The sequence below is a fragment of the Cricetulus griseus genome, chromosome 5 (assembly GCF_003668045.3).
Source record: "Cricetulus griseus strain 17A/GY chromosome 5, alternate assembly CriGri-PICRH-1.0, whole genome shotgun sequence".
NCBI lineage: Eukaryota > Metazoa > Chordata > Mammalia > Rodentia > Cricetidae > Cricetulus > Cricetulus griseus.
The window spans coordinates 38129404-38251299 of NC_048598.1; the positions used below are offsets into that span (position 1 = coordinate 38129404).

The 121896-nt window shown below is 42.1% G+C and overlaps 3 protein-coding genes and 2 pseudogenes across 5 annotated transcripts; 4 read left to right on the plus strand and 1 right to left on the minus strand.

Annotated features, from left to right (window-relative positions):
• The first annotated feature begins 9168 nt into the window (after positions 1 to 9168).
• Npl (N-acetylneuraminate pyruvate lyase) lies at positions 9169 to 49265 on the plus strand. Its single transcript, XM_035445823.1, is given in 15 exon segments — positions 9169 to 9279; positions 9365 to 9499; positions 11446 to 11498; positions 13442 to 13525; positions 23091 to 23164; positions 24283 to 24382; positions 28808 to 28865; positions 30678 to 30753; positions 32812 to 32904; positions 36250 to 36398; positions 36513 to 36559; positions 40053 to 40137; positions 42277 to 42316; positions 48943 to 49080; positions 49083 to 49265. Coding segments are annotated over 15 exon segments (1278 nt in total). The 3' UTR covers positions 49118 to 49265.
• Positions 49266 to 49365: 100 nt separating this feature from the next.
• Positions 49366 to 50670, plus strand: LOC100765920 (annotated as a pseudogene).
• A 4209-nt stretch (positions 50671 to 54879) lies between these two features.
• On the plus strand, positions 54880 to 87153 carry Dhx9 (DExH-box helicase 9). Of its 3 annotated transcripts, none has more exons than XM_027417360.2 (28): positions 54880 to 55036; positions 58152 to 58284; positions 59220 to 59360; positions 60646 to 60760; positions 63524 to 63645; positions 64049 to 64197; positions 66483 to 66529; positions 68935 to 69071; positions 69415 to 69504; positions 69601 to 69762; positions 69859 to 69936; positions 70322 to 70513; positions 70996 to 71137; positions 71569 to 71651; positions 73479 to 73635; positions 75227 to 75327; positions 77201 to 77414; positions 77535 to 77629; positions 77876 to 77949; positions 79843 to 79995; positions 81414 to 81574; positions 82426 to 82537; positions 82731 to 82892; positions 82984 to 83111; positions 84026 to 84255; positions 84350 to 84465; positions 84852 to 85052; positions 86153 to 87153. In XM_027417360.2, exons 2-28 carry the CDS (start codon positions 58174 to 58176, stop codon positions 86844 to 86846), a joined length of 4167 nt encoding a protein of 1388 aa, XP_027273161.1. In that variant the 5' UTR covers positions 54880 to 55036; positions 58152 to 58173; the 3' UTR covers positions 86847 to 87153. The 3 variants fall into 3 exon arrangements, with proteins under 3 accessions (XP_027273161.1, XP_035300922.1, XP_035300923.1); XM_035445031.1 differs by having other exon boundaries at positions 63527 to 63645; XM_035445032.1 differs by lacking the exons at positions 54880 to 55036; positions 58152 to 58284; positions 59220 to 59360; ... (1 more) ...; positions 63524 to 63645; positions 64049 to 64197 and adding an exon at positions 65644 to 65781.
• A 1985-nt stretch (positions 87154 to 89138) lies between these two features.
• Shcbp1l (SHC binding and spindle associated 1 like) lies at positions 89139 to 117928 on the minus strand. The gene is made up of 10 exons (XM_027417361.2): positions 117566 to 117928; positions 114813 to 114962; positions 110796 to 111007; positions 103882 to 103968; positions 103593 to 103811; positions 100292 to 100397; positions 96696 to 96849; positions 94611 to 94861; positions 93111 to 93233; positions 89139 to 89419 (listed from the first exon to the last, which is right to left on the minus strand). Exons 1-10 carry the CDS (start codon positions 117926 to 117928, stop codon positions 89168 to 89170), a joined length of 1917 nt encoding a protein of 638 aa, XP_027273162.1. The 3' UTR covers positions 89139 to 89167.
• LOC100761848 lies at positions 102519 to 103251 on the plus strand (annotated as a pseudogene).
• Positions 117929 to 121896: the final 3968 nt, after the last annotated feature.

Below are 121896 nucleotides of genomic sequence, written 5' to 3' on the forward strand. Positions count from 1 at the left end.
GGGGTGAAGAAGAAGGTAAAAGAAGAGACATTGTTTGTCCCCAGCCTTGGTTCCCCACCCTAGCTCCATAGACATACGCCTGGACCCAGCAGGGAACCTGCAAAAGAGTGATGATGAACAAGTATTAGAGACTTTGGAATGTAGATGGAAAACTGTGGAACACAAGTGATAGGGCACCTCTTCCCTCCAGTTTTGGAGACGGTGAGCTTGATAGCCCTAAGAGCACAGGCAGCCACCTGATCAGAGAGTGGCTGAAATGAGACACTGGCCCCCAGTGGAAGGGCACATGGACCAAGATCCCAAAGTTAAAGAACTGGAAAGGACAGCAGGGTACTTTAGATGCGCTGCCATAAACCAACGGCGAGAGCTGCAAGAGAGGCAAGTTCTACCTGAGGCAGGTCCAGGCCCAGCTAATACAGTGTGAGCAGTGTGGGTGCAGCCCAGGCTGCACAGAGAATACCCAAGACATAGGTTCTATGTAGGGAACACTCGGGAGCTCAGGCAAAGTGATGCCTTCTTCCCTGGTGATAATGAAATCGAAGTCAGGTTGTGAAGAAACAAGAGGCCCCAGATAAACATCAGAAAGAAACAATTGTGGGCCTGGAGTGTGGAGAGAGAGTTCAGGTAGGTTTCTCCTACCTGGAGAAATAAAGAAGCTCAAGTGCCCAGTGGAGGCTGGAGACAGGTTGACCAGGCCCATGTCAAGTAAGAAGACAGAAAAGACCAGAACTAAATTCTGGTGATGAATAAATAAATAAATAAATAAATAAATAAATAAATAAATAAATAATCACCTAAGCCAAATGAAATAAAATTTTGCCTACATACACAAGAAACATTTTGAACAGTATTAAAACATACATTCTGCCAGGTGTGGTGGCCCACACCTTTAATCCCAGTGCTTGGGAGGCAGAAGCAGGTAGATCTCCAAGACCAGCCTAACCTACAAAGCAAGTTCCTGGACTTGGCTACACAGAGAAACCCTGTGTCAAAAACAAACAAAAGCATACATTCTGCCTCTGGCCCTTTCCCAGACAGTGTTAAAACAGGATATGCTCCCCCCAGAGGCTCTCACAGGTGATTAACACAGCTTGGTACTTCCCCACAGTGGTTTCAAGCCCCATAGAACCTCCATTATCATTAAAGGGTCAAAGCACAGATTTGAAGGACCTCCAAAAACCTCCAGATCTCAGATCAGTATCCATGTATGTATGTGTTAATGTGGAGTATCTTGATTGTTACTCTTGCCCTCCTAGACATGCCAATGCATATGTAGCTGTATTCCCAGCCTGGCATTTTCCCTTCAGCACAGACCGGAGGGCTAAATAAATACTGTTCTTGTTTGGTTTTCCCGTGCCTTCCTGGTCCACCTTTAAACACATCAAATATTGAATTAGGCTTTTCTTTCAGAGGAAACACAGTTCCCCCTATAGCAAGATGTCTAACCTGAGAGATGGAACACAGGAGTGAGGAGGAAGACTCTGGAATATTCTGGGAGCTGGCCAAAGGGGGCAGTGCCAACAGTTCTGAGAGCTGGGATCTGAGTGTGCCCACTGGCTGAGGCTGACAGTGTGCTGAAGAATATGAAAGAAGTCCAAGGGCAGGATCAACTACATTCCCCGAAGGCTTAGGAGCGGCCTGCACACTCCGGTCCTGGATAGTTAGCCCTCAGCTGTTGCAAATTATACTTCAAATTTCACCCATTTCATCAATTCTCAGGGAAGTCTTTTTTTTGTCAGCAGCATAACTCATAAAAGAAAACACAAATTAAAACATGATTTTTACTGCCTGTGTGTACATGTTTGTGTATGCATGTGTATGTGTGCATGCCATGGAACCTGGAGGTCAGAGGGCAATTTGGGGAAGTTGGTTCTTTCTTTTTACCCCATGTCCTGGGGATTGGACCCAGGTCATCAGGTTTGGGGACAGGCTCCTTTACCCTTGGAGACATCCTGGCCCATAAAATAAGATCATTGATTCTCTTCTGCTTTGCAAGAAGTCAGTACCATTGAGTATGCTGTCTGAAGTGTTTTGTTTTGAAACAGGATCTCATATAGTCCAGGCTTACTTGACCTGATGTCCTTGAACTCCTGGCACTGGGGTTATGGGTGTTCATCTGGCACAACTTCCATCTGCTGCATTTTTATTTGGGCTGTCCTGGAAGTCCCACTGATGGCTTTGTACACATTAGAGTGTCATTTTACCACTGAGCTAGATCCTCAGCCCTGTATTCTCATCAAAATTATCTGTCTCATATTCATGCTCAAAACTCAGAGAACCAGTGCTTGGGTAAAATGTTTAAAGTTATTTTATTCCTCTGGGTATTTTGCCTGCATGTATGTCTGTGCACCAGGTGCCTGCAGGGGACAAAAATGGGTGCACAATACCCCTGGGACTCCAGTTACAAATCATTGTAAGTTGCCACAGGGGTGAACTTGGGTCCTCTGGAAGAACAGCCAAGCTTTTTAACCACTAACCAATCTCTCCAGACCTAATAATTAAATTGATTGCTAAAGTTCCAAGAAACTTGCAGACAATAAAAGAAAAAGCAATTTCTGCCATCTAGTGGTAAGTTTCCATAATACATTCTTGGTAATAGGCTGTGCCTAGGGATGTTTAAGAAGCTGTGGCAAATGGACTATAACTCACATGTGTGTTTCATGCACACAATAGCTAGCGCGGAGTGAGCATTCTTCAAAAGAAACTTTTTGTTTCTGTGTATACTTGAATATTCTCAAAGAAACCCTGCCAATCAAAGTTAATATTAACTTTCTCTTCTGCCAACAACCAATGGTATGTTGATAGTTTCCCATGCTGATGATCAAACCAGGTTTGCATTTTCAAAGGGTTTCCCCACTACTAGATTATTGCAAAGCAATGTAGGTGATCATATGTAAAAAGGTGTTATGAATGAATCTGAAGTCACAGGCTCCGCAGAAAGACAAAGTTCTCCAGATCTAACCCCTGCTAGGGAGTCTCCTTTTTGCTCTGAAAGAGCATGACAGTCCTCAGAGTCCCCACAAGCTGTTAGCTTTCCCACTTAGCCACCCTTTTGTTGTGTTAACACCCGCTACAGGAAGTCATCCTTCTCCCACCGAGGTGATGGCTGTTCTGAGACTACAGGACTGCACGTCATCTGTTAGTCAGGCTAGTCTGCTTTCCATATCAATCCATACCAATTCAGCCATGTATGGAGGGTAGGGACTCAAGGGTCCCAATGAACAGAAAAGAACAAACACTCTGAGATGTGCTCAGAAGAGAAGGTGCTGGCCATAGGGGAGGAAGGCAGCACCCCTCCCCGCCCCCGAAACGGAAGAGTATGAAAGAAGAACCCTCTTGCATTAAAAGGATGGAGAAGTCAGTGGGATGGAAAGCATCCTGGGAGCATGGAAACCCCCAATCTTGGCAAGAATTTGGGATCTCTGGGGAACCAAAGAGAGGCCAGCATTCTATAAGCTAACCCACTGAATAAATACACAACAGCATATAGAAGGCAGAAGCAAGGCATTTGGAGAGGTGGCTCACCCATTAAGAGCCCTTGCAACTCTTACAGAGGACCTGGGGAGTTGGGGGGGGGGGTATTCACAATCATCTGTCACTCCAGTCCCCAGAACTCTGATGCTGCCTTCTGACCTCCTCAGTAACCAAGCACACACATGGTGCCCATATATACATATAGGCAGAACACTCATACACGTAAAAAATTAGATGAATATCCAGGTGGTGGTGGTATATGCCTTTAATCCCAACACTCAGGGAGGCAGAGGGAAGCAGATCTCTGTGAGTTCAAGGCCAGCCAGGTCTACAGTGTGAATTCCAGGACAGCCAGGGCTATACAGAGAAACCCTGACTCGAAAAATAAAATTACATGGGTATATCTTTAAAAAAAAAAATTAAGACAAGGAAAATTACCTATAAGTCCAAGGCCAGCCAGGGTTGTATAACAAGACACTATCTGAAAAACAAACCACAGGTCAGTGAGATGGCTTAACGTAATGGCCTGAGAACTGTCCCCAGAACCTCACAGGTTGTCCTCTCCTCCCTGCCCAAACTCACACCATATACATTAGAGTGCACACGAACTCAATAATAATAATAATAATAATAATAATAATAATAATAATAATAATAATAGTGTTTATTAGTAATGAAAAAAGGCCCCAGGAGTGATGGTGCACTCCTTTAATCCCAGTATTGAGGAGGCAGAGACATACTCTGGAGGACAGACTGGTCCACATAAGGGAATTCCCAGCAGCCAGGGCTCCATAATTGAGAACTCTGTCTAAAACTAAAGATACCGCTCAGCCACTGCTCCCTTTCCTGATACTAAACAATTCTCTCTTTAAAAAAAGAAAAGGGGATTTTCAGGTCATGGTAGTATACATCTTTAATCCCAGTGCTGGGGAGGTAGAGGCAGGTAGATCTCCCTAAATTCAAGGTCAGCCTGGTCTGCAAAGTAAGTTTCACGAGAAACAATGTCAAGAAGAAGAAAGAAAGAAGAAAAAGAGGAAGAGGAGGAGATGAAGAAGACATGATACCACAAAATTTCAGGAGGTTTAAGACCAACAGCCATAGTAACCAAAATAGAAACAACCTAAATCCATCAACTAATAGATACCATGAGGTTTATCCTTTATGGTAGAATATTAATCAACTATAAAAAAGGAATGAAGTATGGCATACAGTAGGGACAACTTGTCAGAGCCTGCTCTGAGTCAGCTGGGTTGCCTGAGTAGGGGCGTGAGGATTGGGTAAAGGCAGATAAAAGAAAATGAGACAGAAACACAGGATAGATTTGGAAGGATTGCCCGGTCCATGCCTTTCAGCACACCGGACAGCCCTGAGTTTAATTTAGACCCTGCTTATGTACAGAGTAGAGGCAAAGCAGAACAAAGAGCAGCATAGTCAATTAACCAGCTTTCTGCACTATCCTTGAAACAAGGAGCAGCCAGGCTCACTATCATGTGAGGCCTGCTAGCAACAAGCAGCTTCATTCCCTATCACTATGTGCCTTTTGGCTGGCATCAGAAGCTTGTTAATTAGATAATATGTTCTTTCCCATGGGCTTAATCAGAACTTTCTCACAGCTTTCAAGGAGACTGAAAGAAGCAAGCTTGAACTCTAATGCCTTATAAGCCAGAATAGACTCCAGCTAGAAACTGAGTCACTTGTGAGCTACCACAACTCTTGGAAATACTATGGGCACATAGCTCCATTGACAGACAGAGTGTTTGTTGGTGAGTGCCCACCTAGCATGTACATACCCAACCAACAACTCCAGAGGTGTCTCACCTCTGCAATGGGCTTTATACTTGGCTTCTGGAAAGAGTGTTATCTTTTTTATGGAACATACGGTAATTGTATTACGTATGCACACATATATACATTTTCATGCATATATATCATTGTACTTTCTTGAAATTTACCACACACATACTTCCATAACCCCCAACTCCCACTGGTCCCTTTTCTCCCCTCAAATAGACCCCTTTTATACTACTAAATGTAAATTCAAAAAAATCTAGTTTCCTCATGTGAGAAATATTTTTCTTTGTCCCCCTTACTTTCTCTTGTTCCCTTCCCCTCCACTCCCTTTGAACTCTCTCTTTTCCCAAATAGCCCCCCTTGTACTAGGACATATATTTGTATAAATCTAGGTTCTGTAAATCAAAGGAAATGGTCTTTGTGAATCTGGTTTATTTCTTTTAACATGACGATCTCCAGTTCTATCCATTTTCGCATAAGTGCCATACTTTCATTCTTCTTTATGGCTGAATGAAAGCATCACATTTTCTTTACCCATTCATCTGACATCTGGACTGTTTCCATAGCTTGGCTGTGGTGAATAGTTGAGCAGTAAACATGGATATGCATGTGTCTCTGTGGTACAGTCCCAGGAGTGCTACAACTGGATCACATGATAGGTCTTATTTGTTTGTTTGCCTTTGGGGGGGAGTGCAATGAGGTCTATGTGACCTAGGCTGACCTTGAACTCATCTTCCTACCTCCACCTCCCAAGTGCTGGGATTACAGGTATGCAGCACCATATCTGTCTGGTATTCTATGTTTAGTTTACTGAGAAACTTCCACACTGATTTCCACAGTGGCTGCACCAGGATCCTTCTCTTAATACACCCTCAATAACATTTGGAGTGTGTGTGTATTAAAAAAGTTTAAACATTTTATTTTATTTTATTTTATTTTATGGTTATGGGATTTCTGTGCACCATATGCACGCAGTGTCTGTGGAGGCCAGAAGAGGGCATTGGATACCTTGGTACTGGAGTTACAGACAGTTGTAAGTCACCCTGTGGGCTCTAGGAATGGAACCCACATCCTTTGGAAGAGCAATCAGTGAGTACCCTTAACCACAAAGCCATCTCTACAGCACTTAATATTTTTTTTTAACATTTATCGTGTGTGTGTGTGTGTGTGTGTGTGTGTGTGTGTGTGTGTGTGTGTGTGTGTGTGTGTGTATGCATGCACATCACATATGCCACTGTGGGCTTATGGAGGCCAAAGAACAAATTGTGAGAATCAACTTTCTTCTTCCACTGTGTGGCTCCTGGGGACTGAACTTGGTTTGTCAGGCTTAAAGGCAAAGGTCTTTGTCACTGAGCTATCTTGTAGAGTGCTTGAATACCATGTAAAAAGCCCTGAGTTCCATCCCCAGAACCACTTAAAACTGGTCACTGTGTCATACATATGGTTGTGACAGAGGCCAACCTAGGATATATATGAGCCTTTCAAAAAACAAAACAGGCAGTTGTGGTGGCACACACCCTTAATCCTAGCACTCAGAAGACAGAGACAGTGGATCTCTACAACTTCAACCATGAGATCCTGTACTTTAAAAAAAAAAAAAAAAAGCTTTTAATGTACAAGGCTATGCTGCTAGTCTTATGTCAACTTACCACACAAACTAGAGTTATCTGAAATGAAGGAACCTTAATTGAAGAAATGCTTTCATAATATCAGGGCTGGAAGGCATTTTCTTAATCAGTGATTGATGCAAGAGGGACCAGTCCACTGTGGATGGTGCCATCACTGGGCTGGTGGTCCGGTGTTCTCTAAGAAAGCAGGCTGAGCAAGCCATGAGGAACAAGCCAGTAAGCAACACCCCTCCATGGCCTCTGCATCAGCTTTTGCCTCCAGGTTCCTGTCCTGCTTACGTTCCTGTCGTGACTTCCTTCAATGACCAACAGTGATGTGGAAATATAAGCCAAAGAAACCCTTTCCTCCCCAACTTGTCTTTTAGTCATGGTGTTTCATCACAGCAATAGAAACCCTAACTAAGACAAAGGCCTTGGTTTTGACACTAGGACTTCAGTTGGAGAGAATAAAAGACCACAAATGTCCAGACCAATGAAATTACAACCCAACTACTCAACATCTTCTGTAACATTACTTAAGCTCTTTCAGACTCAGCTTCTGAACCATAAAATGAAATGATTCTTCTTCTTCACTAATAGTATATAAATTATTTTTAAAACACATACAGAACCGGCTGTATTGTTAGCTTATATCTTTAATCCCAGTCAGAGCTATAGTATTTGATATTGTCTCAAAAAAAATTAAGAATGCACAGGACCAGGAGAAATGACTCATAGATTAAGGGGACTGATCGCTCTATCTGAGGACCTGGGTTCAAGTCCCAGCACTCACCTGGTAGTTAACAACCATCTGCACCTTCAGTTTCAGAATACCTTCTGACTTCCTTGGGTACCAGGCATACGTGTGATGCACATACACACATATGCAGACAAAACATTCATACAAATAAATTAATAAATTAGTTTTTAAAAAGTTTTTTAAGTGCACACCACATGGGTTTGTTTTATAAATTAAATGTTAAAAAGCTGGGATGGGGGCTGGAGAGATGGCTCAGTGGTTAAGAGCACTGCCTGCTCTTCCAAAGGTCCTGAGTTCAATTCCCAGCAAACACATGGGGGCTCACAACCATCTGTGGTGAAATCTGGTGCCCTCTTCTGGCCTGCAGACATACTGTGTACATAATAAATAAATAAATCTTAAAAAAAAAAAAAAACTGGGATGTGCAGGCAAAGAAAGCACTTGACAGAGTGCTTGATTATTGGTTATAATCTCTCAAGCCCCACACATACAAAGAACTACAATGCAGTCAAAAGCACTTTGCAAACTAGAAGGACACCTGGACACATTTTCCCTACATAAAATAGCAAGCATCAGCCATGGCCCTTCATGGAAAATTGAGATCTAGTCACATCACCAAGAGAGCTGGGAGCTTGTTTACAGCTGTGTTCTTGATTTCTGAGCAAAGAGCCTGGCATTACAAACACGTGAAGAGCCAGGCATGGGTGGGGAATGTAGCTCCATCAGTGCGCAGACCTTAGCATGCATGAGGCCCTGGATTTGACTCCAGCCACAGTGATACACACCTGGAATCCCAATATTAGGGAGGTGGAGGCAGGAGATAAGGAGTTTAAATGAATCCTAGACAGAGTTTGAGGTCCAATTGGGCTTCAGGAGACTAAGAAAAGACTTGATCCAGAAAGTAGAGATGTAGGGGTGTTTTGATTAAAAATTCTTGTTTCCCTTTCAAAGGTCTTTCAATTGTTCTCCAGAACAGGGCAGAAAGCCTCCTGTCTGTGTTTACAGCTAACGCATTGTTTCTTTTTTTTTTTTTTTAATTTTATATTTGTGGCTGAATGTATGCAGGAGGCATTGGATCCCCTAGAACTGAAATTAACAGCCAGTTGTGAGACACCATAAGAGTGCTGGAGAGTGAAACTGGGTGTGCCTGCTGAGGATTGAACCCTGGTCCTCTGCAAGAGCAATAGGCCCTTTTAATCACTGAGCCATCTCTCCAGTCCATAATTGTTTTTTATTTTGTTTTGTTTTGTGTTTGTTTTGTGTTTGTTTTTTCAGACAGGGTTTGAAACCAGAGGACTGGTTGCCCTGTCTGTATAGTCTTGGCTTTCCTGGAACTTGCAGACCAGGCCACTTCGGCGTCAAACTCAGAGGTCTGCCTGCCTCTGTCTCCCAGTGCAGGGATTAAAAGTGTGCGCAACCACCAGCCTACAATCTACAATTAAAACCCTCTCACTTCTCTTTTTTTCTATGAGAGAGTGCCAGGTTGGGGCAGCAGCATCAGCCTGGAGAGAGTCTTGTACCGGCTGGGCAGCCGCGATGCTTCACATGCTTGGGACACAACGTCTCAAATGTCACATCCAATGCCACCAAGGCCCGTTTCTTGCAGTTCCTGGGCAGAAAGAACTCCAGAACTCTAGGAGCAATACGGTAAGTGCTCACGAGGTGCAGGCACAGGCCACACCCAGGAAGGAGCAACTAGGGCACAGTCTTAGGATTCAAGCCCTTGGAACAGCGTCCCCGGGGCCAGACGTGGAACTACAACCCCCAGGCTCCCCTCGCGGCCGCACGTGGTCCCTCAGCCCTTGAAATAAAAGCGCAACGGCGCTGTTCAGTGGAGACAGTGTCCCTGGTGCACTGGACCGGCAGGGTGAGCGCGACGCCGACAGGAGGAGCAAAGGCAGGTATGCTGGACAGGGGAGCGCAGGGACTGTGAGGGTGACCCTACCGCTTGGGGCCAGTGACATTGGGGACTCTGCAGATCCGAGTAGCCCGGCCTCCAGGAACCCTTGTCTGAATCGGTCATTTAGTCTTTGAACAGAAAGGGATTTAGCCATTGACTCTAATACACCCATCTCTTGTTTTAGGAGAGGTTGCTTTTTTTTTGGGGGGGGGGGAGCTTCTTCTGTGTTTTTCAATATCCGAATTTCTAGTTCGCCAAGTACTTCTCAAGACATTCTCCTTGTTCAGAGCTACATCAAATCCCCCGGCCCCATTTTAAACTTTGAGGTTTTAAAAAGAACTTTGGCTTCTCTGCTCTGGTGTTCCTACGTGTGGGTGCAGGTGTGAGGTTTCCAGGGAACTACTCCCTCTCCAGCGTTTCTACAAGAACGTTCCAAATTCACTTTAAGTCATGGGTGTGAGAACATTGTGATCATTTGCTCTTAATTTAAATTATAAAGGATTTCAGAGCATAACACTCCCAAGGCGATCTTAAAATTTGTATTTTAAAAATATTGATTATTCACTGTGAAAGCTTGTCGTTTTTGTTTTGTTGGGATTTTTGAGGGGTGAGGGGATCACTTGAGACAGGGTCTCTCTATATAGTCCTGGTTGTCATAGAACTTTCTATGTAGACTAGGCTGGCTTTGAACTCATAGAGTTCTGCTTGCCTCTGCTTCCTGAGTGCTGAGTGTTGAGATAATGGCACCTACAACTACACCAGGCTTGTGTCTTGTTTTCTCAAGCTGGCCTCAGACTGATTGGTCCTCCTGCCTCCAGGTGACTTGCAGTCTTGGACAGGAATAAACCTATATCTTGCTTATAACTCTGAGGTTGTTGTGTTTTGTTTTTGTTCATTGAGAGACAGGGTTTCTCTGTGTAGCCCTGGCTATCCTGGAACTTGTTTTATTGACCAGGCTGGCCTCAAATCAGAGATCTACCTGCCTCTGCCTCTGCCTCCTGAGTACTAGGACTAAAAGCATGCACCACCATGTCCAGCTTCTGTAAGGGTTTTAATGAAAAACAACTCTTCAGGGGAAATTCTGAAGATAAATAATTTTCAGTTTGGAGGATCAAGAATATTTTTTTTCCTTCACAAGGTCTCTACATAAGCCCTGGCTGTCCTGGAACTCACAGATCTTCCTGCCTCTGTCTCCCAAGTGTTGGGATCAAAGGTGTGTGCCACTATGCCTGGCTGAATCCTCTGATTTTTTTTGTTTTGTTTTGTTTTGATTTTATGTTCTTGAAACCGTATCTTACATAACCCAGCTGGTTTCCACTCACTATGCAGCAACAGATGGATTTGAACTCCTGACCTCTTATCTCCACCTCCCAGGTGCTGGTCCTCAGTTGCACAGCAATTCCTTGATTCTTAAAGTGAGTTTAAAAATAGTATGATGCTGAAAGGATTGAAGTGACAGATGCTGTGTAGCAAAGAGAAGCCAGAGAGAAAGGCAGGCGGCAGCCACAGGAATGGGTTCTCGCAGTAGAGCTGGTACACTGCAGGCATGAAGAAACCTTCCAGGCAGGCCAGGAAGTTGACATCTTCTGAATAGGACAGAGACAAGATTAGAAATGTGGGTGTTCTGGGGGTTTCACAGAGATTCCCAGCCCTCATTCTCTTCCCCCAGAGTCCCTACATTTTTAACTACTCAAACTGCACCTAAGTGGTTATTAATTTAATAGCTCTCAAAGACACATAAGACTGCCAATCAGAACTTAAAGAATGTTGTCATTAAATATGAACCAAGTGCAGCCCAAAGCAGAACATGGAAGTCTAGGTAGCCAGAGCAGACCATTTGATCTGGGACACTTAATGATGACCGGCTCAGGCACTTGGCTTTCTTATCTTTTTAACGTTCTTGCCCCATGAAGGTCCTCTTGGACCCGGGTCAACGACCACTGATCCAGATAAAAGGTAGCATGGGGTAAGTCATGAGAACAGCAGGAGAGGGGAAGGAAATCCAGGTAAGAAGATAGCAGTTTAAATGACTCAGGACCTCAATAAACCAAAGTGCTGAGTGTTGGGGAGGATTCACTATTCTATCACAGGTAACTGTCCCTTCTGGACAGCACTTCATGGAAAACACCAAGCCTGTGCTTCTATGGCCATATGCCTGGCACAGTCATCAAGCACATTGTATCAATTCATTTATTTGACTCTATGAAATATGGTTACTATTATCCCCGTTACAGAGGGATAAAGAGGTATGGAGAGATAAATGGTAGAGCCAAGATGCAGGCCGGTGAAGTCTGACTCCAGAGCTACCCTCTATCTTCTCTCTTGTAAGGAAAGGGGAGAACTTGAGAGACTAAGATGGCCGGTTCACTCAGGGTATCTTGAGTTAAGATCACCATAGGCGTGCTAGAAGGAGCTATGCAGCAGGCATTGTGATTTGCCGCCTAGATCTTTCCCAGGATACTCATTTCCACTGTTGGGTCTGCATTGGTATGGAGAGGTTCACTCTGCCTGATGGAAAGGTCCATCAGTTCCAGCTGACTGAATGAAAGGAGGCTGCCCATTCCAACAGTGAGTGCCTGTCAGGGAAATCACCATCAGGTGCAATCTGAAAAGCTCGTTCAGTCTCCCACATAGTCATCATGCATGAATTGAAAACCAGGTGTTAACTGGGGCGTAGCTTAATTGGTTAAGTGTCTACCATGCACAAAAACCTGAGTTCCATCCTGAACCACAAAAATAATAATAATAATATTAAGTGTGGTGGCACATGCTTGTAATGCACAGTTTACAAGAAGAGATTGGGTATGGTGACACACACCAGTAATCCCAGAGAGACAGGAAGAGTGGGAATTCAAGATCACCCTTGACTACATAGAGAATTGGTGGCCAGCATGGCTTAAAAACAAACAAACAAACAACAACAACAACAAAAAAGCAAAGGTTCAGCAGCTCGATGCCAAGCCTGACAACCAGAGTTCAATTCCCAGACTCCACATAGAGAAAAGAAAGAACTGATTCCCATGAGTTATCTTCTGACCTCCATACATGTGCTGTGGTATGTGTGTGTGCATACACCTAGACACATACACAATAAATAAATGTTAAAAAGAGACCAAAAATAAACCGGGCAATTAGTGGCACACACCTTTAATCCCAGCACTCAGGAGGCAGAGGCAAGCGGATCTTTGTGAGTTCAAGACCAGCCTGGTCTACAAGAGCTAGTCCAGAACAGCCTCCAAAGCCACAGAGAAACCCTGTCTTGAAAAAACAAAAACAAACAAACAAAAACAAAAACCCAGAAACCTTGTTTTGGTGGGATTCCCCTTAAGGTGGAGGAGAGACTGCCTTCTTTCTGACTATATTCAGTTTAAGTAATAGCAATTCCTCTTGTGTTTGAAGCCCCAGAATGAAGTTGCAGCTCTGGTTCTGGGTCTGCTGATTTTACCCCTACTCTTTTGTTTTGTTTTGTTTTGTTTTTCGAGACAGGCTTTCTCTGTGTAGCTTTGGAGCCTATCCTGGCACTCGCTCTGGAGACCAGGCTGGCCTCGAACTCACAGAGATTCGCCTGCCTCTGCCTCCTGAGTGCTGGGATTAAAGGCATGTGCCACCAACGCCCGGCTACCCCTACTCTTGAGGTCTGCAGTTTCCCCAGCTCTCCATGTAGCTAAAATAGAAGGTCTTCCAGATAGTGTTTTCTCAGGGCCACCCTCTCTTTGTCTTAACATCTCCCCACCAATGTAAGTCAGCTCTAAATTTTTACATTCTTCTACTTTCTCTGGGAGTTTCTATGTTGTAAGCGTATTTTACAATACTAACTTGGGATTGAACTTTGGCCTAGGAGTTTGGTCATTAATTGACATTCCTTGAAGAAAGAGAGTAATGAAAGTAATGACATTATGTGTTTTCCAGACCTTCCAGCAGCTCAATGGCCTTCCCTAAGAAGAAACTCCAGGGTCTTGTTGCTGCCACCATCACTCCAATGACTGAGAATGGGTAACTATCACATCTGTTGGGGGAAGGGGGCAGAGAGGGACCTGTTCCCATCCATGGAAACAGTCAGAAGCCTCAGTAATCACGGCACCTCTGGGGTAGTCTTACCAAATGGTAGCTTCTGTAGTGTGCCTGACCCCCTAAGTCAGAAAAGGGACAGTCACCATCATGGAGAAAAAGGAAGGGAGAAGGAATTCTCCCAGTGCCTTTAGCCCAGATAGGGTCCTTGGAATTAGAGGAGAATCCTATTTTAGCACGACTCCTGTCCTTGAATGGCTGGCAGTGTGGCTCACTGTGACCTCTTGGAACTCACCACAGAAAAGTCAGGGAGGGTCTGGCGTTGGTGGCACATGCCTTTAATCCCAGCACTCAGGAGGCAGAGGCAGGTGGATCTCTGTGAGTTCGAGGCCAGCCTGGTCTACAGAGAGAGTTCCAGGACAGGCTCCAAAGCAATACAGAGAAACCCTGTCTCCAAAAACAAAAACAAAAACAAAAAAACAAAAAACAAACAAAAAGTATGTCGGGGAGGGTGCTAAAAAGATGGGAAAAGATGGCTTAGCCGGGACTGAGTGCAAATCACCAACATCCATGTAAAAGTCAGGTCCATGTCCCCAGTTCTGCAGAGGTAGAGGCAGGAGGATCTGTCCAGGGCTTGCTGACAAGTCGGGCTATCTGAATCACTGAACTTCAGGGTAAGTTCAGATATTGCCCCCAAAAATAACAATAATAAGTTGGAGAGCCATTGAGGAAGGCACATGAAGTCAGCATCCAGCCTTCATCTGTTTGTCTGCACGTACAAACATGTACCCATGTACATGTTTACTGAAAAACACATCCACACCACATTACACACATCCGTCAACACACACACTACACAAAGAAAACAAAGCATGTTCATAGGTGTTATCTTAGTTAGGACATTGCTGTAATGAAACCATGACCAAAAGTAAATTGAGCATGGGCACAGGAGGATTTGGTAGACTTTGCGGAGCCCCCGTTAGGGGCCCTGCCCTGCCTGGGGAGTGGTGGGTGGATGGGGTGAGGGGTAGATTGGGGGTGGAGAAGGAGGGATGGGAGTGGGGGGGGGGAGAGGGAGAAGGGACTTACATGTGGGACAATCTTGTTCCCTAGCTTGAACTAAAAAAAAAAAAGTAAATTGAGGAGGAAGAGGGAAAGAGTTTATTTTGCTTACACTACATATCACCAGTCATTACCAAAGTTAGGGCAGTTAGTGCAGAAACTCAAACAGGGAAAGAGCTGATGCAGAAGCCATGGAGGGATACTGTTTACTGACTTAATTTCCCCTCCTCCCCACAGCAATCAGCAATTATGAAACTGCACTACAGACTTGCCTATACTCAAAGATTTGGGTTTTTTTTTTATTTTTTGGTTTTGATTTATTTTTTTATTTTTTTGGTTTGGTTTGGTTTTTCGAGACAGGGTTTCTCTGGCTGTCCTGGAACTTGCTTGTAGACCAGGCTGGCCTCAAACTCATAGAGATCCACAGCCTTTGCCTCCTAAGTGATGGGATCAAAGGTATGCGCCACCAACACCCAGCTGGTTTTGGTTTTTTTAAGACAGGGTCTCTCGATATAGCCCTAGCTGTCCTGGGACTTACTAAGGCACAGCTTTGTTCTAGGCAATCTATCTGCCTCTGCCTCCCAAGTTCTGGGACTAAACGCAGATGCCATCACCACCCAGCTCAGTACTCCTTAAAAAGCCTTTTTGGCAGGAGTTCTATTCCTGAATTTATAAACCTTTTTAGAACTTCAAATTCTCATTTAAATGTGACTAGGTAGCCACATCATGTTTTCCTTAGCTATTTGGAGCCCATGACTGTCTGAAAAACTCCCATCCTTCCTGGAACTTGACTTGCTGATGTATTATTTAGATCACTCTGTTGGCTAATAATCTTTTTTCCCCTATTACTTCTCCTTTGCCACAACTTCCTGGAAAGACTAAAGTCAGCTGTTTCTCAGTTTCAGCTTCTGGTTGGGTAGATAAGCAAGAGACATGTGACTACAGGAGCAGGCTGGATTTACTTCTGGCTACACAGTGAGATCCTGTCTGTAACACAGCTCAGCACATTCCATTTTATCCTTTCTTTGTTAACCTCTGAAGTGGCTTCGCTGAACAACCTTACTTTTCTTCTGGGACACACTGAGAGCAGCTGTGTGTCCTTCCCTGTTCTGCTGTTATCTGGAAGCACAGACCCAAAGTATTGCAGGTAGCTAACAGGTCTCTGAAAGTTGGGTTGTGCACACCTGAAAACTCACCACTTGGGAGGAAGAGGCAAGAGAATCAGCCACCCTTAACCACTCAGTGACTGCAGGGACAGCCTGAGCTATGTTAAATCCTTTTTCTCTCATCACCTGCTCCATCAAAATACTCTTTTAGAGACTGGAGAGATGGCTCAGTGGTTAAGACACTCGCTGCTCTTCCAGAAGACCTGGGTTCAGGTCCCAGCATCCATATGGTAGCTTACAATCATCTGTCCAGGCATCCAAGGTTTGCACATGGTACACAGACTTACATGCAGGCAAAACACCCATACACATTACATAAACAAATCTAAAAGAAAATTAAAACATCCAAAACCACTCCTATGTGCACAAAGAAGTTTAGAATGCCCAAGAACAAGTGAACATTAACCTATTTAGGCACTGTAAAATCTGCCCTTCTGACATTGTTTCCAAAACATTAGTGTAACGATAGCTCTTTCCACCAGCTGCCTGGGTTCTGCCACAGCTTTAGGGCCCCCAAATAACACACAGAGTCTTATATTAGCTATAATGCTGCTGGCCAATGACTAGGATTTCTTATTTGCTAGCTCAGTTTTAATTATCAACTGTAACTACTAATCTATATATTTTTATAAGGACTTATCTTACAAGGACACCTGCCTTATGCAGCCTCTCTTCCAGGGATCACACGGCAACCCTCTCCCTTTCCTGCATTTCCCAGAATCCTTCTCTCCTAGTCCCATCTAACTTGCTTCCCTATTGGCCAACAGTGCTTTATTTATCAACCAATAAGACCAACATATACACAGAAGGACCTCCCCCATCACATTAGATGGAAAAAAAAGGGCACATGGAAGGTAATACATTCATCCAGGTGATGTGGCATTGTGACAGTGTTTCTAACCCGGTTTGCAACAGAAAACCACAGCCTCTATAATTCCAAGTGACTAAATACAAACTATTGAATACGCACACGCACACGCAACACGCACACACGCAGTAACCTCAGCTGTCCTAGAACTCACAGAGATCCATCTGCCTCTGCCTCCTAAGTGCTGGAATTAAAGGCATGTGCCACCATGCCCAGCCTTTTTTCCTCCTAAAAACTAATAATTTGACTCTCAATATAAAATGATATCCAAGAATAGGGAAATTAGAAGGAAAAAGAAACTAGCTAAATGAATTTTCTTTAAAGTATCTGCCAGTGTTAGGTGGTGGTGGTGCACGCCTTTAATCCCAGCACTCGGGAGGCAGAGGCAGGCGGAGCTCTGTGAGATCGAGGCCAACCTGGTGTACAGAGCAATTTCCAGAACAACAAGAATAGCTAAGGCTACAATCAGACAAGGCTTCTACAGAGGGAAAAAAAAAAAAAAGAGTTTACACCAAGGAGCTGCCTTGCCTTGAAGAGCTGTCATTGGGTTCTCAAGAGAGGGCTCAGTGAAGAGCACTTGCAACCTTACAGAGGGCCCAACACCCACATGTCCTTAACTCCTAACTCCAGTTCCAGGGATCCAGTGCTCTTTCTGGTCTCCTCAGATATTAGGTGCTCACACAGTACACAAACATACATGCAAGTAAAGTATTCACACACCTAAAATTTAAAAATCTAAAAAAAGCAAACAAAAAGCAAAACAAAACAAACGAAAAACTGCCCTTGGGCCAGCAAAATGGCCCAGTGGGTAAAGTGCTTAAATATCCAGGACCCACAGGAAAAACAGGCATGGTAGCATTTGTCTGTAATCCCTGAAGAGCAGATAGAGCCAGAGGAATCCTGGGAAGTTCTGGGCCTAGCTAGCCTGGATTATACAACAACAAGCAAAAGACCCAGTCTCAGCCACGGTACAAGGGAGGGCTGCTAGCTGAGGTTATCCTCTGACCTGCACACTCATGAACATATCCACGCACATGGACACACACAAAAGATAAAAACAAGTTATTCTTCATAGCCTATAAAAGAAAACTTCAGCCATACAATCCCTATGATGCTTGAGTGTCTACAGTCTGCTATTATGCCATTAACAACTTTGTGAGTTTCACAATTAAGACTTTTAAAAGTACCTGCCATACCAGCCCATCTCTATCCTGCAGTCTGGTAATTAAATCTGGCAGATCTTTCTCCTTTCTCCAACTGGAATCTGTTGACTCTTCTCTGCCAAAGTCCTGCTTCTTGCTCTATGGTCCTTAGACCAGTTATTCCAGTACCACACTGGAACTTGACTTGGATGCAGGCCTCAGACCCTACCACATAACACTAGTCAGAACCTGCCTGTGAACAGTGATTCATCAAAACCTGAGATGAACTAGCCTGAACATGAAAGGCAGACTCCCAGAGACAGTGTAGGAAGGCCTGCACAATCTACCTTTCATTTCTGGCATTTCAGTTTGCCTTCCCAAACAACATCACGTCCTTTCTTTCTTCCCAGGCTCTGTACCTTGACTCATTCTGTTTTCTCTACTTTTTCCACTACCACTTTCTCCTTTAACATTTCCGCTTACCCATCAAAACATTTGCAGGAGTGAATGGGAATTTCTTTCCCTTTTCTGAAATACACTGACCATAGGTGGGTGAAGAGCATACAACACTTATTTGCCAGGCCTGGGAATGGCAACCATACAAAACAGACACTTCAAGAGACAACATCGGTTAGGTTTAGGTGCTCTCTTTAACAAGTGGGGGATGGGAGGGCCGCAGGCACTTTTAGAAGGAGAATAAGTGAGCCCAGAGTAAACAGTAGTTTGTAAATGGTTCCCTAGAGAGATTGTCTTGCTGTAGTGACCTTCCCAGTCACCACAGATGATTACCTTCAGGTAAGGTTTCAGGAGGACATAGGACAGCAATTGTCCCTCTGGAGGGACATCTAGGAAGAGAACTTCAAAGTGTTCCACCCTGCACCCGGAAGAAGCAATAGCAGGTCAGAAAGTCCCTGATTCTCAGGATTTTTATTTAGTTCAAAGCTCTCAATGTGCTCAGCACAAGTGTCATTTCCCAAGCCCCAACCCATCCTTGGCAATTCTTCCTCATTTCTCATTTCTTTTAAAAAAAAAAAAAGAAGAAGAAGAAGGCTAGAGTGTGTGGCCACCCTGTGTGGCCACCCTGGTACTCTGTGCATACCTTTTTAAATTGCATCAAATGTATGTTTTATGATGACTTTTTTAAAAAAGATTTTATTTATTTAATATGTTACAACATTCTGCTTCCATGTATATCTGCACACCAGAGGAGGGCACCAGATCTCATAACGGAGCCACCATGTGATTACTGGGAATTGAACTCAGGACCTCTGGAAGAGCAGTCAGTGCTCTTAACCTCTGAGCCATCTCTCCAGCCCGACTGTTTTTTAAATATCTCTGTGGTGCCACACATGCCACAGTACACACATGAAGGTCAGAAGATAACCCTCGGGAATCAGTTCTCTCTTTCCACCATGTAGATCCCAGGGGTTGAACTCAAGTTGTCAGGCTTGGCTTCAAGTGACTTTACACGCTGAGCTATCTTACCAGCCCGTGATAACATTTTGGTTTGTGCCTGCATCTTCCAGCAGGCTTTGAGCTGTTTTCACTCAGGGTGGACAACATACAGGAACCAAACATGTGTCTTACTTATCTTTATGCCTTCAGCATCTAACAGAGTTGACTTGTCATTTTATCAGAGAATATACCGCTGGGGTGGCAAATATCATGGCAGTCAAAGAAGAAAGGAAGGTAGTGTTTGGTTGAACCAGCATTGCAGGCTAGTCATCATGATGGGCATTTTATGCACACAGACCAATTTCATCTTGACAGCTCCACCAGGGACCTGCAGCTCTATTTCATAGCTGGAGAAATTTTAAGAAGTCTCTTTTATATGGGTACAGTTGCTGGGAGCCATGGCACAGGTAACCTTAGACCTGTAAGAGACTTGGGCTGCTTCAGAGAAAATTGCCAGCATTTTAGGAACAGCCCATTGTGCTAAAAAAATAGCTGCCTCCAGAGGCTGGAGAGATGGCTCAGGGGTTAAGAGCACTGACTGTTCTTCCAGAGGTCCTGAGTTCAATTCCCAGAAACCACATGGTGGCTCACAACCATCTGTAATGGGATCTGGTGCCCTCTTCTGGCATGCATTGTATACATGATAAATAAATAAATCTTAAAAAAAAAAAAAAAAATGAACACCTTTAATCCCAGCACTCGGGAGGCAGAGGCAGGTGGATCACTGTGAGGCCAGCCTGATCTCTAGAACAAGTGCCAGGATAGGCTCCAAAGCTACACAGAGAAACCCTGTCTTGAAAAACCAAAAAAATAAAATTAATTAATTAATTAATTAATTAATTAAAAAATGAATAGCTGCCTCCAGCTTCAATCTACCCCTCCTTTCCCCATCACTTCCTGATAAGAGAACCCAGGCTTGCACACCTAGAGGTTAGCAAACAGGCTTACACAAATAGCTAGTTTATAACAGGCTTATAAAAGTAACTATTAGCAAAGAGGCTCTTGGAAGATAGCTGTTAGCAAAGAAGGTCAGGTTATTTTATAACTTTTCTTCCTGTGACCTTTTCACCCCGCTAACAACCTGCTTTATTTACATCTCTCCACTTGCCCACACTGTTATCCTGTCTACCTTCAAGGACTCATGTACCAGGCAAAGACCTCTTTTCCTAACAAGATTCACATACCAGGCAATAACCTCTCCCTGGGGAATCCCCGCCCCAAGTTTCCCGCTTCACCTGCTATATAAGGTCTCTGAGAAAAATAAAATTTTACAGCTTGATCAGAAACCCTGTCTTGCTATTGTTCTCATGTCTCTTGTCCCTATTCATTCCAGGTCCTTTGAGGTTCAGGTTCACGTTGCAGCCCTGCTGGCGCAGCTCTGCTGGCCGGGGCATACAGTAACACATACCTGTAGTCCCAGGCTTCTCAGGAAACTCAGACTACAAATCATTTCAAACCAGGCAACACAGTAAACTGGATGGACAGAGAGGGATGGAGAGAGGGAGGGAAGGAGCAAGGGAGGAGGAGGAGCAACAGAATAGATGGAGGGAGCAGAAGAAGACAAAAATGTCAAGAAAAAAAAAGTTAGTGCTGCCTCCCAGCACTCGAGAGGCAGAGGCAGGCAGGTTTTTACCCCACTCATCCCTCCAAGCCCTGCCCCATGACTTCTTCCCAGCCTCCCTTGGGATTTATCATCCACACATCTGAGCCCCCATGCACTTAATTCTTAACCTAGTCATAGCTTTCAGGTTTTAGTGAATTATATACACAACCTCCTAATGTAATGGTGAAGTTACAAAATATCAAGGGCCTTGAAGGCAAAGTTGATCTCAGTACCCACCTTTATCACCATGTCTTTGTGGTACTCAGAGCACTGGAACAGACAGTGGGCAGTGTTATGATGTCGGGACCCATGCCACAGCAGAAAGAGCCTTCTCATGGCTTTGAAACTCCCTCTAAGCAGCCCTTTTCCCGACTGTAGGCCAAGCTGTTGTCCCTCACATTGTGGGCAGTCACTGTTCTGCAATCTTTGCTTTTAGTATCTTTTTCTTTCATCTCAAAATTTGCTGAATTTCCTTTTCTCTCTTTGTTCCTGTTCCCTTGGCTGAAATTCCCTTTGATGTCTTTTGTCTAGATGCACCAGACTTTTTTTTTTTATTATTGTTTAAGGAATAGAATAAGTAAAGATGAAAAGAATGATAATAAGGCTAAACTCAAATTAGGAGGTCCCAGTCCTGCAATAGCAAAGTGTAAATGACAGCCAACTAACTAGTTCTCAGTGTTCTTGGCAGTGTAACCATGGTTCTGCACAGTAAACCCAGACTCCCTGACACATAGTTCTCCTTTGAATTTTTAGTCTCAGTCATCCATCCTCTCCACCTTAATTTTTCTTTTTTGTTTTGCTTTTGTTTTTTGAGACAGTGTCTGTCTGTGTCGCTCTGGCTGTCTTAGAACTCACTCTGTAGACCAGGCTGGCCTCAACCTCAGAGGTCCACCTACCTCTGCCTCCTGAGTGCTGGGATTAAAGGTGTGTGTCATCAGTACCCTGCATCACCTTAATTCTTCATAGTGGTAGGCCATTTAATGCAGTTTTTGAGCCCATTTGTCACTTTTTACATTAATATGATTTTAAGGAGAAGCACCCTTATCACCTTAAGCATCAGATCTTCACAAGGTCATTTTGCTTCAGACTGAAAATTACAGGTAGCCCACCTGGGAAGTTTTTTAATGCAGATTCCCAGCCAGTTGTTGTAGACCATGCCTGCAAAGTCAGCTGTTCAGAAGCTGAGGCAGGACTGGCAGGGGGCCAAGCCCAGCTGCAGCTACATAGGGGAGAGGCCAGCCTGAGCTACATGAGACCCTCCACCTGGACGTAGTGGATTCACATCTTATTGAGACAGCTCAGCTAAGTCAAGAAAGAACTGAAACAGAGAATACCGAGCATTATTTCCAAAACAGTGTTCTCTCCAAGAAAGGAAGAATGGCGGTTTGATTTAGAGAGTCTAGACAGAGTCAGTCCCAGGCATGTGAAGTTGAGAGGTCACTTCTGAGCATTCTCAGTTAAAGGTCATACTTTTTTTTTTTTCAAAAGATTTGTTTATTTCTAGTTTATATGTATAGGTATTTTGCCTGTATGTATGTATGTATGTATGTATGTATGTATGTATGTGAATCACATGCATGGCTGTTGCCCTAGAAGGATGGTATCAGATCCTCTGGAACTAGAAGATGGTTGTGAGCCAGCCACCATGTGGGTGCTGGAACCAAACCTGGGTCTTCTGCAAAAGTAACAAGTGCTCTTACCCACTGAACCATCTCTAGTCCCAGATCATACTTTTAAAAGGTGGGAGAAACATTCAGAGGCATGCTTAGCTCAAAGTCGCCGAGCTCTTGGGAAACGATTAAAGTGACAGAAATGCCTCTGGGAATGCTTGGCTTGCACCAGGAGGTTTCTCCTGCAAATAAAGAAAAAGGTACTAGGATGGTGAGATGGCTCAGCAGGTAAAGGTACTTTCACATCCCCAAACCTGATGATCTGGTTCAATCCCTGGGACCCACATGATGGACAGAGAGAACAGATCCCCCCCACACACACACACACACACAAAGCTATCCTTTGACCACTACACACATGTTGTGTCTCATACACATTTACACATACACGTGCATCTTTACCACCAGCTGATGTCTTGTCCATACTAGGCAAGCTATCTATCCACTGAACTATGTACCCAACCCCAGAGTAGATTTTTAATAATTATTGATATGAGCAGTTCATGAGCTGCGAATTCGTTGATTAATCACCTAAAAAAAAAAAGCTAGATATTCATTCTTCCTTATTTTCCCCTGTCTTTTAGAGAAATCAACTTTCCTGTAATTGGTCAGTATGTGGATTACCTGGTAAAAGAACAGGGAGTGAAGAACATTTTTGGTAAGTCCCCTTGAGATTGCTCTGTATGTGTCTAGCTCAGCCCTTAGCTGGTAGTAGACATCATCTGACCAGGAGGTCACAGGGCATGTGTCAGAGGTCATGGTGGAGCGCTGCTGCGATAACTAAGCATTCTGAGTAGATACACTCACTAATATTAGGTTTACAGATTCCTTGAGAGTATCTCATTTGGCAGTGTGCCAGCAAATATATTGTTTTTATCCCCACTTAGAGACAAAACTCGATGGCTTAGAGACTCCTGAGGTCATGAAACCAAAAGGCAGTAGAGTAACAGCAAAGTCTGATTAAGTAACATTTTAGCCCAGCACACATTAGTCCCAACACTTGGGAGGTGGAGGCGAGGATCTCTGAGTTTAGGGCCAGTCTGCAACAAGCTCCAGGACAGCTAGGACAGCTAGGACTACACAGCGACACAGTCTCAGAAAACATAACAAAACCAAACAAACAAAAAAAAACACCTGTTCTCTTCTGAAGGGAAATGAAGAAGCAGGGGGTCCTGAGGAGAGGGGGGAGGGAGGAGGGCTTGGAGGAGCAGATGCAGGGGAATCTCTGTGAGTTTGAAGCCAACCTGGACTACAAAGTGAGTTCAAGAAAGCCAGGACTACACAGAGAAAACCTGTCTGTCTTTAACAAACCAAAACTGAAAATAAAAAAGACCAGAGAGGTGGTTCAGTGGTTTAGACTTGCTTTTTTTTTTTTTTTTTTTTTTTTTCTTTTCTGCAAAGGACCTGAGTTTGATTCCCAACACCCACATCAGCACAAGTCACAACTGACCAGGGAACTGGAGAAATGGCTCAGAGCTTAAGAGCACTGGCTGCTCTTCCAGAGGTCCTGAGTTCAACTCCCAGTAACTACATGGTGGCTCACAACCATCAGTAATGAGATCTGGTGCCCTCTTCTGGCACACAGGCAAACATGCAAGACCAAGTCTGAAGAAAAAAAAAAAAAAAAAAAAGACAAGCGGCACTTCCCGCTCCAGGCTCCACGCTCTGTTTATTTATTGAGCTGTTTCCTCTCAAGGAGGGTTTTCAGACCCTATACCTCTAGACTTAGGGTTGGAGGAACAAAAGGCACTGGCTGGTTCCACTGACTGACCTCTTTGTTTGGAACAGTGAATGGCACCACAGGAGAAGGCCTGTCCCTGAGTCTCTCTGAGCGTCGCAGGGTGGCAGAGGAATGGGTGACACAAGGAAGGAACAAGTGAGTAACTGTGCTGAGATAAAATGCAATTCATGGGCAAGATCTATACTTAGCAAGGCTCTTCCTATTGTCCCAGCCCTGCCACCTCCCAATCAGCTTCGGGGCAAGATCGGACGCTCTGAGCCTCCCACGCTTGGCCAGGAGCTACCTCCCCTTCTGCGGAGGCAGCCAGACCACAGAGCACAACTGCTTCCATTCAGAAACTATCTCTCCTCTACCTGGAAGGCTAATCGACTCAGAGGTTCCTGTCCTTGGACTGAAAGAGGGGGTGTGAAGTAGGTGGCCTCTGTCTTAGTTAGGGTTTCTATTGCTGCGATGAAACCCCATGACCATAAGCAGCTTGGAGGGAAAGGGTTTATTTGGGTTACACGTCCACATCACAGTCCATCACTAAGGGAAGTCAGGGCCATTACTCAAACAGAGCAGGAACCTGGAGGCAGGAGCTGATGCAGAGACCATGGAGGGGTGCTGCTTACTGGCTTGCTCCTCCTAGCTTGCTCAGTGTGTTTTCTTATGCACCATCTGTTAAAGGGCTGAGCCCTCTCACATCAATCATTAGTCAAGAAAATCCCATAGAGACTTGACTACCGGGCAGTCTGTGGAGATGTTTTCTCATTAAGATTCCTTCTTCCCAGATGGCCCTACCTTGTGTCAAATGGACAAATCTAGCCAGCACACCCACTGCTTCGCAGCAGGGACCTGGGTCTGCTTCCGATCCAACCTGGAGTCAGGTTGTGAAACCCAATACTTCCCGCTTCTGACTGAGTATAAACTGAAACAAAGCAGTGAGTGGTAGTGTTTAGCTGGGGGCAAAATATTGGAGTTTAGTAGAAACAGCTGAGCAAGCACCCTCTTCCATATGGCTGAGTGGAGTGGAGATCAGGAAGATGGTGTCTACACAGCAAGTTTCTTTTTTTTTTTTTTTTTTTGGTTTTTTGAGACAGGGTTTCTCTGTGGCTTTGGAGGCTGCCCTGGAACTAGCTCTTGTAGACCAGGCTGGTCTCGAACTCACAGAGATTCACCTGCCTCTGCCTTCCGAGTGCTGGGATTAAAGACCTACGCCACCAACGCCCGGCTCACAGCAAGTTTCTTTATCCCTGTGTTGGAATGCTAGCATATTCCACCAGAATGATTTGTTGGGTGGACTTTTTTTATTACTATTTTTTTGTTTATTTTTATTTATTTGTCTCTTTTGGGTAGTTTATTCTTTTTTTTTTTCTTTTGTTTTTCTCTGTGGCTTTGGAGACTGTCCTGGCACTCGTTCTGTAGACCAGGATGGCCTTGAACTCGCAGAGATCCACCTGCCTCTGCCTCCTGAGTGCTGGGATTTGCCCTTTATTCTTTTAAAATAGGGACATTATTATTATTATTATTATTATTATTATTATTATTATTATTATTGTGTGATGTGTGAGTGTGTGGGCAACATGTGAAGGTCAGAGGACAACTTGGAAAGGTCAGTTTTCTCTTCCCACCATGGGAGTCCTGGGGGAACTCTGATCCTTAGACTTGTCATCGAGAATTCTTACCCATGAGTCATCTTTCAGTGTCTCTCCTTTCCCCAGGGAACAGTCTTTTGTCAACCTGGCTGGCCTGGCATAGCTCATCATATAACCAAAGATGGCCTTGAACTTTCCATCTTCCTGTCTCCTCTTCACAGTGCTGGGTTGGTGGGTCCACAGTGCACCAGGAGACTGGAGTGCTCTACTATTTTATTTTTGCTTTTTGAGACAGGGTCTCTCTACAGAGCCCTGACTATCCTGGAAACTCACTATGCAGACCAGGCTGACCGGCCTTGAACTCACAAAGATCCCGACCTGCCTCTGCCTCCTGAGTGCTGAGATTAAAAGTGGGCTACCAGGCTTGATTTCTAAGGAGTGCTTCTCATCTCTTAAGACTCTGCCATGGGCTGGCAAGATGGCTCAAAGGTTAAGAGCACTGACTGCTCTTCCAGGGGTCCTGAGTTCAATTCCCAGCAACCACATGGTGGCTCACAACCATCTGTAATGAGATCTGGTGCCCTCTTCTGGTGTGCAGATATACATGGAAGCAGAATGTTGTATACATAATAAATAAATGAAATCTTTAAAAAAAAAAAAAAAGACTCAGCCTAGTAACAGAGACATGGGTAGCTGGGGTTGTCTTTGTTGGGGGGTGCGAGACGGTGGGTGGGTCGGCAGGGCAGGGAGAGGAAGTCCCCTGCTGTCTCAGCTTTCGGAAGTTGAGGTCAACCTTCCCTCTTTCCACAGAAGATTACTGTTTTCCTCTGTAGTTTGCCTTTTTTTTTTTTTAACGAGTTTTTGACCTACATGTATGTATGTGTACCATATGTGTGATTGATGTCCACAAAGGTCAGAAAGGGCATTGGATCACTTGGCACTGAAGTTACAGATGGTTTTCATTGCTGGGAATCAAACTTTTTTTTTTTTACTTCTTTTCAGTGAAAACAATTTCCTTTTGTTTATTTGAAACAAGTTCTCATGCAATTCAGGCTGTCCTCACTATGCAGTTAATGCTGGCCTTGAATTCCTGATCCTCCTGCCTCCACCTCCCAAATGCCAGAATTTAAAGCCTGAATATATTTTTATTTATTATTTTATTTCTATGAGTGTTTTACTTGCGCATATGTTTGTGTTTGTCTATCGCTTGCATGTCTAATGCCCACAGAGGCCAGAAAAGGTATCAGCTTCTCTAGAACTAGAGTTATAGACAGCTAACTCACCATATGGGTGCTGGGGATTGGACCTGGGTCCTCTGGAAGAACAGCCAGTGCTCATAACCACTGAGCCTTCTCTAGCCCCATGTTTCAGATTCTTGCATGTCCTGGAAACTGAACACAAGCACCTTTGTATGCCTGCCAGTCGGGACCTAGTGGCCTGATACAACCTTTGTACCCCTAATTCTGGCTCATATCCTTTACTTGTTATAACTCTTGAGTAGAAGAGTTCTGTCTCCAGATGTTCTGAAGAAAGCCTATGTAAATTTCAATCCTGATAGAACTGCCTTGCTGTGGTCTTTTACCAAAAAATTTCTTTTACATACACTTGAATGTGTTGCTTTTATATAGAAAGTGTGTGGGACAGAATACTTAAAATTTTCCAAGCGCTTCTGATCAGGTCATCAACACCAGTAGCAAATAAGATTTTATAAATTGGGGGGAGGGGCAATTTAAAATAATTTTAGAGGGCCAGGTGTGGTGGTGCATCCCCTTAATCCCAGCACTCAGGAGGCAGAGGCAGATGGATCTCTGAGTTTGAGGTCAGCCTGCTCTACATAATGAGTTCCAGAGCTACATAATTGACAGAATCTACCCTCAAAATAGGTAGGTAGGTAGGTAGATGATAGGCAGACAGATAGATAGATAAAATAACAAAGGGGTAAAGGAAATGGCTCAGTAGGTAAAAGCACTTACATACAAGCCTAACTGGAGTTAAACCCTCCCCCAGGAACACACAGTATTATTGGATGGCTATAGGCCATCATGTATGATGTACTGAGAATCAAACCTGAATCTTCTGAAAGAGCAGCCAGTACTTTTAAATATTGAGCCATCTCTCCAGCCCTAAAATAACTTTGAATAGTGGCCAGTTTACTTGCTACATGAGAACAGAGAAATGTCTTCATGCACTTTTTAAAATTGCGATACCAGGGATGGAATCCAGAGATGCTTCCTAACACATTAGGCTAGCACCCTACCACTGAGCTATATCTCATGAGTTTATAGCCCTTTTGAATTTTTTATTTTGACACAGGGTCTTCATAAATTCCCAAGGTTTACTTGAACTTGTGATCATCCTGCATCAGTCTTCCAAATAGCTAGGATTGATTATAGGTCTTGTGCCACTACAGCCTATTTTTATTCACTCTTGCCTACTTTTTAGGGTTTTTTTTTTCTTTTTAGTTTTTTAAATCATATTTTAAAAAATTATTTGGGAGTGTTATATAAAGTATTTTTAATTTTGTTATGTTTTGAAGAACACGGTTTCAGTAAATTACCCAGGAGGGCCTTGAATTTGTGGTCCTCTTGCCTCAGCTTTCCAAGTATTGGGGATTACGGGCCTGGGCCACTAGGCCCTGTTTTCATTCATTCTTGCCTAATATGTGGTTTGGAGTTTTTATTGTTTAGTTTTTTTTGTTTGTTTTGATTGTTTTCATTATACTGTGTGTGTGTGTGTGTGTGTGTGTGTGTGTGTGTGTGTGTGTGTACACACATACATGAATGCACATAAACTCCTATGCCATGGCATGTATAAGGAGGTCAAAGGACAACTTCCAGGGACAGGTTGTCTTGTTTCATGATGTGGGTCCCAAGAATAATGGTAGTCTATTAGTTTCAAGGCTTAATTAAGCCAGCACAAACAGGATGGTGCAGCCCTTCCTTGTTCTTCTAAACTCCAGGGGGTTCACACTGCTTCTCTCTTGCAGGTTGGAACAGGTGGTGATTCACGTGGGAGCACTAAGCTTGAAGGAGTCACAAGAACTGGTATGGATATGAGACTATTCAAGGGGCCTCCATTTTTATGCTAGAATTAAAACCAATCCTTTATTTGACTGGAAGAGATCAAGTGTGGGACTATCAGCTCAAAGAGCTGATAACACAAGACAAAAGAGACAAAGGAACTTCCTCCAAGAGAGCTGAGGTTGTACATATAAATGCAGCAGTCTGCAGAGCTTGAGCCAACAGTCTTCTCTGGGAAGTGAAAGGCAAGGCCATCTGCTGGACAGAAGGGGAATAGGAAATGGGGCTGCCCTGGAGAATTGGGTTATCGGAGGTTCAAAACCAAAGCTGTAGCCAGTGGTGGCGCACACCTTTAATCCCAGCACTCAGGAGGCAGAGGCAGGTGGATCTCTGTGAGTTCCAGACCAACCAGAACACCATACTGAGATAAAATATACAACAGCAGGCACACATGTGGTACCCAGACATATATGTAGACAAAACACCTACATTCATAAAATAATAAAATAAATAAAACTTTCTAAGAGTGTTATGAATGCCCAAGGAGAAGAAATGTTCTTTTGTTCTTTTCCCTAGGAGAACTCAAGAAGCTGTCAAAGCAAAGTGCTCTGTATCTTTTGTGATATATATAATCTTTTTCTTCTTAACCTTTCTCAACCACGTTCCCAATCTGTAATATCAACTTAAAATGTGACTGTTATACCATCTCATAGGAAAGATAATATCATTGAGTGGGCAGAACAGTTGAAGAGAAATTATTCATGCACATTTCTATGTTAACAGCTGCAAATGAGCTGCTCATGTCTTAGCAAAGTGGCTTTGATGGTGTGGTAGGATTTTGTGTGTGTGTGTGTGTGTGTGTGTGTGTGTGTGTGTGTGTGTGTGTGTAACAGAAATCCAAAGAAATAGCCACACACAATGGCACAGGCTTGTAATCCCTGTTGTTCAGGAGGAAGCAAGCAGGTCTTTAGTTCAAGATTAGCCTAGGGGAGGCTAAGTGTGGAAGGAGCCAGGTGTGGTACACGCCTTTAATTCCAGCACTGGAGAGGCTGAGGCAGGTAGATCTCTATGAGTTCAAACCTGGTTTACATCGGAGCTCCAGGCCAGCTAAGGATACATAGTGGGACCCTGTCTCAAAAAACAAAAGCAATCAATGTAGATCCTAGGTGACCAGAAAAATGACTCAGAGGTTAAGAGCTCTGCCTGCTCTTCCAAAGAACCCAGGTTTGATTCCCGCACCCATAAGGAAGCTTACCACTGTCTGTAACCCCAGCTCTGGGGAATCTGACACCCTCTTCTGGTCTCTATGGATGCTTGTGTACACACATAAACACACATAAATAAAAATCAGTAAGAACAAATCGAGAGAAGCCAGTGAGATGGCCCAGTGAGTAGAAGCACTTGCTGTGTAGACATGAAATTAAGCACTCAGCTTTCCTAAACCAGCTGTTCCTGCTTTGCAACCTGGGACATTTCCAGGCAATGATGCTTTAATTCAGTGGTTCTCAACCTGTGGGTCTCACCACCTTGGTGTCACCTAAGACCCTCTGAAAACACAGATATTTACATTACAATTCATAATAGTAGCAGAATCACAGTTATGAAGTAGCAAGAAAGTAATTTTATGGTTTGTGGTCACTACAGAATGAGGAACTATATTAAAGGGTCGCAGCATTAGGAAGGCTGAGAACCACTGTTCTAATTAAATTGGTTAATATTTCTATTTGATAGAGGGGGACAGGTTGACAAATTTAAAGAGGTTGTTGCTGAACTCTAGTGTCTGTTGGTGAGGGTCGGTGACTATGATCACTTACTTACTCTGTTCTTCTTGTAAAGGCTCAGCATGCAGCAGAAATTGGAGCTGATGGCATAGCTGTCATTGCACCTTTCTTTTTCAAGTCACAGAACAAAGGTAAGGAAGCTGGTCTGAATGCACAGTGCTTTGCCCTGTCCACCTCTTGCTTTCATAAAATAATTATATCTAATTCATAAAGCCAAAGCCCTACAGACTAGAGGCATGACATTGCAATGGGATATTGTTCCTCCTCCAAGGTCCACAGCAAAGACTTTATTAAAGCACTCCAATTGTTTTGCCAGCTCACCTGGCTGATCATTTTTCTACTGAGCCCCAGCTGGTAGGTGCTTTTGTAGGTGTGCATTCCCAGTGAAATAAGTTATGAGGGTTCAGAGTCTTATGGCAAAGCATGAGCAGCCTATTTTTCTCAAAACAGAAGTGTAAATTATGGTCATTTTGAAACTACGTGTCCTATTTAGAATCGGTGAATTGTAATGAAATGAAAAGGGATTTCACAAAAATGTACATTATCAGCCAGGCATGCCTTTAATTCCAGTAATCAAGAGGCAGAGGCTGGCGGATCTCTGTGACTTTGAGGCCAGCGTGGTCTACAAAGCCAGTTCCAGGACAGCCAGGGACAGTTACACAAAGAAACCCTGCCCTGAAGAAGAAGAAGGAAAAAAAGCTAGGGGGTAGTTCACACCCAGTACTCAGAGGCAGAGGCAAGGGGTATCCCTCTGAGTGCAAGGTCAGTCTGCTCTACAGAGTACCAGGACAGTCAGGGCTGTTACACAGAGAAGCCCTGTGTTGAAAAACAAACAAAACAAAACAAAACAAATTTTTATGGCCCACACCATAAAAATTTGACAGAGCTAGTCACTGTGGCTTTTGGGACTCATCTGGATGGAGCAGAAGCATGCCTCTGGTTTACCTAGGAAGTGGGTTTCCTTTGGTCATCAAGTCAACTGCACCACTGCAGATGACAGATAGCTGGCTCACACTGTGGATGAGGCCCAAAAGTGGGAGAAACAACTTTACGTGTCATACCTTCTCTCATACTATGAAAATATGTTCAGCACTTGGGAAATATATCTGATAAAACTGTTATGCATAATTCATCTCTCTGTCCATTTTCCAGAAAAACCACTTACATAAACATTTGCAAAATAGAAGGGGGAAAAAATGTCCATTCTTAATTCTCAAACTGTCAGTAAACACTTGCCTACATAAGTGATAGTTTTCTATCTGCCAACAAGTGACATTCCATGACAATTTGTGCATTTATTTATGGGTTTAATCCTCTGCACAGGTGTCTCCCTTTCTCCTCCCTCCAAATCAGGATATCATATATTCTAGGATGGCCTCAAACTCCCCATGTAATTGAAGATGGCTTTGAACTTCTGATCTTCCTGTAACTCTTCAGGCCTGGGATTTAAGGCCTGCAGCACCAACTTGGGGTCCTAGAGCTTTGTGCATGTAGGCAAGTACTCTACAAGCCACACTACACACCAATTACCCCTTCACATCACTTTTATTGCTAATCAGTAGGAGTAAAGGGTCATAGTCCCTCATTGGTGGAGACAGGAATATCAGAAATTCAAACATTTCCTGCTATGTAAAGAGTTCAAAGGCCAGGGGTGGTGGCTTTATGTCTCTAATACCAGCACTCAGGAGGCAGAAGCAGGCAGATCACTATGAGTTTGAGGCTAGCCTGATAGAATTAGTGAGTTCCAAGACAACCAGGGCTATACAGAAAGATCCTGTCTTTCCCCCCCCCCCCCACCACCAAACAAACAAGAATTCAAGGGAAGGTTGAGCTACTTGAGAGCCTATGGTAAAAAATGAACACACACACACACCTCTCCTTATACTTGGACACAAATAGTTCTTGCAGAGAAAGCATTATAGAATGAGAAAAAAATAGTTTGTTTTGGAAAACAGTACATTTTTTTGGTTTTTTGATTTTGGGTTTTCGAGACATTGTTTCTCCTGTGTAGCCTTGGCTGTCCTGGAACTTGCTCTGTAAGTGAAATTGTAATTTCACAATTGAGAATGTTAAAGACAGCCAGGAGTTTTCAGCTTCTGAGAAGATGGCTGCATCTCATTGAGAGATTCATTTTCTAATACGGGAAAGCCGCAGTTCTAATCTTGTTCACGTGATTCCTGTTCTTTCAGATGCCCTGATAAGTTTCCTGAGGGAGGTGGCGGCTGCTGCCCCGGCTTTGCCATTTTATTACTATCACATTCCTTCTTTGACAGGGGTAAAGAGTGAGTATTGCTTTAAAATTATTTTAGTTCAATTGTATTTATTTTATGTGTTATGTATATGAGTATTTTGCTTGCATGTATTCGGGCACCACAGTGGTGGCCACAGAAGTCAGAAGAGGGCATCAGATTTCCTCGAAGTAGAGTTAGAGATGGTTGTGAGTCACTGTGTGAGTACAGGGAATCAAACCACAGTCGTCTGGAAGAATAATCAGTGTTCCTTCACTGAACCATTTGTCCAAAGCCTACGTATTGCCTTTTTTTTTTTTTTTTTTTCATTTTCTCCAACTTTCAGATCCTACTTATTCCATCAGGAAACTCCATTTCATCCTACCCTAAGTACAAAGGCTACTGATGAGGCCATTAAAGTTGCTCCAAATAGAGCCATTCTAAGACCTCAGCCCTCGTTGGTTATCACATCACTTTATAAGGGACATTTTTTAGACTTACAAGAAGAATGGATAAAACTGGGTGTGGCTGCACAAGCCTGCAATTCATGGTAGAGGCAGGCAGATCAAGAATTCAAGGTTATACTCTGCTGCACAGTGACTTCTGGGCCGGCCTAGGATATTTGAGACTTTGTCTTAAAAGACAAGAGATAAGAAAATTTGGCAGGCAAACTGGACTATGGTGGCATACACACCTTTAAACCTCTGGTCTGGATCTCTGTGAGTTCCAGACCAGCCAGGGTTCTGTTATAAAGAGAAACCCTGTCTCAAAAAAACAAAACAAAAAAAGCAGAAAAATAAAAATAAAAATTGGCAGGCTAAAGCAGGAAGACTACCTTGAATTTAAAATTAGCCTGGAGGCTACATAGTGTAAGACCCCCCCCCCCCCCGAAAGCTCAGGACTCCAGGATCTCAGCCCAGGACCACAGTCACCCCAATCACCAGGTGGACTTGAAAGTTTGATGCAAACTGCACAAGGCTTTATTGTTGTTTAAGGAGCTAACCCCATGTTGCTAGGGTCTTTCATCCACCCGCCAGGGCAGATGGCTAGAAAAGACAGCTCGAACCGGCTGCATAGAGATCTTGTAGGGCAGCGTAAGGGGAGTGTCTGGGGGTACACACAGGCTCAGGATTGGTGTAGCTCCAGGCTTGGAGGGCTTGCCCTGTGTTGATTGGCCAACTGGTTGTTATGGCCCATAGACCCTCCTAGGGTGGTTGCTATGCTCTTCGCGTCATTGCTGTGCACTTGTCCGTAAAGCACACCCAGAGCCATAAAGCATAGCACCACTAGCTAACTTCTGATTGGTTCCTTGACACGAGGCAGGCATCTGACCTCTTAGTGACCAAGGCAAGGTCATGGCAAGCACGTGTTACTGTCATGGCTGCTGAAATGCAGCCTTCAATAGTAAGTTAAAGTCCTGCCTAGGCTACAGCATGACATCCTAGACATATATTGCAACCACTTTTGTATCTCCGTATTCATTTAATCAGTTAGTTTTGCAACACTGGGGCTTGAACCCAAGGTATCGCTCATAGTATGCAAGTGTTCTGCCTCTAAGCTCCATCCCCAGACAAAACTTCCCGGTTTTTGTTTTGTTTTTGAGGTTCTAGAGCTTCCCCTTGGGCATGCTAGGCAAGTGGTCTACCACCAAGCTACACCCCAAGCTAGGTTGCTTCTTTACTCCTGTGATATCCCCAAGGCTAACACATTCTGAGGAAGAAATGGTTATTCTTACTTTTTCCTACTACCACTTAACATAAAACATTTTACCTCTGGTCACCAAAATGAAATGTATGTAGGGAATTTTTTTTTCCCTGCCACCTCCCTGTTGGAGGTGAAGTGGTACCCAGTGGTGCCACCTCCATTCTGACACTGTCCACCTGGAGATAGCAGCAGATCCTAGAGGTTAGGGGGCTAGGCTACACTTCACATGCCAGCGTGTAGTCTTCGCCTCTGATCGGTGGCAAATTGGGATCCTCATAACTCCATCCTTGAGTCTGAATGATTTAGCAAATCATAGCGTAGCTCATGGAACTCAAAAGAAACCCACTGACCTGTTATTACAAAGATGAAAAGACATAAGGTGTGTATCTTGTCATCTCTAGGTGCAGAGTGGCCTCCATGTATTCAGCAACCCAGAATCTCTCTGAATCCTATTTTGGGGTTTTGTAAAGACTTTACTACATAGTCATAACTGATTATGTCGTTGGCTGTTGGTGATCAATGCAGCCTTCAGGTTCTCTCCCAATCCTCTAATCACCTGGTTGGTTCTCCTGTAATCAGCACCCATCCAGAAGCACAGCTGGGGACACCTCATCAGAACACAAGATGGGATAAGGCTGGATGGAGATGTAAACATGTACAGTGCTCACCTTGGATGTGCAAAGCACATCCTGTTGGTGCACACCTATAATCCCAGAACTTTCAAGGTGGAGGCAGGAAGACCAGAAGTTCAAGGTCATCCTTGGAAGCTATGTAGAGAGACCACCTAGGTTACAGGTGACCATATCTCAAAAAAAAAGAATCCATAGTGTTATGTTTTTATTTAAAAAGAGGAAAAGAGAAAGCTTTAAGATGAGACATGTTGACTAGTATATTATATGGCCCGGCAGAGTAGGGAGACTAAGAGAAAAGAGGAACCGGGGTAATGACTGACCACCATGGCCAGTCGCCATAGAGAGGCAGAGAGAGAGCGTAGGTGGGAGAAGAGACGAGCAGAGAAGGAGTGAGCAGAGAAAGAGTGGCGTAAAGAGAGGAAGCAGAGAGAGAAGTTGGAGCGTTTAAAGGGAAGACTGCGCATGCGCGCTGAGGTTTCACACATGCCCAGAGTCTTCAGCAGGCCGTAATGCATCAGGTGGTTGACGCGGCGATGACTTAGCAAGTTTTCCTGTGTGTGCCCTGACTTGTCAGGGGGCAGGGTCTGTGTCTTAAAGAGGTAGAGCCGATCAGCGTCAAAGCCTGAACCTTTCACATAGTCCTTTCTTATAATAGCACTGGCTGTCCTGAAACACTCTATATGTCAGTCTAGCCTGGGACTCAGAGATCCACCTGCCTCTGATTCCCTGGTCTTTTTGTTTGTTTGCTTGTTTGTTTTTTGTTTTTTTATCACAGCCTCACTATGTATCCCACCCGGCTGACCTGGAATGTAGGGACCAGGCTGACCTCAACCTCATAGAGACTGCCTGCTTTTGCCCCCTTGAGTGCTGGGGTTAAAGGCATGCACCACCATGCCCAGGCTGTGCTTGGTTTTTTTTTTAAAAGACAGGCTCCTGCTGTGTAGCTCAGGTTGACCCCAGAATCACCTTGCCTCAGCCTTCAGAGTGCTAGGAACAGGAATATAGTCTGGTAGTTGATGGTTCCGTTGCTGTTCGGATTAACGAGGCGCTGGTTGTCGCCAAGTTCGTGCAGAGGAGTTGCTCGATGGGATTCAGGAGACGATCCCCACCTTCCAAGGACTGAAGTTCAGTGACACCGATCTCTTAGACTTCGGGCAGTGTGTCGATCAGAATCACCAGCGACAGTTTGCTTTGCTGTTTGGAGTGGATGAGGTAAATTAGCCCCTGGGCATATACCAGCTTCCCAGTTGTCCATTTTAGCTGTTCGTGATATAGCAGCTCTTCTCTTTGTCGAAAAAAACAATTATTTTGTCTCTTTCTCATCAGCAACTGTTGAGTGCTCTGATCATGGGAGCAACGGGAGCAGTAGGCAGGTAAGCACGACTTGTCTTTTCCTAATGGTTATCCATTTAAAGGCACTCATCACTGGAATAGATGGGCTTTGTCCTTTCTAATAAAGTCATTTCCATACCCAGTCATTAAAAAGAAACTGAGTGATTTGTTTGACTCAGTCGTGGAAAGACGAACCCTAACTGAAAAGGAGTGGCTTTCTCTCCTCTTTCCCTCTCTCCTCCCCTCTGCTCCTCAAGCCTTCATAGGAGGGGAGAAAGGGAGGGTGAGAAGGAAGAGCATGGAATAGTGACATAAACCTAATAATCCCACCCTTGAGAGGTAGAGGCAGTAGGATTCGGATTTCAAGGTCATCCTCAGCTACATGGAAAGTTTTTTTTTTTTTTTAAGATTTTATTTTATATATTATGTATACAACATTCTGCTTCCATGTGTATCTGCACACCAGAAGAGGGCACCAGATCTCATAACGGATGGTTGTGAGCCACCATGTGGTTGCTGGGAATTGAACTCAGGACCTCTGGAAGAACAGACGGTGCTCTTAACCTCTGAGCCATCTCTCCAACCCCAGCTACATGGAAAGTTTTAAGCGAGTCTGAACTACATCAGACCCTGTCTCAAAACTGACAGCAAAGCTGGGCAGTGGTGGTGCACGCCTTTAATCCTAGCACTCGGTAGGCAGAGGCTGGCGGATCTCTGCAAGTTCGAAGCCACCCTGGTCTACAAGAACTAGTTCCAGGACAGCCAGGGTTACACAGAGAAATCCTGTCTCAAAAAAACAAAACAAAAAACTTGGCAACAAAACAAATAAAAACACTTCAGTAGTGGTCACTATTAGATTTTCTGCCCCCACACCCCCATTAGGTTTGTTTCTCTGTCTACACAGTAAGCCAGATCAAGTTGAACTGAAAAAGTGTAACAGGTTTATTTGAGCAAAGCAACTCCTGGGTGGGTTCTCCAGTCCCAGAGAAGCCATACCCACAAACCAAAGCAGGGAGACTTTATAGGTTGTAGGCAAGGAGTAATGGTGTGTCCTCCACAAGCTTGGTTTGTGCACAAGTATGGTCACAAGCTGCATGCTTTAGGTGGGGACTTGAATTGCTAGAAACTTCAGGGGAGGAAGCTGCATTAGCCACCAAGAATGCAGAACTGGGCTTTTTGGTGTCTTTTGTCCAGAGGTTCTCTGAGTAGCCAGGGTTTGGAGAAAGAGACAGGAATGGGGCTTTCCGGATCAAGCAGGGTCGAGCTGGAAGTTCCAACCAACCAGTCACATGTGATGATCCATTCTTGTAAGGCAAGCTGCATTTGAAAGACTGAGGTAGGAGGATAGCCATGGTTTGAAGTTATAATAATACTCTCAAAAAGAAGAAACAGAGGAGACAGAAAGCAAGTACTGGCTGCTCTTACAGATCTCATCTCTGCAAGCTCCTACAAGCACATGGTGTATGTATATAAACTCATAAGTCAAACACACATATAAAAATAATAAATATTTTTAATCTTTTTTTTTTTTTAGTTCTAGTTAGGGAACAAGCTTATTTCAAGTCCCTTCTCCCTCTCCCTCCCCTCACCCCCAAAATATTTTTAATCTTAAAAAGGAAAGACAGGGGCAGAGTCAGGTGGATCTCTGTGAGTTCGAGGCCAGCCTGGTCTCCAGAGTGAGTGCCAGGATAGACTCCAAAGCTACACAGAGAAAAACCCTGTCTCGAAAAACCAAAAAAAAAAAAAAAAAAAAAAAAAAAAAAAAAAAAAAAAAAAAAAAAAAAGGAAAGGCAGGGTTGGAGAGTGGAGAGATGGCTCAGAGGTTAAGAGCACCAGCTGTTCTTCTAGAGGTCCTGAGTTCAATTCCCAGCAACCACACGGTGGCTCACAACCATCCATTATGAGATCTGGTGCCCTCTTCTGGTGAGCAGATATACATGGAAGCAGAATGTTGTATACATAATAAATAAATAAAATAAAAAGGAAAGACAGTTGTGTTATGTGATAGTTCCATTGTAGTGAGGTGAGGTAGGTGAGCATGTGAACTGAAGGGGCCCAGGGACCCCAGCTTGGGAGAGCCTCCTGTTAGCTCATTAGACCCTGATGGTCAGTATCTCAAAGCCAGATTGTCAGAAACTTAGTTACAAATGACAGAAATCCAAACTAGCCCGTGTTTAATAAACAAAAAAGTAAGTTGTTATAAAATTCTGTCAAAGTATACAACACTCAACAGAGATAAATGCAGCCAGACTCTGGAGCCCATGAAAGCCAGAAACCACAAAGCTCTGAGCAGCCACAAGCTACCCTTTCCCCAAGGGTCGGCTGAAGATGCCCACCTCTGCATCTTCTGCATGCCTTTGTTTCTCTTTTCAGGATTTCTTTAGCACTGTCTGACTTAGTCAAAGATCCACCAACATCCAGTCCACCATGGCCAGGAAACCATGGTCATGTGGCCCAGTGCCTACTAAGCACAACATAGTTCAATCAGCATAGCCACGCTGCTTGCTAACTCCATTAGAGAATGCTGCAGGTACAGAGAGAGACTAGCTGATTATGCTAACTGAAAGTGTGTTTCCTCAGAGGTAGTTATTCACACTGTGTCTTGGTACGCCTGCCTTTGACGCGCACTATTGACTTGATACCTTCTTGGAACCCACTGCCTCATGAATGCTAAACACATACTGTACCACCACACTACAACCCTAGCCCAATTTGGATACTCTTCTTTATTGTGTTGTGTATTTGAGACATGGTCTCAGGTAGCCCAGGCTGACCTCAAACTCATTCCATAGCCAAAGATGACCTTGAATTCCTGAGCCTCCTGCTCTGACTCCAGGTCTAGTACCTGCTCTGGAAACCAGGCTGGTGCTCCTGCCTCAGCTTCCTAAATGCTGAGGTTATTGATTGGCCTTTGGTACTTACCTCGGTGCTGCATTTGAGCACCAGTTGTCCACCTCTGAGTCTGGGTGTGTACCCTAGGCAGTCTCTCCCGACTAAAACACACCTCCAACTTTTACTCTCTTTCAAAAACGTCCTTCCTTTCCTTTATCCCCTCACGCATTCTCTGTCTCTTCTGGTGGCCCGGCTTTGTGTTGCTAGAGAACTCAGAACTGAAGACAGACTGGTTCTCCTATCCTTTGGCCTTTCAATCAGATGGGTGGGGACCCTCACTATATTTTTCCCTTTGTTTGTTTTGACTTTTTCTTCAAGACAAGATCTCATGTAGCTCAAGTTAAATTCATGCTCACTATATAGCTAGGGATGGCCTTGAACTCCTGATCCCCCTGCCTCCACCTACCTAGTCCGTGTTTGGGGACTAAGTCAGGTTCTTACTATGTTGCCCAGGCTGGCAAACCTAGAATTCTTGTATGGAGTGAAGGGGTAATTGAACGTAGGCCTATGCATATGCAAGATGAGCCTCTACCACTGAGCCAATCTGCAGCCCCTATCTTTACTTTTAAGTATCAGTATGAAGGATTTAGTTCTTTCCCACTAAATTATTAAGCTTGGTATATTTTTCCGTTGTCTTGCCAGTACCTATAACTACCTGGGGAAAAAGGCAAACCAGATGCTGGAGGCTTTTGAACGGAAAGACTTCACTACAGCACGCAATTACCAGGTAAAGCTATCCCCCCTCATTTAAGTCCCTGCACTGCCTCTTTCTCTGAGGGATCCTTTGTCCCCTCTCTCTCCTTAGCAGGCTTGAAGGCTACCCACCCTGCTGCCTCTTTATCTTCTGTTATCTCTCCTTTAAAATGGAACCTGCCAGGTGGAGCCTACAAACCTTTAATCCCAGCACTGGGAGGCAAAGGCAGGTGGGATCTCTCTGAGTTCGAGGCCAACCTGGTTTACGAAGCCAATGCGGTTACATAGAGAAACCGTGTCTTGGAAAAAAAAAAAGGGGGGGGGGTGGAGAACCTGCCCTGCCTTCCTTATCCCCATATCTAAGGAAACAAAAGGCCCATGTGGGACAGATTCCTCTCTTCGTCCTATAAAGGATCTTATTTTTATTCTATCTTCAAAGTTTTAGGGTTTTTTGTTTGTTTGTTTGTTTGTTTGTTTGGTTGGTTGGTTGGTTGGTTGGTTGGTTGATTGGTTTGGTTTTTTGTTTTGCTATGGTTTGGTTTTTTTGTTGTTGTTTTGTTTTTTGGGTGTTTTTGTTTTGGGTTTTTGTTTGTTTGGTTGGTTGGCTGGTTGGTTTGGTTTTCTTGTGTGTGTGTGTAACTTTGGAGCTTGCTTTGGAACTCACTCTGTAGACCAGGCTGCCTCGAACTCACAGAGATCTGCCTGCCTCTGCCTCCTGAGTGCTGGGATTAAAGGCATGCGCCACCAACGCTCGGCCAGCTCTCTTTTCTTAGTTGAACCCCACCCCACACACCAGGTGCTTGTGTCACCACACCCAGCTGAAACACTTGCAATATGGAAAAGTCTGGCCTGATAGATTACAAAGAAGATGCAGAGGCAATAGTGGCTACTGTGTGTGTCTGTGTGTCTGTGTGTCTGTGTGCTACCTGGAGGACAGCCTAGCTGTACAAAGAAAGATGCCTTGAAGGGTAGAGTCAGTCTCGATAGCTATAGAGTAGCAGTTTTGGGAAAGGCAGTAAAGAAAGTAATTACAGGGACATAGGCCATTACAGCAAGTTTGGAGAGGATTTTCATTTGTGGGCTCAGGAGCTTTTGGGTTGGTTTTGATTTTGGCTGTTTGAGGGTTTTACTATGTAACTCAGGCAGGCCTTGAACTTGTGACTCCTCCTACCTCTGGGATTGCAGGCAGACTCTATCATGCCAGGCTCACACCTGGTCTTATACAGAGCTCTGGGTTGAACCCAGGGCTTCTTGCATGCCAGGGTGGTGTCCCTTGCCAGGGTGGTGTCCCTACCAACTAAGCTACATGCCCTGCCCTGAAGACATTCTTGACTTTGCCATAGAAAAGAGTTTCATGAGGAGCCATGAAGTGGTGTTAGAGCTTGCTAGGGAAAAAAGTTTAATGTAGATTTAAGCATGGAGGTTGCCAGAAAGAGAGGGGCATAGGAACAGAAGAGCATATGCCTGAGAGTGAGTGTATGGCTTTCTCCAGAGAGGCTTGCACTGTGCCCTAACGACTGTAGCTGTAGATGGGATGGTGGTGCCTACTGAAGTTACTATCTTCAAAGGGTTGCAGAGAAATTTCAATGAGATCACAGGGTGGTCTCTGAAAAGCATCGGTTAAAGGTAAAACCCTAGGTATGAGAAGTTAGGATGACTTCGCTATAAACAAAACTCAGTAGTTTCCTGGGTTTTGTTTTACATGTATTTATTTACTTGTATGCATCTGTACATGCACATGCATGTGTGAAGACCAGAGGCAGCCTGGAGAAGGAAATTGGTTTTCTCCTGTCACAGGCTGAGCAGGTTTTGCTGACCTCACTGACTTTTTTTTTTTTTTAAAGATTTTATTTACTTATTTATTATGTATACAACATTCTGCTTCCATATATATCTGCACACCAGAAGAGGGCACCAGATCTTATAACAGATGGTTGTGAGCCACCATGTGGTTGCTGGGAATTGAACTCAGGACCTCTGGAAGAGCAGTCAGAACTCTTAACCACTGAGCCATCTCCCCAGCCTCCCTCACTGACTTCTTTCCTCCTCTCTGATAGACCTATAGAAACTAAGGTGGCCCGACTCTGTAGAGTTCCCATTATTTGACTTCTGACTGTAGAAATGGGTTTCACAATGTGGCGATGCTAACCATGGACTCTTTGTTCTGTTCTAGTTTTGTATCCAGAGATTTATCAACTATGTGATCAAGCTAGGTAAGTTCCCTTGCTGTTCTCTGCTTTGGTGCTGACTAAAAGTAACAACGCTTATTTACCAAGACAAGGTTACCTGATCATGGGTCGGAGGGAATTTCATCCATCAGGCTGTGATGAGCAAGCAATCAGACTTTTTTTTTTTTTTTTTTACATTTTTTAAACTTATTTTTTACATTCCACAGATTTTTTTTTTAAGATTTATTTATTTATTAAGTATACAGTGTTCTGGCTGCATGTATGCCTGAAAGCCAGAAAAGGGCACCAGATCTCATTACAGATGATTGTGAGCCACCATGTGGTTGCTGGGGATTGAATTTAGGACCTCTGGAAGAGCAGCCAGTGCTCTTAATCTCTGAGCCATCTCAAAATCAGACTTTTTATACCCTTATCAGAAACTAATTATAATGGTAGTTGCCAGGATACAATGTCATTTACAAGCTATGCAGAGTACACGAGATTAATGTCTAAGACCAATTGTCCTGTCAAGCTTCTATATGCTTCATTGACTTCTAGAGAGTGCAGAGATAGACAGCCTGAACGTTCCACTGCCGGAGGGAGTGCCTCGGTTCCTAAGGAACTGAAAGGCACACAGTGCCCCAGGAGCCACAGATTCTAATGTGAAATACCGATCATACACACTTCTCAAGGCATCTAGGCCAGGCCAATACCATGATGATTCCATGAAGCCGACCGGGTGTAAAAGCTGGGTTTCCATCACTCCCTATGAGGGTTCAGCCACTTTTCCCATAGTGCTCAGTTATGACCAACAGTCAGTACCAACTGAATAACATGGTGAAATCAACGCTGGAGTCTCCTACAAATCTCTCTCCTCCACCTCAGCATGTGCCATCCAGCACTTGAGTGTGCATGTATGTGCATGTGTGGGCACACACACACACACACACACACACACACACACACACACACCATTTTCTAATCCTTCTTCCTTATATATTAGCACCCCCCCCCCATTATTTGTCTCTGCTCATTAAAATTCTACTGCTGAACCATGGCTGATCTCATCCTAAGTACTTGGAGGAAGGCAATCTGAATACAGATCTTACTAAATTCTGAATGACTGACAGTTCCCCCGAGGATTTGAAATTTTGAAAAGAGTTTATTAACACAGGTAAATTTAAACAGATGGAGATTTAGATGACAAAGGAAAATTAGGGGGAAACACAGCGAGTCTGAACAGAGGAACCTCAGCAAAGTGTCTTAACTTATTGCACAGCCAATGACTCCACTTCTGCAAGAGATGGGCCTTTGGGACAGCTGGACGTGGGTCAAGTCCAGAAGTTCTTGGCAGTGTGTTCTTGGCAGGCCTCCCACCTCCCTTTCAGAGCCTTTCTGCCTTGTTGTAGCAACTTTGTCCTCTCCACCAGCACCTATTGTCTACTTGGCCTCATTCCCACAGCTCCCTCCAAGACAGCGTTTCCACTTGCTTTCAACTCTAGTAACGTTGTCAAGGTGAAGTGCCACCAGTTCTGTTAAATATCATTATTATTCCTTTGCCATAACCAATACTTTCCATGAAAATTTGCGATTTCAATATAATAATTATGTGTTTCTAGAGTACATTAAGATAGAAAATTAGCTGGAAAAAGGAGCATGGCAGTACATGTCTGTAATCCCAACAGCGGGGTAGTGGAGGCAGGAGAACCAAGGACAAAGTCATTCTATTCTTATTAAGGCCATGCTGGACTATAGAACCAGTCAAAACAAATAATCAAATGAAATAAAAAAAATAATAACCTACCTATAGCTGGGTCTGGTAGCACATGTCTGTTATCCCAGACCCTTAGAAGCTGTGGCAAAAGGATTTCCACAAGTTCCAGGCCAACTGGTTAGTCTACATGGTTTAGGAAAACCAGAGATATATAGCAAGACCTAATCTCTGAAAGGATTTAGGGGCTGGAGAGTGGCTCAGTGGTTAAGAGCACTGGCTGTTGTTTCAAAGTTTAGGATCAATTTCCAGTACCCTCAGAGTGGCTCACAACCATGTTAACTCCAGTTCCTGACACACTCTTCTGGCCTTCACCTGTACCAGGCACTCATGTGGTACACATACATACATACATACATACATACATACATACATACATACATACATATGCATATATATGTATATGTATATATAGGCAAAATATCCATATGCATAGAATAAAATTTTAATTTTGAAAAAAAGGCAAGAGGTGTATAAAAAGTTTGGAGTGGTGGCTCACTGGTTAAGAATGTTCCTTGTACAGGGCAGTGATGGCACATGCATTTAATCCCAGCATTCAGGACGCAGATGCAGGCAGTTCAAAGCTAGCCTATGAGTTCAAGGCCAGCCTGGTCTATAGATGGAGTTCCAGGACAGCCAGAGCTACATAGAGAAACACTGTCTCAGAAAAAAAAAAAAAAATCAAACCAAAGCAAAACAAAAAAGCCTCCATGCTCTTCCAGAAGACCAAAGTTCAAACTCCAGCACTTTCTTAGAGCTGCCCACAACAGTTGCAGAGGATCCAACACCCTCTATTGATCTATGTGAGCGCCCTGACTCCTGGCATACACTCACACATAAGTAGATTTATAAAAATAAACAGCACAAGGGAAATGGAAATGATGTAATTGAGTTTTTGTTTTTTTTTTTTTTTTATTGTTGGTGGTAGTGTTTGGTTGGTTGGTTTTTTGAGATAGGGTTTCTTTGTATATCCCTGGCTGTCCTGGAACTTGCTCTGTAGACCAGGCTGGGCTTTAAAACTCACAGAAATCCACTTGCCTCTGACTCACAAGTGGTGCTAGGATTAAAGGTGTGTGCCACCACTGCCTGGCCTTTTTTGTGTGTGTGTGTGTGTGTGTGTTTTGAGACAGGATTTCTCTGTGTAGCTTTGGATCCTATCCTGGAACTAGCTCTTGTAGACCAGGCTGGCCTCAAACTCACAGAGATCTGCCTGCCTCTGCCTCCCGAGTGCTGGGTTTAAAGGCATGCACCACCAACGCCCGGCTTGTTTTTAATTAAAGTTAGATTAAAAACTAGAAGAGAGAAAGAGAACATGGGGTACATTCCTGTATTCTCAATAGCAGTTGGGAATCTGAGGCAGGAGGATTGTTATAGATCAAAACCAGTGCACAGTACACATCAAGTGTCAGGCCAGTCAGAATTAAATAGCAACACCCTGACTCAAAGCAAAAACAAGATAATACATATATTTTTAAACTTTTTTTGCTTTGTTTTTTTAATCTTATTTTATATGTGTAATTGTTTATGTTTGAGCACCTGCTTATGGATGCCTGAGGAGGCCAGAAAATCATGTCAAATTCCCTGGAGCTGGACTAAAGAGGCTGGATTTGTGAGCTCCACGATATCAGTGCTGAGAACTGAACTGTGTCCTCTGAAAGACCAGTACATGCTCTTAACCACTGAGCCACCTCTCCAGCCCACATATATGTATATAGCTGAGGGTGTTGTGGACATCTAAGTACCTTCTGAGTATCGGGGTTATAGGTATAGACACCATTACTAGTTTATGCAGTATTGGGGGATTGAACTGGTGGCTTCATGCATGCTGGACAAGCATTCTACCGAATAAGCTACACCCCCAGCCTATATTTAGTATTTCTACTTTCCTGTGAAAAAAAAAAAATCTGCCTGTTCCTTTTTTCCAAACTTTTCCCATGGTGTGTGACTTCTCTTGTTTTATCCTCATCAAACCTTTCTGAATTCCCTGTCTCCTCAGGATGTTAATTGTGTCACCTGCACATTTGCTGGCTCTTCTGTCACTCCTTTTCATTGTGTGCTTTGTAACATCGAGCTCCAACAGGGTTCTCTGAGGAAGCAACCGTTCCCAAGGCTGCAAGGTGCCTCTGTGAGTGGATTTCCATTTGCTATCACTAGAACACTTTAGCCCCACTAGTTCTTAAGCTAGTTAGTGTCTTAGTCTGGAACCTAAACTGTGTGATGCAAACTCAGATCCAGCATTCACTTGTGGCAAAGGCCTGGGATGTCAGGATGTCTGTATGTCTGTGTATCTGTATGATATGTACTTACTAGAGTGGGTAGAACCAATGTCAGATCTTCCTCCATCTATCTATCTATTTTCCTTCCTTCCTTCCTTTCTTTCTTAATTTTTTTTTTTTTTCTGAGACAGGGTTTCTCTGTATATCCCTGGATGTCCTGAAACTCACTCTATAGACCAGGCTGGCCTCGAACTCAGAGATCTGCCTGCCTCTGCTTCCCAGTGCTGGGTTAAAGATGTGCACCCCCACTGCCCGATTTCTGTTTCTTTAGAAAGCCAACCTTCAGACAAAAAAACAAAAAAAGCAAACAAACCAATAAATAAATAAGCGAATAAATAAAACAGAAAAATCACAAGGAACACACATACAAACAGAACCTATAAAAACACAAAATTGGAAACTAATATACAAGCAAAAGACCAGGAAGACAAAAAAATGCCCAAACAAAGCAATATAAGACAAAAAAAAAATTGTACAAAGTGACCGTTGCATTTGCTTTGTGCTGGACATCTCCTGCTGGGCTTGTGAACTACCCTTAAGTGTAGTTTATATACCTAGTAAGACTGTTGGACAAAACCAGTTTTTTTTCTTTGCAAGTGTACGTCCACCTCCCCTCTCAGCACCTATGCAGGCCTCTGCTTGCTGCCAGTCTCTGAGTTCATATGCGCATCAGTCCCATTATGTCTGGAAACACTGCTTCCTTGGCATCACCCATCCTCTCCGCCTTTAGAATCCTTCCACCACCACCGCATAGTTCCCTGAGCTCTGAGTGAAGGGATATGATGAAGAGGTCCCATTTGGGACTGGCAGTTCTCCACTTTTATTTATTGAGACAGAGTCACCAAGCCCGAAGCTCATTGATTTGGCTGACTTGACCAGAGCTTCAGGGATCTACCTTGAACTCGTTTTTGTGTTGTTGTTTTGTTTTGTTTTGTTTTGTTTTTTTGGTTTTTCAAGGCAGGGTTTCTCTGTGTAGCTTTGGAGCCTATCCTGACACTCCTCTGGAGACCAGGCTGGCCTCAAACTCACAGAGATCCGACTGCCTCTGCCTCCCGAGTGCTGGGATTAAAGGCGTGTACCACCAACGCCCAGCGCTTTAAATTTATTCCTATTTCTATTTCGTGTAAGAATGTTTTGCTGCATGTATGTCCGTGCACCACATGTGTCTGGAACCCAAGGAGGCTCAAAGTGGGTATTGGATCCCCTGGAGTTACAGACAGTTGTGAGCTGCCATGTGAGTGCTAGGAATTGAACCCAGGTTTTCTGGAAGAGCAACCGGTGTTCTTAGCCACTGAGCCAACTCTTTAACTACACACCTACCTTGAATTCTTGACCCTCACACTCCACCTCCTAAGTGCTGAGATTATCAATGTGTTAGTTCCACATGCCTGGCTCCTGTTTTTTGTTGTTGTTGTTGTTTGTTTGTTTTAAGATTTTATTTATTTATTATGTATACAACAATTCTGCTTCCATGTGTATCTGCACACCAGAAGAGGGCAAATGGATGGTTGTGAGCCACCATGTGGTTGCTGGGAATTGAACTCAGGACCTCTGGAAGAACAGCCGGTGCTCTTAACCTCTGAGCCATCTCTCCAACCCTGCTCCTCCTTGCTTTTAAGGTTGATTTTTGACTCTGTGGGTTGGTGTTTGTTTGTTTAGTGGTTGTTTTTCCTTTCATTTATTCATTTTGAGTGTGTCTGTGAACTTACAGGTGTTCCATAGCCCACATGTGGAGGTCAGACACCAACTTGAGGAAATCAGTCCTCTCCTCCCACCATGTGGGTCCTGGGGATTGAACTTGGGTGGCTTGGGAGCATCTGCCTTTACTTGCTGAGCCAATATTGCAGGCTCCAACTTAGACTCTTTGTATCGTTTTATTTAGTTTATTTACCTACTCTCATAAACTAAGCAAATACTCTACCATAGAGCTATACTCCCTGCCTCTTTTTGTTTTAGTTTGTTAATTTGTTAAAACAAGCAAGAGGGATTTATTTTAACGCTCATTCATTTATTTGTATTAAGTGCATGCTCATGTCATAGCATGAAGTCACAGGGATTGAACTTGGGCTCTCAGGTTTGGCTGCAAGTGCCTTATCTAACTGAGCCATCTCATAGGCCCAACAGGGATGATTTCTTTTTTCAAAAGGATTGTATTTCATGTTTAGTTGTGTGTTTGGGGGGTGGGGGTGGGATGAGTATAAGTATTTGCATATGAGTGCAGTGCCCAGAGACCAGGAGAGGGTATTGGATCCCCTACAGCTGGAGTTACAGGGGCTTCCCAGTCTGGGAACCAAACTGGGGGTCTTCTGAAAAGAACAGGAATGCTCTTAATTACTGAGCCATCTCTCCAGCCCTGAGAGGAGGGCTTCCTAGTCTGCTCTGTATGTGTAAAACAGGGTCTCATGTAGCCTGAACTCTTGGCTCTCCTACCTCCACCTCCCAAGTGCTGGAAATGCAAGTGTGTGCTACCACGCCCAGCTCAGTCAAACTGACTACAAGTGTTCTTTTATGTTTACCATGTCTTATTGCAGTAATTACTTTGGCATATAACCTTTTCTTTGGGGATGTTTGTGGGAAAGTGGACAGTATCAGATATGTTTCACTATTTTTTTTCCCCTGTTTAGGTTTTGGAGTGTCACAGACCAAAGCCATCATGACGCTGGTCTCTGGGATTCCAATGGGCCCACCCCGGCTTCCTCTGCAGAAAGCCACACAGGAATTTACTGCTAATGCTAAGGACAAGCTGAAGAGCCTGAATTTCCTGGTTTAAAGGAGGGGAACTTGGGAGCCTGTAGCTAATGCCTGTTAAACCTGGGTGTATTGACTGAGACGTTTCCCATCTTCAATGGTACATTCTTTTCTCAGGGGCTTTTTAGATGATTTTGAACCAAGCTTTCTTTAAGCAAATGGAATCCCACACCAATAAAGGAATATTTTTAAATATCAATTTTGTTTTGTTTTTCAAGACAGTGTTTCTCTGTAGCCCTGGCTGTCCTGGAACTCACACTGTAGATCAGGCTGACCTTGAACTCAAGAGATCCTCCTGAGAGCTGGGATTAAAGGTGTGTGCCACCTCTGCAACCACCACTGCCCAAGCTTTTCCTCCCAATAACCAAATAGTTTTGTTTTGTTTTTAATTTAAACCTGGGACTGGAGAGATGGTTCAGTAGTTAAGAGCACTTTCTCTTCTAGAGGTCCCAGATTCCATTCCCAGCACCCACATGAGTGCTCACAACCACTGGTTCCAGAGGATCTGATGTCCTCTCTGGCCTCCACAGGTACCAGGCACAGACACACATCCAGGTAAAGCATCCATACATATAGAATATTGTTTTAGTTTAAAAAAAAAAAAAAAACAAAAGCAGCCAGACATAAGCTAATAGGATGACTTAGTGTGAACATACTTGTTTGTTTATTGTGTGTGGAAATTACAGAACAGCTTGGAGTAGTCGATTATCTCCTTGTACCATATAGGTTCTAGGAATCCAACTCAGGTTGTCAAGCTTTGTGGAAAGAGCCTTTAACCACTGAGACATTGCACCAGTCCTGTTTAGTTACTGTTAGTCCTGTTAGTTTTATATGGTTGTGAGAAGACATCATGGCCAAAGCAACCAAAGAAAGCTTTTTTGTTTTGTTTTTTTTTCAAGACAGGGGCTGGACAGTGGTGGCACATGCCTTTAATCCCAGCACTTGGGAGGCAGAGGCAAGCCTGGTCTACATAGCAAGTTCCAGCACAGCCAGAGCTGTTACACAGAGAAACCCTATCTTAAAAACAAACAGAATCCCTCGCGCCCTTCCTTTCCAACTTGGGCCTGGCAGAATGGCTCCCGCAAAGAAGGGTGGCAACCCGAGAATACACCATCAACATTCACAAGCGCATCCATGGCATGGGCTTCAAGAAGCGTGCTCCTCGGGCACTCAAAGAAATCGGAAATTTGCCATGAAGGAGATGGGGACTCCAGATGTGCGCATTGATACCAGGCTCAATAAAGCCGTCTGGGCCAAAGGAATAAGGAATGTTCCATACCGTATCAGTGTACGTTTGTCCAGAAAACGTAACCAGGATGAGGACTCACCAAACAAGCTGTACACATTGGTAACCTACGTGGCGGTTACCACATTCAAAAATCTACAGTCAATGTGGATGAGAACCAACCTGCTGAGTGTCAAAGTTGGAGAACTGCCAAAAACAAAAAAAACAAAGGTTAATTAATTAACCTGATTACCTGGATCAAGACAGAGTAGCTGCATCCTAGTCTACAAAAAATAAAACCCATTCAAATGTCAAAATTATAATTAAATAAAAATAAGATGAAGTGACTGTGTGGGTGCTGTGGGGTGGGGGAGGAAAGAATAAACTGGCAAAAGGTGTTTATTTTTTTTAATTAGTAACAAGCTTGCTTCACATGTCAATCACAGCTCCCTCTACCTCCCCTCCTCCCTCCAATACCCCCCTAAGTCCCCGCTCCATCCTGCCTCTGCTCCCCAGGGAGGGTTCGGCCCTCCATGGGGCATCTCCAAAGTCTGTCATATCATCCCAGGCAGAGTTTAGGCCCTCCCCATGTCTCCAGACTGGGAGAGCATCCCTCCATGTGGAATGGGCTCCCAAAGTCCAATTATGTGCCAGGGATAAATACAGGTCTACTACCCTAGGCCTCATAGATTGCTTAGGCTTCCTCTCTGACACCCGCATTCAGGGGGTCTGAATCAGTCCCATGCAGGCCTCTTAGCCATCAGTCTGGGGTCCCCGAGCTCCCCCTTGTTCAGGTCAGCTGTTTCTGTGGGTTTCACCAACCCGGTCTTGACTGAAAAGGGTGTTTTAAAGTATTTCAACCAAGATCACATAGTTTATGTCAGAGTCAAAAATATGAATTTTTAAAAGTTGTTTCTTTTGTTTTTTGGTTTTTAGGGAGCATGTAGCCCAGGCTGGCCTCAAGGTAGACCTAGTAATCTAGTAACCTTGATTTTTTTTAACTGTCCTTCCTCTACCTCTTTTGTTGTTTGTTTGTTCGAGACAGGATTTTTTCTGTGTAGTTTGGTTGTCCGGAACTCGATCTGTAGAGCAGATGTGGAATTGCCTTTAAGGTCAGAGTGGTGGCACATGCCTTTAATCCTAGCATTCAGAGGCAGGAGGATCTCTGAGCTCAAGGCCAGCCTGGTCTACATGGTGAGTTCCAGGACAGTCAGGGCTACATAGTGGCTCAAAATTATATATATATTTCTTGCTCATTTCACAGTCTCTATTTTCAGCCGTGGCTGCTTGAGGCTTGTAGAATATCACGAGGAGAGTTATGAGTTATAAGCTCTTAGAGGACAAAGAGTTCTTAGAGGTTTTCTGAAGGGGTGGGATGAAGAAGTTACTTTCAACCTGGTGTACATGGTGCCTGGAATGGAGGAGGGAGGCCCTAGACTAGGGAGCAAAGTTACAATTCAAAGTTGTCTCGGGCTTTGGTAACAGTGGGAGCATTGAGATTGTTTGTAGCTAGCTGCAAGGGGGAGGGATAGAATTCTATGAGAGCCTCAAGGTTGCAGCACAGGAGGATAAGGGAAGAGAGAGAAAATATGAGAATTTAGGGACAAGGCCTGATTTTAGGAAGAGAACAGCAGCCAGAAGATCTGTAACCCAAAAGTTCTCAGTCCAGGTTTACTCTCTCTCTCTCTCTTATTTTTTTATAAGTATTCTTTTTTTAATTTTATTTATTTATTATATATACAACATTTTGCTTCCATGGATATCTGCACACCAGATCTCATAATGGATGGTTGTGAGCTACCATGTGGTTGCTGGGAATTGAACTCAGGACCTCTGGAAGAGCAGTCGGTGCTCTTAACCTCTGAGCCATCTCTCCAGCCCCTATCTCTTATTTTTTAAGCACTGGGGATTGAACACAGATTGTCATACTTGTTAACCAAGCATTCTCCCACTGGGCTTAGGGGCTTCTCTTTTCATTTTAATTTGTGATGTTGTCTCAAAATAAGTTGTTCCGGTTGATTGGCTTTGAGCTCACTCATTCTGTAGCCAAGGCAGGCCTTAAATTTGTGATGCTCTTGCCTCTATCTCCCAAATATGGCTATAGGTTTGCTGTACCGGACCTGGTTTTTGAAGGGTATGGATGTGCTGGAGGGTAAAGATAGCACTGGGTGTTAGGGATTCCAGTGAAGCCCTGAGCATTTCTCAGGGTAAACTTTTAGGCACAAAAACCGTGTTCTAGGTTGATATACTTCAGTTAACAAGAACAGTTAACCAGAAGCTGAACTTCAGAAGACAAAAAAACAAGATTAGTACATTTAGAGACTTTCCCAGAACTATGGAGTTTGATGGATCGGGCCTTTGTTTTAGTTTTGGCTGGTGGTGCTGTCTATGTGCTGAGTTTTACAGCCTGAATGGCGGTTCCATCATGCAAATCAGTTGTGCTAAGGTGTGGGGCCCTCTTACAAGGATGGCCTCAAACTCTTGCTATTTATGAAGATGATCTGGAACTCCTGATCCTTTTGTTTCTATTTCTTGAACGTTGAGAGCTACCACGCCCGGCTTTTTATGATGTTAGAGCTGGGACTCAGGGTGTCAAACACTTCAAGTAAGCACTCTTAACAACTGATCCACAGTGACTGCCCCAGCTTTTTTTTTTTTTTTTTTTTCTTCAGTGCTCTTACTGGAATCAAGGGTTCATACTGCTCTCCTTTCTGCCAAAACAAAAAACAAACAAACAAACAAAAACCCAAGAGACAGAAATTGGGGGGAGAAAATAGATATTCAAGGCTGTCCCTGGGGAACATTTTTCTCAAATCTTTTTCTTGGGTGGGAAGGTCACTAAAAGGTCACAGTGACCCAATGGGTAGGAAATCCTTTCAATGGGCAGTCTTTTTCTCTGAGATCCTGATGGTTTTAGAAAGTTTGGAAGTGGGATCTCCTGGGGTCAACATTTGCATTTTATCTTCAGACAAATGCATTTGAGTTGAGAGGAAGAAGGGCCCTAAGGCAGAACTTAGAACACCATGTGAAAGAGACAAGTCCTTAAAATAGAGGAAGAACTGGTGAAAGTAAGCAGAAGTGAAATTTCCACGTGTTCTGTCTCATGCTGAAGTTTGAATCTATGGCCTCTAGTTTAGCACAAGCTAATCGATAAATAAATAGGGTGGGGGATGATGGATTTGAGATGTAGTTTAGAGGTGGGGGTAAACTTGAGTTATTCCTCAGCGCCTCAAAAATACAAGCATCCCAAACAAGAATTAAACACAAAGAAGGCTTCACACTTGAAGCTAAAAAGAAGCTAAAAATGGATAGGGAAGCCAGGCAGTGGTGGTGCACGCCTTTAATCCCAGCACTCGGGAGGCAGAGACAGGCGCGGATCTCTCTGAGTTTGAGACCAGTTCCAGCACAGCCTCCAAAGCCACAGAGAAACCCTGTCTCAAAAAACCAAACAAACAAAAAAAGAAACAAAACAAAACAAAAGGGTAGGTAATCGAGAGGAGAGATAATTGGGAAGTTCGGAGGAGAAGGATACATCTTGAGCTAAGGTTTTCATTTTTTGTGAGAGACTGGCTTTCACGATGATAGGGTTAAAGGCATGTGCCACTTCTGGCAACAAGCCCGGGTTCTCCTTCTTTTAGATTTTTTTTTTTTTTTACTTTATGTATCCATGTTTTGCCTGCACACTTTTATATGTGTGCACCACGTGCCTGTTGGACCTCCTGGAACTGAGATTTTGGGTAGTTGTGTGTCACCACGTGGGTGCTGAGAATTGAACCCCAGTTGTCTATGAGAGCAACAAGTGCTTTTAACCTCTGAGCCATCCCTCCGGCCCGAGAGTTAAGGAATTTTTTTTTTTTTTTTTTTTAATATGGATGAATCTCCCAGGTAACTACCACCCGTGGTAATCTGTACTTGGGCTAGGTGTCACACCTCCTGTGAAAGATATTAGTTAGAGGCAGCTGAATCTTCCTATGTGGACCAGGCTTTCCCGTGACTCAACCTGGCATGCCTGTGGCATTTATTTATAGTTTCTTTTTTCTGAGACAGGGTCTTAGTGTGCAGCCCTGGCTGGCCTGCAATTCGCCGTGTAGATTGCCACTCTCTGCCTCCTGGATGCCGGGATTGAAGATGTGTGCCGCCATGCCGTGCACTGCCTCCAGCATTGCGGTGAAGCAAGACATTTTGGACTTTGTGGTTTAAAGTACTCAGGGCACCCGGGAATACTTGGGCATATTTTAAAATGGCTGCTCTGAAAAACTTCTGGAAGGGTTAATTCTGCCCACACTGCCCGTATGTAAAAGAACCATCAAAAAGGAAATGCGCCGGGCATGGTGGCATGTCTGTTAAGTTGTGCACCCGGAAGGCAGAGGTAGGGAGACTGCGTTAAGTTGCAGGCCAGTCTCTTGGACACAGAGAGAAGCAACAGAACCTCAACTTCCTGAAACCAAAGCCCTCAGCGCCTGGCAGGAAATTGCAGGCCTAGGCCAGCGGATCTCGCGCGCGACCTCAGGTTTGGCGCCCGGAAGTGGCTGCAGCCCCGCCCACTCATGGGCGTGCTGGCTCGGGAGCTCGCCTTCTGCGCAGGCGTGAACCACTGACTCCACCTCCTCGGTCCCGCGGTCGGAGCCATTTCGCCGCTGCTTCCATGCGGGGTGAGGTGTGTTCCTTCGCCGTTTGTGTGGAAGGTTGGAGCTGCGAACGCGTCTAAGAAGGTTGTGCTTTCGGGCACGGAGAAGCGGAGGAGGGTAAGGGAGCAGCGTAGCGGCCCCAACGCGGGCTCGGGGCGGCGGGGCCGCGCCTGGCCTACTCGTCTCCGCCTTGGCTTTGTTGTGAGGCGCGGGCGGGCGGGCGGGTGGGGGAGGGGCGGCGCGGCGGGTTCCCGGATTACGGGCCGTGGGCTCGCCTGCCGTGGCGGGCTCGCCGGTGGCTCTAGGCCGCTGTCTACCTCTCTCGGGTTAACCGCTGTCGAAGGCCGCGTCCTCCGGTCTATCACGCGACGGGAATCGGAACCCAGAGTCGGCCTGTACTGGTAGCGGCTCGACGCCACAGGGCGTCTGGGGCCCACGTTTCACTCATCCGGGACACTAGGGGCCCCGAGGGGCCCGCCGCTGCGACACACATGGGTTCTGTGCAGTTCCTCCTCAGCACAGGTTGCAGAGGATGGGTGGGGCGGATCGAGGAGCAAGTGGTAGGAAAATGTATGCATGATTTAGTAAGTGATGGCGGAACGACACCGTGCAACGGGATCACACTACTCTAGATAACGGTCGCGAAGGACGGCGCCTCGGAGTCTTAGGGATACTAGTGCCTGAGTCTGGCTCTGGGGCCAGAATGTGTCATCTCCGAAGATGCAAAGGGGATTTGTTAGGCCGAAGACCATAGAATGATCTGGGGGCCTAGGGAAGAGAAGGTGTCCGACCACGTGACCTGAGGGTGGCAAAGTAGATTGAAGAATTTGTTTTAGGGTGGCAAGAATGACAGAGAATTTCGAAATGTTACAGCACTCCAGGTCGTGGTGGCAAGTGATAGAGGAGACGTTCTGGAGCCAAAACACAGCCTTGTGGAGCCGTGTTGGATTTGGGATGCTGGAAATTGTGGCATCCAACTAGGCTTTCTCGTCAGGGGATAAGTTCTTAGTTTTCTAGGTCTTTAAAAGAAATTGTGGGTGTTTCTAGGGGACCCTGCACACTCTTGGGAGTTCTCATTTTCCCTTAAGTTCCCTCTGTTCAAAGTAATTAAAGCAAAACAGAACAATACAACATATAGTTTAAGTAAGTATTAACTAGTTCATAAGCCCCTAAGGATAGTATCAGCACATACTTAAGGATACATAAGAGAATGGTGCCAGGCAGTGGTGGTGCACGCCTTTGATCCCAGCACTCGGGAGGCAGAGGCAGGAGGATCTGAGTTCCAGACCAGCCGGGTCTACAAAAGCTAGTTCCAGGACAGCCTCCAAAGCCACAGAGAAACCCTGTCTCGAAAAACATTGTCCTAAATGGGTTTTAGAGGTAATAAGTGGCCAGTTTGTAGGGGTTGATTGGGTCTATATCCCTTTGAGGATGAGTCTCCTCTGAATTGAAGACTGTACCTTTTAAAGCTTCACATCACTGCCTACTCATACCATGGACCTTGGAGCAAGGACTGCTGTTTGCTTGATACTGGGTCTGACCATGTATTCCTGAACTTACTATATATTGACCAGGCTGACCTTGAGCTCGAGATCTGCGGGCCTCTGCCCACCAAGTGCCTGGATTAAAAGCATGAGCCACCACCACACCCAGTCTTGGAAGAAGGACTCATTGTCTTAAACTTTCTGAATTTCTGTTATCTGGGTATGCCATTTGCTTTATCAAATGCTTGATCAAAGTTCAACTGGCCTCAAAATCAGACTAAGTTTTTATTAGAGTCAAATTTGGTGGGTGTAGATTTTAATTAAAAGTTTAAATTTATTGTAGGTGTCTTCTTGCAGCCTATTATAGTAATAGACCTGCCCTCCCCATTCTAAATTTAGTTTTATTTTTTATATGCATGAGTTTTTCTGGCATGTAAGTATATGTTCCATTTGCCAGAAGAGGATATTAGATCCCTTGGAACTAGTTATGAGTGGTTGTAAGCCACCTTGTATATTTTGGGGATTAAACATGGGTCCTCTGCAAGAGAAAAGTTCTAAAAACCATTGACTCATCTCTTCAGCCCCAGGAGTTTTTCTTTTGAAAATGTTTCTTTTTCTGACATGGTTCGCTGTGATTTTGGGTGGTCTGGAACTAGTTATGTAAATCAGGATGGCCTTTACTCACATACCCGGCCTTTCCCCATTTTTAGTATGCATTTAAGGAAAAAAACTTGGGTAAGCTTTGATGTTTTGTTTTGATTTTTCACGGTTTCTCTGTGTAACAGTCCTGCCCTTGAACTCTAGACCAGGCTGACCTTGAACTCAACTGAGATCCAACTGCCTCTCAAGTGTTGGGAATAAAGGCCAGCAACACCACCCAGCTCTTTGACTTATTTTTATGGAAGTTAAGGTCAACCTAGGCTACATGTCAAAGTGAAGGCTTAATTTATTTGAATTCAGTAATGTATGCATCTTTGGTTGGTTGGTTTTTCCAGACAGGGTTTCTCTGGCTTTGGAGGCAGTCCTGGAACTAGCTTCTTGTAGACCAGGCTAGTCTGGAACTCACAGAGAGCTACCTCCCGTGTGCTTCAGAATGAGACTAAGCCATTGAATTTATATGTAAATTGTTGGTTATTTCAGTAATTTGTTTTTAGTTTTCTGAGGATGCTATATGCAGCCTCAGGCGAGCCTTTGTTCTTAGCCATCTTCCAGCTGAAGCTTACTGAGTGCTAAAAGTGCCTATTTAATTTTGTGTGTATGAGTGTTCTGCATGCTTGTGTACTGCTTGGATACCAGGTGCCAGCAGAGTTCAGGTCCCCAAAGATGATTGCCGGTAACCAAGTGGCTGAACTTGTGTCATCTTTAGCAAGTATTCCCAAGTACTGAGGCTTCTATCTTCTCTAGCCCATTCTTAATTAAAATTACTCTGAAAAAGTAAGAGAAGGTGCCATGTTTTTCATTGCTGAGAAGAATAAGTTTAAAGCATGTAAGATACTCAGAGTTTTGGGCACTGCATAAAATGCTTGAAGTTAAAAATCAGCCCACGGTGGTAATCAGTGTAGGGTGTGTGAAACTCATACAGCTTGTGCCTTTTTTAAAAACTGCATGCCATAGGCTTCTCAACATACTAAAATTTATTAGGTAAGTTCAATAGTAGTGTGATAAAATGTCTTATTCTTAGCTTAGATTACAGTGGCTTCTGTATCTACTTTGAGGTTTTGCTATCATGTTTTCAACTTGTTTTCTAGGTGTGAAGAAGACACCTGAATCATGGGTGATATTAAAAATTTTCTGTATGCCTGGTGTGGCAAAAGGAAGATGACCCCAGCCTATGAAATTAGAGCAGTAGGAAACAAAAACAGACAGAAATTCATGTGTGAGGTATTAATGAATACAATTTATTTATATGCTTTTTTAAGTTCATCTGGGAGGTTAAAGGAATGTCTTATTTGGAAAGGCTAAGCTGTTGCAGGTTAGGGAAGAATACTTTGACTTGACTGTTCAGTTTTATCATTGTCAAGAGAGCATTACTTTATAATGTGCTAGAAAAATTATTCTAGTGCTTCCAAAACTTCTTTGGTGCTAGTAAGTTCAGAAGATAAGTGCTTGTGGTTTTACTAGCTTTCTTTTTGTGTGGGGTAGGGAACAGTTTCACTTCTGTGGCTGGCCGGAAACTAGATCAGGCTGGCTTCAGACTCAAATTAATCATCTGCTATGACTAAAGGTGTATATTATACCTGGATTGTCCAGCTCATTTAGAGAAGCAAAGTATTTAAGAGAGCTTTTCTCTTAATTATTACAAAATCATTATTATGTTACATGATTATGTATGCATACAAGCATATAAAAGTCAGGATAACTTGTGGTATCCTGACTTGTGGGGGTCCATTTTTCTTGGAGTACTTGTCTGAAGGATCCAACTCAGGTCATCACACTGGAGGAAAGTGCCCTTTCTAAGTCATCTTGCTATGTGAGTGAGTGGGACATGTTTTAATTGTGATAGGAATGGTACTTAAGGCCTGGCACATGATGCCAAGCAAAGCACCGTCCCACTGAGTTTAGAAACCCAATCCTAAATAAAATACCTTATTGTGGGAATCTGGGTAACTTACATTGATACTGTTGGATTAGCAAGTCAGTGAACAATATAATTTGGTGTTGTTAGTGAAATAATCCAGTGGTGCATGGGTATACTAAAAGTTGCATTTACAGTGTTTAAGTAGCTGTTTTATCTTAACGCACAATTTAATGGATTTCTTTTTAAGTCCTAGAATTACTCAGCTTTAATTTAACTTTTTCCCCCTTGAATCTTAAAGGTTCGAGTAGAAGGGTTTAATTACGCTGGTATGGGCAATTCCACCAATAAAAAAGATGCACAGAGCAATGCTGCCAGAGACTTTGTTAACTATTTGGTTCGAATAAATGAAGTAAAGAGTGAAGAAGTTCCAGCTGTTGGGGTAAGTATTTATGACCAAGAACTTGAGCTATCTTTGTTTGCTTTCACCTTTATTTCCTTGGGTTCAAATTAACACAAGACAGATCTACATGGTGGGTGAACACAAATACACTGTGCAGGGGCGTCATGTAAAAGAGTATAGGGATTATACAAAAGTGCAGTGAGCTTTCGAAGCAAGAACAGATGTTGATTTGTTGTATTTGAAATGCTGCAGAGCTGATACATACTCAGTAGAAACCATACCCTGAATTTTGAGTTTTGACTTTTATCCAGGCAAGCAATAAGCACTGTTAGAAACATGGCCTGTTGCTGGGTGGTGGTGGTGGTGGTGGTGGTGGTGGTGGTGGTGGTGGTGGTGGTGGTGGTGGTGGTGGTGGTGGTGGTGGTGAAAGCCTTTGATCCTAGCACTCAAGAGGCAGAGGCAGGTGGATCTCTGTGAGTCCTCCAAAGCCACAGAGAAACTCTGATTCAAACCCCCCCCCCCAAAAAAAAAAAAGAAAGAAAGAAATGTGGCAACATAGCCTGTCTGTCAAGCATGTCCCAGAATCTAGGGTGCCATATCCAAGTCCTTTTTGGTTTTGATATGGTTATTTTGTACAACACCCATCCAGGCAGTGGTGGCCCACGCCTTTAATCCCAGCACTAGTGAGTCAGGCAGTCTGATCTACAGAGCAAGTGCCAGGATAGGCTCCAAAGCTACACAGAGAAAATCTTTTAAAATTGAAGAAATAAAATGAGAAGTTTAGTCTATCAATGTCATATAAGGCTGAAAGAATACACAGAATTTCTCAATATAAGTAGCACAAGGGATGTCTACAACTTAATATAGGCATAGTGAGATTTACATTTGAAATGGTTTTTGTCTCCCAATCAATCTCTTGAGGTGAGAATGACCTCAAGTACTCAGTCGCCGCCGCCCCCCCCCCCTTTAAGGACATATGTTGCCATATGCACCCTTGAAGATAGTGTTGTCTCCTGTTAAGGATGTACTATGTTTGAACAATCCTTAAAAAGATGGTCATAGGTTGAAGAAACACACCATCAGGGAAAGCAAGGCCAAAACACACACTTAGGGTCCCAGCAAGTAGGTATGAGGGTGGGTATGCAGGAGTTCCATGGCATTCCTGAGTTAATACATGTAACTGTCTCAAAACAAAGGTATGGGAAAAATACTGTTGGGAAAGATGGTTAATATATGGTCATCTTTTGAATAGCCTTGAAAGAGTATTCTGTTTCTTGGAGTAAACAAGCACTGACTATCTTTTGGCCTTTCTTTCCTCTTGTAGATTGTACCACCCCCACCCATACTTACTGACACATCTGATAGCACAGCAAGTACTGGAGAAGGTGCACCAGCACCCATGGGAGGACCACTTCCTCCACATCTAGCTCTCAAAGCAGGTAAGAGACTTGAGTATCTGCACTTGACTGAGAATAACACCATTATGCTTGGTGGTCATCTCACCTTGTCATTTGTATACAAAAATACCACTCAAGCAACCACAGTTTTATTTAGGCTTGGTTTGTTTAAAGTTTTTATGTTTATAGGTACTACACCTGCAAGTATCTGTGCACTTGTATACCTGGAGCCCATAGAGGCCAGAAGAGGGTATTGGTGTTGGACCTCCAGAACTATAGTTACAGGTGGTTGTGGGCCAACTTGTGAGTGCTGGTAACTGAACCTAGGTCTTCAGCAAAAGTAGTAAGCACTCATAATCCCTGAGACATCTCTCCAGCCCTCCAAATAGGTTTTGTGGGGTTTTTTTTGTTGTTGTTATTGTTGTTTTTCCAGACAGGGTTTCTCTGTGGCTTTGGAGGCTGTGCTGGAACTAGCTCTTATAGACTAGGCTGTTCTTGAACTCACAGAGATCCGCCTTCATCTGCCTCGCAAGTGCTGGGATTACAGGCGTGCGCCACCACTGCCCTGCACAGCTGAATTTCATATTCACCCACCTTTTGTTTGCTTTTTCCTACCTGTAACATGGTTGTTTGCTTTGTGGATTCTAGTTGTGTTGAGTTGAACATACAGGTGAAATTTTTATTTGGGATATTAAGAGTAGAATAGGATTTTGGCCCAGTTTCTCACAAATAATGGTTTATTTTTAAACAAATTATAACATCTACCCCACTGTTTTGTGGAGTAAAAACTGAACAAACTTAAATTACAGTAACCTGACATTTGAGAGTTCATGTGTTGGCCTGCATGTGTATTTGTGCACTGGGAGCTAGCAGTCCCTGTGGAGGCCTCAAGGGGAAGGCACTGTTCTCCAGAATGAGAAATAAAATGGGCCTCCATGTGGATACAGGTCATCAAACCCAAGTCTTATAAGAGTAACCAGTGCTCTTAACTGCTGAGCCATCTCTTTAGCACCCTGCTCTGGTAATTTGCAGTCAACTTGGCGCTACTTATTTTATCAGTAGTCCTGGGATTAACTTTCTTTTCAGAATCCTTTTTTGTTAATTGTTTTTATTCAGACTATAATTTGGAGGATGAACTTATAAATTGAACTTCCTCCTCAACATCTTCAGCAGGTTTCCTTAAATGTAAATGGAATTCTAAATGCCCCATGTTCGCTGCCAAAATATAAGTTGAGTTTTGTTGTTTGTTTGTTTCCGAGACAGGGTTTCTCTGTGTAGAATTGTAAACCAGGCTGGCCTTGAACCCACAGAGATGCCTGCCTCTGCCTCCTGAGTGCTGGCATTAAAGGTGCCTCCACTGCCCAGCATAAATTGAGTTCTTAATTATTCTAATTAATAAGAACCTCCAAATGTAGAAGAAAATGCTGAGAGAGCAGAGAGGAGCAAACCATAGCTCTACCTTTACCTCCTTAGAGTCTCAGCAAACAAAAGAGCAAGTTCCTGTTGATCCCTGCATATATTCTGTTTCCGTCTTACAGACTTCCAGACCTATGGTTAGCTAGTGGCAGGGTCCATTCTCTGACAGGTATTATTTGGTTGCCAGGCATGGTGTCATGGCACATATCTTGAATTCCAGCACCTGAGAGGCAGAGGCAAGTGGATCTGTGTTTAAAGGTATCCCAGTCTACAGAGGAAGTTGTAGTATAGCCAGAGCTACATAATAGACACACAGACAGACATGTGCATGCTTGTGTTCAAGAGCTCCCTTCATAAGACAAATATATACAGAAAACAGGACAAGCCGGGTGTTGGTGGCACAGAGGCAGGCCAGCCTGGTCTCCAGAACGAGTGCTAGGACAGGCTCCAAAGCTACACAGAGAAACCCTGTCTCGAAAACCAAAAAAAGAAAGAAAAGAAAACAGGACAAAACACACTCATCATCTAATATAATCTTGGATCATTATCCTCATGCCTACCTGGTAAATTTTATTCATAGTTCTACATGTAAAAAAGGCTAAAACAGGTCTGCATTAAAAACCATGTTAGTGCCAGCCAGTGGTGGTCATGCCTTTAACCCCCAGCACCAGGAGGCAGAGGAAGGAGGATTTCTGAGTTTGAGGACAGTCTGGTCTACCAAGAGTTTCAGGACACACAGGGCTACACAGAGAAACTTTGTCCCAGAAAAACCAAAATGTGTTAGTGCTGAGGACAGTAAGGCACTAGCATTCATGTTGAGCAGAGACAGATGGGTCCCTTGGGCAAGTAGGCCAGGCCAGCTGCCTTAATGTACTTTACTGTTACTGTAAGAGAAGAGAGAGGAAAAAAACAGATGGAAGCAGCTCAAGGAAGAAAGCATTTATTCTGGTTCACAGTCCACCTCGACAGACTTCAAGGTGGGACGAACTTAAAACAGCGGGTCACCTTGCAAAAAGCTAAGCGTAGTGGATTTATGATGTTACCTAAGTTTGTTTCCTATATGTATGGTCCAAGGAGTGGAATACTCACAGTCAACAGGAAGTTCTATCCACTGTAGTTAACCAAGACAATCTCTTAACAGATCATACCACCAGAGAATTTAGTCAAGCTGACAGTTAACATTTAACCATCAGATAATTTACTTTATTGTTCTTGGGGATTATACTATTGCCTCCACATGCACAGGCTTAGACAACAAAAAACAGACTGGATTATCAGTTACTTATGATAATTTTCAAGATAGTCCTGACCAAACATGAAGTGTGAAATTAGGGACATTCTTGGGGGTGCCCTTCTTTAAAATAACCATTTCTTTTTTTCTTTTTTTAGCAGCAGAAAATAATTCTGGAGTTGAGTCCTCATCTGGCTATGGTTCTCCTGGACCCACCTGGGACCGAGGAGCCAATTTAAAGGATTACTACTCAAGAAAGGAAGAGCAAGAAGTGCAAGCGGTAAGGCTCTCATGTTGTGTCACATCTTTGAAAATAGAATTTAGGATATAATTCACAGCAGGGTCGAGTACCTCTACAGATTAATACCAGATTGAATTGCTTTTTGTTTTGTTTTTGAGACAGTCTCTTGAATCCCAGGCTGGCCTTTAATCCAGTGGCCCTAGATTAAAAGCCATTTTTACTAGTTACTACCCCTAGCCTGGACTACAGAATTGCATAGGGATTTCTTATCTAAAAAACAAGGGCTTTGGATAGTTCAGTGATGAAGTACTTGTCTATACACGCTCAAAGCACTACAAAAACAAAACCTGGCTTTTTATTAGAAAACAATGTTATATGTTATTATTGTGCCTTCAGTACAGATAAGTAGTGCAGCCAAATTTAATTGTCATTGATTCCACAGACGCTAGAGTCAGAAGAAGTGGATTTAAATGCTGGGCTTCACGGAAACTGGACATTGGAAAATGCTAAGGCTCGTCTGAACCAGTATTTCCAAAAAGAAAAGATCCAAGGAGAATATAAGTACACCCAAGTGGGTCCGGACCACAACAGGTTTGCTTGTTTCACTATTCTTGTAAAAAGTTAAGGTTGTTTGACTATTTACGTTTTAACCAAGTGTTAATCCAGTTTATTGTGTGTATCAGCAGTGAATTGTGAGAAGATAAATATGTGTAAGAATTACTGACTTGTAGTTACCATAGTTTCATTTAATGTAATACATTGTCCTAAGAAGTCTGCAAAAGTCTGTTGCTGGACTTTGAACATTTTCATTTAACTGAGGCCAAACTTAACCTCTACTAGTGATTTTTTGGTAGTTCACTTAATTGGCCAGAGATGGTGATTTTTGTTCAATGTAGTTTCATTGGATATAGCTTTAATACATAAATGTTTCTGGAATGCTTTCTTGTCTTAGAAGTAGATTGTATTACCTCTTATCCAAATTGACTTCAGTTTGATGTTGGCAGCTCTTTTAAGAATCCTGTTTGAGTACCATGAAGTTGAAGGATCGCGAAGTTTTTATATGTGGCTTAAATTAGAATGCTTTTTTCCTGTTAAGTTTATAAAACTGAATGTGTAAGGGAAGAGATGTGACCGTATGTTTCTCAGCCTGCTTGATGTTCTTCCTGAGAGCATTCCAGGGTGTAGTACTTATTACTCCCAGGAAGGCTCATACAGATTAGATTCTTCAGGGAGGCACTATATTTTTATTGGAAGAGAAAGGAAGTGGTTCTGGAAAACAACTTGATTCGATTTGCCATCTTTTAATTATACAAAATAAATTATCCAAAATTTAAAACATTTTCCTTAAATCAAAGTGTTCTCCCTTGGGTGCAAGTAGCAACCCTAAAATCTTTATCCAAAACAACAAAAATTGACTGAATACTCAAAATGATCAGAGCATGGCTCCTCCTGCTTCCTACTGCTTTGTTCAGTCCTGAATTCTCAAATATTATATACTTAGTGTCATTATTTTCCCATTCTTGGTGTTAAAAAACCGGCCATTAAAAAGAAACTTAGTTTCTTTAATCCTTTGTCTATAGCTTAATAGACTTGGCAGCTACTGGTAGTTTTTCTTTTATAATAATAATTGGGAAGGCTGGTAATAGAGCTCAGGTGGAGCATCTGCATAGCTTGCATGAAGCCTAGAGTTCTAATTCCAGCATCAATAATAATAATGTTTTATCATTGTTATTATTACTATATACCTAATTATGCCTAAAACTCATTGAATTGCTGCCAAAAGACTCAAAAACTTGATGTCAGTATCTTACTGATTGCTGATGTAAAGAAGCAAAGAATTCAGGACATGACAATGTAAGAGGCAGACAGTTGGAGCTGGGACACATTGCTCCTTGTATGTCCTTTATTGAAAGGCATAACAGACAGCAACACCAGAGGTCTGTGTTCATATACACATGTGCTGATGCTTAGGCTGAACTAAGCAATCACATGGGAAACTATTGTAAACTGATTTCTGGTGTTGCTGTTCCCCCCTAGGTGGAGGAGAATGAGATTGAGTGCTGACTTTAAGCCTGGCTGAGAAACATACTGTCATCGGTGTCATTAATGAAAGGGTGGATGTTGTTCCCCTGAAAGCCAGTGGCCTTTGACCCCTTGAAGCCCTTGTGCCTGAAGGTCAGTTGACAAAGAAGTTTAGGAAGGAGACTAACATTTTTTTTTCCTTAAGCTTCACTTAACCTTTTATTCACAGCACAAAGTCAAGTTTGAATGTACCAGCAGTGAAGGACCAGCATGTTTGCTAAAAACCTAAATTCACTCCTTAGAACCTGCTAGAAGTTTTAGCTATAATGTGAAAAATGACTTTTGTTCTCTAGGCCCTGGTTTAAATATATAAAAGTAGGCTAATTTTATTTTTTTGTTACCAAGGACTTCATCCAGCTATATATAAATCAGGACTCTGCCACAGGAGCTACTGGTATATAGAGGTTGCATGTATAAACTTGCTGTAACTGGTTTTAACTGGAATAGATAATTTGAAGTTTGGTGTTTCTCTTAGCTCCGGGCTAAACAAAATTTTCTTTCATTGAAAGCATTCTCATATTCAGACTCTAACCTTGGAATAAAAATAAGTAAATTTATAATCTAAAACCATAACATTTTCTTTTCATGAAAGAAAGCTCATCAGCAGTTTAACTAATGTCATACATATTTGTGGTTTACATACTTTTTGTTCTAGGATTGGACAGAAATAATTGTTCAAAATGGTTTTTGCTATAATTTTGTTGGATGCAGTTGGAAAACCTCCCTGACTAGGGAGATAATGGAGTTAGTAACTTATGATAAATCCCTAACCTTGTTTGTATATGTTGTTACAGGAGCTTTATTGCAGAAATGACCATTTATATCAAGCAGCTGGGCAGAAGTAAGTGTGATCTCTTTTAAACTATTCCTTAAAGTGTTTGCAGAGAAGATATTGTAACATTAACACTTTAATAGAAGATATAACAATGTAGATTAATTATAAAATTTTCCTTGAATATTTTAGCTTACTAACATTAGATTGAATAACACATGGAATTGTGGGTGTTACTGATACTGCACACTAAAGTGGGAGCTAGATGTTTAATTTCATACACAGTTTTATGGTTCTAGGAGGGAAGATGGTGTTAGCAGACAGGGAAAGTTGGGAGGGAGGTTCACAACAGATTATAGCGCTTTGTACTTTATAAAAAAGATGAAGTCACACAGATAACCACCTGTGGTAAACTAATTGGTCTAAATGTGAAGCTCCGGTCTTAGACCTAGGAAAGCTCTTTGCTAGGCACAAAACAAGACTGCTTTTATTTGTTCTTTTAACTGATGTAGATTTCCCTTATAAAAATGGGAGCCTTGGATCTCTGTGAGTTCAAGGCCAGCCTGGTCTCCAGAGCGATTGCCAGGATAGGATCCAAAGATACACAGAGAAACCCTGTCTCAAAACAAACAAACAAACAAACAAAAAAAAATGGGAGCTTTTCAGAGTTAGTAGATCAGACTACAAACCTTGAAATAATGCCAAAGAACCTATTTGAAATTGAAGGTCCCATAGTACCTATAATATTAATATTACTGAATTTGTAATATTACTGAAGTTCAGCACAGGTTGTGTAACCATCTTTTTACATATGTAAAAAGATGCTAATGTAATGTTTTAGTGGTCAATTATGAAAGGCATTCAAGTTTAAAATAAGGAATTGAGATTTAACAAGGGTTGAATTTGGTAATAGAATGAAAAGCCTAAAGGTATCAATAACATTTGAGAGCCGTGTAGTCAGTGTTAGGCATGGTGGTAAAACCTGTAATCCCTGTGTGGCTTAAGGTAGAAGGAGAATAGCCTGTTAGTTACGGTCCTATTTAGGTTACATAGTGAAACCTTACTTTAAACAAAAACAAGATACCAAAGGTTAAGTATTATCAAAGTAAATAGGTAAATTTGTGGATTTAGGAGATAAACAAATTAGTTGGTAGATTCCTTACTATACATGGTTATGGGTTCATTTCCCTGTACCTCAAAACTGTTGGCTGAGGTACTTGCCTCAGGTTGTTAGCCATCAGTGTCCTATGCAAAAAAATGGTCTTTTCTTCTCAGTCTGAATGCTAATGAGATTGTACTCAGAAGGCCCCAAATTTAATCTTTAGTACAAAACAAACCAAAAGTCAAAATTTAAAGAATCGTGAGAGCTGGGCTTGTAACTTATTAGTTGGTGAACTGTTTTGCATATATTTCTGGGGCCTGGGGTTGAACCCAAGCACCACATAAGCTAGGTAAGGTGCCATAGGCTAGCACTGAGAAATGAGGCAGAAGAATCAGAAAAATATGTCCAGGGTATTGGAGCCCCCACTGTATAATCTCAACATTCTGGATTTGAAGTCTACCTGGCCCTCAGAGTAGCCATTCAGGGCTACAGGAGACTCTAAACAACAAAACCCTTAAAAGTTATCCTTTATAACATAGCATATTGGAGGCCATTCCATGAGTACATGAGACCCTCTCAAAAACAACCAAATAGGCCATGAAAAGGCCATGGTAGGTGATAGGAGGGCTGAAATGGTGCTTATATTTTTCATTCTTAAGCATTAAGTATTAAGAGTTATGTTATATTGGGAAATAAAGATAGGGAGGGAGGATTACTGTACGTGTTTTACAAACATAGTGTTAACCTTAAGTAAATTGTACCATACACATAACAAAGGTTCGATTTATTTGTTCAGAAGATTAATGTTCTGAAATTCTCTCTCTGTAACAAATTCTGAATTCTGCAACTTAATACATTGTTAAATTTAACATATGGAAATTTTTCATGGACAGTAGTGGTTCCTCTGCTTTTTGGGGGGTCAAGTTCTTGAGGTAGCTCTGGCTTTCATAGAACTATGAATTCAAGCTCACTCTGCATCTACTTTTGTATCAAAGAAGAGTGAACAGTTGTGATAGCCTATGTGACTTAGAAGACCTATATTTTTTAACATGATCTAGCTCTAAAGTTTTGTAATCCTGAGATGTGATCATAGGTACTCTACTATGCCCATGGAGTTTTAATTCATTAAGTGGAAATCTCTTCATGGATATTATACTTAAGGCTTTTAGTTTGTCTATATAGTTTTTTTTTATCTGGTTTCATGATGTGGTAATAAAAGATGAGTGGGTTGTAGGAATTGTATTTGGATAGCGAATGGAATGAAAAGAACTGTGATGTACTTTATATGGGTGTTTGTTTGGTACATAAAATGCCTACTTGTTTCTGATGGTTTTTTTATGTAGCTGATTTCTGTCTGTGGTAATTCTTATAGGGATTTTTGCACGTGAACATGGATCAAACAAGAAATTAGCAGCACAGTCATGTGCCCTCTCACTTGTCCGACAACTCTATCATCTTGGAGTGATTGAGGCTTACTCTGGGCTTACAAAGAAGAAAGAAGGCGAGAGAGTATGTATTTAGGCATAACTACCCTGAGTAACTTAATATTTGGCTACAGAAGTTGAATGAGTTGGGGACAAGGGCATTATAATGGAAATTAGGGGTCTTAAATGCCAAATACTATTTCTGAGCTAAAAGCTTAGTAAATCAGGAAATTAAAATGCTGCATTGATTTAATTAGCACTTTGATAAGGATCCAGTCAGTGAGTGAGTCATTAAAGAAATTCTCACTAAAAGGAATTGTTGATTGTGTCTATAATAACCCCGGTCTCAACTCTATATTATTTTCGTGAAATTAATTTTGAATTTTATTCATGGTTGTATTAATGATTTTCATTACTCCTTTTTGTAGGTGGAGCCGTACAAAGTTTTCCTGTCTCCAGATTTGGAGCATCAGCTGCAAAATGTGGTTCAAGAGCTAGATCTTGAAATTGTGCCCCCAGTAAGCATATATATAGCCTTTTGTAGTTAACCTTATTTTAAAATCTTCACTTAGACAAGTGTTTCCTTTTATTTACTTGTTTTGCTTTTTTATCAGCCTGTTGATCCTTCCATGCCAGTTATACTCAACATTGGGAAATTGGCTCATTTTGAACCATCTCAGAGGCAAAACGCAGTGGGAGTGGTACCTTGGTCACCTCCACAGTCCAACTGGAATCCTTGGACTAGTAGCAACATTGATGAGGGGCCCCTGGCTTATGTGAGTACCACGAGGTTTCTAAGATCAGTTTTTGGGATTTCCTCCTTCCTTGGGTCAGGATAAAAGAGATTTTGTTTGAATGTGTTCTTTTTGTAGGCTTCTACAGAACAAATCAGCATGGACCTAAAGAATGAATTAACATACCAGCTGGAACAGGATCATAATTTACAAAGTGTAAGTGGTGAAGATTTTCACATTCATTGTCTAGTGTTTCAGAACAGTGTAGTTAGGTTGAATGACAAATCTGAAATAATTAGTAATCATGTATCATAGTTAAAATCTGATAGTAGTGGCTGTTAATTCAGGACCTAAAAATGAGTTGTGCTACTATTTGAACGCACTGCAGCAAATTGAAAAATTATTAACATTTTGTGGCAAGTAATTACATTTAGAATGTTTATGGAGACCTAAGAATGAAATAGAATGAGGACCACAAGACAGATTCTCTAGAAATTTAGTTGAGAATCAATTCTATTAGAAATACAAATATTGGTAGTAAGCCAATTAGAAAGGAAAATTATTCAAAGGAAGTTTTACTAAGTTTTAACTGTGTTAACAGGTGTTACAAGAGAGAGAGATGCTTCCTGTGAAGAAATTTGAACCTGAAATCCTGGAAGCCATTAGCCAAAATTCGGTTGTGATAATCCGTGGGGCTACTGGATGTGGTAAAACCACCCAGGTTCCACAGTACATTTTGGATGACTTTATCCAGAATGGCCGAGCAGCAGAGTGTAATATTGTTGTGACTCAGGTAAATACCAAGCCAGTGTATGAGTTCTATTAATAGTTTGGGAGTTTTTGGGGGTTTGTTGTGGTGGTGGTCAAACAAGGTTTCAAGAATGTTAAGTTTCTAGCCCCACTGCCATCTTCCTTTGTACTGGGGATTTGATATTGAACCTTGGCATGGTAGGTACTTGTGTTAACTATCATGTTTCTGTTAGTAAGCTGTCAAAGAGAGCCATTGCAGTAATTTGAAATTTGAGCTGGGTGTGGTGTTAACAGTTTGAGGTGGGACTTGAATATGTAGTCAGAACATTAAAAAGGCTTGAGTATTTGGTGGTAGAGCACTTGCCTAACATGTAACTTAGGGTGGTTTTTGGTTTTTTTTTTTTTTTTTAACACATGGTTTCTCTTTGTAGTAACCTAGCTTTTATCATGCATATAACACATAGACACTTTTCAGTATAACTAATTCTGAAGTTTCATATTTTGTGTTTTGTTTTGTTTTTTCAGCCGAGAAGGATCAGTGCAGTTGCAGTGGCTGAGCGAGTTGCTTATGAGAGAGGTGAAGAGCCTGGAAAAAGCTGTGGTTACAGTGTCCGCTTTGAGTCTATACTTCCACGCCCCCATGCCAGTATAATGTTTTGTACTGTAGGTCAGTAATGCATTTTGATACCTCATTTGCAATTGTCACATTTTTATACTAAGACTATAAAAAGGTTACAGTATTGCACACTTTAATCCTAGTGCTATAGAGGCAGAAGGTGGCAAATATCTCTTTTTAAGGCTAACCATAGAATGAGTTCATGAAAGTCAGGACAATACAGAAAAAAGTCTCAAAATAGAATATGATTCAGGATATTTCAGACCTCTTCTACAATGATAGAATTGTGTTGCAGCAGGGTTGATTGCCTCCTTGTTAAAAGGTTTCTCTATGTGACTGTATGATCACCATGCTCTAAATAATTGATCTTAGAGGTATGTGCTGCCAGCCAACCCCAGCCAAAATTTGTTGTTTGTTGCTTCTTTGACTACCTAACAAAGAAACCTAACCTGTCTCATAATTGTTCTGACTTTCTTTTCAAGGTGTGCTCCTAAGAAAATTAGAAGCGGGGATTCGAGGGATCAGTCATGTAATTGTAGATGAAATTCATGAAAGAGATATTAATGTAAGTTACTTATGAATTAAGAGGATGATTTGTCTATGTCTAATTGAATAAATTGCTTTTCCTTGCTCTTTTCCTTTCATCTACTTCTGAATATTGTTAAGAGAACCTGTGAACCATCAGGTAATACTTTGTTTATGATGATCAGTAAGAATTTATGCAACTTAGTTTAGAGCTTAGTAGTGATTTATGACTTGAGTAGCTGGCTGGATATTAGGATTAGTTTTCCTTTGTATGTGATACTGTGCTTTTGGCAAAATGTTGGTGGGTATTGGTAGGTTATTTCAGATGCTAAAAATCATCATGGGAAACAGGAAAATGAAAATTTTATTTCTCACCTTTGCCTTGGGTGCTTGGCAAGTCAGTATAGTTTTATTATACAATTGTAGGAATTGAAGTTTGATATTGAAATACACAATTTTTAAAGATCCTATTGATACAAGAAAAAGTGTGTCCACATAGTTTGGTCATTCAAACTATCCCAAGTTGCTATTGGAATCTAGGAGTTACTCTTGGTTTTCTTTTTAAAACAGGGTCCTCAACATAGATTGGCCTCTGATTTTGAACAGTCCTGTTGCCTTAGCTTCCCTAGTCATTTATTAAAAGTATGAACAAGTACACCCAGATGTTTTAGTAGAGACTTAACTATAGTGTTGACATACTAGTGTTAAAGAGTTAAAATTAATGTCTGGAATAATACCATGGATAGTTATTCTACTTTAAAGGTGTTAAACCTCATCAGATAGGCAGTATATCATACAATAAGAAATATAGGATGAATACTTTGAAGGAGAATCCTGTATCTTTTACATGGAAAACTATACCCAGATTAGAATAAACATTGTTCTAGATGAAAACCTAAACGAGTTTAATGTCTAATAAAAAGACATGCAAGGCGTGAACATAGCATCAAAAAAGAAGTAGATAATTTTCATAAAGAAAAGACTAAATGTCATAGATACCAAATCTCTAAAGGGATTGGTCTTTTAAGTTCTGACAAATTGGTGGGAGTGTTTTTGCCTTAACATAACTTGTTTTGTTGGTTTTTCAAGACAGAATTTGTATGGCCTTGGCTATCTTTGAACTCTCTCTGTAGACCAGGATATGCATACCTATATAGCACTGTTAGAAGTATATGTGTCTTAATGTTGCTGGATATCAGCATTTAGCTAAATAGCCATTCCTAGCATTTCAGTTACTGACTTGGTTGTTTGTGGGAGCTATTTCATTCACTGACTCCATACCCACCCCTAGGATACCTCTGTTCAAATTCCTTTCCTCTAGAGTCTTTTGAGATAGGCATGACATAAAAAGTATGGTATATATACAAAGCCTACATAGGGAGGACCCATAAATATAATGGTGGGTGATATGGCAGGCAATTTAAACATTATAAAACTAAGTTGTGGCTGTTACTTTATTTGAACTGATTTTTACCATGTTTCTAGTGAAAGTTGTGCATTTTAAACTTTACCTAAAGGTTTTTTTTTCCCCTCTTAAGCATGCAAGTACACATACAGAAACAGGAAAAAGCTGGTCAGTTGCTGGAAGCCCTAAGTTTGGTTTCCCAGCAGTATATAACACTAGGGATGGTAGTACATGCTTATAATCCTAGGCTTTGGAATTGGGAGAAAGAGGAATCAAGTCTAAGGTCTATAAGGTATAGTGAAGTCAATGCTATACTAAGATCCTTAACCACCCTATCTCATTAAAAATTCACTGTAATCTTAAACTGGTGTGTGAAACAATTTTCACTAATGTCTTATGACTATTAGAAATCTTAAAGGTGTATTTTGCTACCCCTTACAATTATTGTTCTTATTTCAATAGACTGACTTCCTTCTGGTAGTACTTCGTGATGTGGTTCTGGCTTATCCTGAAGTCCGAATTGTTCTTATGTCTGCAACTATTGATACCACCATGTTCTGTGAATATTTCTTTAATTGCCCCATCATTGAAGTTTATGGAAGGACTTTCCCAGTTCAAGGTAAATTATGTGGATATGATGGGAAGGAAGCTATGCATTTTCTTAATTTTGGCGATCACAGTGATAGTTTAAAAGACTGAAAACATGCCAGTATTGCCTCACAACCATCTGCAACCCCAGGGGATCCTCTGTGGATTTCCTAGGATACCATATGAATACAGGCTTAAAAAACAGGCCATTGATTTCTATGCTTTTGATAAAACTTTGACTATTATAAGAACATCTTGATTTTATTGAAGTAGCATTGCACAGCCCAATTGAGGAAATTAAATTTGCTAAGAGAGTCGACAATATTGTGAAATGTATTTGTGTGAGATGAATAGCCATGCTATGCTACATTGTTTTAATTAAAAAATAAATGGTGGGCCCAGCACCCATCTAAGCCAAATACTGTGACATAATCTTATTGTTTCTCAGGCTATGGGTTTCAAAGTTCTAATAATTGATGTACTTCAATACTGAAGAACTTTATAAAGAGATTAGTAGATAGTAGAGGGTAGGAATTAAGTTTCTTACAGATTATACTGTTGTTTTGGGTTAGTCTATGATCAACATGGTAAGCATGGAAGCAGGCATGGCATTGGGACAGCAGCTGAGTTGATGATTTAAAATTTTGATTAATCGGCCAAGGGTGGTGCCTCACGCCTTTAATCCCAGCACTCGGGAGGCAGAGGCAGGTGGATCTCTGAGTTCAAGGACAGCCTCCAAAGCTACAGAGAAACTTGATCAAAAATTTTGATCAACCTAGAATATATGAATTTTATTGAAATAACTTATTGCACAGTCCAGGTAAGGAAACGCAACTAACCCTAAGAGACTTAACAGTGTGATGAAATCAATAGCTGCCATGCCACTAAATTTTTTTTAATCTCTCCTAATCTGGGCAAAAGGCAGAGATGGGCACAGTTTGAGCAGAAAGCTAATGATGGTACTAGATTAAGTTTAATGTTTAAATTACAAATATACACTGAATAGAAAAGTGGCAATTACAGATTTCATGCAGAAACCTTATAAATAGTATGTGTACGTGGATTTCCTTGCCAATAAAATTTGACTACTACTCAGAGTGGACTTGATAGTAATATTTGTTCCTAAAGAGTGGACTTCTAAGTGGCAGGGGAGTACAACTTAATAGTGAATAAAATTGGTGGACATTAATTTATGTACCTTTGGTTTGCAGTCTTGGGTGGTGGCTTTATGGTTGAAGATACAGAATAGAGATTATAGAGTCACTTCTTGGTGTTTTAGAATATTAGGCACAGCATTGATTAGTGATCTTCAGTCTTTGCATTAACATCCTCCTGGGAGAGGATGATGGTATACACAGATTCCATGAAAGTTTGGTTTTAAAAAGTTGTATAAAGGGGAAACCCCAGCTGTCTTTGTAAGAATTATCTCAAATCTTGCAGAGTTTGATGGAATCATAATGTACTTTCTGTTGTTGAAATTTAACTGTAGGAATTTCTTATACTTGTGAAGCCTCAAGTTGATGAGGATGAAAGTAGTTTCAACTGTGGATTAGCAAATGAATTTGCAGTTGTGACATTTTATAAATTATCACGTACTTAACTAATGTGACTGTCCCTGACAGAATATTTTCTGGAGGACTGCATTCAGATGACCCAATTCATTCCTCCTCCAAAGGACAAGAAGAAGAAAGATAAAGAAGAGGATGGTGGTGAAGATGATGATGTAAGTCGATTCCTCAGCACATCTACAGGAATGAGGAATGTTCATTGTGAGAATATTTGGAGAAGAAAATAAGTACTTTAAAGTATAGTATTAATTGGCAATGCATTGTCCTTTAAAAATTAATTGTGATATTCTTAGGTTAATGACTATTACTACACAGGTTATATAATTTCTGGCATAAAAGTCTTAGAACGCCTTTTCTAAAGACTCAGTCCTTTGTATTGTGTTTTTGTGTATCGGAGTACTAACTTCAGGTTTTTTTTTTGGTTTTTTTTTTTGTTGTTGTTGTTTTGTTTTTTTTATCTCACTTATCTATGGCCTCCTGGTCTTTTCAGGGTACCAGTGCCTATAGCCAATGAACCTCACAGAATCTTGTCCCAACCCAATTTGCTGTTCTGGGTATTGGTTTAAGCCAGGTTTTTCCACTTGGTAGACAAGCATGTTACCATAGATGGTTTTTAGATTTATACATTTAAAAGAAAATTTACATATTTGTGATGTTTGCCAGGGAGAGAAATCAGAAGACAACTCTCAGGGAGTGTCTTCTCCATTCACACTGGGTTCTGGGGATCACATTCAAGTTGTCTAACTTGTGGCAGGTACAGTTACACTTCCTTGCCAGTTATGTTTTCGGTTGAGACAGGGTTTGACTTCCAGGAAGATTTTGAACTTGTGGTGTGGTTCTCCTTTGTACTCCCAGATACCAGTTCTGACTGATCTATATTGTGACAACCAGAAATGTAGAAGTTTGACAGGGTTTCACTGTGGCTTTGGAGCCTATCCTGGCACTCCCTCTGTAGACCAGGATGGCCTCGAATTCAAAGACATCCGCCTGCCTCTGCCTCCCGAGTGCTGGGATTAAAGGTGTGGGCCACCAACTCCTGGCCTTAGGATAAGAATTTGAATTAAGATTTTCCATATTCAAAGCTAGACTGGGTTACAAAGGGGAATATGTGAATAATTAAAACTAAGCAGGTCGGGAAGACAGTTTCTGTAGTTTTCAAAAAAAATTAGGAAACTAATTAGAAGCATCACAGAATCATACTTAAAAGTTTTAAAGGCATAAATGGCTCATACTTTTAATCTCAGGGGGTGAAAAGGTAGACCGGTCTATATTCATGGATATCAGTCTTTTTCTGAAGATTTGCTTCCAGAGACACAGGAGCTAGAGCTCAAATTACAGATGGTTATAAGCTACCTGATGTGGGTGATAAATGAACTTGGGTACTTGCATGCCCGAAATTGTTTTGTCAGACTCTGTTTTTAGAGACAGGGTTTCTCTGTACCAGCCCTGGCTGAAATTCACTACCATAGATCAGCCTGACCTTGAACACAGATCCACATGTCTGTTCTGCCAGGCTTTCTTTTGGAAGACAACCAGCTCCCAAACCATGATGTGGAGACTTAGTAAATATTAGTTAGGAATGTTTGTCTTTACCTCCTGTTTGTTTCTTACTAACTCTTAGATCTGTTTGTCTTATGCTTTCATTGGGCCTTTTTACATTTCCTTTCCTTTTCTATGTCCTATTCAGTCTGAATGGCTGGCTGACATTAGGTGTTCTCTCTTGTGCAATTTCTCCTCCTCTTCAGATTCCTATTTATTATCTTGCCTGCCTAGCTATTGGCCATTCAGTTTTTTAATTAGACCAATCAGGTGCCTTCAGGAGGCAAGGAGAGACAGTGTCATTAAATGTAACATACCTTTACACAGTTAAAGTAATATTCTACTTTATGTATTGATCTCTTAATGAAAGTATGACTCTACCCTAGAGATAAGCAATATTGCTAGATATTACTTGCCTAGAAAAACTAAGTCTAAGAGATTAGAGCTATAATAATTATGGCAAATAAACTGCTTTCCCCTTTCTTGCAGGCAAATTGCAATCTAATATGTGCTGATGAATATGGGCCAGAAACAAAGTTGAGCATGTCCCAATTGAATGAAAAGGAAACTCCTTTTGAACTCATTGAAGCTCTCCTTAAGTACATCGAAACCCTTAATGTTCCTGGAGCTGTGTTGGTCTTTTTGCCTGGCTGGAATTTGATTTATACTATGCAAAAACATTTGGAAAACAATTCACATTTTGGTATGATGATGAATATTTTTACTTTTTTCCTGGCTAATATGTTGCTGTGTTTCAATGAGTATGTGTAATGGAGAACAGTATTTTAACTTGGTCTTACTTCTTATCCTTTCTGTATTGTAGGAAGTCATCGGTATCAGATTCTACCTCTGCATTCTCAGATTCCTCGGGAGGAACAGCGTAAAGTGTTTGATCCAGTACCAGATGGAGTAACCAAGGTAAAGAAGGCGTTTCAATGAGATCAGATAAACATTCAGAGAGCTAGAATATATATAATATATATATATATATATATATATATATATAATATATATATCACTTTCTTAGCTTGAGAGACTTTTCTTTTTACTCCTGTTCCTGAAATGCCTTGTATTGTGTGGTTGAATGATTCTCTGAACATTGGTGTGTTCATAAGTGGCATGTTTTCTGTGGTGTAATTTTTCTTTTAATTTTTCTTTTTGCAGGTTATTTTGTCCACAAATATTGCTGAAACAAGCATCACCATAAATGATGTTGTTTATGTTATTGACTCCTGCAAGTAAGTTCCTAGGGAATTAGTCTTTTGAGTGTATTAGCAGCTGACAAACTTTATCAATTAACCTTTTGTTAAATTTTCTTTTTAATGAGGTTTTATGTGTGTCAAGTGTTATGTCTGTACTAGTTGTGTGCCTGGTAGCCTTGGAGGCTAGAAGAGTGTATAAGGTACCAAAGAATTGGGATTGCAGATGTGTGAGCTGCCCTGTGGTGCTGAGAACTGGTCCTCAGGTCTTCTATAATACATACCCCCACTGACCAGCCCCTAATTGTGTTTCTCTTAAGGCTATTTGACTGTAGTCCAGGATCACCTCTGACTTGAGGTTTTTCTTATTCAAGTACTGGGGTTACTGTACTGCAGCTTCCGCCATCACACCTAGACTTTAACTTACCAAGGTTTACGCTTTTATACCCACACAAATGCCATGTGTGATTTCAGAGTACAGACAGCCAAAGTTTATCACTAACTTCTGACTTCATGTCAAAGGATTTACTTATTTATTCATTAGTTGTTTCCACAATGAACCTTTTATGCTCATTTTGTATATAAATACAGCAATTACTTAGCATGAGACAAGTAGTCTACTCGAAAAACATTCCTTTAAGAAGTTAGAACACTGCAGCCTGGTATTAACGGCATCTGTCAATCTTGCTTAAATAGTGCAACCCAGCCTCAAAAACTAAAAACTTATACCTATAATTGAGCCTTGGTCTATAGGTAGAGCCCAGCAATTTTGTAGAGGGCTGTAAAGAAAGCCTGCTTAGAGCTGGCTGTTAGTATTTAGGCATTTGTACTGACCTGTCATTGGAGTTCTGACAAGATACACCCTCAGTGGATGATGCTAAGAACATCACCTGTGCCTATTCGATATGTCCCCTCTTATTAAAATGGCCCTCCCCATCTCCCACTCTCTCTTTCTCCCCCACCTCTTTTTACTCTCTCCCACTGCAACAGTCCCTGAAGGTGAGTCTCTTCCTTCCCCTTTCCCCCTTTTACAATCCTTTTCCCCTAAAAAAAAAAAAACCCTTTCTCTTGGCATATTTCTCTCTGGAGCTCTGCTTTTAAATTACAATACCTGTTGTACTTTTATTTCTGAATACAAGTGTGTCATGTGGAATTTAATTTGCCAATAGCTATTTTACCCAACACTAACAGCATTTTTAGTCTCAGTCACATAGTCATGTGTACCAATTGTTACAAATTTGAAGAATTTTACGATTATTTGTGAATTCAAACACGCCATGTAATCATTTTTGTTTGGGGTCCAATTTGACTTCAGCTCCGCCCTCCCCTATACTCAATCCTTACACATGCCAGCTAGGTACCCTATTGTTGAAGTATAGTCACAACACTGTTAATGTTAAGAACGAGTTTTGGACTTTATTTTAAGCTTACTATCGTAGAGGACAGTGTTCTTTTTTTTTGTCAGGGTCTCACAGTTGTTCAGAAATGGCCTGGAATTCACTCTGTAGACGACACAAGCTTTTAGCATGTGATCCTCCTGGCTCAGCCTACCAAGTAGCTTGAAAGATAAGCCTGGACCACTAGACTTGGCTTATATTTGAACTTTTGGGGGTGTGGGGATTAAAGGTGTGCGCCACCAACGCCCAGCTACATTTGAGCATTATTAATGCACATGTGAAAGAGTCACTGTCCTCTAAGCACACCTTATTTTCTTCCTTATTTTCTGAGATAAGGTCTGTCACTGACTGAGCTTAGAACTCACTAGCTGACTTCTAGGATTCAGTTAATCTCACTTCCAGCATGTCATAATTTTGCTTAGTTCAAGTGGACAGATAATGTTATGTCTTTAAATGGATTGGGAGGTCAGAGAACATAATAAAATTGGTCGTTTATTACGTGTTCTGTCTCTGATAACTACTTTTTCCTATTCAGACAAAAAGTGAAACTCTTTACTGCTCACAACAATATGACCAACTATGCTACTGTATGGGCATCAAAAACAAACCTTGAGCAGAGGAAAGGACGAGCTGGCCGTGTACGACCTGGGTTCTGCTTTCATCTTTGTAGTCGAGCTCGTTTTGACAGGTAAAGTCTCTCTCTCATTTGGGATTGGCCTTATATAGAAGTAAGTGAACAACTTGGAGAAAATTCATTTGGGTTCTTGCTCATTGAGCTGCCTTGATAGTCCAGTGAGATATGTTTTTAAATAAAGATGGGCATTATTCTTAACCTTATATATATTAGCCAGCCTCCGCCCTTACCCTTTCCATTAACTCCATGCCTATGTGTCTTCAGTAAGGTATATTTAAGCTGGAATAATGGGATTATAGTGAGACTGAAAACAAATGAGAAGTTGCCAGTGTTGGTTTATTTAATAAAAGGATTTGTGGACATCAGTTACATTGCTTTTATCAGTTTTTTGCTTTTTTGTTGGTTGTGGGCCGGAGACAGGGTCTCACCCTGAAACTGGCTGGCCTTGAACTTAAAGATGTGCCTGCCTTTACTGTCTGAGTGCTGAGATTAAAGACCTTCTGGTAAAACCACTTACCAATTTTTGATGTTTTCAGTATTGAGTGAGGGTTCTTTCTCTAGTGTGGTAAGTCCTATTTCCTGGTATTTTGTTTTTTGGGTTTTTTTTTGTTTGTTTTGTAAACATTAGGGTTTTAGAGTTATAATCTCATGTGCAATCAGTTGTTTGAGGTTTTTTCAGAGCCCTGGCTCTCCTGGAACTCATTCATTAAACCTGGCTAAACTCAGAGATTCACCTCTCTTTGCCTCCCAATGTTGGGATTGAAGTTGTGTGCCACCACTGCCCAAATCCAATGAGTCTTCATCATGCCATTTTTTTATTAGAAACACTTTAAATTAGAAATGTGGACTTTCTAGTTTTTCGAGCTAGGGTTTCTTTAACATTTTTATTTCTCTATTTATGTATTTAGTATGCTCTTCTGTCTGCGTGTAGTCTGGCAAGCCAGAAGAGAGCATCAGAGTGCTAGGAATTGAACTCAGGAGCTATAGAGAGCAATCAATGCTCTTCACCTGGGTGTTTTTGGTTTTTTTGTTTTGGAGTTTTTTTGTTTGTTTTTATATTGAGTTTACTGTGTAACTTGTCAGATTGGTCTGGTGATGGAGTTACCATGAAATGCATGTAACATGTTTCCAAGACTAAGTTGTGTGGGTTTTTAGTTTAGTTGGTTTTCTTTTTGTTCAGGTCAAGGTTTCTCTGTGTAGCTTTGGAGCCTGGCCTGGAATTCACTGTGTAGTACAGGCTGGCTTGAACTCAGAGAGATCCACCTGACTCTGCCTCCTAAGTGCTGGATTAAAGGCGTTAGCCATCATTGCCCAGCCCAGGGCTAAGTATTTTGGTCGGCCCTGGGAGCCTTTGGGGGTAATATAGACAAAGGATTTGTATTATGTCACCTTTTGTTGCACTTGACACTATTTATGCTTGTCATTGTATGCATAGGTGAGGATTGTTCTCTTTCTGCTTCTCTAAATATTAGACTGGAAACCCACATGACACCAGAGATGTTTAGAACACCATTACATGAAATTGCTTTGAGTATAAAACTTCTGCGCCTGGGAGGAATTGGCCAATTCCTTGCAAAGGCGATTGAACCTCCACCTTTGGATGCTGTAATTGAAGCAGAGCATACTCTTAGAGGTAAGTGCTACCTTAGGCTATCTTTACCTGACAATTCTTATTTTACAAGTATGTCAGATGAAGATAGACTTGGTAGAGCCTTAACTAAAGGCTTCTTAGCTAGTGTCACAATTTTCATGAGCTTGAAGGATGAAGGAATGGAGTATACATACGAGTTTCATTTAGAAAACACAGAATGCTACGTCTCAGGAATCAGTGCACAGATTACTATTTTGAGACAGCGTTTCTCTGTGAAATAGTCCTAGATGTCCTGGTCACTCTGTAGACAAGGCTGGCCTAGATAGAGCTTAGATCTGCCTGTTTCCCAAGTGCTAGAGCATCAAAGGCGTGTGCCACCACCATCCAGCCATAGATTACTCTTAGACCTGTATTTAATATTATAGTGATGTCTTAGAGCTTTGATTTTTTTTTCTTTTTTTAATTAGATGTGTGGGTGCTCAATGCTGATGCTGTTACTGTATTTCTGGTTCCCATTTGCCTAGAACCTAGTTTTATAACAGTCCTTTTGTATTTCATATACCAATATTGAGGTTTTTTGTTGTTGTTGTTTTTTGTTTTTTTGTTTGTTTGTTTGTTTTTGCTTTTTTGAAACAGGGTTTCTCTGTGGCTTTGGAGGCTGTCCTGGTACTAGCTCTTGTAGACCAGGCTGGTCTCGACAGAGATCCACCTGCCTCAGCCTCCCGAGTGCTGGGATTAAAGGCGTATGCCACCAACGCCCAGCAAGTTGTTTGCTTTTAACTGAATTGCTTGCTCTAGGCATTTGACATTAATTTTGACTCTTGCTTTGACACTTGATGGAACATTAACATACTTAATGACATTATCACTCACAAATAAGTATTTTCCCACAGAACTTGATGCTTTAGATGCCAATGATGAGTTGACTCCTCTGGGACGTATTCTGGCTAAACTCCCCATTGAGCCTCGTTTTGGAAAAATGATGATAATGGGGTGTATCTTCTAGTAAGTTTCTTTTCTTGTTGGCAGTTAAGAGGTGGGAAGGATTTCATAAAAGGAAGGTGGGCTGGTGAGGAAAAAACTTAAGGTAAATGTTAGTTAATGTTATGGGCTTATTAGGAAGTTCTTTGTAGTTTAGTGCATATAAGCAGTATCCTAGCCAAAAGGGGGTTCAATTAATTTTTTTTTTTTCCCCCAGTGTGGGAGATGCTGTTTGTACCATCTCTGCTGCTACCTGCTTTCCAGAGCCCTTCATCAGTGAAGGAAAACGTCTGGGCTACATTCACCGGAATTTTGCTGGAAACAGATTTTCTGATCATGTAGCTCTTTTATCAGTATTCCAAGCCTGGGATGATGCTAGGTATGGACTTAAGGCAATTACTGTAAGAATTCAATGAATTCAAAAGCTTGCTGAGCCTTTGAGAATGAATGCTTTTTCTGTTTTGTTTTAGGATGAGCGGAGAAGAAGCAGAAATACGATTTTGTGAGCAAAAACGACTCAATATGGCTACACTAAGAATGACTTGGGAGGCCAAAGTACAGCTTAAAGAGATTCTAATTAACTCTGGCTTTCCAGAAGGTAAGACCTCTGATTGAGAATTCAAAGATAGACAGCCTGAACTAGTTAGTGTATAATAGCCTTTCTCAAATACAGGAAAATAAGATACTTTGTGCAGTCATAAACTGCATGTGCTTTGATGGCAGAGTACTTAGAGTAGTCTCCAGATATTTGTCTGAATGTAATATAGTTCTATGATAAAACACAAATCCAACTTGCTATTGCAGTAGTAAGTTTGAATTTGTTTTTTCTTTTTTATTTATTTACATGCAGTTCTGTCTGCATGTATCCCTGCATGCCAGAAGAGGGCACTAGATCTCATTACAAATGGTTGTGAGCCACCATTTGGTTGCTGGGGATTGAATTCAGGATCTCTAGATGAGCAGTCAGTGCTCTTAACCTCTGAGCCATCTCCAGCCCCCTGAATTTGTCTTTTCTAAGTAGATTAAATTTTGTGAGCTGGAGAATATATTTGTTAGTACCATAAAGTAGAATTTTAAAAGATTACAAATTGAATTCTTTGTAAACTGACTTTTTTCCCAAAAATCAAAGGAAAGGGGGAAACATTTTTGCATTTTAGGAAGGATATAATAATCTTGAGCTGAAGCAACTATAGCTAGAAAAACTAAGTTTAAATTAGGTTCATTCAAGTAAATCTGGAATTGAGGTAAATTGAGTAAATCACATTGTGGTTTGGTTTTTCCATTTGGTAATAAAAGTTTTCCTAAAGTTGGCTGAAAATAGCCTTCATTTGGATTGTTGTTTTCATCTTTTCTGCTGGTAAAAGAATAGTGGATATCTTTGGTAACAGAAATGCTCCTTAAACTTGATTTGTGTAGGGAAAGTTCTGAGTAAGTTGTCAAGGGACTTAGCAGAGCCATAATACTATGTCTCTTCCTAATTGTTAAAAACTGTTTCTCTAAATTTTTTAACAGATTGTTTACTGACACAAGTGTTTACTAACACTGGGCCAGATAATAACTTGGATGTTGTTATATCTCTGCTGGCCTTCGGTGTGTACCCCAATGTATGCTATCACAAAGAAAAGAGAAAGATTCTTACCACTGAAGGGCGTAATGCACTCATCCACAAATCATCTGTGAACTGTCCTTTTAGCAGCCAAGACATGAAGTACCCATCTCCCTTCTTTGTTTTTGGTGAAAAGGTAAGAAGATTGGGAAGTCTGAAGATTCTTTATACTCAGGACATACCTAATTACCTGTCATGTGTGACATTTTGCCATTTTTCTTAATTCACAGATACGAACCAGAGCCATCTCTGCTAAAGGCATGACCTTAGTAACCCCCTTACAGTTACTTCTGTTTGCCTCCAAGAAAGTCCAGTCTGATGGGCAGATCATATTTATAGATGACTGGTACGTGCTTTCAATTGTGAACTCCAAACTGAATTTTTAGAATTGAGTTGGTTTATTTTGTTTGTTTGGTTTTTTAGAATTCAACTCATAATTTTGAAGTAGGGCAGGATTTCATTGTTACTTTAATGTCTATTTATAATGTATTTTCTTGGAGAGTTGCAAATCTTGTGTTCTGGTTCATCATAAACAGTTACAGGATGTTTTAGAAGCTTAATACTGGTTATTCATACTTTTACATAGGTTTGAGGATATCTAATTCTATTAAAATAAGCAGTTTATTTATGCCAGGAATTAACACATAAGTTGGGTGAGCATTTTGACAAATAGTCATCTATCTTTTTCTGTGTGTAGTCTTAGTTTTTATGTCTTATTTCCCTTCATTTTAGGATCAGACTGCAAATATCACATGAAGCTGCAGCATGCATCACAGCCCTCCGGGCGGCCATGGAAGCTCTGGTTGTTGAGGTGTCCAAACAACCAAATATCATCAGTCAGTTGGACCCTGTAAATGAACATATGCTGAACACAATCCGTCAAATTTCTAGGCCCTCAGCTGCTGGTATCAACCTTATGATTGGAAGTGTACGGTGAGTACCTAGTTAAAATTATGTCTCTAGTTTTTGCAGAATTACAGTTATTAAAGTTAGTTGGTAGAGTCCTACGTAGGTTCAGATTATAAGTAAACTTTAATCCTAGCACTAGGTAGGCAGAGGCAGGGGGATCTCTGAGTTCGAGGCCAGCCTGATCTCTAGAGCGAGTGCTAGGATAGGCTCCAAAGCTACACAGAGAAACCCTGTCTCAAAAAAAAAAAAAAAAAAATGGAATTTAGTTGACCCAGAACAAAAGGTTTCCTTTGGCTTATGTTAATCTGTGCCACCTATTACAATTAAAGCCCAAAAGAATAGAACAAATCAAGTGTCCTCTAGGTCAGAATATGTTGTAATCTAGATGATGATGCACTTTCCACAATACTCCTTTCTCAAGTAAAAAGGACAGTAGTATTTAATGTGGGTCATCTTTAAGAAATAGGAAATTGCTCCTCATAAAATACTTTTATTTGCTTAATGCCCCCCATATTCATAACAAATACAAATTTTACATTGGATGCTTATGTTCTCACTTAGGCTTGTTTTAGTATTTTAAGTAATCATTTGTGAAGTTGTGGACACACTGATTATTAAATTAGTATACTTATGGCTTTAATATGCTGCTAATTTACATATTATAGTATACAAATATACAGAAAGTCTTTTGGGTCTTTGCTTCTAATTTTTATTTGCTTCTAATTTTAGTATAGCCGAAGAAGTGTTAATGCACTTTTCATTCTGGCTTCTTTAACATGCGTAAGAAAAGACCTGTAGGAGTCAGACATAGAGAAAGGACTTTAGTGGGTGTAATTTCTGAGGAGTTTCCACTAAAGACATTTTTCAAAGTTGATGTAGGGGGGAATACTTGTTAACAAATACAGTGAACTTAGAGCCATTTTGTACATTGCATGTTTTAATGTGGGTAATATTTATTTGCACTCTTTGGGAAAATTAAGTAGTAAAGGCACCGTTTGTTCCATACAGGTCTCATTATTTGGCCAAAATTAATTTACTGGGTTTAGTGTGTGCAAAGCTCTGGGTTCAATCCCCTGTACCATATACACAGCTAAAGTGATGGGTTGTTGTCTTGCTTTTCCTAGGTATGGCGATGGTCCACGACCTCCCAAGATGGCCCGATATGATAATGGAAGTGGATATAGAAGAGGATATGGTGGCGGGGGAGGATATGGGGGGGGAGGTGGATATGGTGGTGGCTATGGTAGTGGAGGCTTTGGAGGAGGCTTTGGAAGTGGTGGAGGGGGAGGTTTTGGAGGTGGCTTCAACAGTGGTGGTGGTGGTGGCTTCGGTAGTGGTGGGGGAGGCTTTGGCAGTGGCGGGGGTGGCTTTGGTGGTGGGGGAGGCTTCAGTGGGGGAGGGGGTGGCTTTGGTGGTGGCAGAGGCGGCAACTTTGGAGGTAGTGGAGGCTTTGGAAGTGGTGGGGGAGGCTATGGTGGGGGAGGGGGTGGCTACGGAGGTGGTGGTAGTGGTGGGGGATATGGAGGAGGCAGTGGAGGCTATGGAGGTGGGGGAGGAGGTTATGGTGGTGGGGAAGGCTATAATATTAGCCCGAACTCTTATCGTGGAAATTATGGTGGTGGTGGGGGATATAGAGGAGGTTCTCAAGGGGGCTACAGAAACAACTTTGGTGGAGACTACAGGGGATCTAGTGGAGACTACCGTGGATCTGGTGGGGGCTACAGAGGATCTGGAGGTTTCCAGCGAAGGGGTGGTTATGGAGGTGGTTATTTTGGACAAGGAAGAGGAGGAGGGGGTGGGGGTGGGGGTGGATATTAAGACTTGTCAGAGCCTATGCATACAGTTTAAAAAATGCATGCTATGTGTTTTTTCAAGATGTTTATTTGCACCCAAAAAGTAAACCCATTTTCCACTTAATCTGTAGCTTATTGTAGTGTCAAACAAGGAAAAATGTAGACTAGTGATTTTGTTTATATTATGTAATGTAAAATATGACCTATTGTACAAGTATCATACCATACAGTTTGTATTTTTTCTTCAGGGGGTAAAGGCTTGCCTTTTAACTTAACTTGACATTTTCTTGGTTTTCATTTAATAGAAAATAAAGTATTACACTGAAAATTGGCTTTTGAGTTGGTCTTTTTTAAAGAATAATGTTTGATCCCACACTCCCCGACTTCCCTTAGGGCTCTCAGTGTATCTAGGAACTAACTGGTTTGCCTCAAGCCTCATGACCTGATGCTTGCTAGGCAAGGAAATCACAGATCTACAGGAAGGTTCCATTGTTTGAGGGAGATCACAATACAGCAGGATCCAAATTCAGTGACACTGCTAGCCACCATTTTGGGTGCGTTGATTGAGCACACTTTTTAAAAAACATCTTTCTCTGTGCATCCTTTAGGCATGTTTTCCCAATGAACTACATTCCCATCACAGCATAGGTGATTTTAGATTCTGTTAAAATGTCATCTCCATTTTTGTGTGTGTGTGAACATGGGCTTCAGCTATTTAATTGTATGTTAGATAAAACATTAAACATTAAAACTACTATATCCTGGCTGTCTTCAGCTTGCTCATAAAATATTTTAATTGAACCTGCACCAACTTTCCAGAGTCACCTTTTGCATGAGAATAAAGAACACCACTCATTCTTGGTTTTTCGAGACAGGGTTTCTCTGTGTAGATTTGGAGCCTATCCTGGCACTCACTCTAGAGACCAGGTTGGCCTCGAACTCAGAGATCAGCCAGCCTCTGGGATTAAAGGCGTGCGCCACCAATGCCCGGCTACCACTCACTCTTACCAAGCTGTATTAGCCACACTGAGTATCTGTATCATGGTGCTTCTGACTTTTCCACAGTGTAAAAACTGCTGTAAGAAGTAGGGTTTAGCTGTTGTGTCAAAGATGTGGGAAGGCCTGTGACACTGAATGATGTGTCCAAGTCGACCTAGTGAACTTTTTTTATTTCTGTGCTCACCTGAGAGTATGTTTGCAAGTGACCTCCAAAGTAGAAGTGACCATTGGACCTAGGCAGACATGGATGCTGGTAACTGAACCTCTTAATCACAGAGTCCTTAACCAGCACATCAAAAGTTTGTGGATGAGATGTCTTGTACAACTTAAAAGTCAATGCAAGCAAATGGCGAGAAATAACCTACAAGTGTATACACACAGTTTGGGGGGTACCTTCGGGTTTCTGTTGCTGTGGAAACTGGTCAAGTACAATTTGGGGATGAAAGGGTTATAAGCGAGGTCAGGGCAAGGACTGAAACAACCCACAGAAGAGCTGCTTACTGACATACTCAGTGCTTTCCTCTATCATCCAGGACCACCTTTCTGGGCTGGGCCCATCTACATCAATCATTAGTCAAATTGCTCCACAGTTTGCTACCTTGAAAAAAGATTTTCTCAGTTGAGGCGTCCTCATGAGTGACTTGCTTACCAACTTGATAAAACACTAGCCTACTCAAGGAGTAAAGTGTTATGTGTGAGGCTCAGGTTTTGGTCCCTGATGTACACAGAAAGATACAAGTTCTGTATTGTTGCTTATTGAAGAAGCAAGTCACACTGTATTTAACACTCCCTTGGCTGAGGGAAAAAAGAGGTGGAGGCAGAATAATGGTCCATTAAAGAATAGTCCTGGTCCTCAGAACTGTCACTACATACTTTATTATGGCAAGGCTCAAGGTTAAGGTCCGTACTAAGATGGGGAGATCATTCTGGACTATCTGGGTAAGTCTAATGGTCTTCAAAGTTGGGAAAGGGGAAAAAGGAATGTAACTCAGGCTGGCCTCAAACTCCCTTTTAGCCATGGCTTACCTTGAACTTCCTGGTCGTCCTATTTCCATATCCCTAGTACTGGGATTATAGGCACACACTACCACGCAGGGAACCCAGGGCTTTATGCATGCTAGGCCAGTACTTTACCTACTGACCTACACTTTCAGCTAAAGAGCAAATTCTATGGCATATGACTCATCTTAATAAAGCTCCAGTATCTCAAATAATACATCAAAGCAAATAATTCAATGAAAACACTTAAATGTTTTAATCTTTGAATTTAAACTAGAATTTCTGTCACATAAAAGAACCATTTATTACATTCCTGAACTATAAAATATGAACACCTATCCAGATGCTTTAGCCAGTGACTATCCTAATATCCCCCTTTAAATTTGCTTCTATCCTATTGTTGTTCATTTCCACATTCAGAGTTTGCATGACTTTGGAGAGCATTTTGTCATCTTTCTTATCTCCTGAAGCAGCACCTTTGTTGAGAGCTGCTTCGGCTACAATAAAGAACTGTTCCGATGGCTGAAGAATGCTCACTCCATAGCCATTGTTGTTGTAGATGTGATTGTTAGTCATCTTCAATTTGGGTGCTGGAAGAACCTGTTAAATTATTTGAGGAAATTAGCTGTTCAGAATTTTGATACAAAGAAAACAACTAAAAACAAGATGGCACTGGGACTTAACTCTGGAGTCACTAGGGTTTTTAAAGCTACGAGAGTTTGCTTCAGACAAATATATTCCTCGAATTCATCAACTTTATTACAAATGTGTATTATAGGGTTTTTTTGTGGTTTTATCCTAAACTGATAGGGGATGCAGCCTGATAACATCTACAACATGATAAAATTGGAAAATGATTTCAGATATGGTGACATGGAAATACAATAGGTCAATGGAACAGCCGTGACTTGCTAAGGACAGGCTGCTACTTAAGTAGAATGCTCTTTAACCATTTCTTTGAAGAACAATGATATATTCACTCATTTTTTTTTTTTTTTTTTTTTTTTTGTAGATACAGAGAAGTGTTTCAGGTGAAAGGTTAATGTGAACTACACAGGGCACCTGGAAGAGATCTAGTTTAATACATCACTGGAGTAAGGCTCAAGGATCTGCAGGGATTTTGTTGTTGAATTTTGTTTGCTATTGTACTTCGCAATCCTGCCTCTGCTTTCTGGAAGGATGCTGCAGTTCCAGCCACCGACCGTGCAATGTCAGTGCTGTGCTGTTCTATGGGAGCGGTGGGGTTGTGTTTTAATGAGTGACCAGCAATTTTAGTGTCACTTTGGACACAACAAAATTTCAGGCTTCATTCCACACTTACTGAATTGGTAACTAGGGTGGTACCTCTGCAAGAGTGGTTAAGAGTAGCCCTCCCACAAGCAAGTATTTTTGAACTGAAAATTAACTAACAGAAAAAATGGGGCTAGAGAGATGGTTTAGTGGTTAAGAGCACTGGTTGCTCTTCCAGAGCACCTGGGTTCAATTTCCAGAACCCACATGGCAGCTCACACCTGTCTGTAACTTCAGTTCCAGGGCTTCTGACAACTTCATACAGATAAACATGCAGGCAAAACAACACTGGTCAAGATTTTAAAAATGTGTTTTAAGATAATTTGATTTCAAAATTGATCTCCAAGTACCATTTTTCCTTATTGACCAGTTATCTGACTAACGTTAAACCCTGCAGAGGCACTGGTGGGATGGGTGGTCTGTTGCAGACTTATCTAAAACTCAAATCTGACTTTTTTTTTTTTCTTGAGATAAAGTCTTACCATGTAGCATCAGCTGATTGGAATTCACTGGTAGATCAGGCTGCCTCCCAACTAACAGACCCACCTGCCTTTGCCTACAGAGTAATGGGGTTAAAGGTGTGTGTCATCACACCTGGCCAAGAGTAGCCTTTATTCCTTTCCTTCCGTCCTCTATTTTCTCTCCCCACCCCTTCTTACTACCTTCCCATCCATTCTTTCCAAGAATGGGTCTCGACATACACACCTCTGGCTAGCCTGCTATTCGTTATGATATTCAGGCAGGCCTTGAATTCACACCAGTCTTGCTGCCTCAGCCTTTTGAATCAAAAGTGTTTCTTAATGTACTGTTCTCTTACTTTGCTTTGTGGTGGGGGAGTTGAGACACAATCTCATATATAACCCAGATGGGCTCCATTATGTAGCTAAAGATAATGTTGAACTCTTGACCTTCCTGTCTCTGCCTCCTAAGTTCTAGGATTACAAGTCTGCCCACAATACTCTTATTTGCTTTGCTTCCCAAAATGTATTGTAAACCTACCGAATGAAAAATCTGTAACAGCAAAGTCCACCTACTTTCTCACATTCAAAAGTACTTTATGCTTGGCCTAGGGGCCTGTGACCCCAGTTACTAAGAAGGCTGATGCAGGAGGACTGTAATTTGAGGCATAATTATGCTACAGAACCCCAGGCCAGCCAGGGCAACTGTCTTTTTTTTTATGATGGGGACATAATTTGATTTCAAAATTGATCTCCAAGTACCATTTTTCCTTATTGACCAGTTATCTGACTAACGTTAAACCCTGCAGAGGCACTGGTGGGATGGGTGGTCTGTTGCAGACTTATCTAAAACTCAAATCTGACTTTTTTTTTTTTCTTGAGATAAAGTCTTACCATGTAGCATCAGCTGATTGGAATTCACTGGTAGATCAGGCTGCCTCCCAACTAACAGACCCACCTGCCTTTGCCTACAGAGTAATGGGGTTAAAGGTGTGTGTCATCACACCTGGCCAAGAGTAGCCTTTATTCCTTTCCTTCCGTCCTCTATTTTCTCTCCCCACCCCTTCTTACTACCTTCCCATCCATTCTTTCCAAGAATGGGTCTCGACATACACACCTCTGGCTAGCCTGCTATTCGTTATGATATTCAGGCAGGCCTTGAATTCACACCAGTCTTGCTGCCTCAGCCTTTTGAATCAAAAGTGTTTCTTAATGTACTGTTCTCTTACTTTGCTTTGTGGTGGGGGAGTTGAGACACAATCTCATATATAACCCAGATGGGCTCCATTATGTAGCTAAAGATAATGTTGAACTCTTGACCTTCCTGTCTCTGCCTCCTAAGTTCTAGGATTACAAGTCTGCCCACAATACTCTTATTTGCTTTGCTTCCCAAAATGTATTGTAAACCTACCGAATGAAAAATCTGTAACAGCAAAGTCCACCTACTTTCTCACATTCAAAAGTACTTTATGCTTGGCCTAGGGGCCTGTGACCCCAGTTACTAAGAAGGCTGATGCAGGAGGACTGTAATTTGAGGCATAATTATGCTACAGAACCCCAGGCCAGCCAGGGCAACTGTCTTTTTTTTTATGATGGGGACATAATTTGATTTCAAAATTGATCTCCAAGTACCATTTTTCCTTATTGACCAGTTATCTGACTAACGTTAAACCCTGCAGAGGCACTGGTGGGATGGGTGGTCTGTTGCAGACTTATCTAAAACTCAAATCTGTGGGAGTATGCATACTAGTATGCATGACAGCTGAGTTCAGTCTTCATGGTGGGGGTGGGAGGGTATGCAGGAACTGGCTTGTTTCCCATCATCTATCGTTCACTATATTTTATTATGTGTAGGATTCCTTTTAAAATAGAAATAGCATTTGAACAAGATTCTTTCTATGTTAATACTTGTGATAGTATTTATTTTCAACTGGACAGAATTGCCAAGCCCCCAGCCATACCTATGAGGGATTATTTAGCCTCTGGTTATGTCAGTGAGGGATTATACTGACTGGGTTAATAGAGATGGGACCTCTCATCCTAAAAGGTGGCATCATTCCCTGGGGTTAGGTACTAGACTTCATAAAAAGGGGAAATTGAGCTGAACTTAGTAAGTATTCAACTACTCGTGATGGTGGATGCAGTGTGACCAGCTGCCTCTTGCTCCTACTACTTTGACCCTGCAGCAGCTTGACCCCCTGCTTCTACCCCCAACACACACACACACACACACACACACACACACACACACACACACACACACACACAGTGTATCCTTGAACTGTGAGCTAAATAAACCCTTTCTCTCCAGAGCTGCTTTTGTCATATTTTATCACAGCAACAGCAAAGGAAACTAAGACCCGACCTATCTAAAACTCTCTTAGAACAAGTCTCCAGTAAGAACTCAGACATGCCTTTAACCCCAGCACTCAGGAAGCAGAGGCAGGTAGGTATTTGTGCGTTTAAGGACAGTCTGGTTTATGTAGAGTTCCAAGCTAGCTGTGAGACCTGTCTCAAAACAGCAGAAAGCACTAAGACAATACCTTCATGTTAACACCACCTAAGGTGCTTTTGGAGCTGTCACTGGTTCGGAGAGTATTACAGTGATGAATCTCATTCCCTTCCAAAATGGCTATGCTCCCAGGATACAGTTCAACACCAGCACCCTGAAAATCAAAGCAAACACCACAAGTTACAAAAGGTTTCCACCTCCTGGGAGCAGGAATTACAAGTGTATGCCGCCATTCCTGACATATTTCCCACTTAAAAAAAACAACCCTATTTTTAACTCTGCATGCTGTTTATTGTGCACACACACTTATGCTTCATGCTGTGTATATGTGCATGCACAATTACTCTGCATGCTTGTCTATGTACACACACAATTATGATGCACGTTGTGTATGTGTGTACACACACTTATGCTGCATGCTTATGTGCACACACTTATGCTACACGCTATGTGTGCGCGCACATACTTAAGCTAACATGGGTGCTCACAGAATACAGAAGGTGGCGGCAGATCACCTGGAGCTAGAGTTACTGGTGGTTGTGAGCTGCCTGAAGTGGCTTCTGCAGAGGAGCTGAATTCATGTCCTCTGGGAGACAGAGCAGAGCATTCTTAGCCAGGAGGCATCTCTCTAGCCCTGTGTCCCACCTACTAAGATGAATTATTCTAGTTGTGTGGAAAGATGTAAACAGTTTTGGGGGGACTGTGGGGAAAAACACTTGTGTAAGCATGAGAACTTGAACCCACACCATAAGAACCGATGGAAGAGCCGGGCATGATAGCGTGCTATCGGTACAAGTCCAGTGCCTCTATGGTGATCCTGGAGGCAGAGAGGAGAAGATCTAGAGCAGTGGTTCTCAACCTCCCTAATGCTTCGACCCCTAACCATAAAATTATTTCATTGCTACTTCCTAGCTAAATCTGCTCTGCTATAAATCACAATGTAAATAAAGGTCTGATATTCGACTTCATGGGGTCTTGATCCACAGGTTGAGAACCACTGCCCTAGATGATCATATATCAGCTAGCCTGGTGGGTGCAGCAGCAGTGGTAGAAAGGGAGAAGCAACTCCTGAAAATTGACATATGCATGTACTTGAACACAAAGCGCACACACATGCATGTATACACACACAATAGTAATAAAAACAAGACAATTTTAATTACAACCTATTTCAAACAAGATAGAAGGCAAGGTGGTCCCTGTCATCCACACATGCTCCATGAAATGTATACACACACACTCAAACATGCACACGACTGTTATCATTTGGTTTTTTGTTTGTTTGTTTGTTTTTAAAGATTTATTTATTTATCATGTATACAGTGCATGCTAGAAGAGGGCACCAGATCACATTACAGACGGTTGTGAGCCACCATGTGGTTGCTGGGAATTGAACTCAGAACCTCTGGAAGAGCAGTCAGTGCTCTTAACCCCTGAGCCATCTCTCCAGCCCCTATCATTTGTTTTTAAGTTAAGATCACTCCAAGTTATTACTTACAGTAATATAAAGCTATAGTGTTTATGGAAATACCTGGGCACCAGTTATTTCACTGTCTGTGATTGTCAATGAAGCCCCTGTAAGAACACACACTCCTGTTCCTTCACATTTTAACAGGCAGTTTTCCAGAGTCAAGTGACCAGACTCTACCACCACAATGCCATCAACTGTCCCTTGTTGTATCAAAGAGAGCTGCATTAATTTCACATTATCCGCTTTGGATACCACAAAACTGTCGTGTGAAGGTTCAGAAGTAATCATAATTTCTTCTCTCTTTCCAACTCCTGATGCATAGAGACAAAAACAAATTAGTAACCTAAAAGTTTTAAATTCTTTACTCATTCACTTATGTGTCATTTCTGTTTATTTTCATCAAGTTTTACAAATAGACACATATATATCACATAAATACAAATATTCACTATTAACTAAATGGCTGTCTATAATGTGATCTTGTATACTCACACATGCATGCATGTGTGTAGTTGTGCTCACCTGTGCATGTTGAGGCCAGGGGTAAAGTCAAGTTCTTCCCCCACCACTTTCTACCTCAGGTTTTGAGAAATGTCCTATTCTTATACATGGAGTTCACTGTTTCAATTAGACTAACTGGCCAGTAAGTCCCCAGAGTCTATCTGTCTCCACTTCCCGAGCTCTGGGGTCACAGATGTACCCACTGCCTCTCCTACTTATGTGGGCACAGAGGAACCCCGGGAGCCTCATGCTTGTACAGTAAGTTCTTTATCCTCTGAGCCATCCCCCGACCCAAGCCTATAAAATAATATTAAGTTGATGCCTTGATGTTGAGATCTATGTTTATAATAGATAAAAATCAGTCTAACTACACTTACAATATTTACTCAATATACTCATCTCACAGATTATTTCCAATAACAACAACATAACAATTACAAAATAAAGTCTCACTCTTAGCCCAGGCTGTTCTGGAACTCACTCTGTAGCCCAGGCTGGCTTTAAACCCATGCCTCAGCCTTCTAGCGTTGGGATTACAGGCATGAGGCACAATACCCAGCCTCTAAATCTCATATGTTTTCATATTATCAACAACTGTGTGCAAAAGTCTAAGTAGTACAAACGCACTACATTTGAACTTGCTTTCAAAACTATAGTTAATTACCATAACAATGACTCCGAAGGTAAAGGCACTTGCTCTTGCTGCCAGCCTGTTCTCAGTTCTATCCCTAGGACTCACAAGCTAGAAGAAAAGAACCTAACCCTAGAATTTGCACACACACACACACACACACACACACACACACACCTTGGAATAGTCATACCAATAATTTGCTCAACCAAAGCAGTTGTTCAAAATTTAACATCAAGAAGGCTATATCTGTTTTAAAGTACTTATATAATTCTTTTTACTCAGATTGTTTGGTCAAATACTGTTATAGTGAAGATTTGTTTGAATTTTCAAAACTCATTGGTAGAATGCAAGTTCAATATTCTTTTCTTTTCACCAGACACTGGGATTAATCTTCTTTCAAAGTGAACAGGACACACACATTTTGGTAGAAATATGTATAGAAGGATAAAGAAAATGTGCTGGCTGGGCTTTGGTGGCGCACACCTTTAATCCAGCACTGGGGAGGCAGAGGCAGGAGGATCTCTGTGAGTTCGAGACCACCCTGGTCTACAAAAGCTAGTTCCAGGACAGCCTCCAAAGCCACAGAGAAACCCTGTCTCAAAAAACAAACAAAACAAAACAAAACAAAAAAGAAAAGAAAATGTGCTGACTGTTGGCTGGAGCTAGAGCACAGTGGTGGAGTGCTTGCCTAGGCAGGTGCAAGGCCCTGGGTTCAATCCCAAGTACTTCCAAAAAGGAAAATATGGTGAACCGCTGGGCATCATGGTACACCATGTATGTAGTTCCTGCCACTCACAAAGCTTATTTGGGAAAGGCCACTTGAGCCCAAAAGTCTGAGACAAGCATAAGCAACATGGTCTTTGCTGTAAAAGGCATATGGGAATTTCGAGAAAGATAAGCTGTTCTGGTTTCTGGGTGCTTCCTTAAATATTCTAGTACAGTTTGGCAAGTCTGTTGCTGTAAAACAAAAACAAAAACAAAAACAAAACTGCAAAGGACTGCTGGCTAACCCTTTATAGTGATGTCATCAGTCAGCAAAGCAAGATTTGCAGCTTGATATTCTCCTGGGAAAATAACTACTATATCTCCACTATAGCAATTGTCCAAAGCCAGATTCAAATCATCATGCTGCTGGAGAAGTGTGTCCGAAGACAAGTTCTTCACCTGAAAGAAACAGAAAGCAGTGTGTTTCAACAGCATGCCGCCCGTATACACTTCCTGGACACATCACATTCTCCTAAAGACTTACCTACATAATACATACTCATCCAGTGACAAGTACCAATCTATCAATAAATCAATGATGAAATCTTCATAATCACACATGATTATTCCTCCTCTATCAAGTGCTGGATATGGAGTACTGGCCAGAAGCCATTTTGAATATTCCATATTACCTTAAGCATCGAGATTAAATGAATGGCACCAGGTCATAGAGGTGTGCTGGCATCAAGCCTCGGATACAAGGCAAGTGACACTGGACCCTGTGCTTTCTTACCTACCAACTACTTCTGCTGCTACTGTCACCACCGCCTCATCTTCCTCCCTCCCCGTTCCCCTCCTTCCTGCTCTTTGTCATCATCTTTCTTCCCCCTCTTTAAATCGAAGTTTTCCCAAGAAGCCCAGGCTATCCTGGAACTTAAGATTCTGTTTCATGTTGAGATCAAGATGTGGTGATATATTACTTATGATTTATTAAAGCTTGCCTGAGAACTCAGAAAGCCATAGAAGCCAGTCACACATCTTTAATCCCAGCAGCCAGAAGGTGATGGTACACACCTTTAATCCTAGGACTCAGAATTAAGAGGTAGACGGATCTCTGAGAGTCCAAGGCCACCCAGATCTACACAAGATTGATCCAGTCCTAAAGAGAAATAGCTCTCACAAAGATGACCTCAGCACCTGGGATCACTTCCCTTTAATTCCAGCATTAGGGAGGTGTGTGAGACAGGAGCAAGGCCTCAGTATCAGGCATTCATTCTTCAGCCACACTGAGCAGAGGCAGCAGTTTGAGATTTGGTGAGGAACTCGTGGATCAGCCCTGCCAGCCTGAGCTAGAGGTGAGAGCCAGTGGCTGGTTGCTTTGCTTTTCTGATCTTCAGCTTTGAAGTTTGAACCCCAATATCAGTTTTGTTATATCAAGACAAGTGTCACTGTGCCTAGTCCTACTTTTCTATTTAGCATTTATTTAGGGGTGTGTGTGTGTGTGTGTGTGTGTGTGTGTGTGTGTGTGTGTGTGTGTGTGTGTGTAGCACACATGTGAAGGACAATCTGTGGCTGTTGTTTCTCTCCATCCACCATGTGTGTTCTGGGAGCAAACCCAGGTTGTCAGCCCCCTCACCTACTGAACCATCCTGTCTTGCTCTCTTTAGCTCAGAATGACTTTGCAATTGTGGGAAATCCATCATTTTCACATATTGAAGATTCTAGAGTTACAAACAAAAAGCACTAAAGATTTGCAATAAGAATAGAGAAGGAACTTCATTATTTATCCATGTATATATTTATTTATTTATTGAGACAGTGTCTCACTATGTAGTCCTACCAGACCTGAAACTTGCTGGGTAGACCATTCTGGCCTTGAACTCACAGAGATCCTCCAACTTTTGTTTCCTGAGTTCTGGGATTAAAGGCATGCACCACTTTTGGAACACAGTCGATGAATGGAGTCATGGTAGTGTGAGGAAAATTCTGAGTGCTTGTGAGAAAATTCCACGGAAACTGACAAGAGTCTTGTTACTTCAGTTTCTTCACAAACATGGACTTGTTCTTGGCATCAACTTCTATGCCCCTCAAGTGTAGTGGCACTATAATTGAATTTAGCAATGTGATGCATTCTCCCAGGTGTAGAAGGTTCTCCCTTAACACCAACCCCTCAACTGGGTCACAGTATGAGGCCCAGACTACAATGAATTCATCATCGTCCTGTCCAGTCTCATGGCTACTGCATTACAGGTATCACCACCACATCCAACTCCAGAAGACCTTTTTCTGTAGTAATGTTATTTAAACCAAAATCTGAAAGATGGAGAGTTACTCATTACACAGAAGAAACAAGTCTGCATATACTTGGGCACGGGCTGTTGTGAAATATTAGTCTAAGAAATGTTACATTCATTTATGCTGTGGCATATTTGTTTAATGATGCAAAGATGTTTTGCATTCTTTTTTGTTGCATTTGTTTAATTCTGTAGAACTGTGTTATTTTGCCTGCCTAAACCACCTGATTGGCCTAATAAAGAGGTTAACAACCAATGGCTAGACAGGAGAGAAGAAATAGGTGGGGCTGACAGGCAGAGAGAATAAATAGGAGGAGACATCTGGGGAAGAGAGAAAAGAAGGACACTAGGGGACTAGCCACCCAGCCAGCCATGAAGTAAGAAGGAACGAAAGACAGGTAGAACAAAGAAAGTTAAAAAGCCCAGAGGCAGAATGTAGTTAGAGAAACGGAATAATTTAAGTTAGAAAAGCTGGCTAGAAACAAACCAAACTAAGGCTCAGGCATGAATTAGTCTGTGTATTTATCTGGGAGCTGGGTGGCAGGCCCTCAAAGAGTTTTTTAAAAAAGGTTCCCATGTATGAAGGTGGTTGGGACTAATAAAGTAACTCTGAAAAACTAATTAGCAACTTGATAAATGCTGGGAGCACTTCATGAACAGAGTTCCGGAACATGAGCAAGCCAGTGCATAAAGTAGGTTTGCGCTTAGAACAAATACCTAGCCTGTGAGTGTGTGTTTTGGACTGTAAATATATACAGATGAAATTATAACAAGAAACTGATAAATAGGGACAAGAAAGCACAGGAAAAGACAAACCCTGAGCACTGAAAGGTCAGCGAAGAAAGCATCTAGAGACCATGAAAGCCAGGGTAGTACAGAGATAGGGCAAAGCAGAATAGTCCAGAGAGAGGGCTGTGGCATGCTATTAAGCATCCAGCTGGGTAGAAATATTTACTTGTGGTCTCAGAACAATTTGTGTTTGTTCAGAGGCTAACTAAACATATTCATCCAGAGTTTATTCATTTGATATATAAGCCAGGTTTCAGTGGGGATACTTTCCCCAGCCAGCATTGTCAAAATCCTTTGATATATGGCCCTGTGCATGATCCTGTTACAGTATTTATTAGCCTATGTTGAAACTGTCGCTGCCTCTTTACTTGACCATATCTCTGTTTTGAAATCCATGAGATGTATGAAGAGCCAAGACTGCACATCTGTCTCTCTGGGTATGTCTCTCTCTTTGGCAGCAAGGCCTAGGGGCTGTGAAGAGTTGTCAATGCTTATCTAGTATGGGAATGCCAAGACTGAGATGGATATAAGGAAGAATCAAGACATTGTGACCAAGTCACACAAGAACTCTACTTCCTAGAGCTTCTTCCTCCATGCCATGCAGCACACACTTAAGTGATCACATAAGAATGTGTCTTACCTAGGTTTGGTGGCGCACGCCTTTAATCCCAGCACTCGGGAGGCAGAGGCAGGCAGATCTCTGTGAGTTCGAGGCCAGCATGGTCTCCAGAGCAAGTGCCAGGATAGGCTCCAAAGCCACACAGAGAAATCCTGTCTCGAAAACAAAACAACAACAACAACAAAAGAATGTGTCTTACCATGTCAGTCGTCATCACCTTTGCTACAATGTGGGTAATAGTCTTCCCAAAGTCTCTCTTCCCTTTCCTACGTCTCAGAATCCTTGGAAAGAAAGGTCCATGAACTCTATAGCAGAAAAAATTTGTGGGTGAATTAACATGAAAAAATTCAGTCTATCTTATCTTCACCTAGTAAGTCACCAAGGTTTATTAACCATAAGCAACTTGAGAGCAAGCTAGCAAGTGGTTTCATTTTGATTTATTTACTTATTTATTTAAATTTTTTGAAACAGGGTCTTACCTTGCAGGTCTGGCTGCCTGGAACTCTGTGTAGACCAGACTTGCCTAAAACTAACAGAGATCCTCTGGTCTCTGTCTCCTAAATGCTGGGATTAAAGGTGGTCGACACCACACCGAGCCAACAAGATTTTTTAGATTATTGATGTGTAAACCCTTACACTTTTAAATCTTTTTTTATTTTTACTTTTTTCTCCTTCTTTCCTTCCTTCCTTCCTTCCTTCCTCCCTCCCTCCCTCCCTTCCTTCCTCCCTTCCTTCCTTCTTTCCTTCCTTCCTTTCTTTCTTTTTGAGACTGGGTTTCTCTCTGTAACAGCCCTAGCTGTCCTGCTGTCCTGGAACTCAATTTGTAGACCAGGCTGGTCTTGAGCTCACGGAGATCCATCTGCCTCTGCCTCCCAGGTGCTGGGATTAAAGGCATGAGTCACCACCACCACTGCCCGGCATTCTAAATCTTTCATTTTTAAGGGATTATCTTTTAGTGGGGAAATCTACATTCAACCCACTAAATCCATTGCTTCAGTCACTTTGACTCTCCATTACAGCAGGAAAGAAATCTTGATTGTATTTCATAGTCTACTCGTGGAGACTTAATACAAAGCAGAGGTGGGTTGTTTCAGGACATATCTGATTTTAAAGGGCTTATTTTGTTCTTATTTACATGTAGATGTGTGTCTGTGGGAGAGGGCTTGTGCACATGAGTGCAACTCTGGAGATCACAAGTGGAAGCCACCCCCACCTCTTGTAGTTATGGGATGTTGTGGGCCACCTGACATGGGTGCTGGAAACTGAATCCCAGTCCTCTGCCAATTTAGTAAGTGCTCTTAACTGCTGAGCCATGTCTCCATCTCCCTTGACTTTAGATCTCATTAGCTCTGAGCTGTGTTTCCAGCTCCCTTGACTATCTCTAAGGATGTGACTTATAAAATCACAGCCTGTTGCCCTCTCAGCAGAATTATCTTTGTAGCATTGGCCTTTAGGCTCTTCTACTCCTCTCATTCCTTCTCTGTTGGCTTCTCTCCATGTCCTCTTTCCCATTAGGGAAGTGTCAGTGTGATTATTGACTTCTGTCATTCCTGTCAGCTAAAAGTGATGCTTCCTTCCTGAAGCATATACATTTACCAGTCACCCCCTTAGATTCTGTCTCTTGGGTTCTCTGAAGCACTTTACTGCTTCATGATAAGGGAAATAGCTAATATTAAAATAAATTTCCAATATTCATATTGTGCCTTGTGCTTAACTTATTATAAGCAAGGCGTCATTATCATCGTCATCATTATTTTAGTTGCTGCCTTTGAAACGGTCTCATGTAGCTCAGGCTGGCCTAGCTCCTGATCCTCCTGGCTCCATCTCCACGTGCTAGGGTTGTAGATTCGCACCATCCCATCTAGAACTCTTTAATACTGAATTATTTCAATCAAGCTAATCTATGGGCCAAACCCTACCATGCAAGAAAAGCCATGTGCGCCGTCCAGTGAAGTCCAGAAACCACCTCTTGAGAAGTTCCCACGCCCCGAATGCTCTGAGCTTTCTCAGTCTTTTAAACCCCTCTCCCTTCTACTATGCGGCTGCTAGTCTCGCTGCATTACTAGCATCTATGTCTAACTCAAAAGGCATGTCTTGCCTCCTGTCTGCCCACTGTTTTTCTCTTAAACTCGAATAAAATCGTCCTCCGAGCTTCAGAAAAGAAAAAAAAAAAAAAAACCACGGTAGCCACGGAAAGACAATCAAAGTCCCAGGTCTACTGGGACGTCAGTGCATGAGGCCTCAAAAAAAGCAATCCACCCCAAACAAAACAGTCCTTAAAACCTAGCGGTTCAGAATTAGCAGCTCTGCACGCGGCCGGAATCCAAGAGGCGGTGCCGTGTGTGACGTCATCCCGGGCGCAGGCGCAGTGAGATGGCAGTGAGCCGCGCAGACTGACGGGCGTTCGTGGAGCAGAGTGCCACGCAATGGCAGGCACGGGTTTGGTAGCCGGGGAGGTGGTGATGGATGCGTTGCCGTTCTTTAAACAAGGCTACGAGGCGCCCGGCGTGCGGGAAGCGGCTGCGGCCCTGCTGGAGGAGGAAACGCGCAAAAACCTACCAAGAACTACCTGAGCTACCCGACAGCCCCGGATTATTCTGTCTTTGAAACTGACATAATGAGAAACGAATTTGAGAGGCTGGCTGCTCGACAACCAATTGAATTACTCAGCATGAAACAATATGAACTTTCAGCCCCTTCCTCGGGTCAGAAAAATGACATTACTGCATGGCAAGAGTGTGTAAACAATTCCATGACCCAGTTAGAGCATCAAGCAGTGCGAATTGAGAATCTGGAACTGATGTCACAGCATGGGTGTAATGCCTGGAAAGTATACAATGAAAACCTCGTTCAGATGATTGAACACGCACAGAAGGAGCTTCAGAAATTAAGGAAACATATTCAAGATTTAAACTGGCAGCGAAAAAACATGCAACTCTCAGCTGGATCTAAATTGTGAGAAATGGTGTCAACTTGGGTATCCCTGGTAAGCAACAACTATAAGATTGAAAGGACTGGTGTGCAGCTGCAGAACGAGATCTATCAAATCAAGCAGCAGCATGGGGAGGCAAACAAGGAAAACATCCGCCAAGACTTCTGACCTTGGGCAGAAGGGAAGAGAAACCTCAGACCCCTGGACTTTCTCAGAGCAACTGGCTAGGTGTTTAGAGACTGTGGAGTGTGTATACTGTTATGTTGCTTTATATGTGTGTGTTAGCAAAATAAGGATTTTCAACATGTTGCTATTTTTGTAGCTATAAAAATCTGAGTTTTCAAAATGAGTATGACTTTAGAATAATGTCATAGTTTGTAGCAGAAGTTCTTGATTGAAGGCTTCAAATTTTGTAACTAAGCTGCTTTATTTAAGGCTTCTAACCTTTGAGTTTATGTTTTTGTTGAATAAAATACAGTTCTAAGCAAAAAACAAAAAACAAAAAACAAAAAACAAAAAAAACAACCCATGTGCTCCTCTGTGGCCTTTCGATCCCACAAACCCTTACCGCAGGCGTAAGTCCTCCCACATTTTCAGCAAGCCGCAGAGCATCACTATCTCGTAGTATTTCTTCCAGCACTCCACGGCCTCAGCCGCAGACGGGTCTTCTTTAATGTTGCTCTGGTACTCGATGAGCTCAACACGCTTGTTTTTGTATTTCTCCAGAGTTTTCTTGAAGCGCTGTGCAATGGGGCCAGGGATTGTCCCATCCTGAATATCACACCACCTGGAAAGTAGCAATGCAGTTACATGCGCCTCCCTCAGAAGTGGCTCAGTGCTTTCTCAAGTCTACTTACAGATTAATTCTTTCTTCAATAAGGGCAGTATAATTTTCACAAATTTCTTCATCGTCCCAGTCTCTCCAAAGAAAATCATAAAAAAACCTACAATAAACCAAATTAGGATGACAGTTACTAACAGGTAGACAATGTTCAGAAGCTTCTAAAAAATTACATCAAAACTCTCTGTGAACGTTAATTTTAATAAAAATTACATTTACTAAATGTGTGCCCTCTCACTTATGCACTACAATTGCACCTGGAAGTCAGAGAACAGCTGTGGGAGTCTGTACTTTCTTTCCATGATGAGAGTCCTAGGGCTTGAACTTAGGTTTGATCAGGCTTACCATCCGGCTTAGCACCAAGCACCTTTGCCCCCTGAGCCATCTCCATGTCTCCCATCTTTGTCTCTCCACACCTTTTTTTTTTATTATTACAATGCAAGGAGTTGAACTTAGGGCCTCACACATGCTAGGCAAGCTCTATCAGTGAGCTATATCCCCAGCTCTTTTCTGTTTTTTTTTTTTTTCAGATGTATTTATTATGTATGCAGTTCTGCCTACATGCCAGCAGATGGCACCATGTCTCATTAGAGGTGGTTGTGAGCCACCATGTGGTTGCTGGAAATTGAACTCAGGACCTCTGGAAGAGCAGCCAGTGCTCTTAACCTCTGAGCCATCTCTCCAGCCCCCTCCCCCCTTTTTTATCTTAATTTTCTTAAAAAAATATTTTGAAATAGTCTGACTGAACCAATAATAAGAGATTAAACTTTAAATATTAACTATCTGGGCTGTATTTTAAAATACATATAAGAAATAATGTTTCTGGGAGCGAGATTATAAAATTCAGGTTTTATATTCATAGATTTGATCTATGACTTCATTCAAAAATTGACAGGCATTGGTGTCGCACACCTATAATCCCAGCACTCTGGAGGCAGAGGCAGGCGGATCTCTGTGAGTTCCAGGCCAGCCTGGTCTACAGAGCAAGTTCCAGGACAGGCTCCAAAATAATACACACAATTTGTATGGAAAAACAACATCAGAAAAACACAAACATGTAATAAATATCCTTTTGTTCACAGATATCTCTGCCCAATTGAAGTCAGTTTATAACAACCAGTCACACCGTGGACAATGACATCTAGTATTTTTGTTTGTTTATTACATTCCAATCCCAGTTCCCTCTCCCTCCTCTCCTCATGCTCTCCTTTTCTTCCCCCATCCCACCTCCCATCTGCTCCTCAGAAAGGGTAAGGCCTTCCCTCGAATGTCAACTAAGTCTGTCCCCTCATCACATTGAGGCAGGACCACGGAGCGCACCTCCCCACCCCCATGTCTATGCTGAGCAAGGTATCTCTCCGTAGACAATGGGCTCTACTAAGTCAGTTTATGCATTAGAGTTAGATCTTGGTCCCACGGCCAATAGCCTCATATATTGTCCCAGTCACATCACTGTCACCTATATTAAGGGAGTCTAGTTCGGTCTTATGTTCCCCATTTGTCAGACCTGAGACAGTACTCTCTCACTAGCTCAAGCCAGCTGATTTTATGGGATTCCCCGTCAGGGTCTTGACTCCTTTGTTCATATTATCGCTCCTCCCTCACTTTGATTGTCCTCCCAGAGGTCGGCCCAATGGTTAGTTATAGATCTCTGTGTCTGCTTCCATCTGTTCTGGAAGAGGGCTCTAGCTTCTCTGGGGTTGTGGATTGTAGGCTGATTATACTTTGCTCTATGTCTGGTATTCGCTCATGAGTGAGTACATACTGTATTTGTCTTTCTGGTTCTGGGTTACCTCACTCAGGATGTTTTTTTTATAGTTCTGTCCATTTACCTGCAAATTTAAAGATGTCATTGTTTCTTACCACTGAGTAGTACTCCATGGTGGTAAATGTACCATATTTTCTTTATCCATTATTCTTTTGAGGGGCATCTAGGTTGCTTCCAGGTTCTGGCTATTACAAATAATGTTACTATGAACATAATTGAGCAAATGTCTTTGTGTGCCTCCTTTGGGTATATACCCAAAAGTGGCATTGCAGGGTCTCAAGGTAGATTAATTTCTAATTTTCTGGAGAAATCACTGTACTGATTTCCAGCAATGGAAGAGTGTTCCCTCTCCAGCATAAGATGTCATCAGTGTTTTTGATCTTGGCCATTCTGATGGGTGTAAGATGGTATCTCAGAGTTGTTTTGATTTGCATTTCCCTGATGGCTAAGGATGTTGAGCATTTCCTTAAGTGTCTTTCTGCCATTTGAGATTGCTCTGTTGAGAATTCTGTTTAGATCTGTATCCCATTTTTAATTGGTTTATTTGGTAGTTTGATGTCTAGTTTCTTGAGTTCTTTATATATATTTTGGAGATCAACCAGTGAGATGTGGGGTTGGTTGGTGAAGATCTTTTCCCATTCTGTAGGGAGTCATTTTGTCTTGTTGACCATGTCCTTTGCCTTACAGAAGCTTCTCAGTTTCAGGAGGTCCCATTTATTAATTGTCCCTCTTAGTGCCTGTGCTATTGGTGTTACATTTAGGAAGTGGTCTCCTGTACCAATGAGTTCAAAGGTACTTCCCACTTTCTCCTCAATACAGGTCAGTGTGGGTGGATTTATGTTGACGTCTTTTATCGATTTGGACTTGAGTTTTGTGCATGGCAATAGATATATCCAATTATACTAGCACCATTTGGTGAAGATGCTTTCTTTATTCCATTTTATATTTTTAGCTTCTTTGTCAAAAATCAGGTGTTCATAGGTGTGTGGGTCTTTGATTCCATTACATTGGTCCACCTGTCTATTTTTATTCCAATACCAAGCTGTTTTCATTATTAGAGCTCTATAATAGAGCTTGAAATCAGGGATGATGATGCCTCCAGATGTTCCTATATTTACAGGGCTGTTTTGTCTATCCTGGCGTCTTTGTTTTTCCATATGAAATTTAGATTTTTGTTTGTTTGGTTTTTTTGAGACAGAGTTTCTCTGTGGCTTTGGAGGCTATCCTGGAACTAGCTCTTGTAGACCAGGCTAGTCTCGAACTCACATATATCCGCCTGCCTCTGCCTCCCAAGTGCTGGGATTAGAGGCATGTGCCACCACTGCCCAGTTAGATCTTTTTTTTTTTTTTTTTTGAGGTCTGTATAGAATTGTGCTGGGATTTTGATAGGTAATGCATTGACTCTGTAGATTGTTTTTGGTAGGATTGCCATTTTTACTATGTTAATCCCACCTATCCAAGGGCATGGAAAATCTTTCCTCTTCAGTTTTGTTCTTCAAAGACTTAAAGTTCTTGTCATATAGGTCTTTCACTTGTTTGGCTAGAGTTACCCAAAGATATTTTATGTTGGTTGTGACTATTGTGAAGGGTGATGTTTCTCTGATTTCTTTCTCAGCCCATTTGTCATCTGTGTATAGGAGGGCTACTGACTTTTCTTGCATTAATCTTGTATACTTATATGTTACTGAAGGTGTTCATCAACTGTAGTTCTGTGGTAGAATTTTTGGGGTCACTTATGTGTACTATCATATCATCAGCAAATAGCATAAATTTGACTTCCTTCTTTCCAAGTTTTATCTCCTTGATCTCCTTTTGTTGTCTTACTGATCTAGCTATAGCCATACTGAATAGATATGAAGAGATTGGACAGCCTTGTCTTGTTCCTGATTTTAGTGGAATCACTTTGAGTTTCTCTTCATTTAGGTTGATGTTGGCTATTGACTTGCTGTATATTACCTTTATTATGTTTAAGAATGGTCCTTGTATCCCTTGATCTTTCCAAGACCTTTATCATGAAGCGGTACTGAATTTTGTCGAAGGCTTTTTCAGCATCTAATGAGATGATCATGTGGTTTTTTTTTTTCTTTCAGTTTGTTTATATGATGGGTTATATTGATGGATTTTCCTATGTTGAACCATCCCTGCATCTCTGGAATGAAGCCTACTTGATCATGGTGGATGATGTTTCTGATGTGTTCTTGGATTTGGTTTGCCAGTATTTTATTATTTTTGCATCAATGTTCATGAGGGAGGTTAGTCTGTAATTCTCTTTCTTAGTTGTGTCTTTGTGTGGTTTGGATATCAAGGTAACTATAGCCTCATAAAAGAGTTTGGCAATGTCCCTTCTGTTTCTATTGTGTGGAACAATTTGAGAAGTATTGGTATTAGCTCTTCTTTGAAATTCTGGTAGAATTCTGTGCTGAAACCATCTGGTCTTGGCCCTTTTTTGTTTGTTTGGGAGTCTTTTGACAACTGTTTCTATTTCCTTACGGGTTATAAGGCTATTTAATTTGTTTATCTGATCTTGATTTAATTTTGGTATGTGGTACTCATCCAGAAAATTATCCATTTCCTTTAAATTTTCCAATTTTATGGAGTACATATTTTGAAGTATGACCTGATGATTCTCTGGATTTCCTCAGTGTCTGTTTTTATGTTCCCCTTTTCATTTCTGATTTTCTTAATTTGGATATTCTATCTTTTGGTTAGTTTGGATAAAGGTTTGTCTATCTTGTTGATTTTCTTGAAGAACCAACTCTGTCTCATTAATTTTTTGTATTGCTTTATCTGTCTCTATTTTATTGATTTCAGCCCTCAATTTGGATTATTTCCAGCCGTCTACTCTTCGTGGGTGAGTTTGCTTTTTTTCTAGAGCCTTCAGTTGTTCTGTTAATTCTTCAGTGTGGAATTTCTTCAACTTCTTTATGTTGGCATTTAGTGCTATGAATTTTCCTCTTAGCGCTGCTTTCTTTAAGGTCCCATAAGTTTGGGTATGTTGTGTGGTCATTCTCATTGAATTTTAGGAAGTCTTTAATTTCTTTATTTCTTCCCTGACCCAGTGGTGATTCAACTGAGCATTGTTCAATTTCCATATGTTTGTGGGCTTTCTGAAATTAGTGTTGTTGTTGAATTCTAACTTTAACCAGTGGTGATCTGATAAGATACATGGGGTTATTCAAATTTTTTTTTGTATCTGTTGAGGTTTGCTTTGTCACTGAGTATGTGGTAGATTTTTGAGACGGTTCCATGAGGTGCTGAGAAGGTATGTTCATTTGTGTTTGGGTGGAATGTTCCATAGATGTCTGTTAAGTCTGTTTTATCTGTTAGTTCCCTTATTTCTCTGTTAAATTTCCATCTGGCAGACCTGTCCAGTGGTAAGAGTGGGGTGTTGAAGTCTCCCACAATTAGTGTGTGGGCTTGATGTATGATTTAAGCTTTGGTAATGTTTCTTTTACAAATGTGGGAGCCCTTGTATTTGGGGCATATATTTTCAGAACTGAGATTTTCTCTTGCTGGTTTTTCCTGTGACGAATATGAAATGCCCTTCTTTATCTTTTTTTTAATTGATTTTGGTTTGAAGTCTATTTTGCTAGATATTAGGATAGCTACACCAGCTTGTTTCTTAGATCCATTTGATTGGAAAATTTCTTCCCAACCCTTTACTCTGAAGTAATGTCTGTCTTTGAGGTTGAGGTGTGTTTCTTGTATGCAGCAGAAGGATGGATTCTGTTTTTTATCCAATCTATTAGCCTGTGTCTTTTTATAGGTGAATTGAGTCCATTTATATTAAGGGATTTTAATGACTAGTGATTGCTAGTTCCTGTTATTTTTGTTTTTGTTGTTGTTGATATCATTATGCGTGTTTTTACCTTCTTTGGGCTTTGTTGCTGTGTTTTTGTGAATGACATAGATGTCCTTCGATTGAAGTTTTCCTTTTAGTACTTTCTGTAGGGCCAGGTTTGTGGATAGGTATTTTGTTTTTGATTTTTTATGTGTTTGTTTTTGTAATGTCCTCTTATGTTAAATGAAATATTTCAGATGCTGTCCTGGTTATTTAACTATCGACTTGACGCAGCATAGTGTCACTTGAGGAGGGAATATCAGTTGAGTGATTGCCCAGATCAAATTGGCCTGTGGGCATGTTTGTGGGGAATTGTCTTGATTGTGAACTGATTGTAAGGGCCCATCCCACTGTGAGCGGCAACATTATCTGGGCTAGTCATCCTGGGCTGTATAAGAAAATAAGTTAAGCAAGAGCTTTCAGACATATAGTGTTTCTCCATGGTGTCTGCCTTCAGGTTTCTGTCCAGGCTTCACTTATGAGATGGACTGTGACCCAGATGTGTAGTTAAACTCTTTCAACCTCTAAAATACTTTGGTAAGAGTATTTTTATCACAATGGAAAGGAGACTAACACAGATGCTTAAACATGAGTATCAGTGATTAATCATATCTAGAATTTGTTTTCTTTTTGAGACAAGGCATCATTTAAATCAGGCTGGCCCTAAACCTCCTATGCAGCTGACGATGACCTTAAATTCCAGATCTTCCTGCCTCTGCCTCCCCAATGCCAGTACCTGTCACTGCACCTAGCTTCTAGAACTCTTATTTACTTATTTGAGACAGGGTCTCACCATATAGCCCTAGATGACCGGGAACGCATTATACAGACCCACCTGCTTCTGCCTCCTAACAGCTTTGATCAAAGGAATTCACCACACCTGAGTTTCAACTCTTCTAAACTCAATTTTTATAAAACACAAGATAAATATAGAGCAAACTTTTCATTACCCATTTCTAATACTTATACAATTTGTAACTAACAGTTAAAAATGTATTATTTTAATTAAGAATGGGTAAACTTACTGGGCAGTGGTAGTGCACACCTTTAAACCCAGCACTTGGGAGATAGAGACAGATGGATCTCTATGAGTTTGAGGCCAGCCTTATCTACAGATTGAGACCCAGGACAGCCTCTAAAGCTACACAGAAAAACCCTATCTCTAAAAAACAAAATAAATAAATAAATAAATAAATAAATATAAATTTAATCCATCAGTCTCAAGTAAATCAACAAAGCGTTTATATGAGCAGAACTTACACATGAAATGAACTGCGGGAAAAAGTAATTTTCAATTTCATCAGTAAGAAAGCCTTGTTACCTCACAACTTCCAAGGCCAGAGCAATGTCACGAACATCTGCATCTTGTCCTTCAACTGGGTACACTTCCAGGAGAGGTGCACTGTACTCCAGCTCCTCCAGAACCTCGTCCACCAAGTCCCTCGGGATGTTTGCAATGTTAGAAGAGAAGGGCTCAGCCACAGAAACTGTCACTTTGAAACAAGACAAGCTCTGGCGTGGTTTACAAGTCACCTAGGATAAATATCATACAGGAGCTAACTGCAAATGTAAAAAGCCACCAGGATTTCTCATGTATGAGCTAGTCACAATGTTGCATCTTCTAAATTCTTAGGACTTTTCTTGCAACCAACATACTAAATGATTCTGGATAAATGTTAAATCCTAGCAGGTTTGTTTTTGTCTTTTGAGACAGGGTTTCTCTGTGTAGCCATGGCTGTCCTGAAATTCACTCTGTAGACCAGACTGACCTCGAACTGCCTTGAGAGTGCTGGGATTAAAGGCATGTGCTGCCACCAGCAGCTTCAAGCACCTCTTTTTTTAAAAAAAAAAAGATTTTACTTATTTATTATGTATACAACATTCTGCTCCCATGTATATCTGCACACCAGAAGAGGGCACCAGGTCTCAAAATAGATGGTTGTGAGCCACCATGTGGTTGCTGGGAATTGAACTCAGGACCTCTGGAAGAGCAGTCAGTGCTCTTAACCTCTGAACCATCTCTCTAGCCCCCAAGCACCTCCTTAAAGGGAATAGTTTTAAGGTTTCACAAAGAAAATATGTTGTGCTGGCTAGTTTTACATCAACTTGATATAAGATAGAGTCATTTGAGAGAGGGAACCTCAATTGAGAAAAAGCCCCCATAATATCAGGTGCAGGAAAGCCTCTGGGGGCATTTTCTTAATTAGTGATGGGGAGGGCCCAGTCCACTGTGGGTGGTGCCACCCCTGAGCTGGTGGTCCTGGGTTCTATAAGAAAGCAGGCTGATTGGGCTGCAAAGATGGCTCAGCTGTTAGAAGCTAGGCTCACAACCAAAAATCTAAGAGTTCAGTTCCCAGCACCCATGGCTGTCTCTCCAGCCACAAAAAAAAAATAAATAAATAAAATAAGGAAGGAAGGAAGGAAGGAAGGAAGGAAGGAAGGAAGGAAGGAAGGAAGGAAGGAAGGAAGGAAAGAAGGAAGGAAGGAAGGCAGACTGACAAGTCACGAGAAGCAAGCCAATAAGCAGCACCCCTCCATGGCCTCTGCATCAGATTCTGCCTTCAGGTTCCTGCCCTGATTGTGTTCCTGTCTTGACTGTTTTGGTGATGAACTGTGATGTAGAAGTGTAAGCCAAATAATCCCTTTCCTTCCCGAGTTACTTTTGGTCAAGGTGTTTCATCGCAGCAATACGAACCCTAAGATGTGTCTTCCTACATTTTTTTGTTGTTGTTTGTATTTAGTTTTTGAGACAGGGTACTTGTGGAGTAATCCTTGTGTACACTGTGTAAATTACAGTGTGATTGGTTTAATAAAGAAGCTGGCTGGCCAATAGCTGGACAGGATAAGATTAGGTGGAAAACCAGACTAAGGACACTGGGAAGAAGAAGGGCGGAGTCAGAAGACTGTTAGGAAAAAGACACTGGGCAATGGCTGGGAGACTAGCCCTCCTTTTAGTAGTGTGTTTTGTACCCATGTTGAAGTAATGTGTCACAATGTGACATTCCCATATAAGATTTGATTAGAAAAAGCCCCAAATTATACTACTACTACTAAAAAAAAAAATAGCCACATTTTACCACCAATGATGGTGTCACTTCATCCATATGAAAGAAATCCAAAGCCAACATAAAACATTCAGGCAAAAACTGCTCAAAATCTGAAGATAAAAGTGTCTCCCTGTGGTGACATTTTGTTTATGATCTAACAAATAAAGCTTGCCTGAAGATCAGAGTGCAAAGCTAGCCACACTAGTTAGCCATAGAGGCCAGGCAGTGGTGGCACACACCTTTAATCCCAGCACTCAGGAGACAGAGGCAGATGGATCTTTGTTAGTTCAAGGCTACCCTGTGGGCTACAGGAGATTAAATTTGTCTAAAAGAGAAACAGAGCTCACCCAAAGGTGTTCCAAGCACTTGGGATCCTATACCCTTAATCCCAGCACTAAGGAGGTGGAAACAGGAGTGCTATGGCTGGGTGGAGAGAGGAATATAAGGCAGGAAGAGACAAGAGAGAGATGTAGTCTGAGGAGCAGTGCAGTCTAAGCAGTCTGGGTATGCAGTCTGAGGACAGGATCACCCCCATTGGCCTGAACAGTGATAGAAGTAAGAATTCTCTAGTGGCTGGGCCACTTTGCTTCTCTGATTTTTAGCATTAACCCCAATCTCTGACTCTAAGCTTTTATTATTAAGAACAATTAGAGCCGGGTGGTGGTGGCACACACCTTTGATCCCAGTAGAGGTAGAGGGATCTCTGTGAGTTTAAGGCCAGCCTGGTCTACAGCGCAAGTTCCAGTACAGCTAGGGCTACACAGAGAAATCCTGTCTCAACACACACACACACACACACACACACACACACACACACACACACACACACATCCAAAACCACTGAAGTATTTTTGAAAATTTAATCCTAAGATTCTAATGTTTTTCTAATCTCTGGTAATAGACTGAAAATTTTTCAGCAAGTCATTTTTTCACAATTTAATTGTTTTCAAGTAATATGTGATGTGATAAGTTTCAAGGGTTTTTTTTTTTTGTGACCAAAAAAACATATTTGAAACATCTATCTAGGTTGGCAAGATGCCTCAACTGGTTAAGGGGCTGGCCAATAAGCTTCTCTCTCTGAGTTTGATCCCCAGAACCCATGCATTGGAAGGAAAGAACCGACTTCTAAAAGTTGTCTTTGGACCTCCACACATGTACTGTGGTATACATGCACGCATGAGTATGCAACACTTACAACATTTTAAAAATGTAAAAAAAAAAAAAAAAAAAAAGCTGGAGGCAGAGGCAGGTGGATCTCTGTGAGTTCAAGGCCAGCCTGGTCTAGACAGTGAGTTCCAGAACAGCCTCCAAAGATACAGAAAAACCCTATCTCGAAAAACTAACCAACCAACCAACCAAGCAAACAAAACAAAACAAAACCTCTTGGAGCATCAATCTTGAGTATAATATTAATTAATTGATATTAATTAATATTTCTATACAAGGATGATTATCTTTAAGGGACTCAAACTATGACACCAAATGTGCCAGCCTCTGGACCTAAAGAATCTGAAGCTTAGCTGATGGCTTGGAAGTTGGTCACACTGAAAAAGTCAAATACTGACAACAGTTTCTTGATCTAATTTTCTTTTCTCATCTGAACTGAAGTATATAATCCAGACAAGTAAAAGGGACATAATAGACCATTTGTGGAAGCCCAACTTAATAATTATTTAAGAAATATATTTTTTTCGTTGCTTTTTCTTTTCCTTTCTTTTTTGAGATAGGATTTCTCCGTGTTACCTGGCTGTCCTGGATCTCTCTGTGTAAACCAGGCTAGCCCCTAACTGCCTGCCTCTGCCTCCCTAGTCCTGGGATTTCATGCCTGGCAATAAAATACAGTTCTGGGGGCTGGAGAGTTGGCTCAGTGATTATGAGCACTGACTCCTCTCCCCAAAGACCTAGGTTCAATTCCCAGCACCCATATGACAGGTCACAACTATCTGTAACTTCAGTTCCAGGGGATCCACCCTCACAAAGACATACATGCAGGCGAAACAATAATGCACACAAGATAAAAACAAGTAAATCATTAAAAAAATACAGTTCTGTTATTTTTACAGTATCTGAGGAATTGCAGCTGGGTTAATAATTATTGCTCAGTGCTATCAGATCCTATTTGATCATTAGTTGTTCCTAAGTAAGTGTATGCTGGTGCTCATCTTTATCCTCTTTCCCGTGCTGTCTGTTTAGCATTGTTATTGGTATTACAGCCTCAGATTCAGGAAGTCACATTTCCATCATAAAAGGGGTTGCTAATGTCATTCAAAGAACAAAGCAAGGCAATTTACCTCGACTAGTATACCCACGAAAGGAATGGAAGCCTCTTCATATTTCTCAAAGAATAACTCTGGGTTACTCTTCCAGACTCCAAGCCATTTGTCCTTCAGTTTCAGCTTTTCTGACAGGTATTTACTCATAGCTTCATCTGCATCTTCTGCCTAACGAGAAAGAAGACACAGCTGTATAGATAAATGCAAGCTTGGAGAGACAGCTCAGCTCCCAGGGGCAAACACTTGGAGAGCAAGCCTGAAGATGTGAGTTCAATTTCCAGAACCCACATAATGGAAAGAGAGAAGTGACTCCTACCAGCTGTCCCAACCTCCCCATGTGTGTTGTGACACATGTATCACACACACACAAAGACACAGACATGTGATAATAAAAAATTTAAATGGATATGTCTTTTAAATCAACAAATATATAGAAGTTTATAAGACGTATTTTTATTTGAAAATATAACCAACATTACCTTAAACAGTGAAAAACCTGGAAAATTTATAGTTTTTTTTTTTAAACTAAAACCTTATTTAACAGAAACGGTCATAAACACAAAAATAAAATGGAGAGCTCTATTCACTCAGCACTTGTTATGGATTATGAGTAGAAGGGGTGTGGTCTTAGAGATCACAACAGCAGTTAAAAATACATAGCGATGTTTTAATTAACTTTTAAAAATGGGGCATTGCCTATTTAAAACACATTAGGAGTCATGCCTGTGATCCCAGCACGTAGGGGGTGGATGCAGTAGGATTGGGGTTCAAGGCAAGCCAAGGCTGCATGAGACTGCCTCAAAATCCAACTAAACAAAAAATTCAGCGCATCAAAATTTTAAATTGCATTCCATTTTATTAAACAAGTGAGTGTGTTAAACACTCAGTAAATATTTGCCCATTTGATTTTTAAGTTTAAAGTCAGCCAATTAAAGGGTAAGTCATCTAATCTATTATAATTGATAAGACCATAACCAATGACAGAATAATTTATATAAACATTTTCCACTTATTTTTAGCAGACCAGGCGTCTAATCCTCAATATCTGATTAAAAAAAATAGGGGGCTGGAGAGATGGCTCAGAGGTTAAGAGCACTGACTGCTCTTCCAGAGGCCCTGAGTTCAATTCCCAGCAACCACATGGTAGCTCACAACCATCTGTAATGAGATGTGGTGTCTACCCACGCACCCATTCGTCATGGCTGCCTCCAGGGCTTGTTTGCTTTTTAACTTACAGCATAATCAAGGCTGTGGTTCTTGAATACATGAATTTACAACTACGTAATTTCCCACGGCATGAGGCCATGGAAGTTCTTTGTGGGTTACTGTTGTCTGTTTGAGATAGGAAGGCTGTTGCTGTATACCCTAAACTCAATCACTGGGCAATCAGTCCTCCTGCCTCAGCCCGAAATGCTGGGATTACAGGAGTGTGCTACTATGGCTGCCCCACCATACTTTTTTATCGCTCCTTCCTTCCTTTTTTCAGGAGTGCAAGAAGTGTGTCGATAAAAGCAGGGTGTTGTATCATACTGAATCAAACTCAGTATTTCATTCAAGCACTCAACCACTTCAACTAGATTGCTAGCTATTTCCATTAGCTTTACCTCACTGTGTAACCTTGGTTGACAGCCAGCCTCCAGCTTCCCAAGTACTGGGACTACAGGCATATGCCTTCACCTGGGAGGCAGGGCAGGTGGATCTTTATGAGTTCTGGGCCAGCCTGGTCTACTTAGTAAGCTCCAGGACAAACAGAGCTACAGAGAAACTCTTGTCTCAAAACAAACAAAAAGATCAAAGCCACGAGTCACCACGCTCAGCCGATTTTTACATTCTTATAACCATCACTGCAATGAATAAGACTTGTACACAAATTCTGCTATACCTTCTTAAAATATAAAATAGAATTAAAACGTAAAGTTTGTTCTGTTGGAGGTTAACAGGTGTCTTCCCTACAAAACACCTGCCTATACCGGGACTGGCAGACTGGGAGCCATCATTCTCATTACATCTTAGGTTTGTTTTTATTCTATGGTTATGCGTGTGTGTACACCTCGTGTGGGCCTGGTGTCTGGGGAAGGTCAAGAGAGGATCTCGGATCCCTTGAAGAGGAGTTAATGATGGTTGTGAGGTACCATGTGGGTTCTGAGATCGAAAACTCGTGTTCTCTGCACCAGCAGCAAGTGTTCTTAATCAAAGAGCATCTCTCTCTAGCTCCCATTTTTAGAATTCTAGTGTAATCTCCCCTTTATGTTTGGGCCCAAATTGCTACTGCTACCTAATGGTATGTGAACTCTAAGATGTATTATTAAAACTGGTGTCGGGTGTTGGTGCTGGGCATCCGGGAGGCAGAGGCAGGTGAGTCTCTGTGAGTTGGAGGCCAGCCTGGTCTCCAGAGTGAGTTTCGGGACAGCCATGGCTGTTACACAGAAAAACTCTTGTCTCGAAAAACACACAAACAAACTGGGTGTAAGCAATGAGATGTGTGGACACCAGGATGTGTGAGCACTGAGATGTGTGCACAGAGGTGTGTGAACAGTAAGATGTATGCTCGGGCAGCGATGACCCCTCCATGGCTGCCTTGTTTGTTTGTTTGTTTTTAGGAGGTTGTTATTTTAAGCGACTACTTTGTATAGACAGTATAGACAACGCCTCTGGGCACATCTAAGGTGATCATGGTGGCCATTTTGTACACCTTGAATCCGAGAGACTGTTTTGAAGAGATAGATTTGCCTTCCCAACTCCCCCGGAGCTGTCCCTCTGCAGCTTCACACCTTCGAGCCCTGCAGCACCTGGTCGCAGTACAGAGCCACCTTCTCTCTGCGCCACATGCCCCTCATGGGGGATGCGCAGAGCGGCGGCAGGGGCTGTGCCTCCTCCTGGTCCTCGGGCACCGCGAGCACGGGCTCCTCGTCGCCTGCCTCGGCCTGAGAGACCGGCGGGAGCTGGAGCCGCCGCCGCGCCGCCTTGCCCTTCACAGGGCGCGGGGAGGCCACCACTGAGCGCACCGGGGACGCGAGGCTCTTGGCGACCGCGGCCGCCAAATCCCCCGGGATGTCTGGGTCGGTCTGCTCCGCTGGCGGGCTGACGCTCTCGACCGCGGCCTCGGGCTCGGAGGTCGTGGGGTCCGACTCCATGTCCGCGCTGCAGCCGTTGGATGCCTTCCCCGCGCGGAATCTCGCAAGCCCGTGCGCGCGCGCGTGGGCGAGCATGCGCGCAGGCGGGAGCAGAGGGCAGGTGCAGGGGCGGTGCCCTAGCTCTGACTCCGCCCATTGCTTCTTGGTAACTCTAGATCCCAGGAGGAAGTTTTTCTTAGGTCCTGAAACCTTGGGCCAGGCTAGCTTCAAACGCCCTACGTAGCCAAGGATGACCTTGAGCTTCTGATCCTCCTGCCTCCATCTCCCAAGCGCCTGGATCACCGGCTTGTGTCACCCACGTTTCAGTGTATACAAGGCAAGCACTCTACTAACTGAACCATATCCCCAGCCCAAGAAAACATATTTTCTTTTCTTTAAATATTTTTAAAGATTTATTTATTATGTATACAGTGTTCTGCCTGCAGACCAGAAGAGGGCTCTTCAGATCTGATTATAGATGGTTGTGAGGAGCCACTATGTGGTTGCTGGGAATTGAACTCAGGACCTCTGGAAGAGCAGTCAGTGCTCTTAACCTCTGAGCCATCTCTCCAGCCCAAGAAAACCTATTTTCATGCTAGGAAGTAAAACTGGAGCTGGATGGTTGTTACTAGAGAAAACTCTGGGGATAGATGTAGCCACCTGGGGTCACCTTTCCACACAGATCCCAGTGTAAGCATTCCTTCATATCGTAAGTGAATTGCTCATTTTTTGGTCAAGATGTGGTCACGCCAAGAGAACAAATTATCCGCGGAACTGCTCAGAATTCTCCCCGATGGGAGTTTAATGTGAGCATGGATTTCCAGCGGCAGCAATGTGAGCAAGTCGCCAAATATTTTCCTAAAGGCTGTTCAAGGCCTTTGAAGAACGACAGAACCCCGGTTTCTGGTACTTGAGGCTGAATGTACATTGAGCCAGTTGGAAGACAGTCTGTTTACACTAGCTGTGAACTCTGTGCTGGGGCCCCATAGTTCTCAGCTGAGGTGCCTTGGGAAAACACCTGCCTTCCTTCCTTGCTTGCTTGGAAGGACACTGTGTTAAGTTGTGAGTTTATTTTGAAGAAAACGTTCCCATTCATATCAGGTTTCTGTAGTGCAGATAATAATTATGATTTGAATTATTCTGGATTCTTCACTTTTTGCTACATTGGTCGAGAGTCGTGACTTTTTTAAAAACTGATTCCATTATAACTGACCAAGTCCACCCACCCAAATTAAAATCTATTACTTGCTGTTGCTTTTTCCCTTGCCTTCTCTTTTAATTCATGTGTGTGTGTGCCTGTGTGTGAAGGGTTTTACTGTTCAGTCCATGCTTGCCTGGTGCATTATGCAGACTGGGCCTCAAACTCTCAAGGTCCTCCATCTGTCTCCTAGGCACCGGGCTTACAGGCACCCACTGCCACTCCCTGCTCACTTACTCTACTGATGTTTTAATACTTTGTTCCTTCTTTCTTCTTTGAAATTTTAATTATTTTATTATTTTTAGTCCTTAGGTTCAGAGTAATAAGCATCACCTGCCCTAGTTCTAAGAATTTAAAATTCAAAAACAGTAACAGCCTTCCTTCCCTCCACAAACAAATGCGTCTTAGGAACTTACTAGGTGCAAGCTTAGATGACAAAGGCATAAAGACAAAAGACACAAATCCTGTCCTCCTAACCCTAGTGAAGAGTGCAGAGCGGCCAGTAAATGATCGCCATGAGTAAGGACTAAGATTTACACACAGATTTTAAAACCTCCTGTGTTAGGGCTGGAGAGATGGCTCAGCAGTTAAGAGGACTTATTGCTCTTGCAGAGATCGGGGTTTGATACTCGGAACTCACATGGCAGCTCCTGTTCCAGGGGATCTGATGCTTTTCTGATCCCTGTGGGCACTGCACACACTTGTTGCATGTGCCTACACACGTGTAGGCAAAACACTCACACACATACAGCAAAATAATAAGCATAAAACAAAAATTGTGGAAGAGAACCACTTTTCTTCTCAGAATAATCAATATTTAACCTGAGTCTTTTTAAAAATAAAGTTTAGAGCTGGGATGGATTAAACTCAGCACTTGAGGCAGAGGCAGGAGGATCTCTGTGAGTTCAAGGGCAGCCAGGACCACAAAATGGGACACTATCTCAAAAAAAAAGTTAAATTTATAAAAAGGAATGTGTTGCCAGAGTGCTTCCCCAAAAGTATTAATTTATATTTCCAATACCAGATAAATTCCCCAGTAAGGCCAAGAAGTAAGTTGCAGGCAGCTAAGGCAGGGGTGAAATAGAGGGGGGAACAGGGTTAAGAATGCAGAGATGCCAGGCATTGGTGGCCCAGGCCTTTGATCCCAGCACTCAGGAAGTAGAGACAGGGGGATCTCTGTGAGCTCAAGGCCAGCCTGGTCTACAGAGCAAGGTCTAGGACAGCCAAGGATACACAAAGAAATTCTGCCTGGCAGGGGTGAGAGGGTGGGGTGAGGATGGGGAGAAAAGAATGTCAATTACAAAGTGAGACCCTGACTTAAAACAAAAAGCTAGGGAGAGTCATCCGTAGGTCTTAAAAAGCAGTGAAGGAATTTGACTTATAAGAATGTTGTGGAAGAGGGATGGAAAGGATTTAAGAGTCAGAGGATCAGGAGGCATGCTACGAAATCTGTCCTCAGGACATGACATGGCCATTGCACCTGTGAACTCAATGTGGCTATAGTTTCCTACCCAAGATCAAATCAACACGATTAGTCAACGTTGTATCCGGCAGACGTGACTGGACTTGGTAGGTTAAGAACAAAAAGGAGAACATAAGAGGCAATGAGGACATGGTGGAGATGCCCGGGGGTGAGAAAGAAGAGATGGAGGTTCCTGGGGAGAGATGGAGGGAGGAATTGGGGTACATTTGATCAAGATGCATCCTTTACATATATAAAATATCAAAGAACAAAGGAAAAAGAGCCCACTGCTCCCCAAAAAGGAAAGAACTTGGTTTAGGTAGAATACAACTAATGCAGGAAAGACAGACTGGAACAAAAGTCAGATTGCCAAGATATAGTCAAACAGGCTGGGATATTTTGTGTTAATGAGTTAAATTCTAGCTGTATTGATATTCTTACTTATACAACTTCATGTCCCATCCCCTGCTCCAGCACTCTCAATTACTGTTCTCATCTGAGTATCCCAGTTCAAGCCAGTAATATTAGCCAGCTCCCTCAGTGTCTAGACCTTTTCTTTCCTTAGCCAAACCAGCAGTGGCGTGGTTGGATTATGTTTGGGGTTTTGACTTTCTTTGGCCAGGGATAGGTCCTCACAAGAGGTACATGAGGGCTTAAGATTTCATCTTCACCAGGCATTGGTGGCACACGCCGTTAATCCCGGCACTCGGGAGGCAGAGGCAGGCCGATCTCTGTGAGTTCAAGGCCAGCCTTGTCTCCAGAGTGAGTGCCAGGATAGGCTCCAACGCTACACAGGGAAACCCTGTCTCAAAAAAAAAAAAAAAAAAAAAAAAAAAAAAAGAGAGAGAGATTTCAAGCATACAAGACTTAGACTTCTAATGGATAGAAATGAGTTTAAAGGGTTTAGGGGAATCTGGAAATTCAAATCTGGGGCTTCAATATTCTTATGTGCATCAACCAAGATGTATCCATTTCTGAACCTCAACCACTGCCCATTAGGACGTGCCTTGGTGTAGCAGTCCTGCTTCGCCTAAGGAGTCAGACGTCTTCTCTGAAACTTGGTTAACTTTATAAAAATCCTGAGACTCTGTTTTTCTACTTTTCAATAAGGAATACATCTTTTCATGTAGTGTCATAATATTGTGTGACTTTTACTGAGGAAATGGGACTCCAGCAGCATACCAAAAAATCTATATCGCAAAAGTCTAGCTTGGTGAACCAATGAGTTTATTTGGATTACTTAGAGGACTATGAGTGAGGAATTAAAGGAGAATGAATAACTCAAAAGCAACTGCATCACCAAAAAGCCCACCTCAGCTTGAGTAACAA

Coding starts and splice junctions, on each gene's coding strand:
- Dhx9 (XM_027417360.2), top strand. CDS start 58,174: ATGGGTGATATTAAAAATTTTCTGTATGCCTGGTGTGGCAAAAGGAAG. Junction 66,530..68,934: donor TATCAAGCAGCTGGGCAGAA/GTAAGTGTGATC, acceptor TAATTCTTATAG/GGATTTTTGCACGTGAACAT. Junction 69,072..69,414: donor AGAAGAAAGAAGGCGAGAGA/GTATGTATTTAG, acceptor TCCTTTTTGTAG/GTGGAGCCGTACAAAGTTTT.
- Shcbp1l (XM_027417361.2), bottom strand. CDS start 117,928: ATGGAGTCGGACCCCACGACCTCCGAGCCCGAGGCCGCGGTCGAGAGC. Junction 96,850..100,291: donor AGGTGATGACGACTGACATG/GTAAGACACATT, acceptor TGTTTCTTTCAG/GTGAAGAACTTGTCTTCGGA. Junction 94,862..96,695: donor TGATGACATCACTATAAAGG/GTTAGCCAGCAG, acceptor TCTATGCATCAG/GAGTTGGAAAGAGAGAAGAA.